This window comes from Phalacrocorax carbo, chromosome 1 (genome assembly GCF_963921805.1).
Source record: "Phalacrocorax carbo chromosome 1, bPhaCar2.1, whole genome shotgun sequence".
Classification (NCBI taxonomy): domain Eukaryota; kingdom Metazoa; phylum Chordata; class Aves; order Suliformes; family Phalacrocoracidae; genus Phalacrocorax; species Phalacrocorax carbo.
Window position 1 is genome coordinate 157,288,911 of NC_087513.1, and position 125,016 is coordinate 157,413,926.

Below are 125,016 nucleotides of genomic sequence, written 5' to 3' on the forward strand. Positions count from 1 at the left end.
TCACAAGCCATTATTTTATGGAAATATTTAACAAAAGGAGACGTTCTGCTGATATTGTACCATAAGACTTATGAGTCTTATGAAAGATTTATACTTTGATTTTAAACACAGTTTCTGCACAATTGTAGAATATCATTTTTAAGTTAATTGTCTAAAAATATTTAATGTTTCATTATGGATTATTTAAAGAAAGGCAGAATAAAGGTGGGTTATAGCTGAAAAGCCAAGCAGATATTTGCATTAACATCTCCAGCCCATGATTCTGCAAATCCGTCTTACTGGTCTCAGCCCCCACAGCAAACAGAGAAAACTTGTAGAAGTACCTGAGCAGCAACAGAAGTTGATGTGAAAGATCTGATAAGGCTGGAGAACTTTCGCTGAACATGAATCAACCATGAAATTGGAACAAGCTGATAATGAAATATAGTTTTATTTAGGTCAGTCTGGGCAGACTAAAGTCATTGCACTGTACTAATTGCTTGAAGCATTAATTTATTCTAAAGCTATAATTTTAACAAGTGCAAGGTACCTTATGACTCTATTTTTTGCCCAAAGTAATAGAAAGTAACAGCTTTGCATCTTCAGCCTGGATATTTTAGGTGCTGGAAACATGAACAGAGAGCCAAAGCTGAGGGCATAAGCCTAGAGCAATTTTAGTGTGACAGCTGCATACAGAGGAGCAGGCAGAGATTCTGGAAATGTAAGAAATTATCAGCTTCTGCAGCAAAAGGGAAGCATTTGAAAATAGAACAAAATCGTCCCTGATTAATCCAGGACTGCTTTCACCACTGTTAAAATGAGACAATAGCGCTTGTAGAGGATTATATATTTTCATTATTTTATGTACTCAATAAATTTGAACTTACCAGGTGTCTGTGACATGTAGATACTGATATAATTGACAACTTTAAGATTTTAATTATATGAACCACAGACAGAAATAATTGGATGTACACATACATTATTTGTCTCTGAAAATTCAAGAGTACATAGGAAAACTGTCCTAACTGTGTGGAGAAAATGAGTATAATTCTAAAAGAAACAGTGCAGTAGATTTTTTTCAGCTGTGCTTTTTTATGGATACATTCAGTAACGTTAGTCCTGTACCTCTCATGTAAAGGAAACATCCAGAGAACTTCAGATCAAATGAGTGAGAGGTTGGCTGACCAAAAGATTCAAGAATAAGCCAACTCTCAAGACATGGAAACTATACACCTCTTTGTCATGTTCAAGTAGACCTTTTGAGGTGTTGTGGGTTCATATGGCTATTTTTTTACAAACACAACTGAAATTGTGGAATTTAAGTTCCTGCCATATAGCTTTCCACTGCTGCAGAAACATGTCCAGTATTAAACAAAGAATAAATTATTTCTATCTACCATATGAGGAGGAAAGGGTCTCAGAATGTTCCTGAGTTCTGGGAGGCTTGAAGCTGTTTCACTTTTGGGGGGAGTTCAGAGTGGCCTTAAAGTCCAAGGAGGAGTTTAACACTTAGCAGGAGTTAGCACATAACGAGGCATGCTATGTTTTATAGAACAAAGATTAAACAGAAAAGTGTAGAGAAGTCTGTTATGGAGGAATTATAAAAGTGAAATAGCACATTCATTGAGAAAAGGATAGACTGCTTTTGTAACATCTGTAGTAAAAAGACTGTTGTCTTTAGCCTGCATCCATTTAAAAATGGGCAGCAGAAGTTAGTTAAGATAATTTCTTACACACCAAGCCACTACTCTTTCCCCACGCTAAACTTCAATGCTTCTGTGCATATTTTAAGCAGATTTTGAAAATGTATTGAAGAATAATAGTTTGTCTTGCTTATACTCTGTGTGTGTGTGTGTGTATTTAAAGCAACTGTATAAACACTGAACTGAATAAAGTCAGAAACTATTTATAATTTTGCCCACTGGACTAATTTAGAATTGAGAGTGAAACCTAATATGCAGACGAACTTTATGGCTTTGAGATGTAACAAAAACACCTCAGATCACATTTAAAATTAATATGTTTAATAATCATAGAATCATGGAATCATAGAATGATTTGGGTTGGAAGGGACCTTTAGAGGCCATCTAGTCCAACCCCCCTGCAGTGAGCAGGGACATCTTCAACTAGATCAGGTTGCTCAGAGCCCCGTCCAGCCTGGCCTTGAATGTTTCCAGAGATGGCGCATCTACCACCTCTCTGGGCAACTTGGTGAAGATTAAATGAACATGGGGTGTCTGATGCCATATTTGATATTCATTTTTTTAATGTATATGTGCACTTAAGGTCCCAGATGAAGGATGGAGGCTGCAGTTTCTGCAGCCATTACATCTAGCAAGGGCCGTATGTCCCAACCTTTAGGTAAAGCAAAGCCAGCTTGGAGGTCTTAACCAACATATGCCTCTAGAGCATATCAAACCTAAAACAAACAGCCAGGGCTCGTTAATGTTGCCATAATCAGGCTTATGTTGATGTGGCAGCTGCTAAATCTCCTGTGGTAGAAGTCTGGGCAGCATCAATGTCCATCCATCACTGGTGAAGCTGGGGTGAGCTATCTCACAGCAGTGTGAGGGAAGCTGTGTCCTCTCCCCAAGGGTCTCCAGAAAGGTCTTATGTGTCTTTGGCTGTCAGCCATATAAATGCTGAGATATAGGCTTCTTAGCTGAAGGAGGCTGGTGGCTTCCAGCCTTGGAGTTGAAGTTGTCTTGGTATTGTCAAAAGAACCCTGGCTTGCCAAGATCAGCTTGTTAAACCTGCTTAGCATCATATCCTCTCACATTCTCCAGCATGAAAATCTTTTCAAAGAAAGGTGGTATCACTTAGTCACTACTGCTTTTTAAGCAATCTTCTATCCATTGAAACAACCTGTGCATGGGACATTGCAGGATGTGCAATTTAAAAGCATCATGCAGTGATGTTCAGGTTAACAGATACTCTATCTAATTAGCTCTTACATGTACTGGTAATCATGGACTTACCATTTCAGGCTAAGAAACCATACAGATGCCTCAGCAGGGTCTAGGTTAACACAGCTAGTCTACTTTAAGATAGTCATTCATGTCCAGAGAGCCTGGGTAGTCACTGAGTCTTAACTGTGCTGCACTGCTGGTACTCAAGCTGTTGCATGCAAAATGAGCTGAAGTATGTCTAAGGATAGACATACACTAAAAGCTGAAATGACAGTTGAATTAATGCATGGCTCATCCCAAAGTCTGTAGAATAAGGGCTGCAAGGATGTGACAATCACACTTGCCAAACCGAAGTCTGTAGCCATAAATCTGTGTATAAAGATGTGTTTCCTAGTCAGCGAGGAGAGAGACGTACCATCACAGAGTTAATCATGCCCACTGTCTCAGACTGCTGTTACAGGGTGAGTTGTCCACTGGAACTGTCTGTCTCTAAAGTAGATTTAAATGGCCTAGCTTAGACCAAATACATATTTTTTTTTTACTCTCAGACAGAAAAAAAAGAAAACTTAGTTGAAATGAAATACCTCTCTTTGTCTTCATTTCTTTTTCTGCATAAAGTCTCTGAGCACCCAGTATGTTTCTTTTAACCAGGAAGATAGGTCTTTATAATTGAGCAAAAGAAAACTAGGCAAAAAAATGTCTGTATGATGATTCTAATCTCCTGTGAACATATAACTAATTTTTCAGCTGACCAAATGACAGGTAGAAGAACAGGTTCTGTCATATAGTGTGCTGTGTTAATCACGGGAGAGTGCAATTTGAATAGAATTAGCAAGCAAATTGATTTGCAGTTTATGCTAAATGATTTTCTTGTTTTAGACTAATCAAGTTATGATGTTCTAAAACCACTACTATAATCTCTGCCAATAAGTATTATTTTTGTCAGCCTCAGAAAGGAGAAATTAGCTTATTTTTTTGTCCAACCAATTTGTATACTGTACACTTGATGCAAATCTAAAATAATAATCAGTATTTCCCATCTCCCAAGGCACAGACCTTCACTGTCTGGTATTTGACAAGAATGCTCCTGCTTTCCCCTGATTAACTGTATTCCTTGCTTATGTCCAGAATTAAAGAAAATATAGTGTAATAGTACCATAACCAAATGGCAACCAAGCAAGCCTGAACAGATCTTCCAAGACAGAAATGAAGGGCTGTAGAAGTAAATCTCTGTTTCTGTTTCTGAAGGAGTATTCATTCTGCTCCAGCACCACCAACATCTCGGTTAAGCTGAGCACCAAATTAACTTAAAATATCAAATGTAAAAATAACTGTTACTTGCAAGGATATTTGCCAGTCTTCAAACTGGAATTGCAGAATATGGATAATCGAAAGCCCCAAAGGAGTCCTAATAAGTTTTCATGAATAGATAATGTTGCCTTGGAATTATATTACTGTATCCATTTAATTTCCATTAAATTTAGCCATCTGCAAGTAAGTTTCCAGCATCGACCTTCATCCTTCCCTGAAAAGAAGCAGTCAGTACTGTCAGTAGGTAAAGGTAAGTATCTCTGGAGAGCAAGCAATCTCACCCCTCAGACACCTGGTTTAGGACAGGAGGAATTCTGGAAGGAGACAAAGAGATTATGCAGAATTGGGTGTGAAATTCTGTTGCCTGAACATAGGCATCTAGTGTGATGTGAGACAGCCTGGGGTGTCCCACCTGGTTTTCCACTGCCAGTCCAGAAAGTCACCGGTATTCTGCAGGTCCTGTGTCCTGCCTGCACTGACCATGGCCCTACAGCATCTAAAATGGCACCAGTCCCTTGTTTAGGCAGCCAGATCCTCCTTGTGACTTCTGTGCAAGTCATCCTAACTTGCAGGGTTTCCCCTGATCTATACAAATCCCTCTGCAGTCACATGAAGGGTCAGCACTTTGCATGGGGTAATTGCAAGCCCATAAAAAGACCCTTGCAATATATTGCAAAATATTTCAGAAATTAGAAAAACAAACAAACATAAAAGTGTTGCTTCCAGCTGCCTTTTGGAACTGAATAAAAGTATGCCTCTTTGATAAACTTCTCCCAGCCCTGCACCTCTCCACAGAATTACATGGGACTTTGAAAGGGCTAGGAATAAAATTCAGTAAGGACATTCCAAACTATGTCTATGTAAACAAAGAGCATATAAAAAGTATTAGCAATATCTCTACTTGCTCATAATGGACTTAATGTGAAATGAACCAATCAATTGCCAGTAACACCTAGAAGATCATAAATCAGCCTCCTCCCTTGGGTAAGGACTGATTTAAGAAAATATGAGACTTTAGAAATAATATGTTGAAATAAAGATCTTAATCTTTTGGACTTCAATTATCTGGGGATTCAGCCACAAGGACTGGACTTTTGGCTTTCTAATAACCCACCAGTTGAGAATTCTTTTGCAATCACAGCAAATACTTTAAAACTCCAAAGAAGGGGAAAAGAAACCTCAACACTGAAGAAAATTCTTTTTGACCACAACAGAGAGTTGATCAGTTCCTTTAAGCGCTATATCGCCTTGTTACTACATATCTTAGATATTGTTATGAAAAGGAATAATTGCTGTTCCAGGCAAACAGAACTTAGCTGTTTTTCCTTAGAGCACACAAAGCTCATAGAGAGTTTCTCATTCACTGCAATTGTTCCTGACCATGAGAAATATTAGCGATTACACACCCAGTGTTCCCATCTCACACAAATTTAACATTGCTTCATATTTTATAGATGTAACTTAATTGCTTCAGATCTGCTGATTAGATATGCTGATCAGATATCATTAAGGTAATCTGATACATTCTTTTAAATATGACTGCAGACCTTCTGTCTCGTTCTTCTGCAATGAGTTTATGTATTACCCATTTGGGAGATTTCATCACAGTTTTTAAAAGCCACTTTCCCCAATCTGAATTCAAAATAGATGTAAGGAGGTCATATTGAGATGGTAAGGCCCTGTTTAAATAATTTGATGGTACAATTAATTCCCCACAAGTGGAATTAACTGCAAGGGATTAATGAAAATGTCAGGGTTACAGGTTGTGCTGGTGATGTGTTTCTAATGTCAGTAGTAAATCTGCTGTAGGTAGAACACAAATTCTTTCCACGTAAGGCTCGCTCTTTCAAAATATACCCTGAACACATAAAGTAACCCACAGGTGATATGGACCAATTTTCCATAAAAGTACACCCACTGCGGAAACAGAACAAAACATACAGCTTACATAGATGAACACATATTTCAGGTTTAAGATATCCAATGAACATTTGGAAAAAAATAGATAAAATTAATACACAACATCTAAAAAGTGGGCTTGAGAAAGAGGTGAAAAAAAAAGACTAATTTGTGGACCATAAATTCGTTGCTAGCAATTTTATATGATGCTCAAAGTACAAGTTTTGGCTCAGAAAGTCCTTTAATAATCATTTGCTGGAAGCTGCAGAGATATGTGCCCGTGCCTCTTACACGCTTCCCTTACACACCTACTTCTGTCATTGTCAAGCTAACTGGAGCTCTGAGGTTCTTGTGTTTGTGCAGTCATTTCCAGCAATCATTAAATCTAAGGAAGAACACAAACTGCTTTCAAATATTTTGCCTATTGAAAAGGAAATAACATCTGAGTGGAATGACAGAACAGTATATACTCAGATGAACAATGTAGTGGTAGTGGGAACAGGAGAAAATTCAGAGAAAATTATTTTACTAAGACATACTTAGCTGTCCATAGGGGGACCAGTCATCACTTTCTTTCTATTCTCACCACTTCACCCATTCTTTTGTGTTTTTTAGAATTTTTCCACAGAAACCCTTTGGTACACAAAATAAACTCTCCCAGAGCCAGAAAGCATAAAACATCTGGGCTGTTTACAACACCAAAATCACTTACAGCTTTTGGAACATCACTGGAATATGGTCAGACTTGTCATTGCAACTCATTCTTTCAGAGATAGCAAATCCTTCTCGAGGTCTTTGAGAGAACCTACCCAGAAACATTGCAGTGCTACTAAATGTGTTGAGGGTTCAACTGCATGAGCTGGCTGGTGAGGAGCCAGGGGTGGCTGGGAGAGGAAGCTGGGGTCAAGCATGGTGAGCAGAGAGCACCATTTCACCCTTTGCTCTCCAGCCAGCTGGACTGCACCAGTTGTGCTTGTACCATCCATGAAGGCAGAGCAGGAGGATAAGCCATGCCCATTATCTGTGCTTAGTTTTCCCCACCTGGTTCCCTCCAGACCAGAGCCAGACCACAAACCACCAAGACTTCTGTGGACAAGAGAATAGGCTGGGCTCAGGCACAAGTCCAGACTAACATGACAGCAGAGATCCAAGTTTAGACTACACATTTGCTAATAAATAAAATAAACCAGGGAGCAGTCTCTGACCCCCAAGCAAGCGGCATTGTCTGTCTTACATGCACAGAGCTCAGCTCTCTTTTCCCATGAGTAAGAGGGACACATTTCAGGCTCCCCTCTGGAAATTGTCCCCCTCATCAGCCCTATCCTGGCGCCAACAGAGAGTGCCAGGTCACAGGAGCTGAAGCTGTGCCAGGAAGGATGCAAACAGTGATGAGGCAGTCCTCAAGCCCATGCCCTCTTCTTGGCTTATTTACTGGTGTAGATGTAACAATACATGCCCAAACCCATTTTTTTCTTTAAAAACTCAAACCTGTCTGGCTTTAGTGGGACCAGAGGATTTTCGCCTATTGTTTCCTTGTAGACCTATGGCAGCTCTGAGTCATGTTGTTAATGATAAATTAAGCTTTAGCGAAGTAGATACTTCAGTTAGAGCAATTTCTACTTCTGTAGAAAAGGGCCTCCATTTATACAAAAAGAAATGAGCATGTTCATCCCAAAAGAATATTATAGCTTTGATGTAATGTTCTTTTTTTTTTTACAATTTGACGTTGGCACTATTTATACTGCCCTTTGAACATCATATATTTTTATTGTTAAATAGGTTAATGGCTACAAGAGGGAATGAACATGATCCCTGGGATTAAGTTTTCAAAGGAGAATTTCTACTTTTCTACTTTTTACTGTGTTATGAAGGCTAATTGTATTTCATCAGTTATTTGTTTAACTGCAGAAAACTACAGGGCCAGGTTCTGAGGTGATGTGCTGCCTTTAGGCACACTTTTCAACAATCTGTGACTTAAATATATATGGTGATACAGAGTCACTTCTGCATTTTCTACATGATAAGAAAGGACATCTTGACAGCAGAGGAGGAGGAGGAGGAGGATTAGTGCTGTGGGTTTATCTAGGACTTCCTCAGACTGTTTAAGTAACATATACACACAGACTCTGAAAGTGCCTTATGACAATATGCAGGTCAGAAACAAGTTTACCCCAAAGCCCAACCAGGCCCTTGAAATAAGGATTTCCCCTACAAGCTTCTCCGCAGGTCTCAGTATAATAGTCATGCTCTGAGCAAGCCTACTTGAGTCCTGGAGCAACAGGGGGGTTTGCTGCTCTTTTTATATGCAGCTGTTGTTGATGACCCATTTTCCATTCCCTTGTTCCCTTGTCCTCTCCCTCTCAGTGTACATTAGCCAAATCACCTTTGCAGGGGTGGGGCAGAGTTCAATTTCTCCTTCTATCTAAGGAGATTTAAATCACATTTCCCAATTCCCTGAAGAAAGCTCAACCACTTAATTATTTTTATTACACTTGTGCTCAGCATATCTCAGCATCCTTAGCACACAGCCTGCGCACCAAGCTGTCCTTGTAGTTCTGCTCTTGACTGGCTTCCACCGTGCCACATCTTTGAAGGACTGGCCATTTTCAACAGCAAAAGTCCTGTCCTCCAAACAGCATGACAACTTTCCCTGGAGGTAATACAACTGCTTACATTCCTGCTTTTCAGTTGAAGGTTGAAATAAAAATGGTCCAAGAGCACAGAGAACAGTGTGTAGACACCAGGGGGAGCATACAGGGCACGGTACATTAGAGTACTGCTTCCAGACTCCCCACAAAAATAACTGAACTGAGCCAGCAGAATATGTGGATTTTGACTTTAATCACAAAACTTAATATGGAGGCATGTGTTTTATCCCCTAAGAAGAGCACTTTGACATCGATGGTGCAATATTACAGGACTGAAAGACACCTAATAGACAGAACAGACACCATCCCCTGCCCCTGGAGCTGCCCACGGGAGAAGCTCTTCGGCCAGAAGGAAGGTAATCATAAGCACAGCTTAGCTGATGGATTGAAGGAGGGGGTCACACAGGCAAAGAGTGACCAACATATCTGCATCCCAGAGTGATGTGTGTCAGTGATAACCAGTGCAGCAACCCAGACACTTCAACTCCTTACATGCTCCAGTTTGTCAGTGGATGTTACCCTGTGTACAAGGGTATGCTGCTAAATGACGAGGTGGCTGGGAAGCAAGTTGAGCGTGGGGTTGCAGTTCATCCATGCTGCTGTTTCTGCATTACCCATCAGTAATGGCAGAGGGCAGCCCCCAGCAGTATGGGGATGAATCAGGCCCTGGTCCTCTTTCCTTTAGCAGTAGATATATATAATGAGGCAATCCTCCTTCTGGCTGTGGAGAAGCATCTCTGCCTCAGGCTGAGATGTGCCTGAGCATGTGCTAGTCCCATCATGGAGACTGTTTGCTCCAGTTTCTGCAGGAGGTAAACCCTGCATCTAGAAAGGCACCATTGTGCATACCAGCCTTTTATCAGCATTTGGCAGATAATGCCACATATTGTGTGACACTTAACAACAGATGGTAAGTCTAGACACAGTGAGACTCACAGGAGAACTCCTTGGTCCTACTACATGCAAATTGGCTAGATCACTAGCAAAAAAAGGTTTTATCTATTCCAGGAATATGCATGTGAATGCATGAATAGGTATATGCATAAAGGACTTATAAGGAAAGTAAAGAAATGAGGAAGACAGATAACAGAAGAAGGGTGGGTAAAAGCTGAGCAAGTACATTAACTATTGACTGCAGCAAAAGCCTGAGTAGATAGAAACAGAAGTGGATATAACACAAGGAAAAACAGAAATGTCAGTTGCAGCACAGCAATCCAACCAAGAAGAGCTCTGAAATAAAACTGAGAACAGGGGTCAGAATTAATAGGTTTTGGAGAAAAAGAGTTTGTGACATCTTTCTTATTGACATCAGGACTGCCAGAGAGGAACATTTTTCAGTATTCCTCCTTTCTTTTCTGAGAATGTACCTTCAAAATTTAGAGATCAAAACAGTTGACTAAGTAACAGCTCCAAGATTTCCCATGAGAACATCAAGGATAATGTTCCTTCTGTCTTTAACTACATGCTGGATCAAATAAGATGTGCCATACACTTTTACCAGTGAGTCTCATCTTTGCAACTTCAAAGCTAAAAATGACTTTTCTTATCAGATAAATTTCAGGAGATTTGAGACAGGCATTCAACTAAAAGATGTACTTAGGATTAGCAAGTGAGCAATGGACAAATTTGCTAAACTGCAAAGAATCAAAAGAAATTATTTTCTTTTCCCCTTTGATGAGTACCCTGGTAAATATGCAAAGTTTTGACTAATTTTATTCCTATAAACAAACATTTCAGTCAGGTTTGCACTGTAACTTTCAAGCCAACTTTAGTTTTACTGGCTGCAGTACAGACCCTGTCTTCTCAGTCTGCATTCATTTGATTGGCTAGTTTGAGTCAGAAAAAGTGAGATATGCATTAAACAGTTTCGCGTAAGGCACTGTTTCTCTGAATTTATGCCAGACCAAACTTCTACAGAAATCAACTTCTCAAAATACCTGAATAGCATTGTTCTCCACCATCATTGTGTCATTAAGTAGTGGTGTGCTGTAATTGTTGCAAGTATAATCCATGTATTCTTAGGGCAAAGCTTAGAAAGCAGCCTGAGCAAATATAAAATATTTTAACACCATTTTACTGTTCTCTCATTAAGTAGTAGCCTGTAAAAATTGATTCTCTCTTTCACTGTAACTCTGATACTGAACTCATGCAGGTAGATCTTACTTTTGTGTGGAGAAAGGTTCTGCATAGATGACTGGAATTGGTGAATTCAGATTTTAGACTAATTTTAGACCTTAACACCGATAACTAAAATCCTTTATTGCAGTTTATATTGATTTTGATTGATCCCTTGAAATATCGGCCTGGACAATAGTGAGTACTCCATCTCTTGAAGCACTGTAATAAAAGCTTACTTTTTTTTCAGAACAACAGTAGGTTTTGGCTGTAGAAATTGTGGGGTGAATTCCATGCCCCGTCTTAAACTGCCAAACTAAATGAACTCAATAGTCTTAAAAAACCCAGGGAACTGTGCACTTAAAGTCACAGGTCATCACAGATCTGTCACTTACTGTTTCAAGTGGAAAAAATAAATACCACCCTACTGCATTTGTTCTTCCTTCCTCTCAACTAACCTATTTTGTCTTGTTTCCTATTTTTCACTCTATGTCCTGAAGCTAAACTTCTAAAATCATGTGAAATATTTAAACAGAAATGTGAAAATATGAGCATTTAACATGAGACATGATGGGAGCAGGAAAGCTGTTCATTTTGCATAATCAGTCCCTGAGATCAGATGATTTCACTGCACAGCAGCACAGGCCCGCACAGCATGTTCAAATAAAAAGAACAGAAGACCATAAATATTATCTACTGCAAAATGTGTGAAAATATTATTGCTTTTTTGCATATCTTGTTCTTGAAAACTGACATCAGAGATATGAGATACCAAGGTGGAGTATAAACCCGGACCTTAATTGGTTTAATTTTTAGCTCTGAACAACATAGATAGAGGGTACACTGATGGCATACTGTCAAGCTGCATGTGCTTCTATTAAAGGGTCTTTATTTACCCAACTCAATGAAAACAGCAACCCAGAGACCAAGAGGAAACAAATATTTGGTGTGTTACTAGCCTCATGGACATGTCCTTGGCCAGTCCGCCTTGGCCCATTGGTTAATTTGGACACAAATGCTCTCAATCACTGCCTTTGCACACACTGAGAGACATCACTCTGCTTGTTTGCAGAGCCCATGGAATGCTCACCCACACAGCCAAGAGTCCTGCAGAGTGGCTGTGTCCTGAGCACTGGGAAAGGTCGTCCTCATTCTTGTGGGAGACACCGCTTCATTGGGCTTAGCTGGAAACAGGACCATAGCCTGACTATATAGTGTTGAATAAGTTAGTGCGGGGCCAATTTTCAGACCCTTATACGTAGCATGTCACAGCTCACGCTCACACTGCTAACGTTTTTCCCCTCCAAAACACAGTGAGTAGGTCCTAAATACCTGTCTGTACACTGAAACACTTCTATTTCAAACCTGAAGCCAAGGTTTCTGGCTTACACACCGTCGCTAAAATGGCAGCTCGTTGGCTGACACACGTATAGCAAGGTGGAAGGCAAACCCCTCTGCTAGCATTGCCCGGTGGGACCCACGACCCCATTCCACCGTGCAGCCACAGCTGCTGACTCCTCTCCCACTCATCTCACAGGTGGGAGCCGCCCCCTGTGATGTGCTCCAACCTCAGGGTTAAAATTATTATAAAGGCAGGTCCTGTCCAGACAAGGAATACCTCCCCCGTCCTCCACACTAGCTCTACATCCTCACAGCGTGTTGCCATTGAGCCTTCTCATCGTTCCCTTTCTGTTTCTCAGAGAGCTGCGCAAGCCACCTTCGCAATCCACAGCATTTCAAAGGCGGAAAGCAATGTTCAGTATTACAGGGTGAATTAATCCTTGGGCAATCTTGAAAAGAAAGAGCTCATTTGCACAAAATTCAGTGTATTTTTCCCAAACACTGTATTTACTGTATTCCCTCTGCTACTTCAGACAGCTGGATTTTGTGTCATTTTTCCACTGCTGTAAACGTTCTTTTATTGCACCCCACAATAAAGCCTGTTTCACACAGTCCAGTGCATGGGCTGTCAGCCTCTTAGGGCAGGAAGGACTCCAGGGTCACGCTTCTCACTGCTGTGACTTCAGTGAATGGCTCTAATAAAGGCTGTCTCCAGCCTGTATCCTTATCCACATTTTCACAAACCCAACCAGAGTTTATTTATTATATAGTAAACTGATGAAGAAAGTTTCAGACGTTAGTTTTTTTGAAGACTAATTTGTACATAGCAATTCCCTGAAAATGCTCATCTTTATTTGGACTGGGTGGGAGGGGCTTATAGAAAGGACTCTGTGGAAGAGGGAAGATGATGTTGACTAAAGTTATTATGATATAACTACATCTCAGAGAAAATTAGAATGTAGAATCTGTTAATTACAAGTAATATTTCTATTTCTATTTTCCAATTTTGTGAATTTTCTCTGCGGCTGTGTTTTTTATTTCGTTAATATGTTCCAATACTCTGGCACAGGGCAGAGGCAAGACTAAATCTTCATTGTTACACTTGTGGAAAAGGTACAGCCCACTTACTTAGACTGCAGTTTACTTTTCCTAACTTTGATGGTCTATATTTGACCTACTTTCCTTAGCCTCCCTTTTTTAATCAATGGAAAGAAATTACAACTTTAAAAACTTAGTTTATCTGATCAACTATACACATCCTTGAGCTGAGAATATTGGCATCCCTATTTCTCCCCACTGATCAGAGACGTGAGTCTAGGATCAGGTGTAAAACTTTACACAGCAGACATTCTCATTTGACCATTTACTAGGTTTGTAGATTCTACTTAGATCAAGGGGTGCAATATCTCCTATGCTTCTTGGCAATTCACCTTTAACTGATCTAATAACAGTTGTAGAAATTATTTTGCCTGCAATATTTTTTTTTTCACATTCCTCCTTGTCATTGGAGGTTGGTAATAGCTAGAAACATGATGTAGAACTGTACCTTGTTAATTCCTGGTGGTATTGATCTCATTTACTGGTTTGGTATCTCATGTTCACGTTTTCAGGACTAAAGATTTGGTAACAGGGGGAATATTCCTTTCCCTTCTCTGGGTAAGGTTGGAAGGAGCTGCTGGACTTTTTGTGCTACCTCACAGCCCAGTGCTGGGGCTATCTGCTAGGTACCTCTGACAGTTTGATTAAGTAAATTTCCTCTATTACAGGGACTTACATCTCTAGCAGTATTCTCATGTCTTCTGCTCACTGCCTGTGATGTATTATATGTGTACTAAAGCATGGTGACATTTGGGGTTGATTTTTTGTAAAAGCTTCACAAAACACCTCTTTTTAGAACTCAAGGTAGCTGTTAATCATATTATGGTTATATACTCTTATAACTTGTCAGCCAACAAATACTTTATCTGATTTCAGGGAAGCGAACAGAAGAGGATAAGAGGAGATAGACGTGAATTACTACAAGAGTATTAAGTGGTTTTTCTCATTATATTATTCATTAATTTTAATAATGTTTTGAACTGTAACTAGTTATTATAAACATTTTAGATGGAAAAAAAGGAATTAAATTTTACTAAAAATTCCACACATCATGTTTAAGAAGCAGTGATAACCCTTGAGACCTTAGTCCCATGGCACATTTCACAGCAGGACAAGTCACATGTAATCAAGGCCTAAATTAATTAGACTCTTGGAGAAGGCAGGAATATGAAGCATCACTTCAATTTATTCTAAATTACATCTCCTGGCTAGCAGAGCTTATTGTACATTTCTTTTCCCACTCGTCCATGTGCAAATTTTGTTATTGGAGGGCTAGGCGCTGGCAGAGCAGTTTAAAGGATGCTGTGCATTGTGTGTGTTACACAGCCACTACCACCAAGAAGATGGGTGACACACTCATTCCCTTCTCCTCCTACCAGTAAATCTATCTTTATCCACCCTGGTGCTCTTGGGGGCCATATTTGACCCCTTTTCCTTTCCTCCCCCGGCAGCTCCATCCACACATCACCTTGAATGGAAATGTTTTATTGCATAGACTAGAATTTTGTGCTAGATCAGAAGATGGTATGAGACCATGTATGTGATGATGTAGGCACCTCAGGGAAGTCATTTTGTGTTCTTTCTATCTAATCTGTCTAAGCCTTTATACTGCTGTCATTACTATGACTTCTAAGTGTTTAATTATTATAGGTAATAACCTACAAAGATTGCAACACAATATTTCTATCAGATTCAATTGTCATTTATTCTGATTTTGCTGACTCAAATGATGAGAGTCTACCTGGGAGTGTCTTTAAATACGCATGATCTGAGACCTGAAGAAGTTAATTTCCCCATGGCCTATATAGCAACAGCATTTTAATGTTAAAACAAATGCCTTGCTTTACCAAATCCTTCTTTCTTCATTGTGCTAGTCACCACTGATACTTTTCCACAGGATACCCATGTTCTAATTTAGTCTCTTTCAGACATGGATTTATCAGAAGCAGCAACACCTGGACCTCTTTGCACCTTTAACAGTACCATCCGGCTCTACCACATGCATGCCCAGATATATGACAGCAGGAGTCTTCAGTAAGGCACCAGCTGCCCTCTCCACTTCCTGTTATAACCGCATCCAACACAGATCCTCTTCCAAAGCAGGGGAAAGCTGCTTCTTCTAGTGTAGTGTACAAGCCCTGTGCAAGAGCACAGAAGGTTCAACTACCAGTTTTGGGGGAAAGTTCCTTGTAGGGTGGCACAGCCGACAGGCAAATCCAGGCGGCTAACACTTAACGCTCGCACACTGAGCTAAGGCAAAAAGAATGTGAACAGGTCCATTTCTGTCCAATTATATTTTATGTTCACAGACCTGTCCTTTAGAGGTTTTGTTTTTGTCTTTCACGCTAATTGGCCAAAATAACGTAAATCAGATCTGATCAAAAACATTCAGCATGCACTAAACGAGGGAAAGTTGAGAGGGGAAGGTCAGTCATGTAAAGGTGTGATATGGTCAGTATGAGCCAAGTTGCTAAAGGGTTAGCCCTTTAAATGGCCAAGTTAAATAAGATACAACTGGTGCTAAGTTAGCTTCCAAGAGCTCCCAAGTGTGGGTTTATACATGCCTGGAGGGACAGGTTTGCTTCAATTGTGCCATATTTAACTTGGCAGTTTAAATGGCAAAAGTCTTTTCTAACTTGGCTCTTGATATGTATATCGCACCTTTATATGGCTTAGCATCTCTTTGAAAGAGGATTTTTTTTCTTCATGTTAATTAGGTATTGCCATATGTGTGTACATGATATTCAGATATATAGACACACACACCCACAAAAAATATATTTATCTGTTAGATGTCACTGAAAATTCGATGGAGTAGGTAAAATTTTCCTACTTCTGGCATGTAACTTATACTCAGATTTTTAGTCCTGAGGGAACAGATTTTCTTAAAGTGAGGTACTAATGCCCCAAATAGTCCCAGAAGAGATAGAAATGCAGTGAAGGCTTCTAGAAAGAGATCCTGTCCAGTTTGACTGGTTACTTTTGTTATCTGGTGGGGGATTTGACCACACAAGGATCAAATCTATCATCAAATAAAGAGAACTTGGGTTTCTAGTAGTACTCCTTTTCCTGACATCTCCCTTACAGCTTGATGGGAGTGTACTACATGTTGGATGAGGTCGCATTGTAGGGCTAAGGTGGGCATTGTACAGCTGTTCTCAGACATAGGAACAAAAATCAAATGACTGAGGGCTAAAAACGTTGGTGGGATTAAATCCTTCTTAGTAAATCCATCTCTAGCACTGGAATGGCTGAGACCAGAAGCTATCTCTTTCTCAGCTTACCTCTTAATTTTTTCTGTGATAGACAGTGAACCTCCACCACTATTTGCTATTTTAGTAACCCAGGTGTTCTTCTCCAGGATAGCAATAAGAAAATAATTGGAACTGAGTTGATCTGTATTGAGTTTTTCTAGAATGCCAGCTTCATTTACCCTCAAATTTTAAACTGTACATCCTTAATCATGAGAGCTGAAATTAAAGCACTTCAACCCTCTGATTTCTAAAGGAGCACTTTTCTTTCCTAAGAGCCAACCTTTTCAGATAATACAAAGAAAAATAAATAAATTTTTGTTGTTGCTTTGCATTGATTTAAACGGAGATATAGGAAAGCAGAAATGGATTAAAGGGCTGGGAAGAGGTTTGTTTTCTGGGAGAAAAAAGAAACTGTTTGGGCACTTCTGGTCTGGAAAATGGTCATTCCCAAGATGGGCTATTCACTTATTATATTTCAGGTTAGAAAGTTAAACTTGACTTCTCCATCTTCTCCCAACAAAAACATCGAAGTTAGAAGGCAAATTACAGGTTGATGACACTACTGCAGACTATAAAAGAAACTGCTTTAAAATGCCTCACTACTGGATCCTCTTTTAATCACTTTTATTTAACCATTGCATTCTTCAAAATAAGCTATGAAAACATCATCTCAAAATGGGTTTTCTCCATTCCACAATATCAGTGGCATGGTTTAGTGTTGGGACAGTATTCGTCTGCCCATTTGAAAGGCATGTCATGTTTGCGTGACATCAAAACCTACAAACAGTAGACTGGGCAGCTTGAGGTTCTAGTCCTGTTGAAGACATCAGAAGACAGTAACCAAGTAAATCTGCTGAGACAAAGTGCAAGATTTCATTACCTTCCGTCAGGTTTTATTGCATTGTCCATATCATCACCTACAATCCTTACTATCATTAGAATGCCCAGTTACAGGAAGCTTCAGGTATCAATTATTTGCTTAGGCGGGCCATTGTAGTAGCTAACATAATGCACAGCCTTTCAAATAGAAATGTGTACTTCAAAGGAGAACACATGATAACCCTAGGTGATGCATGCGCAATCGCCATTACGTCTTTGCAAAAAGGCTGATGTGGCATAGTGATCTGCCTGGATATTTCCTGCAAAGACAAGTAGACATTCAAGAGGAAAATGCTTTGAAGGAAAGTTTAGGAGCTGGGTTCAATTTACCGCTTAGTCAAATGTTTCCTGGGACAACCTGGCAAGTCATTTAGGACCACACCCACAAGCAAATGTTGCCTGGCTCAGGAAGATGAGCACGCCAAGGTCACTGCCTGATCTCCATGTATGACGCAGAGGGAGAGGAAGGCAGCAGAGAGAGGAATTCACAGCAACAACCTTCTGGAGAGGAGAGGAAGTGGCAACTTAACATAAGCTAACAAACTGAAAATCAGTGGAGAAAAAAATATACCCAAAATTGTTGGAATGTGGAAATAAGGCTCCCAGACAAAAATACCAGGCTACATTTAGACTTCTAAATTATGTAATTGGCTACTAATGTACTCTACTTTTAAAACACAGCTGAAGGAGAATGTGATACTGCTGCCATTCCCCTTTTGTACAACAGCTGAAATAGTTGTTTCCTTTAGAAATTCCTTCACTTGTCCATAAAGTCAATGATGGAAGAAAAGTCTCTGGAGGAAAAGAAATAAGTAATAAGCATTCCAAATAGGCTTAGTGCTTTTCATATCTACAACTCAAAACCATAATGATGACTTATAAAGCTGTTGATTGTCCAAATTCTCTAAAAGTTTTTGTTCCAGACTAAATTTCACTCTTGCATGATTCATCAACAATACATAAATGGGAACTTTAGATAGGGAAGTTAATTAATATGGAGCTGTCTACAATATCTGGAGAAGACTCTGGTCCTCCTATATGATTGTGGTCTGGCTAGCAGAATGGGGTCATGAACCTCGATGATGCTCCGATATATTCAGGGGAGTAACAGGTGAAATAGAGATGGTTCTTCCTTTTTGATAGTCAATTTTCGTGAATGGGCAACCAGGCAATACAGGTGTATATCTGGCCTGAGGCACAATATTTTCCATAATGGTGATTGGACATTTTTTTTCTCTTACAGTGACTACACTCTAGGGCTACCATAGCCGAAGGAACTGCACAGAACTAGTGTCTCATAGCATTCCTAAATATCTTCAAGATATGGAAGATGTGTTAAAGCAGAGAGCAGTGCCCTTGCATGTGTCAAATTCAAACACTGAAGGTACTTCACATCAAGTGGTAACAGTCATGAAGCATGGAGAGCGCCATCTGTTTCCCTGTTTTGAGAGAGGTGTTGAAAAGTAAGCATTTTTTCATTTAGCTAAGAACATTATTTTTGTGAGACTACAGTGTATGCCCAAAGCAAGTAAAAATTACACCTACTGTCCTTGGAATGATGGTCATTTGAACTCTAATATTACTCTAATATGACTGGAGGCAAAAGAATATGTGTAGGTGAAACGAAGGACAGAATGCTATAGTTTTGTATCAGGAAATTAGGTGTAGGCCCTCTTGTTAATCCCTAGATCCCCACAATCCAGTGTTTGTGGGAAACACACAGTTTGGAGCACTGCCATGGTTCTGCAGCAACAGTGAGAGACTGCTGATACCAGGCCGCGGAGGAGTGCTAGAAATAACACCTGCTCTCCTTCAGATGGAGATAACTCTGTGAGAAAATTGTGACAGCTGTTATAGATATGGGACACGGCTCTGATGGATAAGAGCATTCAGAGGGCAAATTTTGCTCTAGCAGCTCTGAGAACACTTGATAACTTTCATAGTACAGTATGGCAGGAGATCAAAGGCAAGTGTCTTCTGGAAATCCTTTTCTGTCAACAATGCACTTGGATGGCTTCAGATTTCTGCAAAGAAATTAAAAATAAAACAGAACCTAAATTATCTGTTCCCGTTGCTTGGCAAGGTCCTCATGGGAGATTCCCACAGATCTGGAGTGAATGTTCGCTATACACCATTCTGCCTTCCTAACAGAAAGGCACCAAGTCAGCACTGGTGGGTTCCCTGTTACTGTAGAAATACTTTATTTAAATGTAAATTAAAAGCAAGTTAAAGGAAAAAACATAAGCAGATCTTTAGGGGCACTAATTCCACAATCAGAGATACTTGTATATACTTAAGAAACAAGCCTTATAGGGCTTCCAGATGGAAAGCAGTTACTGCTTTCATGCAGGTTTGCAGTCTTGTCAGTTATCCAGGACCAAGTCAACATGTTATTAATATCTATATGTTTTTGTACAGCCACTTTTCCCAAAGAGTTTTACAGAGAGAAAAGTTCACTGTCTTCAGCAAACCCTGAAGACCTTTGTTTCTTCAAGCTGTGCAGTGGATAAAGCAGTACTTTTATGGAACACTGTTTCCATTTCTGAAAGAAATAATAATTTGCAAAGATTCATACTCGAGGAAAAATGTAAAAGTGATGGTGAAGAGTACCTTTGCAATTTCCTAAGTAATGACAGATCATGCCGTAATGCAAGGCATTCTAGAGTAGTCTTAGAATATACTCTTAACACCAGCCAGGCAACTTTTCTTTTTTTTCCCCCTCATAGGGAATGAATATCTAATCTGATAACCTCTAAGGTTAAGGACATCAGAAAGCATGTTAAACATTAAGCAGCTGATGGCATTTGAAAACCATCATCACTAGTAAGAGCTGTAAAAGGATTCCATAAAACTACATTTTAAATGAAACTAGAGGTGGAGCCAGGTGAAAAATAGAAGGACCCTGTAATTATTGTTAATTAAAGCAAAGTCTGATTTCAAAAGAAAGAATGCATTTGATTTTAAGGAACTACATTTCCACACTAATTTCATATCTGTTCATCCACTGTCATGCAGCTTGTAGAACTATTTTCACCTATGACTTCCCTTGCACTTGTGAAACATAGACATTCCATTGCATGCTACAAAATCACTGCAACACAACCACTTCCATTATTTCCGACACATTAAACTGAAAAATCATATAAAGATTATGATGTTGATGTCATAAGACCGCACAGAGCCCATTGGGTACCCAGGGCCAAGCTCAAGCAATGCTGAATGCAAGGAGCAAACCCTGGGCAGGGCCATCCTTGAGGCATAGGAGCATAAGTCATTGTGCACTACATGCCATACATACGCAATACATTACAACCCTACAAGGCTGATGAAGATGTAACTACGTAAACTGCAAAGCATAATGCTGGCTGTCTGTATAACTCTGCAAATATAATGTTTGGAATTTATTACCCAATAAACTCTGATCAAAAGGTTACTATCTGAAGGACAACTTTGCAGAAAAAAAATACTTTCATCTGACAGAGAAGTTAAAACTTTTATTTACAGGAGTTTCATTGTGTTGATATTACAGGATTTTATGAAGTATATGAATGTTTTTAGCATGGCTCCTAGCATAAAAATAACCACTTTTATATAATTCTACCACAGCTGGCATGAACTCCTACCCCTGTTTTGTTTTAAATTGTACCACTTAGTCCATTGCACTGATGGTCATTACTTCCACTTTATACCTCTTCCAATGAAGACAGAATTAAGGCAGTAGGCTGCAGAGATCCTGCTGTGACAGTTGCTCACCACTTAAAGAGCTCTCTGTGCTGGGAGAATCCCAGACATCCTTAGGTGGGATTCATTATATCCTATAACAATTCAGCACTATGGTTGTGTTTTGTCCTGGTGTTTCTTCTCTGTGAATAACACATGGGTCAAAAGAGATTCAGTGTTGGTCATTATGTAGAAAATCAGTATAGAAGGCCTTCAGGGGAAAAAAAGAAAAAAAAAAGGCAACAAGAAAGGTTTCTATAAGGAGAACAGCAGCAAGAGGAAAGCTAAGGAAACTGTGACAGGTAACAGGAGAAAACCTGAGGTCCTCAATCCCTTTTTTGCTTCAGTTGTCACTGTAAGGATCCAGGAAGTACAGGCCAGTCAGCATCACCTCAGCCCCTGTGAAGATGATGGACCAAATCCTCTTAGAAACCTTTTCCAGTCATAAGAAGTATCAGGCGACTGGAAACAGCCAACGTGAATTTGCCAAGGGCAAATTGTGCCTGATCAACATGATTGTTTTCTGTGATGAGGTCACTGTTGCTGTGGATAAGGGCGAGGGCAGGTGCTGTATACCTTGACTTTAGCAAGGCCTTTGACACAGTTTTCATAGTCTCCATATCACCAGACTGGTAAGATAAGGACTGGATAAGTGAATAATAATGTGGGTGGGAAATTGGGTGGACTGCTGGGCTCAAAGAGTTGTGATCAGTGGTGCAAAGTCCAGCTGGCAGCCAGTTAATAGTGACATCCCGCAGGGATGAATACCAGGACCAACACTTTAGTGCCTTCATTAATAACATGGATAGCAGTACGCTCTCTGCAAGTTTGCAGATAGTACCAAATGTGGAGGTCCAGTCAATATCTTGCTATTCAGTGCAACCTGGACAAGCTGGAGAGATAGGCTGACAGGAACTTTGTGAAGTTCAGTAAAACCTCTAATGTGTTTATAAATGATCTGGGCAGACACAGGAGTCAAATGTGCATTAAGTAAGTTTGCCAATGATACTAAACTAGGAGGAGCTGAGAAATCCCTCAAGGATAGAGAGGCCTTACAGGGAGATCTGGATAGACTAGAGAGCTGGGGAATCAGCAACAGTATGAAATTTAACAAGACCAAGTGCCAGATTCCCCATGTGGGACAGGGTAATCCTGGTTATATGGACTAAATGGGGGATGAGAGGCTGGAGAGCAGCCCTGCAGAAAGACATCTGGGGGTTTGGGTTGATGGCAAGTTGAACATGAGCCAACAGTGTGCCCTGGCAGCTAAGAGGGCCAACCATGTCCTGGGGTGCATCAAGTAAAGCATAGCTAGCCAGCTGAGGGAGGTGATTGTCCCACTCTGCACTGCACTAGCGTGGCCCTACCTCGAGTCCTGTGTGCAGTTTTGGGCACCTCAGTATAAGGACATCAAACCGTTAGAGTGTGCCCAGAGCTGGACGACCAAGATGGTGAAAGGTCTCAAGGGCTACTTATGAGGAGTGGCTGAGGGCATTTGTTTGGTTCAGCCCGGAGAAGAGAAGGCTGAGGGGTGACCTCATCACAGGCTACAGCTTCCGCAAGGCAGGCAGTGGAGGAGGTGGTGCTGATCTCCTCTCTCTGGTGACCAGCGATAGGACACAGGGAAAGGGAATGAAGCTGTGTCAGGGGAAGTTCAAACTGGTCATTAGGAAATGGTTCTTCACTGAGAAGTTGGTCAGTTACTGAAATGGGCTTCCCAGGGAAGTGGTCATGGCACCAAGCCTGTCAGAGTTCAAGGAGCATCTGGACAACACTCTTAGTCATATGGTTTAGTTTTAGCTAGTCCTGTGAGGAACAGGGAGTTGGACTAGGTGGTCCTATGGGTCCCTTCCAACGCAAAATATTCTATAATTCTATGAAAAGCAAATGCAAAGTCCTGCATCTTATGTGGGAACAACCCCATGAGATAGTACAGATTAGGGGGCACCCATTTAGGAAGCAGCTCTGCAGAGAAGGACCTTGGGGGCCTTATGGACAACAAGTGAAACAGGCATTAGCAGCTGCAGCAAAGGCCATCGGTATCCTGGCTGTAAAAGTGCTGACAACAGATCCAGGGAAGGATTTTTTACTACTTGTGAAACCGCAGTTGGAGTACTTTATCCAGTCTGAGGACTCCCCACTACAAGAAAGAGAAGGACATACTGGAGAAAGTCCAGTCACTGATTAAAGAGAGAGTTATTACTATCTCAGCCTGATCACCTAAGCTGTTAGAAAGGAAGTCACATGAACTAGTCTTCTACATGTACCCAAGTTGAGGCTACTTTACTTAATTTGTCAATGGAAAGGCATGGAGAGACAACCTGAAGCATGATTCCAGGCAGAAATCTTTTTTCCAAAACAGAAATGCTTTTTGGGGTCCCTTATGCCCCCACTGCCCATACAGGACAGCTGAGGGATTTGGGCACATAACATAGTGGAACCCTCCCTGAGCCTTAATTCTTTTTTCTTAACTTTCAAGAAAAAGTTCACAATTAAGTTGAATCATGATTTAGCAGCTTTTGGGTTATGCAGGACTCTCTGCTTCTCTTGTGACACCTGGGTGAGATTTAGGAAATTTCACACTCTGTCTTACTTGTCTGCAATGAGTCAGTTTTTGGTAGGCAGCCTTCTGCTGCAGTACTGGTGTCAGATTTCAAATGAAAGGGATTGCCCCACTTGTGATTACCTGAGTGACTGAAGGTCTTATGCAATTAAACTGGTGGTATTTGAAATACATATAGACTCCATGGCTTTTATTTACCCTCTACTATGAGGCTGAGCCATGGAAACCATGCAAGAGATAGCTGATAATGCTGTAGGGACAAGGAAGTTTTAACAGGAGACATTGCCATAGTGTAATTATTTTGTTTCGTGTTACTACTTTATTCTATTTTATATTAATATTTTAATGCATGTCATTTACTACAGATTCTTTATAATTTATTTTTTTCTGTGCACATTGTGATTAACATACCCCAAAATCCACTAAACTCCTACTTTTTTGGTTCTGTGTTGAATAAATCAGAAATAGGGACTTCAAAAACTAGCACCTACTCTGTCCTCTATTTCTTAAATGGCCTCAAGCTGCATCAGGGGAGGTTTAGATTGGATATTAGGAAAAATTTCTTAATGAAAGAGAGGTCAGGCATTGGAAGAGGCTGCCCAGAGAGGTGGTGGAGTCCCCATCGCTAGAGGAGATCAAAAAACACGTAGATGTGGCACTTTGGGACATGGCTTAGGAGGCCTGGTGGTGTTGGGTTGACGGTTGGACTTGATGATCCTAGAGGTATTTTCCAACCTTAATGATTCTATGATTCTATGATTCTTATGGTGACATGTAGTCAGGTTTTGCTCTTCCTGAATGTTCTGTGAACCTCTATTTCCCCAGTTTCCCCAAATTACAATTCTCTAAAGGAGACCTGTATTGACACTCAAGGTATTTTCTGCCTAGTTAACTCAACAGCTTGTCAAGTGTCAGGACTCAATGCAGAACTTCCAGCAGTGCCAGCCATCTCATACAGACACTTGCAAGGGAATTTGTCTCTCCATTCCTCACCTGTCAGAAACACTGGTCTCATTCTCCTTTGTGCTCAGTCAAATCCCAAATTCAGCTACAACTGGATGCAATTGCTACTGCTGCAGTGTTATTGGTGCAAAGCCTGGGGAATGGGAGGCAGACATATCAATAATGATTCCTAAATGTCTGTTGAAGTGTGGAGCTGGGCATCTTAAGGAATATCTTTCCAGAAGCTGGATATCTATGAGGTTCAAAATAGCTACTCAAAACTAAGGCTGTTTAAATAACAATTCACTTTTTACACATCTATCTGAGTCAACTTTTTTCTTTATTTGCAGAGACCCCTGATCTACAGTTTAGCCTAAACAATATTTGAAAAATAACATAATAAGGTAGAATAGGTCTATATCCAAAGGCCCCTCAGCAGAAAGACCAAGAGCTCTGAGCTTTTTCAAAATCACCTGCAACTGACCATATACAAGACAAACACCTTTTGATCTTAATCTCCCCAAAATGCATTTGCTAAATAGATAAAGAGACACATTTTCATCTTAACTGCATCCTTACAACATCACTGTACCTAGCAAGCTTGCATATGTGCAATTAACGGAAGAATTTAGTCCATTGCCTTCTGCCAATTTTAGTGATGATCCTTGACCTGTAACAATCCTAATAAAACTATCTCACGAATTGTGTAAGGATATTCCCAAGAAAAATACAGTAAAATATTGCTAGATGTACTTCATTGCATGTTATAAAATGAGTGAGAAAGAATTTACTAAACTACCGCAGCTCATCATAATCTTATCTGCTTGGAGAGACAGCTGGCACTGCTTTCCCTTAACAGCAGCAACAAAAAGCGATGAGGAGCATAGAGATAAATTCTTCACCAGTTGATTTGCTTTATAAATCTGTATTTAACTCAAAATTTTGAAACTTGGCTAACTGAAATAGAGGGCCCACATCAATATGTAAGCCTCTTTGAGGAAGTGACCTGGTTTTTAATTGGTATTGAGCACCCACAGCTTCCTTTGGTTCCTCTGAGCAGAAGTTAGACACTTAGCACTGATTTTGTTGCACAGTGCACATGTTAAATATATCGGAAAACCAGACCACTTACACTTAGAAGCATAAACTTTTACACTGAGATAACAAAACCATCATTCACAGGTACATAGTATCTCTCTATTCCATTAGAATTCTGTTCTATTCTATTCTAAATCGATATCTATTCTATCACATTGCTAATAGTCTGCAGAGCGTGAACTATGATGTTATGAGTCCTGCACGATAGAGGGGGAGGTATAGACATTTCCTATAATCAGTCCTATAATCATTTTCACAAGGAAAGGCCTCTTCTTTTCCCTGGACTTCATTCCAATGTAAGTCATATATGGAAGACATCATCACCCTTTTGCTATGATAGCTGTGGCATTTTGGGGGTTCAGTTTTCTTTTTTCTAAGTGGAAATTAAATGTATCAGTAACCAAGATGGAGAAGATGTAAAAATGTACCGAGCATTTTTAAAAACATGGAATAAATGTATGATATCCAGGTAAAGAACTTCAGCAATTCTTGTTTTCAGTAAGAATTTTGTATTCCCATTGGTTGTAAGAAATTTATCATCACTTACTACCACTGAGACACTATGGCTTTCTTATATTCCCACTTTTTTGTTCTCTACCAAATTCCTCCTGCAGCTGACTGTACATTTCCCACACAAAGCTGTGCTGGCACTTCCCGATCTTCTATTCCCAGAAACCAGAGGGACAGTTTCTTACCTTTGGCAATAACATTCTCTCTGACCTCAAGAAAAAGAGGGACTATGTCATTGCTGTTGTGTTTACCTGTTTCCCCTTCCTTCTACAACAGTATCCCCTTCCTTCTATTATACTTTGCAAGGCTGCAGCGTGTAACCTTACAGTAGAGGAAACAGTATTTTTTCTTAGGAGGTGCCAGCATATTCATTTTCAAAGCTTACATTTTCTCTTTCTTCAAAAGAAGATGACTGGGCAGCATTCTCGTCAAAGCTGAGACCTGACCCACGCTTCTTTTTATAACTTCTACAGAGCTAATTGTCTCTGTCTCAGAAGGCTTTCAAGGTGTCAGGACTGAAGTTTTTATCTTCCTGCCCATAAGCCTTAGAACTGGTGATCCTAATAAATCATTCTGAATCGTGCTACAGTACTCGCACAATGTTATATATAGTTCTTTTGAAACTTCCAGGACATTTTTAAGTCAAGTTCATCGTACTGAATTGTTTAATAACCAGTTTAGCTTGCCATGCTGTACCCTTGAAACAATGAGTCCGAATGATATTTTAAAAAAATCTCCCAAATTAGTTACCTATCTATTACATATTCACCAGGGATTTCCTACCAAGCACAACACAATGTACAGTGTACAATTACATAGTCTTCTATGTATTGGAAAACATTTAATTCTATAAGACTTTGTGAATAATCCTTCTTCTTTAATTCAGAAAGATCTGCACCAGTCTTGAACTAAGAACAAACAGAATCCCCAAATTATTTCATTCATCATTGTATTTTCTGATATTTTGTTATTGTTATTTTTTTTAAAAAAATAAGCTTAATTAGAATCATTTATACATTGCAAGAGTAAAACACCTTTACCCTTTTATTCAGATAAAAAACTGGAGTTATATTTAGATTTTCTGATCGCATACTTAACACTGCACAGAATCCTCTCCTAATTTTACCCATGTAGTCCAAAAAAGTTGTTAAGCTTGGAAATATTTAGGACTTTTCTACAGGTCATTCATCTGGAGTAAGGTTCTTAATATTTTACACAATGAGCTCATTTTTCACTTCCAGTTTAAGACTTTCAAATCATTTCTAAGAATTAATATTACTTCTGTCTTTCTTTCTTCACATCCTTTTTTCACAGCTGTGGAATTTTACTATGAACAGGTATTATTACAATTTTCTGTCCATTGCAAGAAACATGATGTCTAGCCTACATTTCTTATTTAATGAAGTAACCAGTTTTTGAAGCCTAGAAGTCTTGGAGATACTTTTTGATATTTTGTACAATATGAATTGTGAGAGCTTATGGTCTTTTTCTACTCTAGCTCTTCCTTCATGTCTCTTTTTGCCTATGAATACTTTAAAACTAAACCCATGAAAAAACATACAGAAGCAAAAACAAGCATCAAAATCATTTTGAGAAATTATTCAAGTCTAATTCCACTGTTCTTCTCTCACTAAAACCCTTTACCACTCAACTACTGGCACTAAGATGGTACACTGACACCATGAAAAACACTAGTAATTTTTTAAAATATGGTGATCATATATAAATAGGCATTTTCACATGTAAATGCAAGTTGAATATTCAAACAGCAACAAATAGAAACATCAACTTATGCAATTTAGATAACAGATTTGAAATTTCTGGCTGTGAGTCTAAAAAATGTTACCAGAATAAGGCAGGCAGAGAAAGGAGCTAAAAGGTAAGAAAACAGTTAAAAAGGAGAACTCAATCACTTGGTTTTCTCAGAGTGAAACCTTTCACCTGAAAGGAAGGCCATCACTACCTTCCTGCAAGGATGGGATCAAGGCCATGTACCCGCTCTGGGCAGAGTCTATAGGCAGCCCCATGGGAGGGCAGGCTACTGCACAGCTGCCCCCAGGCAGCCAAATACGGGGTCTGTGGCTCCTGGGGACTCCATGCCCTCCTCAGTCCCATTCAGAGATGTCAGATCACACCAGGCATTTGTGTCCCACCTCTGCATGATCGCATTGCCCAGCAACATGCAAAAGGATAAACAGGAAAGCCCCAGTGGGCTTTAGGGTGAGAAGCTAGCGCCAACCTCACAGCACGATGCGCAGGGGATGTCTCCAGAGCCTGCTGTCACACAAGAACCTATCAGGTGTTTCTGAGTGAACCTCTGAATTGTACGTAGCACCTTTTATAGTTCTTAATTGTCAGGTGCAATGACATTTTGAAAGTAGCAAATGCATCAATTGCCACATTCCAGCCAAGAAGATGAACTGCCTGTGTGCGAATTAGCACACTCCTGGCCTACTAAATGTGAGCATTTTGGCTTGCTTTGTTTCCCAGTCTTGCATAAATTTTCCATTCTCTCTAGCATGTTCTGGCAGTCGCCCAGTTCTGTGTTTCCTCCCGTGCCTTGAAACTTGCTGATGTCATATCAGATGTGATCGGAAGATGTTTGCATATGACTCAGTGACACACGCTGACTTTCCCATAAACCTTCCTTCATGTTCTTCCCCAAAACTGAATACGTAGGACCTCCTTAAATAATAGTGAGGCTGACAGTCATGTACATCATGAATTCTAGCAGAAACCAAGAAAGTTACAGAACTAAGTCATTTTTAACTTGATAATAGTTTTTTTGAAAGTATATGCACTTTCAACTAAAATATAAAAAGGTTGAAGACTAACATTTAATGTACTATTAGTATATACATTTGTGCCAAAAAAAAAGGGAAGATTAGATAGCAGTATTAATGCAGACAAAACATGCCAGATTTAATCTTGATCTCTTACTGGTATAAAAGAAAACCCTATGTTAACTATATCTCGTGGTAATTTTAACCACCGACATCATCCCCAAAAATATTCCACATGACAAAAATGGCTCTTTGGATGTAGCCATGTAGTTTTCTGCAGAAAGAAGGCAAAGTGATTACAAAAGGCTGCAGTTTCATTCAGTGGGTATTGTCGCTCCTTCTAAAACTTGTACAGGGATGCATGAAGCATCAGACACTAGAAAGACAGGCATGGTACAAAACACTTACCTTGTCATTCTGGAAAATCATTGACCAACAATGAACACGGTGGAAGGCTTTACCACCACATGCTTTTAGGCACTTAACTTAGTATTTCCAACTAAGCCTGGTTTTCCTAAGCTCTCTGTATGCATAATGGGGAGACAGAGATATTGCCACGTTGAAGCTCGCCCAGTTTCACTCCAAAGCCCTACTCAGTGGGGTAATACCTGCATTGCTGACTGCCATAGGCTCTGCTTTTTTACATGCGAAGTGGCTCCCTTGCTGAGGAAACAAGCCATAACAAGATACCATGAGACAGCTGTATTTCTGTAGGCAACCCCAGAGCACTCAAAACTATATTTCTGATTTAAAACACCCCCTAAAGTAGGCTCTCCCTCTATAAAGAGAGTTTGCTTTTAGACTCAGAGGGAGACTAGTTCCTAAGCTAGGTTGAGTAGCTAAAGTTTTAGTATCCGAAGTTAGAAAGTATCCCTGAGTTTCAAGAGAGATTTTCACAGAACCCACTCGTAAATTGTAGAGGCAAAGTATAGAATTAATTTGAAGCTTCATTTCACAGAATTAGTCGTTACTTATTATTACTTCTTCCTCTGATGGATGCATGAAAAAAGGAATAAATTTTGGAGCAAATTTCTGCCGTTCACTTTAAGGATATGTTGTCAAGCTAATCATTACATGAGTTCCAGCAATACTGCCTGCACTGTACTATCCTGATTTCATCAGCTGTTAACTCTATAAAGTCAAAAAGGGATAAAGTTCAAAATAATCACTGATGAGTACTGCGTCGTGAAATGAAATAGTCCTATAGCTGCTGTTCATTGGAATTTAGAGAATTTAGAGGTCAGTTTTGACCTCTAAAGGTTAATGTTCTCAGATGCATTACAGGCATTGTCTTTGATCCAAATTAAATTCTTAAGGACTGTATCAGTTTGTACAATTCACAGCGGTGAGCAGTTAAAAACCATAAGAATCTTAATTTAGCCTCACTGCACATCAGGTAGTTACGAACACAGCATCCCAGTGCCCTAACCTCACCAAAAAGTGCTTTAAATGAGCTACTTAAAAAGAACAGTCCTACCTCATTTGTTGGCTTTCAACCCCACAAGATCTGCAACCTGATGCATCAACCCCTGCAATGAAAACTAACATTTTGTTGTGTGGATTGGTTTAGACCCAGCTGACACCTGGGTCAGCCTGGAGCAGAACAAGGCAAAAGGAGACAAACTCTGGGTTCCTGGGTAATCATGATGCTGGGTGTTCAGCTGGTTGCAGGTATATTGGTATACATCGAGAGGAACTAACAAAGAGTCTAATATCATGGTGTATCCAAATTAGTAAGAATAGGAGAAGGTTACTGTTGCATAAGGCTTAAATGAGATGATCTGGAGATTCTAGGGAAATCACCTTCCTGCCTATTGATCGTGGTCCTTAACTGAAAAGGTGCTAGGTCTAGAAGCAAGCTCCAAAGCTCCTTCAAAATAAAAACTCAGACTTTGGATTAGATTTGAGATTTTATAAAAAGCCATATAGTGTCCAAGGTATCTCTGATTTGCTGAGGAGTCAGGCCTCCCAAGTTTTCATTTGGACTGGGGTAAGCAGCAACCTTAGTGTATGTCAGAAACATCGCTCTTCCTTTAGGGCCTTAATATGTGTTTCTTTCCTGTGACTTTCCTGATTTTACCTTGAACCCAGCTGATCAGACAGTAGTTTTAGGTGATAAGAGCTCTGACTCTCCTTTCGCCCCTGTAGTTTTTTGTCATCAAAGCAAGAATACCTAACTGTAACTTATGCCTATTAAACACTTGCTAGTGGCCAATACAGAGGTCTGTGACTCCCTACAAATTAAAAATGTACTAGTCTGTGTATAGTGAATATTAACTTGCCTTGATCATGAATATAAGCACTAAAACAGTTTAACTGGCAACAGTATTTAAGTCCTTTGTAAGATGGTGATGGCATAGCCAAACAGGATGTACAACCATTTTACCTGAAGTAAGCAAGAAAACCACCATAGGGACAAAGAAAGATGGGTGTCACTGTACATAGGATTAATGTGACAAAAAGCTGTTAGGCAAAGGACAAGATAAGCACAATGGACAGCAGGTAGGCAGGACATCCTCCCAAATGCACAAGAAGAATGACTGGCAAAATCAAAAAGAAGATAAACAGTATCAGGAGCAGAGAAGATGCCTTTTTGGGGGGAGAGAGGGAGCAATAGCAGAAAAACATGAGGCATAAGCAAGGTAAATTATAGAAGACAAGCCCACTTCAGCACCAACGTCTCTCATGTGAGAAGCCTCAAGCCTGATCACTTCAACCTTGGTGACAAAGGACCATCAGCAACCATAGCCATCCATGTTAAATACACAGCATCAGCTTCTTGATATTGCGTAGTCACACCTAATTCAAGATAAGTGTTAAAGACTAATAATCTTGTATACAAGATTATTAATATTGTGTAAGATTTACCCACTATTGAGAAGTATCCTGTTAATTAATTTAGTAAAGTTGAATTCTAATGTTTAGAGCTGGCCTGATTTTTCTGTCTTCTAAACACTCCTTCACAGTGATCTTTAATTCCCTAACGGATAAATGGTCATTTGTAATGCTGTCTTTGCCTTTGGCTTTATCCTATTCCATGAAGCAGGTAGGATTGTTGCCCTTAAACTAAATGGATGCATATCCAGAGTGAGATTGCTCTCTAGTATGTTAGGTAGTATTCACTTTTTCTTCACTCTAGCCATCTTCTCGCTCTCTCTTATACTGATTCTCATGCCTCTTTTTTTCTCACTTCAGAAAAATATCTTTTTTTTCTCTTACTCAAGTAAACAAAAATTCTCCATTTCCCTTTCTTTTTTGTGTGTGTGAATATTTATTCTTCATGAAAGGCTGCAGAGGAGCCACCCGTGCATATCAGTACATCACTACCTTTTATTTAGCCACAGATCGCATAGAAATAGGTGGGTGGAGTACAAGCCCCAGCTGAGGTGTCTAAAGGAGCAGAGATGAATCACACTGTGAAGGTGGCAATTTCTCTTCATTAACTGGAAAGAGAGTCCAGGCACTTAACTTTGAGGTGATTCAAGTTAGCGAAATAAGTGCTGCCCAGAGCAAAGAACTGATGAACATTGCGTCATAATGCTGTCAGGAGTTCAAGGTCCCTGTTTAAGTTCAGGAATTGGAGTGAGCTGCGTAGGCTTATGATGGATCTCTTCATTTTCTCCCCAAGCTTCTTGTTTCCAGGAAATACTGGAGACTTGAGCTTTGGAGTCCTCACGTAATTGGTGCTGAAAGACAGAGACACTGAGACAGATAGATTGCATAACACTGATGATAAACAGCATGAAACAAATTTTTTTCCTTTTGGGTGAAAATGTCCTGATACCTTGCATGCAACAAAAATTGTCCAGGCCATATGATCTTTCTATCACTGCTGCAGAAATGCTTAGGAATTGCTTTGACACTACTCTGCTTCCTTATTACAAAGACACTTGTCTATTGTAAGAAAAATGCATGTCTTTGCAGCAGGAGGATCTAAACTTCTTAGGACTGTGCATTGCCTCCTCCATATTTTTGTAGCTTGCCACAAACCCACATTTCACCTGACTTGAGAAATTAAGAAGTTTCAGTAAGATTCAATCTCTTTTTTTTCCTTTAAAGATGTAGAACCATATATCTAGCTCAGAAAAACAGTACAGCATTTGGGTACCTGATAAACAGTAAGTAGGTGAACTAATTTCTCTCATTCTCCTTCAGCAGCATGACGATGTAACAAATGTGGTATATGGTTTCCACTGAAATGCTAAATTATCTCATATTTCATGACCCTCAACTCTGCATAAAATATGCTCTATAAAACAAGATTTTGCTGATACAGACATCTAGAGGTTTAATGAAATGAAATTCTACACTGTATTCTCTGTTGCCTACTCAAGGAAAATTACAAGTTTTAACACAGTAAGGGACAACACCGGAATGGTGCAACATTTATCTAGTCAAAGTAGACTCAAAACAGAAAAGCCACACATATGCTTACCTCAACAGAAAAGACAGGGCCAGAAGCAAATAACTTTTGGGACTGATCAAAAGCACTTAGAGCAATAAGTATTGTTATAATGTACATACTCTGAAAAATGAGAAGTGAGACATAGTGGGATTCATCCTCATCTGATTTTTCCAATGCCTACAGTCTACATCTAAGCTAGTCAACCCCAGTGCCTAGTTAGCAGATGTATTTTCAGATATGGTTTGTCTGATCTATGCTTGACAACTTATTTAGGATAGAAGATGTTTCTTCCCTCCTTGTTTAGCCTGGAGATGCATGTTTCTCCCTATTGCTTACAGAAGAAGTATACCTGAGGAACCCAGCCATAGATGACTCCACAACCCACAAGTATACCTGATCCCCTCATGACACTGAATTTAAGCTACTCTGCCTTCTCACAGGCAGTATTCTTGCAACTATGGCAAGCACAGAGAGAATGGCTATTTGGGAAGACATTTTGTCTGGGGTCATTGGCAGCAATTTGCCAGTGACACAGTCTGTCAGTGCAGAGTGGTTTGCAGAATCACAGATCTCATCTTTACATATACTGCTCTCCAAGGACAGTGGAGGACCTGGAGCTCAGTGATGCTTACCATATGTTCATTCAAAGTAAAGTTCAGAATAACCATAAAACTATGCTGCCCTTTTTTGTGTTACTACAGTGCTAAAATTAGTGCTGAGTTTCATTTTCTTAACAAACGTGTAAATATTTATACACACTTCATCAGCATTTTCATCCCATCTGAATTTTTCTCTAAATGGGTTTTAGGTCACTTTTAAATACAATGTCACATTTTAAGGGCTGTCTCATATTAGAAACACATTAGCAAACAATCTGAGTGCTGTCTCTGTTCCACTGGTACTAGGTGAGAATTGATCTATTAATACACAATGCATGAAGCCCAATTTAACTTTTAATTTGGCTTGTTGCTTAACAGGCAGGAGAAGAGGACTCTGGAAGAGCCAGCTAATCGATGTAGTGTTGATCTTCTCGAGGGTAGGAAGGCTCCACAGAGGGACCTGGACAAGCTTGATCAATGGACTGAGATGAATTCTATAAGGTTTAACAAGGCCAAGTGCCGGGTCCTGCACTTGGGTCACAACAACCCCATGCAATGCTACAGGCTCTGGGCAGAGTGGCTGGAAAGCTGCCTGGCAGAGAAGGACCTGGGGGTGTTGGCTGACAGCCGGCTGAACATCAGCCAGCATCGTGCCCAGGTGGCCAAGAAGGTTTTCAACAGCATCCTGGCTTGTATCAGGAATAGTGTGGCCAGCAGCAGCAGGGCAGTGATCGTGCCCCTGTACTCGGCATTGGTGAGGCCATGCCTTGAATCCTGTGTTCAGTTTTGGGGCCCTCACTACAAGAGGGACATGGAGGTGCTGGAGTGTCTCCAAAGAAGGGCAACAAAACTGGTGAAAGGTCTGGAGAGCAGGTCTTACAAGGAGAGGTTGAGGTAACTGGGGTTGTTTAGCCTGGAGAAGAGGAGGCTGAGGGGAGACCTTATCGCTGTCTGCAACTACCAGACAGCAGGTTGTAGCGAGGTGGGTGTTGGTCTCCCCTCCCAAGTTACTAGTGATAGAACAAGAGGAAATGGCCTCAAGCTGTGTCAGGGGAGGTTTAGATTGGATATCAGGAAAAATTTCTTTACTGCAAGAGTGGTCAGGCATTGGAAGAGGCCACCCAGAGAGGTGGTGGAGTCCCCATCCCTGGAGGTGTTCAAAAACCATGTAGCTGTGCCACTTTGGGACATGGTTTAGGAGGCACGGTGGTGTTGGGTTGATGGTTGGACTTGATGATCCTAGAGGTCTTTTCCAACCTTAATGATTTTATGATTTTATGCTCACCAACAAAAACAAGAATGCGTATGAATAAGAGACTTTTCAGTTTCTAGAATTATCTCCAACACCTCAGAGCTTCCAAGCTCTGAGAGTTGGTTTGTAGACCTGAAGCTCATGACTTATTTCCATCCTAGGTACTAGATACTATTAGGTACCTAGTAGTACTTACCAGGGTCTACTAGGTACTGCTTACTAGTGCTACTAGGAGTAGTAGTACTTAGGTACTACTTACTGCAGATAAGAACTGCAGAAAAACAGGGGAGGCAACAACTGCATTATGCTGGACCAGAGAGCTGGAAGATAAGTGGCATTTTGCAAGGGCAGAAATTGCTCTGAGAGGACTCTGGAACGGGTTTGATGATCATATAAGTCTGAAGAACAGCAGCAGAGGAGATTTTATCTGGGAATGGTGTCCTCTTTTTGCAGAAGGTACTCTATCAAGTGATTGTCCATAAAGCTTGTCTTCAGGGTGGTTGGCCTCAAAGTGAAGCTTGTGACAAGAAAGGATGGCTTACTGGGATGAAATTTCCAACACACAAGAGAGAAGTGAGACAGAGGAAATAATTCCTCAGCAGTCATTACCTCTCCCCTTTTACACACACCAAGTGGCTTTTTCATCTGACTCTGTTTTGTTTTGTTTTGTTTTTAAACAAAGGGACTATCAGCTGAAGCTTCTATCTGCATTTTGCTAGCATTAGAGTGTCTAAAGTCCCAAGAGGGAATGGAGTGCCAAAAGTTAATTTATGCCGGTTCATTGGCCCAAGGTTACTTCCCGTTTTGTGTGCACTGGACTGACCTTTCCCAGAAGATGGCTTGATTGTGCCTGGCCTATTGTCACTACCTCCTTGATTTTCTAGTTTTTCATGCTGCAGCTGTATTTTTCACCACGCTTCTGGTTCCAGCAGCAGACGCACCCCCTGCATTAAATTCACAGGCAGTATCTTAGCACTCAGAAGGGTAAAGCGCAAACATCAGGTTGTCAGATAAAGTCAATAAATGCTTGCAGTTCAGCAGCGAAGGCCAGACATGTAGGCAGAACCTCAGTGCACAATGTCTACTGTAACACCCTTCATCTTGGGATCATGTCAGGCCAGGGCAAGGCTCACCCCCCAGAACATTGTAGTCATGAGGATACTGCTTGCTAGAGCACGGAAGAGGTTTCCTTTCCCGGGACACTGTGGTAAAGGAGCATTAGCTTGCATGTGCCCCCCAGTCATTGTGCAATCAGGATATAACTGCGCCACACATTCAAATTGGCCAATAACACCAAAGTTACAAAAAATTGTGTCTTAAGGACAACAACATCATCAAAGTGCTTCAATAAAAATATGTTTATATCACAAGTCACCATGAAACATCTTCCAAGCAGAGTGCACTAATTCTGTATAGCTCCAGCTAAAGGACAGCTTCAGGCCCAAGTTAGCAAGCTAGCACTAGCTCAAGGTTGCCTTGAAAGTTTTCTTTTCAGTGCTAATTTTCGCAGCCACGTCCTTGAAGACAAGGTCATTAAATTGTCAAAAGCCAGGGAACCTGAAAGGTGGCATTCTAGACCTGCTGCAAGTAAAGGATGTTTTATACAGATTTGCAAAGGGCTTTTTGCTGGGATTCCAAGGTGAAAGTTTCCACACTCAAATACAGAGGAAAAAAAAAGAGGCAGAACAACTTCCTTGACAAAAAGAAAGTATTTTGAAAAATGAGGCCACTGTGTGGTAGGAATGTTTTTCTCTTCACACTCCTTTCTCTCTTTCACACCAACTTCTTACACATGCTTATCAATTTATGTCTAAAATTATATAGTAAATATAGTATATCGTGTTCTTCCCTCCTTATTGTCAAGTACTTGTCCCTCTTCTAGTTGCTGAATACATATATTAGTAGTTACAAATAATTTTGTAAATGTCGTTGTAATACAGACATTTAAATCTGTGGTTATCCTTTAGCTATAACAACAGCCATACAGCTATTTCAACTTTCCACTAAATTGAGTTTTAGTGTCCATAACTCTGTGTATAAATGACTGAACATCTATTTTACATTTCAGATTATTTATATGTATTAATAATAAATCCATCATAAATTCAAAACACAGGGCAATTTCACAAGTAATGGTTAGGTGTTTCTTAGTGATAAAATATCAACTGCATCAAAATTAATAATAAGGAAATTGTTAATATAGAGTAATAAACAGATGTGTATACCAAAGTAAGAAGCTGATAGACTAGAAATTATTGAATAACTAAAATTAAAATGCCAAAGCTGAATCAGCTAAATAATGAGAAACTGATTGACTCAATTAGCTCAGAGGAAATGAGTTCAGCACTATAGAAATAAGGAACTGGGTCAATGGGTATCAAATATAATATTTTATAGATTTTCTGAGAAAGCAAGCAGTCTTTCAGGTGAGGACTATATCACGGAGTAATGCATGGCCAATGAAATGAACATCTACAGCTATGAGTCATAAGATGAATAAGCTAGAAGCTCATTCAGAGTGATAACCTTTGTCCTGTTTAATTAATTATTTATGCATCAAAATCCTATCAGGTAGCTCAAAACAGGTCACAGATAAACTAATTCATAGAGACTGGGCTGATTTCCTCCACGGCCAATTTATGGCTGATAATTTGTGTAAATTATCTAATTTAATACAGCAAGTAAATAAATTAAACATCCTCTCTACAGCAATCCCTGTTGATAAACAAAAAAGCCTTTAAAAGGCAATTTACTCACATTCTCAAGTGAATTGAATTCCCAAGTCTCTTACTAATACTTTATTACTGTATCTTAATGTCACTGCATCTACTTTTTTTAGCATTTGCCAATGCATACAATGAACGTAGGGGAAGAGCTTTTGACCCTCCCTCCTTAGATATTCATCTTGCAGCTAGATAGGATCAGCACTGAGGGAAGCAGTCCTTCTCCCCTAGACTTGTTGTTTATTCCCTGTGTAGCTAATGGAGAGAATTAAGTGCTCCTTAAAGCCTCGTCAGTCCGTGCTGCTTAAGCTGAGATATCTTAGGTTACCCCTCCCTTCATGTGCTCTGCAATGACTGTTGCTCATTATTTCACACACAGACACGTTCCCGGGGATGGAGCTGTGCTATGCGCCAATCCTTCTCAAAACAAGCCAGCAAAACAATACCCCTGAAAAATGTGCTGTCATCCTGACATTTGCTCTCCAGAGGTAAAAAAAGGGAAAGGGAATGAAAACAAATGGCTGGACTCACAAGCCTGCCGAAGGAGGCAGCACATCTTGTGGCCAGCAGCCCGACAGTGACAGCACCCACGTTAGGGATATGTGGGTCCTACCTCAGGGATTACCCTGCTCCAGGAGAGCTTCCTAATGAACAAGCTGTGGGCTGTTCTTGATGGGGTTGTAATGCCTCCTGTTGATGCCTGTCTGCTTTGTGTGATATTCTGAAATACTGAATGCAGAATAAGAATGACTTGGTAAGAGGGAAACTGAAGCTCCAATCCCCTCTCTAAACCAGGTCTTTCTTGGTTTAAATGTGCAAAGGTAGCAGCATCAGCAGAAGAGGCTGAGGCAGCATTATCAGAGGACCCTCGTGTTCACCCCACATACCTGGGAGGCAGGAGAAGAGACAATATTTAGGCAGAGGAAGAAGGTGAACCCTTGTCTGCAGCTCCCCAAGCAAGGCAGAGCTGCAGCCCCAGTACAGGGAGGCCAGTCTTGCAAGCAGCAAGCTGACATCTGCCCCGAGGCAGCAAGTAAATAAAAACAAACCAACAGCAGAGAGAAACAGTGATAACTGGCATGATGTACCACAGCTTCAGTCTACCAGCCAACCCACCATCATCAAGGACTAACAAGTTCCTAACCAGGTCTTGAAGAATTAAGAGATAAGGCTTTGAATGACTATCAGCAGGCAAGACACAGGGGTATGAGGAAGAAGAGGTAGCACGTCTCCCTCTCTGGCAATGTGATGTGGCGTCTGTCCCTTTTTGCTCCTGTTGGTATGAGAACCTGACCCAGCAGACACATGTGGGAGCAACCATTTCAAAAAAGATCAAACTCCTCTGACTTTTCCTCGCAGCTTGCTGTCACTTTTATGTAACCCAGTCTTTTGGCAAAACTGAGACAAATATCATGAATTATTTTCAGCCATCCTGAAACGGTAGGGGTTTTTTTGTAAATACGTTATTCAGAGAAAAACACTTTGCCTGGGTCTAATCAGAAACTAATTAGAATCAGCATATGCTTTTCTGCACAGTTACCGTGTCATCTGGAACAGCTAGATATACAAACCCAGATCTAATCAAACTGAGATGCTTAGCGTTAGGAGCATTATCATCTGAAGAGTCTCTGCAGTTGACAGAAAAAGAAATAGCAGCATGATTCAACTTACCTAGTATCTTGAGCCATCCTCTAAAAATGATTATTACTTCCCCTTGATTATAGAGGAGGTCTGAGAGCGTGATTTAGTTGCCTGAGCACTGGTAGCCAGAGCTATTTTGGATGCCCCAGAGTACCCACCTGGCCTGCACCTGCCCCTTTGGAATAGCACAGATCTCTCCTAAGTCCTGTGGCATATCTGTCAGGCCCAGGCAGGTGTCTCAGGTTCCTTAGAGAATCCCAAATGGCACCTATGAGTTGCACCGTAACCACTTCTGCGTGCTTCAGGTGGGGCCTCAGGTCATAAAAGGTGAGCTTGGGCTGCTGGGGTGGTGCTGTAGCCACAAGTGAAGAGTAACAGGAGTGGCAAAAGCTGAACGCATGGCTAGGCTAAAAGAGAGCCAAGGACCAAGGGAGCTGCCACAGAGCAAGCCACAAGTGCAGGGCTCCGTATGTTCTGGAGTGGGGCACTACTCTGTTACAAGGGGATTCCTCACACACTATAGTTATAAAGCTTGTGGGTCAAAACTCTTTGCCTGAACCAACTCCCAGCATATATGAAGTCATAAAACTATCACACACTTATATGCACAAACCCTACTTTTCTGCAGCACTTTTCATTCTACACCCATTGATATTATCACAGTTATACAAATTACACTTAATGGGAGAATTATATAGAGAGAAGCAACCAATGTAAAAGCCAGAATTTATAAAACTGTAACCTCTGATCACCACAGAATTCTTCTCTCTCAAATTTTCTTACCCATTTGATGAACTTCCCACCCCTCCTTTTGATGTCTTCTTTTGGATAGAGCTAAATGTTTTTGTGTATCATAAAAAAACTTCCGTTTTATCATTAATCATAGAACTAAGACATTCATATGAAACAACTCATTTTATAGCAGCACATCAAGCTTTTAAAAGGAGATATGAGAGGTTTTAATCTTATAAGGATCAATGTTGTACAACGAAGAGCCATTTCAGTCCATTTTCAAACTATCCGAAGTCCCATCATTCAGCAAATATAGTTTCAATGCAAGTGGTAGTTTATGATTCTGTATGACTGCAATGATATTAGTAACACTGTCCACCAAAGTTTATCACCAAGACTTTGCCAAGAAAAATGCAAGTCTCCCATCCCAATTGCAGGTGTTCATTGAAATAAATGTGCAAGATAGGACAGGTTATTTGCACGATTGAAAACCATTCAGCTGATTTTCACTCAGTAGAAAATGTTGTATAGTTGAACATGTTTAGCCACTGAATAATTTCAAAGCATACAGTGAACAGCCCCATCCTGCTGCAACCAGATCTGGCTTAAGGAGTCTAAGGTAGGTTCCTGAGCTGGAAACCTAGGCTGTCTGCACAGAGAAACAGCATCTGAACTCTTTCCCTAGACTGTCTATGTTGATTCCTAATTTGGGCACCTATAGTATATACCTAAAGCCAGATCCTTGGATAACCTCTACTTCGTATAATTCTGAGGCCGAACGAGGGGTGGATAGAGCGTTAATACTGAAATGCCTGTAGGAAATGACTGGAGGGCTGCAAACAAGCAAGAATAACAATAATTCAAAAGTATATAGTATGTCACTTAAGGATGCAGATTATAAAAACCCAAGATGCAGAGATCTGTGCCAATATCCTTCAAATCCTTTACCAAGACCAACCAAGACTGACAAGGAATTAAGTAAACAGACTGCAAAGACTTTCATTCTTTTGCTTTATGCAAATATACTAATGTTTTGGTCTTCTATTTCAGGAATACAAAAACACCACCCAGGTATTACGTTTAAAACAACTTCATTAATCAACAAGTGCTCCAGCACATTCTACTTGTTAGGACCACTATGCAGCTGACGAAGGTGAATGTTCTTTGATCAAAAGGTGCATGGAAGATCCTTTGCGTGTGATATTGGACAAGTAGAAGGAAGATCAATGTGCATGTTACTGACCAGGCGCAATCTGTGGAGTTGGCCAAAGTACAGTGGATTTGTAGAAATCCAGTAGTTTCCACCTTCCACATGTGATATGAGAAGAAGCTGCAGTGCATAATTGGTTTTAAACAACCACAACACTGCTGGTAGGACTAAGAAAGAATGTCACCCTTGATAAGAATGAGGGAGAGAGACATTGTTGAGAAGTCTCAGAAAGAGCAGCGCTGTTGGAGGCCAAAAAAGAGCACATTATGTAAATCCTTGAAGATGAAGTAGTTTGCAGATATTCTTTGCATGCGCACCCACAAATCATCCAAACATATTGGGCAGAAGCCCAGCTCCACACCCCAGGGCCTTGGCTAGCCGCCAAGAAGCACAATGGGCAACTGGATCAGGTTAACTGCAGAGGCTGAGGGAACGTATAAGTGAATGTATAAGCATCTGCTTGCAGTGAAGTTTCAGCCAACAAGAACACTGATCTCTTCCCCTTACAACAGACACACCTGAATAAGACAAACTAAATATTGAATATTAACCTGCTGAAATGTATACGTATGTAAATATGTAGCATACCTTAATTTTCAGCCGGAGTATTTGTGAACCATGACATGAGATGTCCTGAGTAGATTTAGCTTTGTCTTTGTAAATGCTTACAAAATTATTCTAAAACTTGTCACTCAAACAAACACAAATTTAAGGGGAAGAAAGAAAGGTTAATCCAAAGCTAACAAGAGCACAACAAAAAATCCTTTGAACAGACCTTGAAGCTGAATGATATGCTAGAGCTACTTACTAGTGAGATATGCAGTCCATGTGCTTGATGGCAATAATAATGCTGCTATCAACATGGAAACACTGGGATTAAACTTAATCTCTTCCCTGATAAACTCTTCCTTCACCTAGCCCAAGGATTTATAGCCTAGACTGCTAAAAGCATTTCATACTCAAACTCAGGCTGAACCGCATATCTGTTTGTCCCATTTCTGTAAGGATTGGAAGACAGTGCATTTTAAATGCAAATACTTAAAGCCCAGACACTAGAAGCCAAGTACCAGAGCTGTAGGATCTGAGGAGGCCTCTGGGGAGCCACGCTTTCTGGATAAACCCAGGGCAGTCGGCTGCACTGAGATCTGGCTCAGGGCTCAGCAGCGCTCCATGCTAACAGAACAGTAGCTGAGGCAGCAAAAGTCGGGGTGGCAGTACCCACCTGGCTGCAGGCATGCAGGGGATGATTTATGCATTCATGCACGGGAAATAAAAGTAATAAACAGATACTTAGTGGTTGCACAATGTCTATAGGCTCATCAGGAAGATAAAAGCCTTTTGGCAAAAAAGGCCAAAAATAACCCTGTAATTTTTTTTCAGCAGTATATGAAAAGCGTTTTTGCTCTCCCCAGTGCCCTAAGATGCACATTTATTTTGAAAGTCATGGATAATAAATATATTCCTGTTTCAAACTTTTAGTGTTGCACAAGTTTTGGTTAAAGAAGAAATGACTTTTGCAAGCAATCATTGAAAAGTCATTTTATTTTTGCTGATACACATTCAGAACAACCGAACTCAAAAGTGTGATTTTTATACACATCATTTTCTGTAGCATGTCCGTCATAATAGAGTTTTTCCCACACTTACTGAAATGACAGACTCACGTGACCACCAAAGCTGGTGATTGGCATGGGGTGACAGAAGTCTAAGAGAGGAGGCAGAGCTATGGCAGGAGACGTGGAGTGACAGAGAAAACTCTGCTTTCCACAAACAGAAAGAATCGTTCATCAAGGGATCAGTCAAACTCATGCAATGGCCATTAATGCCTCCATAGACGCTTTGCACAGAAGTACATGGGTACATGGAGTCTTCTCCAATGTCCAGGCAAAGAAGTGGCAGTGCCTTTCTGCTCTGCTACTTTTGACTAGCATGTGATGAAGAAGGAAATTACTATATAACACGTAAAGAGCAAAATTCATTTTCCGATGGTAAGAGCAGAATTACAAATCATCACTAGGGTTTTGTTGTTGCCAGTAGTTACATTCAGGTTGCAACATACAGCTTTATAATACAATAAACTGTATTTCTTATAGTATCTTTTATTAAAAACTGCCTCCCAAGCTGCTTTACTAAATAATGCACTAGTCTCAGTTAAACAATAAATACAGTAGCAGGAAAGGAGAGCGGTTCAGAGCTGTAAGCAAGAAAAACCAGTTTTTCTGTTGGTTTGAGCAACAGAAATGGCTTTCATTCTTCACATGTTACAAGCAGGGTCTCACCTCAGTGCATTCATTTCTACTAGCAAGCAATTAGGATGTGTTCATTGGAATACAAAGTTTTCCAAAGAGAATTTTGCTCACTGCAACATTTAGCTTGTTTCATTTCAAAACAGCAGCTGCCATGTGTCACCGTCCACATAACTTGGTACGGGACAGCCCTAGGCCACCGAGGATGAATTTGGACCCCACAGCTGAGGGCAGCAGATCCTAGACTTCACATGGCAGTCACCCAGGGTCCATCAGTAAGAGGGCAAGGGAGGGAAGGATCAGTGCTTTAATTTTATATCACTTGCCTGGCAGACTAGCACTTGCCCAAGATGTGGGATATTTTGTCTCCAGCCCAAAGGGTTCAGAGTCATATCTTCCCTGCTCTTCTAGTTAGATGTGGAAAAGCTGAGCATTATCCCACATTAATGCTTATGGAGACAACTTCCTTCAAAGTTCTGTCCATAAGTGGAGAGATATCAGGAGTAATGGCACATCTCTTAAAAAAGGCCCCCAAAGCATACAGTATAAATCTATGCAAATATAAATATAAAAAACATCGTGGAGCAGTTATGAGCAAGTGAACAGACGTGACCAGTCTTGTATAAGCCAAAGAGACTTTCACTGTTACTCTCAAATTCGTCATTATACAATAGCTGCATATATATGTGTAAAATTTTCAATATGCCTTTTCAGATTAAGGCAGAATCCCTGCTGCATCCAGTGCCAGTCATCTCAGTATTAATTGCTGTTATGCTAAGACAGAAAGCATTGCATCCCCCTCTGCTTATGTGTATAAAAAAAACCCCACACCTACACAAGAATACAGCCATTGCCACTGAAAGCTCACCCTCAAGGTAGCAAAAGACAAATGAAGGCAGCAAGCAGACGGGACAAAGACACACAACAAAAGAGGCCTTCTTCCGGCAAGAGTCATCTTCTGCAGCCAGAGCTTTAGAGAGACAATTTTTGTTCCAAAACCTCATTGCTCCTGATGCTTTTCTGCCCCTTTTCTTCACTGGGGGAAAGGAGACCTTCTTCCCCATCTGCCTGTGCTTCATTTTGACAACATTTTGCCACGCTTGTATCCATACACATGCTTACAGCAAGTTTTCAGAAGAGATTTGACATCAAGGATTACCTTTTAAAAGGTAATCTTTGCAAGCAAGAGAGAAAAAAAATTGCTTAATGCCATTTTGTCTTTCACAAAATAATACGTTTTCAATTAGGTTAGAAAAATACCAGCAATGTCTTCATTCAAGCCCGTTCCTTTTTGGGGGTTATAACCCTCCACAGTTTTTTGTTCCTTTTTTTCTGGGTCAGAGCCAAGATAAAATTTAATAGAGCACATTTTGGTTTTGTTTCAAGTGTGTAGTCCTAACAGGAGCCCATAATAAGCATTTCTTATTCCAGTTCCCCTTACAAGAATGCCCTTGACACTCCCCATAGCAGCACATTAAAAACAAACTAGCCAAGCACTATACGTGATCAACAGAGTGCTGTTTCTACATTACAAAGCATCAAGGGATTCTTTACAACAAGGCTTAACATTTGAAACTGTTTATAAGGGTTCCTCATTTTCCCTTTTTATTAAAAAATAATATACCTTAATGCATACATTGGGACTACTAAGGAGAGTAAAATTAAGCATTTGAACAAACAGTCACAAAGGCAAGAGCTCAGGCTGTGAAGTCCTTGGACACATGCTCCTGATGCGCCCGCTAAGGCTAGCCTGCATTTCCTGATGCCAACCACAGCAAAACAAGAACTTATACTAGAAATAAATGGTAGACACTGGAGGGTGGATTAATAGCTCTGTGGCACTTTGAAGTCTAGATCCAGGAGAGAAAATGAAGTGCAGTTAAGCGCCGAGTATCATGGAAGTCACCAAAAAATTCTTTCCCAGTTCTCTTCAAAAGTGAGTTTAAAAGTTGAAGTGGGGAATTAGCTTCAGACTGGAGGTCTGTATTTAGACCTAGCAAGAAATCATTGAAAAGAAAGAATGGCAACCCTGAGACACAAATGAAATGAGCTGCCAAGCAGATTTTTCACAGTCATGATAATTGTTTTTGAAATCTCACAGCTTGCTTTTCTCCAAGTAGAAAGCAATTCTCCTCACTATTCTCTTTCATGACAACTTGGGCATCAGCTCTCTCAAAACGGATTTTCAGTTGCAGTGGTATTGTTAATTATTATAATGAGATATGCAAGAATCTAAGGCTTTTCAAAAAAAACCAGATACGGTGCCTCATTGTCTATTTAATTAGAACACAATATAGTGTATAATTTACCCTTTTTAATGTTTTGCAGGCAATTTTCACACATGTGGTAAGTCTGTTAGAAATTTCATGCATAGTTAGGTTTAAAGCTTCCCTGATGTTTGTCAGATACAACTGAAGTAGTGATTTTGTGTTGTAGATATAATTAGGTGGCACATTGCCATAAGTTTCCCTTTTTCCCCCTTCTTTTTGCAACTGAGATGTCAAAACAAATTATTGATCAGCTGTAAGATGTGAGGGGGCTGATTATAGGGAAAAAAATACGGCTAAATTTTCATTAGTTTTTCACTGAAATTTGCAAGTTTCTGAAGCATTTTCTGATCTAGACGGACTGTGTCCCCCACTCTGCTCCTGTTGTTCTCTTGTCCTAAGGCAGCTTGTCACTGAAATATTCTCACCTGGGAAAAGATTGCTTGTTTCAGTTGGGCTCTTGGTGACTGTGTGTCCTCCTCACAAGAACTGTCACCCCAGTTGGTCTTTTCTGATTCTCCTGACAACAGAAAAACCAAGAATTGTAAGAAGGAGAAATACGTCTGTACTGTGTTTGAGAGTTGGCCCACTACCATGTAAAAACCAAGAGCCAAAGTCTGCACAGGCAGAAGTTGTCAGCGCTGCCTGGCTGCCAGTAAAGGTACCCCACAAGGAGAGCAGACCATGAGATCCCCACCAGCCCAAGGACCTGCTTGCAGGCTGCATGCCCAAAAGTAGGCAAAGCTTTTGGGCACCAACGGGCACCTTGTGCTGGCAAACGCTCTCACAGCTGCTCATCAGAGATCATGCAGAACTGGTTAGAGAAATTTAATCTCCCTTTCTGCATACCTTTTCTAAATCAAGGGCAGGAGAAAGTGATACGGTACTTGGGGAAATGTTGTGTCACCATTTCCAACCGTGTCTGCTCTCAGGACTCAGATAAGAGAAGGGGTGGGCTCATCTGAACTTGCTGTGTCAGTTCCCTTCACCGCCAACAGAGAGGAACATGACTCATTTCATCCTTAGGTAGACATTTAAGGCAAGACAGGTGAATTGCATTTTCAAGCATCTATTTTAAGGCACTCAGGAAGCCTGCTATCTAGCAGAAAATGTAGTAGATGACAAGGTAAGTGTTTGAAAGTATGCAAGATAAATCCCAGTCTGAAGATAGTGATCTAACCCTTTCCTGCACACACTGTGAAAATGTTTTTGGAAATATACATTCATCAGTACCTCCCATAATGGCAGACATAAAATAGAAGTGAAAAATAATTTACCTTTGCTTTCATTTTAAACCCCTTTGCTGTGCTGTTTAAAGCTTGAGTTCTTTTATGCAGAAGCTGAATTTCCCTGGTGGCATAACTGGCATAATTCTTCAAACTGTCCGTTCAACAAGGGAATTTTACATTTCTTTTTATATCTAAAAATTAAAATCTAAATGCTTCCTAATATCAAAATGATATTGTTTATTATATAATACATAATTATCCCTTTATTAAGGTAATTACATCTATAATGTTAAATAATAACAATTGCCTTAGTAATATATACATTTCTGATTCCCAGCTCAGAGTACAGTTTCTTCAAAAATTCTGGTTCCATTTCAATTGCTTGGACAGTTATGGTATTAATAATTTGAAGATTTCAGCAGTGTTAAATCAATCTGGAGACTTGTCTAAAAAGAAAAAGTGGTTTTGAGCGTATTGACTCAGACTGAAACCCTTTCAAGTTGTACTGCACCGAATGAATGCCTGCCTGCCTCCTTTCTTTGCAGTACCCATTCCTCCCACCAACCAGATATCATGCCCATTTTGCAAGGTGAAGGGCAGTGGCAAATAGATCCTAAGGAAAAAATTTATCACAAAGTTATGTGATGTTTAAGCAGTTAGAGCATGGCAACACTACCTCCCTGAGCTGCAGCTGTTATTTCCTGCTCCAAACACGAACAGACTAATGATCTTCCTTCTTACCTATTTCTTCTTACCTCTGCAGCATGCCAGTGAATCCTGTAACATTTCTAACATTACAGCCTTCTTGCTTTCAGTCTCCTGCTGAACAGCATGTCAGTAGGTGGCAGCCCATGGCTCATTAAGGCAGTTCTGCTGTGCTAAATTCATAGCAGAGTCGGGATTTACAGCTTTTTCAGTGGACAATATATTATTTTAATGTCTTTTTCCACTGTCTGTTATACTGGGAAGGATGGAGACTAGCAGTAATGTGTCTAAATCCAAATTTTAGTGCAAATTACCCAACTTTATGTTCTCTAAACTGCGGCGCGCAGTCGGACATTATTATTCACCATGTGCAATGCGTAGTGAGATACGGGCTGGATATGGATGATCATGTGCTATTGTCGTATCTACCATGAGGAAGTGAGTATAGCAGTCCAGGATACAGCCATCAGCAATCTTTTAACAAAACAGAGAAAGATTTCTTTTGTTTGTTTCTTTTTAAGAAAAAAAAAAATAAAAATAAAATATGACATTTCCTCACGATCTTTTAATTCTGAGAAAGGACCTTTCAGAAGTGTGTCCAAAATTGTGCGTGCTGCAGCCAGGATCCCAACAGCTAGAAACAAGCCCTGCTAACTGCCTGCCCTCGGTGACTTAAGAACCCACATCACTGTGCGTGATCAGAGAAAATGCCTCCCTTGCCTATGCAAGATAAGTAAGCCAGGGAAGTGAGCTCCCACCAACGCAATGAGCTACAAACAGCTTAAGCACAGGAATGATTGCGTGTACATGTCCATTTACACCCTCTTTCTGGGCCTATGTCACTCCCACTGCCACATGGCTGAATCTGGTCAAGCTGAGGTGGGGAATGATGTGGCTTAACCAGTGGCCAGCTCAGAGTTGACAAACTGTTCATTTGGGGGTTTGGGGTTTTTTTTATTTATTTACAACCTTAAAAATAGGAATGTGCAAATTGCCGCAGAGGATGGCCACATCTCTGAGCTCCCAGCAGAAACAATTTCCAGCAGAGCAAGATCCAAATGGCAGCATTTGCTGGCTGGGAAGAAGCCCAGACCCTCAGGACAGCCCCAGCAAGCAGGGAGAAGAGGGAGAACAGGGTGGTTGGCAGTCTGTCCTGGCATGTCTGTCCCAGCATGTCTGTCCCAGCAGAATAGGAGCTAGGTCTGGAGAGCAGAGGCACTCTCCACTTCTCTCATCTTGTACGGAGCTGCTCTGAAAGAAAGCGAGGGCAGTCCTTCTACCTCTGTGTGAGCGTGAAGCACAGACACAGGCTCACTTTTACTGCAGAGGTGTCCTGGCAAAGGCCATTATGATGTTTCTGCATTTGTTGGCAATGCTTTGAGTGTCTGTGGCAGCCAGCAGATAAGGCTCACCTGTTTTGATAAGAATAGGACTTCATGCAGCCTGTGTGACTGATGTGCCTGAGCCTTGGAGCTGAGTGGGGCTATGACCACCTCTCCTAGACAACAGCGACACCCCCACGATCTGTCTATGCTTCCAAATCATAGAGGTTGAGGCAACATACTCTCAGAAAGTTCAGAGGAATAAAAGGAAACAACACATCAGGTTACACAGGACAGAGTCTATTGAAGGGGAGAAGAAAGCAAGCGACTGAATTGTCCCTCCAAAGGCAACCTGCCACAAAGGATCCAAGAAAGGACTTGGTGGAACTGTTGGCATGGATTGACACATCCAGTTATCCCTACCACATCCCTCTCTTTTGCTTCATGACCCATAATAGCAGGAGCTTTTCACTGAACCAGGCTCACGCTCACAAGTGGACGCAAAGATGACTTGCTTTAATCTGCTCATCCCCACCAGCTAAAGGCTGGGTAGAAACTACACCTACCATTACATTAGGATTGGTATTGGTAGAAAGAGCAGGAAGACCATGAGCAGGTTGAAACCACAGACCCAGTAGGTTTTGCTTATTGTTCTCAGACATGCCACCATGGTAGACACAGGTCCATGTGAAATGGGAGGTGTCACACAGCCTTACAGAGAATGATATGCGTTATAGGCTCCTTTGGAAGATCTAGAAGGGGAACACAGCTTATGCCATGGCTGTCAGATATCCCTGCCAAATGTATGGTAACAGGTCAAACAGCTGTCCTGGAAAAACAGAGGGAGGAACTGGTAAACAGACTGAAAATACTGGAGTGTCTGAGAGAAGGCAGACACCATAGCACTCTGCAGGAAAACCATATTTGACTGACAGGAAAATAGACAGGAGCACAGAGGCTTGCCCAAAATCTCTCAGTCAGTTACCAATAATTAGTGAAGTTGAGCTCCAAGTATGTCACCCTGTGTTTGGTCCTGCTTCTCACGGAGATGCTGATGTGGTGTTAAAGACAGACTGACGGATAATGTCTTTCAGAAGCCAGGTCTCCTGTTTAAAGCATGGCTGGTTTTTATAGAGTTGTCAGCCACACTTTCTAATCAGCAGCTAGAGAGCTGATTTTTCCAAACTACACGGGAGGTCAGGATCAAATATTAACTTCTCTAAAAAACTTCCCTTTGAGAAGTTATACTACAGTGAATTCCTTGCTGCAAACCTCTTGGAGCCTACCTTCTCTTCCTCTGAAATCCTTCTCCCTGTCAGATATTCAAATTGAATTGTAGAAAAGGATGTAAACACAAAACATTTTGAAAACAACCAAGTTGGCTGGTGAGTTGTTAAATGCATTTTTTCCATTTTCTCTCTGAAAAGGAATAAAGGAGGTTTCTCAACAGCAATCAGGGGCACCAGCGCCCATCTCCCCTTGGGACTCTTCCTTCTGCACATGCCCCTCACTCTGGGGATCACCGCTGCACCTGGCAGCTTCCTTGTCCCTTTTTCTCCAGGTCTGTCTGGGTAGCCTAGCTACAGCAGCCAGACTCAGCCTGCCTTCCATATTCAGGCCAGACACCTTTTCCTGGCAGCCTTTGCCAGGCCCCTCTGAGCAAACCTGGTGCAACTGCTCTCTGCTTGTCTCTGAAGTGACTCAAATGTAGGTTGGCATGGTAGAAGGAAAATTGCAGCCCCAGATAAGGTCTCTTCCCACCCTTGACTTTCAAAGAAACTAACTCAGAAGGCTGGTAAATCAGATCAAACTTCAAAGTCAGCATTTTAAACCTCTCCAGTTTCTGCCAGCTGGAAGCAGCAGAGCACACACCTTGACCCTCACATGGTGTCCTTTGTACCAGCCTCTCCCATCTGTCTATAATACTGTCGAAACAAGCCTTGTGACAGGCAAGGATTTAGTAACCCCTTTGTGACAGAGGGTCCATACATCTTGTCATACCACTTGCCCAGCAACGACACCAGCCATGAACCTAGTCCCCTATTTTCCTGTTTTCCCCAAATGTCTTCATAGGCATTTTTACACTAGCTTTCTTCTGTGTATGGGACATGTTGCAATGAACTGTCCTGGAATGACGTGTCTCTCTCCTCCTTCAAACTCTGGCTCAGGACTCATTCTAATGATGTATTGATCGGATTTACATACATAGTGAAGCTTTATATGTCAATATTAACATCCTAACAGCTCCTTAGACAAGTGAGAGATGATGTGCGAGTCCATGAAGACAACAAATAACTCTAAGAGATAACATCAGCCTTAAAAATATGTGACCTAAGTGGCAGTACTCCCAAGGGAGGGGTTGATAGACATTCATGAAGGCCCTGTTCATAATAATTTTGAGCACCTCTAACAGGAAACAAAGAGGGGTTTGGGGCATTCTGTCACCAGGGAAAATGAGGCAACACATGATCTGAAATGGAAACATCAAAACCTCAGGCCCTTTCCAAATTTGTTGCCTCTATTGAGATGCAGACGTAAACCCAGCAGCTGCAGTACAGTAACAGACATATTACGTACCTTGCAGGGCATGAGGTTCTCTGCATGAGCCCGTTACAGGTATGACATGTTGAGTGCATACAGTGTAAGTATATATGCAGACAAATGAATCTTTAGGCTTCCACTCCATAATTTGGTCACCTTTTATCTTAATCCACAACACATTTGTCTTTCATGCCTATTAGCCATCCTTTGCATTATCAGTGTCCGGACATGTGTATAAGGGTTTTTTGCATAAACTATCTTGCCCAGGTGGCCAAGAAGGCCAACAGCATCCTGGCTTGTATCAGGAATAGTGTGAACAGCAGCAGCAGGGCAGTGATCGTGCCCCTGTACTCGGCATTGGTGAGGCCATGCCTTGAATCCTGTGTTCAGTTTTGGGGCCCTCACTACAAGAGGGACATGGAGGTGCTGGAGTGTCTCCAAAGAAGGGCAACAAAACTGGTGAAAGGTCTGGAGAGCAGGTCTTACAAGGAGAGGTTGAGGTAACTGGGGTTGTTTAGCCTGGAGAAGAGGAGGCTGAGGGGAGACCTTATCGCTGTCTACAACTACCAGACAGCAGGTTGTAGCGAGGTGGGTGTTGGTCTCCCCTCCCAAGTTACTAGTGATAGAACAAGAGGAAATGGCCTCAAGCTGTGTCAGGGGAGGTTTAGATTGGATATCAGGAAAAATTTCTTTACTGCAAGAGTGGTCAGGCATTGGAAGAGGCCACCCAGAGAGGTGGTGGAGTCCCCATCCCTGGAGGTGTTCAAAAACCATGTAGCTGTGCCACTTTGGGACATGGTTTAGGAGGCATGGTGGTGTTGGGTTGATGGTTGGACTTGATGATCCTAGAGGTCTTTTCCAACCTTAATGATTCTATGATTCTATCCTGTGATTCTATGTCAATGCACACAATAAACAACCAATACTTAAGCATGTATGAATTTTCTATTAAAATGGCTTATTACCACCTCCCTTGAGGAAGAGATGTGAGCAGCCATGGCTTCTCTCTGCAATGCACCACATTTGTGACCTTTTCTGCCATTTTGTCAGCCAGCTTGCCTCACTTACAACAAGCCTATTCCCAGTGAAACAGGTGGATTGCTCCAAGCCAAGTCTCTCATGCTGCTGATAGCCCAGCTCATCTTACTCAGCACTGGGCGTGACCGTCACCTAAAGGCGGGCACTTTGTACCAGGGAGGTGTCAACCCTCACTCACTCATATACTTTCTTCTGCGCAGTTCCAAGGAGGCAGAGAGGGGTAATCCTCTCAGCGATAAACTGTAAAAGGAAACTGAGGCTTGTACCTTGGGTAGGATGGACCTTGACTTCTATGTTTTTAGTAGATGTGGATCTACTGGAGCAGAATCTCGGTCCCTTTGTATTTTCCCTCACTTGTACTTTTCATATTAACTGTTGACTGATTGTCTTTAGGTGAAGGCTTTTTTAAGGCGAGATCTATGTCTTCCTGTGAGACATCTCCAAGGAGCAGCTATTAGACTACAAGAGACAGGAAGCTTCTTACGCACCCTGATACAAGAACTTAAACAATTCTGCATCTTTTATAAAGTTTTTACATTCTACAACCTTATTCTCATGCTCCATTTAAAGTCAGGGACAGAGTTATGCCTGAGTATGAACATATGCTAAAGTGCTTTGCTGCAGGAAAGCACTTTGTGTATTACTGCCAAAATTTCATCCTTTCCGAGCTGGCTTTAAACTTGCTGGCTCAACAGCTGATGGCAGTACCACTGCAGCAGCAAGGAGCTCGGGGCAGGATAAAGGCCAGAAAGTCTAACCACCTTTTCAGCTAGGTTTTGCAGCCTCTCTTGGTGTCAATGCTACATACACAGCAGGTAACAAGTTTATGTCAAGGCGGTTCAGTGACAGAGCAGGTGTAGCCAGTTACCGTCCTTGCTTATGCATCAGTGACCAAGAGTAATGAGAGCTGCTTTGGGGTCATGCCCCAAGAGCCTGGGTGCAGCAGGGCTTGCTGTAGCTGAGCATGTCATCTGCCTGCTGGAAGGCAGATGTTGCATTTCACTGTCTGGAGAGCACAGAGGAGGACAAGGGTGAAATTCCAAGAAATCACAAAAAAAAGTAATCTACATTTCCTATATACTCATGGTTTAGGTCTCCCAAAGCTGTAGCCAGCTAAGGGAAGCAGAGGCTTCAGATAACAGTCACATGAGGCTGGAAATACTTCTTGATATGAAAATCCCTTCCCTGTGTAAAGACAAGAGGATGTGCACTAGCCTAGCGCCTCTGCTCTCACACTGAGCACTTGAAATCTTCGCAGCATGTAGAGAAGGCGCACGAGAAGTGCACTCCTACACTATTTGCTCAAAATAAATCCTAAACGTGCACAATTTGAAAAAATATGTGCCAAAATTTGTCACATTTTGCAATGGGATTTTATTGTTTTTATCCCACAGTTTTCACACCATAAACACAGAAAGTCCCAGAACGCTCAATCTTTAAGCCTTTCCCTAGTCAGTTGTTAATTAACGGTCTTCTTTTTTTGCAGAGCTACAGTGACCTCCAGTGGTCAACAGGAGCCTTTCACATTCCAACAGTTACTTAGGAGAGGTGAAACTACGCCTGATTATTTTCTATGTGTAGCAGGAGGGTCTGGAAGCGGAGACAGAAATTGAATCCATGTACTTTTGGATCAGAGCTGATCCAGACTATCCAAAACTAACTATGTTATCTCAAATTAAGTCACAAGAGAGAAGTTTAAAGAATTAATGCTTTAGCCATTTCTTCAGCTGGTATGCCTTTAATAAACAACGTTTGTTTATCTGTCTATAAATCCTTCTAGCAGCATCTCTGCATTTAGAGTTTAGTGGGACAAATTACATATCTCCTTATCAAATATGAAAAACATCACAAGTTATAAAAAAGTCCCCTATCAACTATTGTAAAACATGGAAACGAAAAATTCAGTTTGGAAGAAAGCATATGTAGCATGCAGCAGCTAAACACTTTCTGAAGCTACAGTTCAAAAATTCTTTGTATTTCAGCTTGTGATGAGAGCAACTTCTTTGCTCAGGTGATAATGTTCCAGTAAGGTCACAAAGCTCCAAGTAGGGGCCCGTAAATGCCCAAATGGGAGGCAGTAATGTTGCTTAAACAGAGACAGAGTACACTTCTAATTCTCACAATTGGTTTTCTAAGGATCTTGTCCCACCTACATGAGGTGTTATCCCAAGCTTCCCATTCATCATTCAGCCCAGTCACTACCATGCTCGTGACTTTGGGAAAATATACTGGCAACAGACATATCCACTGTTCAATGTGTAGGTCCCCTATATGGATGGATCCCTGACCACTGGGAGGGAAGGCTCAGACCATGATGGTGCTGTGCAACTCTGGTGACACAAGATGGCCCTGAACATGCGAAAAGATGGCACAATTCCCATTTCTTACTTCCCAGAGCTTCAGCACATTTATACGGTGATCACATTTCACAGGAGAGCACAGGTTGTTAGCAGGTTGGAATGAACTTTCTGGCTGAAGGAAGAGACACCTGCCACTGTCAACCTGGCTGGCAAGAAACTGCAGAGGGGTGACATGAACTCCAAATACTGAGACAAAATCAAGTGAGATTTCTTGCACACCAAGGGCGTTATTGCTCTCCTATAGCAGAGATAAGAAGAATCCCTGTAAAAAGAGACTGGAGAACATGGTCTGGGATTCAGCAGAGACATAAATAGCATTGTGTAACCTTGGGATACTACACCAAGTTTAGCATTTCTCTGTGATAATTAGTTCTCAGGCAAAGCAATACCTAGATGCTTGCACTCCAAAAAGAGTGTATTACAGATGATTATGGTGTCGGAGAGAGGAGGGAAGGGAAGGGAGGGGAGGGATTCACAACTCTTGACATATTAAAGTGCTTGCTTTGATCCAAATTACCTGTTGCTCAGCCAACACACCATTTTGAATCTGTGTGGGAACTTCATGGTTTTGGGAAGACAAAGATAAGGAAGATAAGACCTGAGTCGGTCTAGGGATGAGGTCAGCTGAAGTAAAACAAGAAAGTCTGGAGATACAAATGTTGAATGAAAGTTTTCTGTGGAGCACAAGCCTCCTTCAAGTGAAAATTAAGCAGGTTGCTTCCAGAAAAACAAGTGGTTAGCTTCACACTTTTTGTAAGGCTGGAAGGATCCAGTCATGAAAATTCAGGTATCACAGTAGGAGCAAATATGTAGACTGAAGGCGCTGGCTGCATTCAATGGCGCTTGCAGCACTGCATGTAGTACTAGCTAATCAGCAGTTGCCATATATCCAAAGCCTATATATAATGCAGTGAAAGCCTCACAAACATCACTGAGTAGTCAAAACATTTGTCTGTATGCTGGGAAAAAAGCAGAACTGTGTTGATATCGGAGACTTCAACTGCCAATCGTACGTCAGGTTTCAAAGATGCTTTAACAACAGAATTATTGATATCTGCATGTACTTGGAATGGCTGCAACTTCAAGGGACGATCTCTTTTATATGAATAAGAATTCTCGATCTCCTGTGGTGATCTGATACTTGGGTTATGGACTACAGCAGACTGAACTCTCTCTAATATCAGGGGCTTATTTCTGAAGTGCTGTGTTACCTGCAGAGAAGATCCTCCAGGAAGAGAAGGCTAAATATTAAATTAATTGGTTGAGTAAATTCTTGTAAGGACTGTAAGAAATCTAACAAATTTTTAGAAAGGTGAAATGATGCTATCCTAACTTACATGTTTGACTTAGGCATTATCCCATTGAAATATTAGGTACTTGCCTGAAGGTGCAAAGACAAAGCCAATCCCTTCAGTATTATCAAGTCTCCCTAGATAAGTAGCAGAGAGATAATGCCTCCAGAGATCCATTGAGTCTTGAAATACACTTGAAATCAGTGCCTCCATCACTCCATTTATATTGCACAGAACTTAAACACCTTGGCAATGGTCTAGTCTGCTTAAATTATGAATATACTTCTCCCATGGAAAGAAATGGAAGGTGTCTCTTGATCCAGACTGGGAAGTAGTGATACACAATTTTACGTAACTGTCTAGTGGTTACAGCACTTATTTGAGAAGATGAAGACTGGACTTCAAGTTTTCTTCTCATCCTTGAGCTAGATGGGAACAGGCTCTGCTTTGTTTTTTAGTCTGGACTGCTCTGCATCCAGGAACGTAGGAGTCATGGGGCCAGACCTCAAAGACCCAGGGATAAGCTTAAACCTGCATGAATGACAAATGGATTTCAGCTGGGAAGAGAAGGCAAGGAGGCTTCAGACCACTTTCTAAAATGTATATACATTTTATATCAAACTTTTATGAGCCTCTTTCTATACTCTGTCATCCCTTTTTCCCCCAACTATTACAAACTCTGAGAAAGACATAAAAATATATGGAGGACCAACTACATTTATGGAGAAAGAGTAGAAACAGAGAATATCTGTATTTGGTGTTGATTGGAGACCAACAATTCATAAAAGAGATACTTCTTCTCTCTGATTAGACCTTATTAAATTGGAGCGCAAGATGGGGACCAGGGTGAGCAAAGTCCCTTCCACTGTAGCAAGAGGAAGAGTATGGGCATGCTGCCCAGTTGTGTAGGGTCAGGGGAGCCAAGGCACAGTTGGAGCTGAACTTGGCAAGGGACACAAAGAATAACAAGAAAGGCTTCTGCAGGTACATCAACCAGAAAAGGAAGGTCAAAGGAAGTATACCCTTCCAATGAGCAAGGCTGGCAAACTGCTAACAACAGACAAGGAGAAGGCTGAGGTACTCAGCAAAGTCTTTGCCTCAGTCTTCACTGGTAACCTCTCTCCTCACCCATCCCAACCTGATGGACTGCAGGATGGAGGCCAGCAGGATAAAACCCCTCCCACTGTAAGGGAAGATCAGGTTCATGGCCACCTGAGGAACATGAACATACATGAGTCTACGGGACCTGATGAGAGGCATCCCAGAGTCCTGAGGGAATTGGCTGATGTAGGTGCCAAGCCACTCTCCATTATATTTGAGACGTCATGGCAGTCAGCTGAAGTCCCTGGGGACTGGAAAAAAGGGAAACATTGGGCCCGTCTCTAAAAAGGGTGGAAAGGAGGACCTGGCGATCTACCAACCTCTCAGCCTCACCTCTGTGCCTGGGAAGATCATGGAACAGATCCTCCTAGAAGCTCTACTAAGGCACATGGAGGACAGGGAGCTGATCTGAGACAGCCAGCATGGCTTCACCAAGGCCAAGTCCTGCCTGACCAACCTAGTGGCCTTCTCTGATGGAGGGACTACATCAGGACAGGACAAAGGAAGAGCAACGGATGTCATCTATCTGGACTTCTGTAATGCTTTTGACACAACAGGTCAAAGGTCCCCCACAATATCCTTCTCTCTTTACTAGGGAGGTACGGGTTTGATGGGTGGACTGTTTGGTGGATAAGGAATTGGTTAGATGGTCGCACCCAGAAGATAGTGGTCAATGGCTCAATGTCCAGATGGAGATCAGTAACAAGTGGGGTACCTCAGGAGTCCATACTGGGACCAGTGCTGTTTAACATTTTTCATCAATGACTTAGACAGTGGGAACCTGTCTACCCTCAGCAAGTTTGCAGATGACACCAAGCTGAGCGGTGCAGTTGACATGCCTGAGGGACAGGATGTCATCCAAAAAGACCTGGATAAGCTGGAGAGGTGGGCCTGTGAGCACCTCATGAGGTTCAACAAGGCCAAGTGCAGGGCCCTGCACCTGGGTCAGGGCAACCCCTGGTATCAGTACAGGCTGGGGGATGAAGGGATTGAGAGCAGCCCTGCAGAGAAGGACCTGGGGGTACTGGTGGATGAAAAGCTGGACATGAGCCGACAGCGTGCGCTTGCAGCCCAGAAGGCCAACCGTATCCTGGGCTGCATCAAAAGAAGCGTGGCCAGCAGGTCGAGGGAGGTGATGCTGCCCTTCAACTCCCCTCTGGTGAGACCCCACCTGGAGTCCTGCATCCAGCTCTGGAGCCCTCAGCACAGGAAACCATGGTCCTGTTGATGCAGGCCCAGAGGAGGCCACAAAAACGGCCAGAGGGATGGAACACCTCCCCTGTGAAGAAAGGCTGAGAGAGTTGGGGTTGTTCAGCCTGGAGAAGAGCAGGCTGTGGGGAGACCTGATTGCAGCCTTTCAGTACTTAAAGAGGGACTATAGGAAAGATGGGGACAATCTCTTTAGCAAAGCCTGTTGTGACAGGAAAAGGGGTAACGGTTTTAAACTAAAAGAGGGTAGATTCAGACTAGGTACAAGGAAGAAATTTTTTATCATGAGGGTGGTGAAACACTGGCACAGGTTGCCCAGAGAGGCGGTAGATGCGCCATCTCTGGAAACATTCAAGGCCAGGCTGGACGGGGCTCTGAGCAACCTGATCTAGTTGAAGATGTCCCTGCTCACTGCAGGGGGGTTGGACTAGATGACCTTTAAAGGCCCTTTCCAATCCAAACCATTCTATGATTCTATTATTCTATGAAATTGCAGCTACATTGCAGATAGGCTCTAAACATTCCATGTTGATAATGATGACATTACAAGTGGGGATCCTTATATACTTATTAAAAGGCAAATTTATCTTCACAGTTTTTCTTATATGAACTTTCCCGTGTCTCTATTATTCAGATGCTTATGGCTACTCTATGGACTATCTGCTGGGAGTTTACTGAAAAATGGGCACTAGGCTGAAAACAGCTATTCAATAAAGCTGGGCTTTTTTACATAGCTCAGCAATAATTTCTGTATGATTTCTTATCTCTGTAACCTTCTGCATAGCTTGTTCAATAGATTTCTTCCCACTACCTTTTGCTAATTAGAATTAGCTGGGACTCTTCTGACAAAGTTGTCTTACAGTACAAAACACCAGTATTGCAGAACATATCAGTTTCAACACACTTTGAAATTATTTATTTGCCTACTGTGCTGCTAGGAAAAACAGATTTCAAAAGTTGAAGAGGGTCTGTCTACCAAGTAGTCTGAGTGAAAGTCTTTTAGTTATCTGTGCTAGAGTGCTGTGTACCACCCATCTTGGGACACAGAGCACTAACAGGGCTCTCAGACATTCACTTTCACCACGCAAACCCCAGATGACTCTGAAACTGTGAGGCTTCTCATCTTAATTCAGACTAAAACACTCCCCAGAAACTTCCTTTCTTTGTTGAAGCACTGCAGTCTGGAAAGAGGTGGACTGTGCTGATGAAGTGCACTTTAAAATATTTTCAGAGTCACCCGTTTCAGACAGAAATGGCCAAGAAAGCATCCTTTCTGTCAATAGCCTCTCATCCTCTAAATCAGACTTATCGTTTATCTCTATCTGTGTCTTCCCATTGTAAATCAAAACACTGTCCAAGCTTCAATGAACTGAAATGAAGCCACAAGACTTTCTTACCTTTTACAGCAGCACAACAGGTTCCAGGATTTCACTGTCAGGGCATCAGGACCACTTTTTGTAATTGTTCAGGCCATTTGGGGAACATTGCTAATAATTTTCGTTTGAGAGATCAGTAGAAAAAATCACAAGAAATCATGTGTTCCAAACAAAGATGGTCTCCTCCACCATCAAGAAATCTGTTCAGTTACCCAGAGTGCCCAAACACTTCTACCAATTAACACAGAAGTGTTAATGCTACTATGAGGTGATTGACCCCTGGCAGGAATGTAGCCAGTATCTAATGACCCTTTTACTCTGCTGCCAAGGCTGAGCACCTCGGAGTGCAGCAGTCATAGCTGCACACATGGGTGTAATAATCACAGGCATCATGAGAGCAATAACATTTTCTGTTTTCATGAACTGCTTTCAAGCCTGAAAGGAATGTGAGTAGACTCAATAACACAGAGGACAGATGGCCTATGGCTAATTTGTAGTAATAATAATAATAATAATAATCTGATAATATATAATCTGGGTAATTCAATAATGCAATAATCTGATACTAGAGATTGATCGTATCTAACAATTGATGAATAATGTTCCATAGCAAACTCATGTAATTATGGACCTCCCAGAACATGAGTGCTCAGGATTTCAGTGCATTCAGACTTTACGTCTGGATAGCTCCTAAAAGTCTGCAGCATCTCTTAAGTAATCCTGATTTACTTGTCTCTCTATTTCCAATAACCATTTTTCCTCAGAGATAGTAATAGAGTCACGCTGGTATATTTTAGACCCTTGTCTTTCAGATAAACAGCACAATTGCAGTGCTGTGCTCCGCAGGCCTCTAAGAAGGACAGGAAGAAAGGACAAAGACATGGGGGGCTGGATTTGCACTCTATGTGAGGTAGAGGTTCAAATACATGACACCCTTCTACCTATGAGACAGTGGGCTACCCAAGAGCTTTTGGGGAGGATCAGAGGGGAGACCAACAGGGACATCTGCCACAGACCATCTGGTAGAGACAAGGTAGTGGACAAAGCCTTCTTTAAACAGTCTGAGGAAGCATCAGGATCATGGTCCCTGGTTTTCACAAAGGACTTTAACCAACGCTGATGCACATTGGAAAGGTAATTTGCAACACTGCAAGCAATTCAAGAGGTTTCTGGAGTGCTAGGAGAGGTAGGGAAAGAAGTCTGCTGACTCTGTTACTTGTAAATAATGGTTAGGGATATGATAGCTTGTGGCTGCCTTGACTGCAGAAACCCTGAGATGGTGGCTGATTATTCTGAGAAAAGTGAGGAAGGCAAGAGCAGAAAAGAGATATTAGATTTCAGGAGAGGAGACTTCAGACTGCTCAAGGAACCAGTAGGTGGGATCCCATTGTGGACTGCCCTGAAGAGCAAAGGGGCCAAGGGGCTGACTGATCTTCAGTAACAACCACCTCAAAGAAGCTTGGTCTATCCCACCCTGTACAAAGTTGAGCAAGCTCTTCAGAAAACTACTGTGAAAAAGAGATATATCCTGACTGAGCTAAAATGGGAAAAAGGAAGTACGCAGAAAGTGGAAGCAGGGATGGGCTACCCAGGAGGAATACAGAGTCGTTGCTCAAAGATGCAGTGGTGGAGTTAGGAAAGCCAAAGTTTAGCTCAATTAGAAGACAGGGGTGTGAAGGGTTTTATAGGGACATCAACAACAAAAGGAAAATACAAATCCAGTGCTGAATGGGGCAGGGAACTGAATGACGCAGGACATGAAAAAGGCTGAGTTAATCCTTTCCTTCTTTGTCTTGGTCTTTACTGGCAAGGTCAATTCTCAGGATTCCCATATCTCTGTGCTTAGTTACAGAGTTTGGTGAAAGAGGTAGTAGCAGGGTAGGACAATTGAGGTGGGGCCCACTTGAGTAAACTGAGCATACAGAAGTCCATGGGAATGGGCAGAATGTTTCTGAGGATGTCGAGATTGCTGTCTATCAGATATGAAAGGTGGCAGGCAGAGACGGTTCCCAATGGCTGGAAAAATGCAAATATTAGCCCATATTCCGAAAGGACTAGAGAGATGCTCAAGAGGACTATGGTCCAGTCTGCTTCATCTCAGTCCCCAGGAAGACTATGCAACAAACCCTCCTGGAAGACATTTCCAAGCACATGTTTGCAAACAACCAATACAAATTTGCTGAGGACCTGAACAAGCTAATTGCTGTCTATGACTGGTCCTGTGGACGAGCAGAATACAATGGATACAATTTGATTTTTCTTTGATCAATTTTATCACACTTTTTCCCATAGAGGCTTTGTAGATCAATTGTAGAGATGCAGCCTGGACGAATGGACTACAAAGTGGTTAAAAAAATGAGTGGACCATTGGACTCAAAAGGTAGCGAGCAAAAGGTCAAAGCCCAGCTAGCAGCCTGTAGGAGTGATGCAGGTGCGGTCAGGACAGAGACTGATATAATTAAGCATTTCCATCAGTGACCTGGGCAACGGATTAAATACATTGAAATGAAATGTTGTTAAGACCCCAAACTGGGGTAAGGGCAGAGCTGCCTCCCAGAGGGACTTTGACAGGCTGAAGGAATAGGCTGACATGAATTCTAACAGAATGACACCATGCAACAGCACAGGCCATGAGCTGACTGGCTAGAAAGACCTATGCAGAAGAGGACTTGGAGGTCCTGATGGAATGGGAACAAAGTAGTTATCTGAGTATTTTTTGGCAGTCACATTTCTTAGGCTGGGCCTCCATTACTGCTTCTAAATGAAAAGGAGGTTTGCACAGTAGATCTGTATTGTCATTTGAGTGTTTTTTCTAAATGTTCAGGGCTACATCTTTTTCTTACAGCTGTTATAAGAGGCAAAAGCCCAAATCAGTGGGTTTTATAATGCAAAAGATGCCAAATCACTCAGAGCTACAACATCACAATTCAACAAGACAGCGCCAAAAACTCAGTATGACCATATGGAAACCATACAATGTTGAAAGTGTTTGTTACTTTAATTCTAGAAGGAAAAGGCAATTATTTGTAAAAGACCTTGATGAAGATGTTATATAATAAGCAGCATAGTAAATCACTGTAATGACTTTATATATACTTTATACAAAAAGAACCCTTCCTGAAAACATTAGCATTTGAAAAGCATATTGTTTGTGGAAATTCTAACCAAAAACTTCAAGTTACTTAAACATATTTTTTCCCAATAAATTATTCTTAAGTTGGAATACGGAAAATCCAAGGAATCGATTGAATCCACACCATACATCCCAGTTTATCTCTTCAGTTAGTATGATTACCGTAACACTCTATAAGACACTGTAAAAGCCTACCAGCTTAGGCAGCCTCTCTGGCATTCCTCATAGGTGGAGCTCTTTCACACACAAACTGAACTGACCTTTTTTTCACTCCACCTTTCACAAACTATGGATACAAATGCCATGTGTATTAGCAACATAATGCACTGAATGACAACTTGATTCTTTATTTGAAATATTAGAACAAAGAATCAGTTATTATTACAGTTATGACTGACTTGAGGAGTCAGTAATACTTGACATTCGTACGAGACTTGTTCTCAAAGAGCAGAAATAAACTGTAGGAAAATGTTACATACAACCTCACCCTCCATTGGTCATGGTTAATAACCTGCCTGTCATACCAGAGGACAAAAGGTAGCTGTACAATAGAGCAGTCAGTCCCTAGAGCTTTCCCAGGAAGCTTCACACAGTGGTGCTAGACAGATTTGTGAGAAGGAGGAGTAATGTTACGTTACAGTAAACGTTAACAAGCTGTTGGGCCTAAAGGACCCAATCCTGGATCCATTTACAAACACATCTCCTGTTGACTTCAGCAGAAGCTCAGCTGGGGACAGCCTGAGGCCCAGACAGGATGGCTAATAGGCAGAACAGCTATTTAAAAGAGATCACACTTAACTACTTTGCTGTAGTCTTCCTTTCCTTCTTTAGCCTTCACCACTTTGGAGTTCACAAGATATTTTCACTGTTACCCATTAACTGCAGTGCCAATCCATTTATCCATGAAACATTTGTAAACAGAGATGCCCTTTAGGATGCAAGGATTAGTTTCTGTTGCAGTGGATTTAATGGTTGCAAGTGAGTAAGGAGGAAGGAAGCAGGGAGAGGAAATCTGGAAATGGCACAGAACCATGTTTGTTTCTTTATTCACTTAAACTAATCTATTTCTGTTACACAGTGTGGAAAACGTATTTCCGTTCTGTAGCTGTGTTTTTCTACAGCTGTAATTGTCTACAGACATAAGCCTAATAACATCTGTAAGTAGAGGTAACACTCCATACCAGCTGGCATAGAGTCTAATTTTCTAGCTATACTGCTTGATTAAATAAGAGATGCTACTTCTACCTACAAACCTTGTCACAGGAAACTAACAGATGAGGATTAGAAGATTTTCATTAATAACCTCCAAGCCAAAATCTCACATGTGATCTCCCAGCAGGACAGCCAGATAGTAGAGTCAATGTACTTGGCTTGCTTTGTTCTCATTTTGCTGTCCTGGGCTAAGACACACTGATTGCTCTAGTATTATCACAGAGCCATCCTCTGTGGCTCACCAAGGATGTCCCCCTTATAGTCAGTAGCAAGAGAGATGGTCTGCTCTTGTGCTATGGTTCCTAACCCTTTTTGAAGTCAGTACCGCTATTGCCAGTGATACGTCTCTTTCTCTTCCTCCATCTTACCTTCTCTCTATAGCTACCTTTTCTCTGCAGTCCGCCCTCCAACTCCAGGTCCCACCTGTCACATCCTCATCCATCCTCCCCCCCCAAATTCTCTTCAGCACCTCCTTTCACATCATTCCCACTGGAATAGCTTGGCAGCTTGCTCTCTGCACTGCTTCACCTCTAATGCCAGGAAACTCTGTCCCAAGAAACCAAATGTTCAGCTGGGAGTAAGAGTACATTCCAGTTACACCAGTCATTTACCATAGTTCTGCCCCATACTTGCGCCAGGCAGCAGAGCAAATAAGAAACATGCTTCTGTCACGAGAAAAGGTACAACCACTAGTATGTTCTGGAAGTCATCATAAAAAAAATGCTCAGATCTGACAGTGCATAAAAAACTCCTGGAGGGCACACAAATAGGAACTAAAAAGGCAAAGACTGACAGCCCCCAGAGACCTCATATTACTAGAGCAATCGTCTGCTATAACAGAGGTGGTAAAGCTCTGCCTGGACATTAGCACATGAGCTGAGTTTGCTTCTCTAGCCTGCAAGGGACTTGGAGGTCTCTCACACTCAATTACAGACAGAATCAGAAAATATGGGGTGTGCAGAGAATAATTTTATTAATCTTCCCAAAAGAAAGTTCTCTCATAGGCTTTCAAGGACATTAATCTGAGCACTGACAACACAATACTGAGCAACTAGGAGAAAAGTATTTTGTTTGTCCATACTACAAAAAAAAAAAAAAAAAAAACCAAACCACCAACCAAAAACCTAAGCCTACCCATTCCTCAGCTACGTGTCAGGTTGGTTTAGTTTTCTGCCTCTAGACACCACCAGCCGGCAGTACAAAGATCCTCTCTTGATAGCCACTGTCATCCTCCCATTGTTGTTTCCTGAGGTCCAGACAACAGTCTATTTTTGGAGGAGCAGGCCTCCAAGAATTCAAGGTCTTTGCAAAGGTCAGCTGGTGATATGCTGTACTCTTCTTATCCAAGACCTTTGTTCAAGCAACAAAACATTTAACTCCCTCTTGCCTCATGTGTGTGGCTGTCTGTTGAAGAATCCCTGATCTAAATGAAAAATGGAAGGGGAAAAAAAGCATAATCATTAAATCAAAGGGTAACTAATATATTCTGTCCCTTCATTATGACAGTATATTTCCCAGGTGGGTTTTTATTCCCAGCTAATTTAATGTCCTATAAAGGCTATTCAAAGGAAGGAATTACACAATAGTGACTATGGGGAAAGATCAGATTTAACACCACAACTTCTAAACACAAAGATTTATCATAGGCTTAAGTTTTAAATGATTAGTTGGTCTTATAAGACACCATTCAAAGCTGCAATTGAAAGCTATTGGAAATATTCATTACACAACCTGTAACAATAATGGTAAGACTTGTGAAAGTTATTAGTGTTGTCAGCTTAGCACATGAAAGTCAAGGAAACATCAAAGATACATTTCTTCTGTGTATAAAACTATCGGCAAATTGAATTTAGGAATTCATTAGGGATGCACTAGGAATTTGATGCTTTGTTTTAGCTGTCTCTAAAAATGTCATTCATGCAGGTGTTAGCAGCTACTAACATGGAAATTATTAAAAAGAGAACAAGCTGCAGAACAGCTGAAGCTGTCACCTCCCTGTATCTCTCTTTCAGACCATCAGTTTGGAGGGTCTCGTTTTCATCCTGCCTTTCCTCATTGCCTTATATAAGGTTATGTTCAAACTGGGGAAATTAGAGATCACCTCCAAGTCAAACAGTGACTGAAACCTGCCCACAAATTGGTTCTCTTTGTCCAGCCTAAATTTCATAGCCCACAGAATAACAGTGTCATTCTTGCACAAGTGATCAAAAGTTAGGAGGAGTTCATCCAGGAAGGGATGGTGGTAAACTACATCAGCAGCCATAATATAGTCAAAGTGACAGGAAGACCTAGGAAAGTTCTTTTCGAGATCGATTCCCCAAGACAATTCCTTAACACGAGGCTGGTGCTTGCATTTCAATTTTGTATTTTGGAGAACGTTGTGCTGAAGGTTTCCCAGCAGTTCTGGCAAATCAGTGGCAGTCACAAGTGCACCTGTGACAGGGGGAAAACAAACATAATCTTTGAATATACCTCAAGACTTGAGCAAAAGCCCATTCACAAAAGCTACTGCACAAGGAACAGATTTTACCAGGTAGTTCTCACTGAGGGCAACAGAATAATGTAAATCCTTCCACTAGCTCTTAGCCATTGTGCTTAAAATAAATGTTTGATTCCCAGTAGTTCTGTTCTACAGATTGCCATCTAAATGCAGCTGTAGATGTGTGGGAAGAAATCAGATACTTACTGCATCTTGATCTCATATTCGTTAAAAGTACATTGAGCAACTAGGGATCAAAGAATACCAGTTACTGACTCCAAGAAGTCAGCACAAGATTTAAACATTGCCTCAGGTTCTTTCCTTTTTCACATAGGTAGAAGTTTTCTCTGACTACAGAAAGCCAAAATTCTGTTAAAACAAAGAAGTCACTGGTCTGGATTACTCTTAAGGAAGAACAGGCTACCATGAGAGAAAACACAACAGTGTCTGTAGCAGAAAAATCAAGTTGCTGACCTGTTGCTGACCAGTTGCTAAAAGAAAATGCTGGAAACAAATGGAAAGAAAGTGACCTGGCATCCAAGAGCTGTTCCGTCAATGGGAGTTGATGCATTGGTCATACCTACATCTGGCTTCACCTGGTTGCCACTGACATCCCATGAGGCCACTAGTTTCTTATTTTGGTCCTCTCTTCAACACTGTTAATGACATCATCATCTACTGGGACGTCCTTTATTGAATCAATACACTCACAGCTTTACAGAAAAAAACCAACACAGCAGGTTTTCAAACAAGCCCTTTAGAATTTACTTTTTCATGCTTTTGGAAGCTTTCAAACAACATTATTTTAGAAGAACTGAGCACTTCCTTTGTCCTCCAGTATTCATCTGAGCAATGATTCCAAGAGCATAAAAGCAATGGCATGTACTCACCCAGTAAACTGGCTACTATGGAGACTAACCCAGTTCCAGCTCCAATTTCAATCACATTTTTGTCAACCAAATTGTATTGTTTAGAATTAGTTTCCAAAAAATAACACAGAATGAGAGCCTGTAGGGGAGGGAATCCATTAACACACTGAACAATAAATGAAATAAATTCCTTCACTAAATATGCATTGTCATTTAAAAGCATGCAAAAATATTCTTGTCTGTTAAAAAATTCATGTCTGATCAAACGAGCAATATTCATTCAAGCGCTGTCCCTAAAGGATCACTGCTCACTGTGATCTTTGAGCTCTATAGGCTGACAAAATAAATGCCGCAACATGCCTCAATGTAGGCTTGCAAAGCATTACAGCCAGCAGGAACAACTGCAATTATCTAATCTGTCACGCTGCATAACATGAGCTATAACATTCCAGTCAGCAGTTCCTGCTTATAACTGCACTTACTTCTGGTTGAGTTAAAACGTGTCCTTCACAAAGACTTCTTGATATAAGGACTGCTTGTGAGAGAAAATCCACAACAACCCTTGTTAAGCTCTTCCAATAGTTAATTATTTCTAACAATAATTAATTACCATAATGATTCAAAAGGGACCAATAGATTTACCCCTTTTTTTCCAGTTAATTTTCAGTTTCTCTGTGCTTCCCTTGTTAAGCTTAGCAAGCTTTTATAGCAAACAAAGCCACAAATAGCCCTCTATAACAGACTCCTTATATATGCATTTATAAACTGTGATTAAGAAGCTTCTTCAGTTTTTTTGCCTTGTCTCATACTGACCAGTGAGCTTTCATTCAGTGTTGAAATAGAAATTGCTAATTTAACTTCTCTGGCAAAGATAGTTTTAGTTTCCAGCTTGTCTTCCACATTTTTTCCCAGACTTCAATAATTATATAGTCTTAGTCTCCACTGACAAGTATGTACAACAGTTGCCATGTCTTCTTGTAATACAGATGACTGTTTGGAAAGGCAACTATTAGTGGCTTAGTCTGGCACAACAAAACTACGCTCTTAGTTTTACTTTTAACTAATTAAGAAGTAGAAGGAAAGGAACAGGAGGACTGTTGACCCAATGTCGATATGCTAGAAATTCAAACAAAGTTTTTGCTTTCTGTCTGTTAATTGAGAGCAGTAAGTGTAGGGTCTTTTATGCAAACTTACATATATCTCGTAATCAACAAAGCTTTGACATAGAAATAAACCTGTGAGCACGAGGACTAATTAAAGACAGGTTCATAAAGATTGTGTCTGATGTTTGACTGGCATTTAAAACCACATCATATTAAGATCTCCTATTAGCTCCATATATTCCTATAATTTCTTTTCTCAGAGTTTTGCCATATTCTGTTGTAGAAACTAGCTTGCAGGATGCAAATTCCTGTCAGTTAAATTAGGTAAACTTTGAAATCTGGCTTCCTTTCCATGCAACTTTTGTTTCCTTAAAGTTTCTGCCCTCTCAACAAATTTGGTGACTTTTTTCAGATACTGCTGGATGGAACACGAAGGGAAAACATGAAGAGACACAGACAGAAGGGTTGCCTTCTTTCCATAGCAAAACTGGCTAAACCATTCCAGAAAAAAAAAATGCTTTTTAGTACAACCCATGATTTTGTGAGAATAATTGGCAGTCAGCCAACCTTTACTTGAAGATGTGCACTGAGGTATTGAGAGATACAGTATAAATGATTTGTCCAGGTCTGCTAAGACAAGGAAAATTATTTGGAGTTCAAAACAGCAAAGTACGCTAACTCTCTGAACTATGGCCATACTTCTTAAAAACATCCTAGGAGTCTGATACCATTGGGACAGAAATGGAGCCTCCTGGGTTTTAGTCCTCTCCCTCCTATAGGGGCTGCTGGGGATGGTTCTGTTTCAGGGATGTTCTTTGAATGCCACAAGTGTCAATGGTGCATTGTGGCATCTCCCTGACAGCGGTGGTTTCTTTCACTCTTAATTATTCCATAATGGTCAGTTAGCTGCATTGCACAGATTCAAAACCTTGAAGAATTCTCTTTGTATGGTGCGCATGTTGATGGTTCTTATGTCAAGAGCCAAGGACAATGGTTTTCTTCCACTAGATTTCTGGCTGTTTAAGAAACTGAAAGCTCCAGCTGAACCTTTTCCCATGTCTGTGTATTTACAAGGTAATTTTTTTTCCTACATGAGTAGGTTGAGTGGCTTCTACGAGTGTTAACACCTTGTGAGCTCATATCACAGCTGGTTCTGCAAACTGGATCTGCCTGCTATACAGCCATCTGTATTTATAAAATATATAGAAATGTAATCGTAAGACTGCTATATTTCCTTCAAAATATGCTTGTAATTGGCCAACATGATCAAAAGTTACTGGTACGTGAGGAGGGGGACACAAGGTCATAAATCTTGTGAGATAGGGGCACACACAAGAAATATTATTTAAGCTTTGAGAACCAGGAATCCATATGAAATCAGGCAAATTTGGGTTTTGGATTTGCAGAACAGAGAAGCATAGAATGTTTTCCTTGGGTTTACAACATACAACAGAACGTATTTATCATGCAAAACAAATTAAAAGAAGACTCCAAAGCTAAAAAATAACAATATTGCATAAATATTGTACCGATGGCCAGACGACTGCCCCGTAACAATCAGTGGCTTCTGTAATTCTTATCTCATGACCAGCAAAGTGAAAGCCTTCCCAGGCCTTATGAGTTATAAGAGCAGGAAAAAAACGCCTTCTCATGATTTCTGCAACTATCTGTTCGTCTTCTTTTTCCCCTGGAAGCAAAAGTATAAAAGGTCAAACACACTGAGTGGACTGATAACGAAACTACCAATTTATATTGAAAAGCTGATTTGGAAACAAAAATGTTGCTTGAATAGAATACATCAGAAAGACCTACACCCCATATCATGGCCACCTCCACAAGGAAAAAAGACAGGTTATAGTTGTAGGCAACTCCCTTCTGACGGGAACAGAGTCCAATATATCAGACACACACTCCTCTTAGGGAAGTCTGCTGCCTCCCTGGGGCCCAGGTTAAGGACACTGCTAGGAAACTTCCTAGCCTGGTATGGCCCTTGGACTATTACCCATTACTGTTCTTCCACATGTGTGTGGTGATGAAGCAGCAACATGTAGTTCAATGGTGATCAAAAGACACTTCAGGGCCTGGGGACAGTTAGTAAGGCAATCTGGAGGACAGGTTATTTTTTCCTCTCTCCCTCCAGTTGTGGGCAGCGACATTGGAAGAAACAGATGGGTCCAGTCTATTAATACATGGCTCTGTGGCTGGTGTCACCCCCACAATTTTGGGGTTTTTGACAATGGGATGACCTACATTGCATCAGGCTTGCTGGAATCTGATAGGATTCCCCTTCTCAAAGGAGGAAGAAGATCTTTGCTTACAAGCTAGTGAGGCTCACTGACATAGCTTTAAACTAGACTTGAAGGGGGAGAGGATAATATCAGGATTGCCCATGGCAAGCTGTGGGATGACACACCAAGGTTAGAGGGATGGGGTGCTAGCGGGGGCCCTCAGCCTCTTGCTCTAAGACTTGCTGGCTACACTGCAGCACGCTTGAAGTCTTACGGAGATGAGCACCAGGGGGTCCTGAAGTAACAGGACACAACAGGGAAACCAGTGAAATACCTCAAAGGAATTAAGGGGTGTCCCTCTAAGAAGGTGACACAGCCAAGAGCCCAGCTGAAGTGTCTCTGCACCAATGCACACAGCATGGGCAACAAACAGGAGGAGCTGGACAACATCATGCTGCTAGAAAACGATGACTTAGTTGCCATTACTGAAACGTGGAGTGCAGCTATCGATGGCTACAGGGTGTTCAGAAGGGACAGGCGAGGAAGGAGGGGCAGACGTGTTGCCCTCTACATCAAGAATAGAATGGATAGAATGTGAAGAGCTGTCTCTGAAGAATAGCCACAAGCTGGTTGGAAGCTTGTCGGTAAGAATGAGAGACTGCGGCAACAAAGGCAACTTTGTGGTTGGTGTCTACTACAATCTGGAGGGTCAAGTGGAGCCTATTGGTGAAACCTCCTTACTCTAGCTACAGGAGACATCAGGATCACAAACTCTCATCCTGCTGTGGAACTTCAACCACCCCAACATCCACTGGAAAAGTAGCACGGTGAGTTGAGGAAATCCAGTAGACCCCTGGAATGCACTGAGGATAACTTAAGACAGGTAATAGACAGCCCTACCAAAGGGGATGCAATACTGCATCTGTTGGTCACCAAGGCAAGTGAGCTAATTGGCGACATCAAGAGTGGAGGCAGCCCAGGCTGCAGTGATCATGCACGGCTGGAGCTCGCTGTCCTGAGGTATATGGGTCGGGCAAAGGGTAAAGCCAGCACCTTGAATTTTAGGAAAGCAAAATTCTAGCTCTCCAAGGTGTTAGTCAATAAGACCTCCTGGGGAACTGCCCTCAGGGACAGGGAGCAGAACAGAGCTGGCAGATATTTAAGGACACTTTCCATACAGCGCAAGAGCTCTCAGCTCCCAGGTGTAAGAAATCATGCAAGCAAGGCAACAGACTAGCATGGATGAGTCGAGACCTGTTGGTCAAACTAAAGGTCAAGAAAGAAAGGCATAGGCAGTGGAAGCAGGGACAGATATCCTGGAAAGAGTATGGGCATGCTGCCCAGTTGTGTAGGGATGGAGTTAGAAAAACCAAGGCACAGTTGGAGCTGAACTTGGCAAGGGACACAAAGAATAACAAGAAAGGCTTCTGCAGGTACATCAACCAGAAAAGGAAGGTCAAAGGAAGTATACCCTTCCAATGAGCAAGGCTGGCAAACTGCTAACAACAGACAAGGAGAAGGCTGAGGTACTCAGCAAAGTCTTTGCCTCAGTCTTCACTGGTAACCTCTCTCCTCACCCATCCCAACCTGATGGACTGCAGGATGGAGGCCAGCAGGATAAAACCCCTCCCACTGTAAGGGAAGATCAGGTTCATGGCCACCTGAGGAACATGAACATACATGAGTCTACGGGACCTGATGAGAGGCATCCCAGAGTCCTGAGGGAATTGGCTGATGTAGGTGCCAAGCCACTCTCCATTATATTTGAGACGTCATGGCAGTCAGCTGAAGTCCCTGGGGACTGGAAAAAAGGGAAACATTGGGCCCGTCTCTAAAAAGGGTGGAAAGGAGGACCTGGCGATCTACCAACCTCTCAGCCTCACCTCTGTGCCTGGGAAGATCATGGAACAGATCCTCCTAGAAGCTCTACTAAGGCACATGGAGGACAGGGAGCTGATCTGAGACAGCCAGCATGGCTTCACCAAGGCCAAGTCCTGCCTGACCAACCTAGTGGCCTTCTCTGATGGAGGGACTACATCAGGACAGGACAAAGGAAGAGCAACGGATGTCATCTATCTGGACTTCTGTAATGCTTTTGACACAACAGGTCAAAGGTCCCCCACAATATCCTTCTCTCTTTACTAGGGAGGTACGGGTTTGATGGGTGGACTGTTTGGTGGATAAGGAATTGGTTAGATGGTCGCACCCAGAAGATAGTGGTCAATGGCTCAATGTCCAGATGGAGATCAGTAACAAGTGGGGTACCTCAGGAGTCCATACTGGGACCAGTGCTGTTTAACATTTTTCATCAATGACTTAGACAGTGGGAACCTGTCTACCCTCAGCAAGTTTGCAGATGACACCAAGCTGAGCGGTGCAGTTGACATGCCTGAGGGACAGGATGTCATCCAAAAAGACCTGGATAAGCTGGAGAGGTAGGCCTGTGAGCACCTCATGAGGTTCAACAAGGCCAAGTGCAGGGTCCTGCACCTGGGTTGGGGCAACCCCTGATATCAGTACAGGCTGGGGGATGAAGGGATTGAGAGCAGCCCTGCAGAGAAGGACCTGGGGGTACTGGTGGATGAAAAGCTGGACATGAGCCAACAATGTGTGCCTGCAGCCCAGAAGGCCAACCGTATCCTGGGCTGCATCAAAAGAAGCGTGGCCAGCAGGTCGAGGGAGGTGATGCTGCCCTTCAACTCCCCTCTGGTGAGACCCCACCTGGAGTCCTGCATCCAGCTCTGGAGCCCTCAGCACAGGAAACCATGGTCCTGTTGATGCAGGCCCAGAGGAGGCCACAAAAACGGCCAGAGGGATGGAACACCTCCCCTGTGAAGAAAGGCTGAGAGAGTTGGGGTTGTTCAGCCTGGAGAAGAGCAGGCTGTGGGGAGACCTGATTGCAGCCTTTCAGTACTTAAAGAGGGACTATAGGAAAGATGGGGACAATCTCTTTAGCAAAGCCTGTTGTGATAGGAAAAGGGGTAACGGTTTTAAACTAAAAGAGGGTAGATTCAGACTAGGTACAAGGAAGAAATTTTTTATCATGAGGGTGGTGAAACACTGGCACAGGTTGCCCAGAGAGGCGGTAGATGCGCCATCTCTGGAAACATTCAAGGCCAGGCTGGACGGGGCTCTGAGCAACCTGATCTAGTTGAAGATGTCCCTGCTCACTGCAGGGGGGTTGGACTAGATGACCTTTAAAGGCCCTTTCCAATCCAAACCATTCTATGATTCAATGGATATGAATTACTTTTTTGTAAATAAAAATACATTTCATCATTAACGGTTAGCATTCTACTTCGGAATTCTCATAAATTCTAATTGAAGTTTTCAGTTTCTGACTAAATTTCTTTCCTGTTTTGCTGAAGAAGCCAAGTTCATTAAAAATAAAGTGGAATGTTACCATATATTGTTTTCCATTTCAGCAAACCAAAAGAAATTTTTTACCTTCTTTTTCCCTTCAGGAACAGCTGCCCTTCTATAGACACTCATGGTCTTATGTGCCCGGATTTTTTATTGCTTTCCATAACCTTTTACTGTTCCCTTTCCCCACGTCATGGTTCTTTCTGACAGTAAACAAAAGGAGCCACAGTATCATATATAAGTCTGTCACAAAACTTGTGAAACAGATCCTAGCAACACAAATTATGACAGACAGGAGCGAAAGCACTGGTGGTGTCAGGAAAGCTTATCCACCCACACCAGCAGAGCCCTGTCAGAGGGATTCTTTCCAGTTGGCTTGATATCCTGAATGCCATCCCCGTTGCTAAGCAAAGGATATTTATGATAGCTAACATAATCCTGGATAACTCTTCTAACAGGAGAGGATTCATTCTTTTTTAGCTGAATACTAAGCCAGTTTCAGTTTTGCCATCATCACACAAAGCTGCACCACAATGTTACCAAAAAAAAAAAAAAAAAAGTAAGCGAAGTTGTCCGGAGCACTTTCTTAGCAAAGTCTAAAACCATTCCAAGTTTTCACAGGAATTTTTCTTTCACGGCCAACTACGATCTCTTGACAAATTAGCTAAAGCAAAACATGTTTACAAGTTACACCTCCTAGAAAGCATGCTAGAGATTTAGATGACTGGGCTAACATCTTGTCCAACGCAGAGTTTCTGTATCAAGCCCGCAGTTACCATCAAAATCACAGATATCAAGATCAGGGTCTGCACAGAAACTTCAGGTCCAATGGCTTTTAAAAATTAAAACATTTATGTTTTTATCAGCATGTAACACATTGTTCTTTTGAAGATTCTTCATGTTTTCTTCCCCCTCAAGTCACTGCAGTCACAGGATATGGTGGCCTCAATTGCTGTCATTTGCTCTGTCATACGCCTCACTATTTTTCTTGCCATAACCTATTGACAAAGTCTCTCTCCTTCCTTGTGATAGAAGGACCAAGGAACAAAAGCAGGAATGAACAAAAAAAGAGATGATACCAAACAAAAACACATCAGGAAGATGCTCAGGCTCATTATACAGTGCTTTAAGCTTGTAACAGTGTACTCTAAGCATCAAAGGAAACTAGAGAATAGCAACAAACAAGGAAGAAAAGCAAAAATGTTCATGTTCAATCTTAGTACGTTGACACCGAGACATAATCTGAAATGAAAACAAACAAACAAACCAACAAAAATATGCAACTAACCAACCCACAGTAACCTAAAAATTGGGGGGGGGGGGGGGGGAGGGGCAGGGAGGGAACCTTAATAATGGGATACAGTGAAATTAAAAATAATGTAAGGCATATACTAGTAGAAAAAAAACAGAGAGTGTAATTTTATAAAGGTAACAAATAAAGTAGTCAATGTTGAAACTATGATATTTAAGATGTTAGGAAACACGTAGTATGTGGCAGCCCATTACAATTTCTGCAAGCCTCTAGTGTTGAGTTGAGAGAAAACACATGCATCATTGTGCCTGCAAGCAGGGATCCCTGCGCAAACATCAGTTAAGTGCCCAGGAAATGCCGCTCCAGGGCAAAATTAATCTTTTCTTATGAAAGAATTAATATGAAGCTGTCTTATTACACATATTGTAAGTGTATTTAATATATTATCCTGTTTCCAGGCATACCAGATATAGTCTGCTTTTAATCTTCTCTGATTGCTTAGAGCAGTCTGATCTCTTTCTGTGATCAGTATTAGCTGTAGAAGTAAAAAGCTATTCCTTCTATTACCTCCCAATTACAACCATTTTTCTTGATTCTTCCTCCCTTGACATCTGTTTTGGATCCAATTTTGTTAGGAAGCCTTAACTTATTAAGTCTTAACTTATAAAGCTTCTGCCAGAAGATCTATAAAACTTTAGCAGTATTCCAGCTACCCCTCTAGCGCTCAGTAAACATTTCCCACCTATCCCCTACATTATCAGCAATTTTGCTACTTAAGGCTCGCTTAGCACCTACACTAACAGAGTTTGTAGGCCACTGTTCCCTACCTGAGCTAAACTGTCCATACCCCTGAATGAAGAATCCCAATCCCAACCCTGGGATTTAATACCACCACTTAAGTCTTTGGCCATTTTATCCCTTTGGTAATCCCCCAGATGGGTTATCTGGAGAATTCTACATAATTTTTCTATTTTCGTCTTCCCCTTAAGAAGACCTGACTATTGTGGAGAATCAAAAAGAATATTTGTTTCAGTAAAGACATCATATGGTGGACAGGGTTAAAAACCCTAATAAGAAATTTTACCAGTACCAAGATGCTAATGATTCTGAGTAAGAGTGCTAACAAAATAAAGAGCACAGGCTTTTAGTCAGATTTGCTTACTTACATACAAGTTTCCCTTCATACTGCGAAAGGCACTCTTCTATTTCTGCTTTATATCTTTCAGAATAACCAAACTCCTTGTGGGACTGCACAAAAGGATAACTGCCTTCAGAGCAGTCAGAACAGAAAAATAATGAACTAGTGGGAAATCTTTCAAGCAACAAGAAAATTGTTGTCAGAGTAAGCAAAATCCAAGAGAGATGATGTCTTTTAATTCCTGCAAACATTGAGAAAGTTCTGCTGGTACTTTGATCAAACTAGTTTCTTGACAACAGTTGTAAAAAGTTGATAGGAAGTTGTTATTCTGGGAGTGTTTATCTCTGTGCTATTCCATATTGTCTTGTTCAGGAAGAAAAATTCTTGGAATTATGACTCAATGAATGGATTTTAATTATTTTAATGACATTTTAAGAGAAGGACTGACTTATTGGTAGAATAAGGTCAGATGAGAGGAAAAGGCTCAGCTGACCTCGGTCTCAATTCTTGTAGGAATAGAAGCACATAACGGGCATTTCCAGCGATACTACTCGAGCACCCATACTAAACTGTCAGACCTTAAAGGTCTGGTAGGACTCGTTCCTCCCCTCTTTGTCTGCCTGGGTTTGAGCACGTAGGTTTGCTGTCACTCTTCTGTGATTTGGAGAGGCATGGAGGTGGTATATACGTAGAATTACTTTCTTCAGCCTATTCATCTCTTTGCATGAGCTCATACACACAGAAACCACTGGAGTTCCAAGTGCTAGAATGTTGTTTACATTAAGATGAGACACTCTGATCTTGTTCAGGTAACATATAGAAATTGAGGTAATTCTTGTTAGTGAAACAGATAATGCTCCTTTGGTCTTGAACTTGTGTTCGCAAAGAAGTTTCCATCTATAGATGCCCCAAATTCTTCTTGAAATAGAATTTTAATGTCTAAGTGTCTTAAGACTTTCTGACTAATAGGTTGATTTCTTATAGCATCCTTTGAAATATTTCAGGTAAAGTATTATCATAAAACTCTAACGTCTTTGGAGCATGTTCTTTGAACTCCCTTGATTTTAAGTTAATATCAGGGCTGAGGGAGAAAAGTCATATACTGCTGACACATCTTGTGCTATATCAACCACATCATTAAGAAAACAGCATAAACATCATTCTTAAAGGCAAAGCAATCATTGTTATTACAACTAAAATGTGAACATAGTTTCCCAAAGAGACATACTAAATCATGTGGAAGACTGGAGTTGTGATGTCGGTGGCAGGTCAGAGAAACACGTGTCAAGCTGCGAAATCTTGTGTAGGGAAGCAGAGGATTTTGCTGACACATTCAAATGTCAAATGAAATGTTTTATATCAGAACAAATCTAAAGAAAGAAAAAGACATGAGTTCTGCTAAGAGAGTTGGAAAAATCCTTCAAGCGAGGAAGGGAAGGCAGAAGGAAAATAACAGGAGATAGACCAGGTCAGAATGGAGCAAGTTGTAAACTGCAGCACCTTTTTTTTAACAAAGAAGAAAATGACATGAATGGACCCCAGGCTATCTTCATCTGCACACTTTTTGCTTGGAATGAGTAGAAATAGTACCTGTTTAGAAACATGCTACATGACCAGGTCTTCCCTTTATACCAATTGTTACATAAAATCATGCTTGAGAGTATACAGCTCCATCAAGAAATCGGTTGGGTATCGTCCATCAATCAATAGTGTATGTTAAATCTCTCACTGCATAACTAATGATACTGCCTATATTAATGCATTCTCCACTGAATAAAAAGGGAACAGAGACAGGCACTGTTGAACAGCACTTAAAATGCAGGAAAAGCAGCAACGACAAGGGTGCTGAATTAAAATTATATTTAAAATGAAAACAGATACCACTGTCTAGATGCCTGAATTAAAATGTGGCTAAAAAAAAGGAAGTAAAATGACCATTCCACATAAAAGCTGTGAAGCATATACTAGCAGTCAATATCTCCATTTTCAGACTCATTCACAAATAGTGCACAGAGTAACAAAACATCCTCCGAGTACTTTGCTAGTGGATTAGGACAGCATTAATTCAGAAACAATAGTTTCACCCAATGATTCATCAAAACAACCTACAGGGGCAAAAATACAGATTAGTCTCTTTCAAGTGCTGGCCTGACCCTACTTAATCTCTTGAGGTCAAATGGTGTCACAGCCCAAGGTGATAAGGAAATAAGACCCAGCCACCTTCTGCTTCTCTCCTGCTTTGATGGATCTTCTCCAGCTGGCAAAAGGAATGAAATCCAAGCCTTCAGCATGAACTTGACCCGACAAAGTTCAACCCTACAGCAACAGATTTTTCCCTTCTTCAGAAGCAGTATACTCTCATCTGTAGAGTTTAGATTTAAAATTTACCATTTAGACTTGTACTTACAAATATTTTAAGAACCATGTATCAACAGCTGTGAAGACATGCATGGTTCCTCCAAGACTTCTCAGCAATCGCGTCTGAGTGTGATGAACACAGAACTACCTGTGCTGACATTGCCGAGTAATGCATGAAAAATCCAACAATTCATGATATCCAGGACTCTTCAGATGTCCCCACTCTGGACACATGGAACATGGAACATGAGTCATCCAAAGTAAGATTCAAGATCTATATTTTACATATATATGTAAAATATACATAATAGATAAAATACACATTACATATATATACTATTGTATAATAAAATAGCTATCTATAGACCCCAACGTCATGAAGATACCTGCAAAAAGGTCAGTAAGGGAACAGATCTGAAACTAGTTCTGTAACTGTAAAAGACGACTGGAGAAGAGTTACACTACTACCCTGATAGGCATCATCAGAGGGTAGTCCTGTGACTCCATCTGGGTATTTCCAATGGCTCAGAAGAATTCTACCCCAAATCTACATTAGGTCCCAATTCTAAGGGTCGCTGGACTCACAATTTTTACTGAACTACTGACAGCTCAGGATCAGAGCCCTGGTCTTGCAAGCATTAGAGATGGCTCCATGGAAACATACACAATCCTGAATCACAGAATAGTCCCCACATGCCAGGTGGTATCACTTTAGTATCTTTATTTCATTCTACTTACTTCTATTTCATTCCATTCCAGCCTAAGGATCCTTAAAGGAAGGTGTTAGGAGGGAAATCTAATCACGCCCTTGACTTTCTAGAAGTCAGATGTAACCTACACCTTTCTAAGAATATAAAGCAAAGTACTGTTCCAGTACTTATCTAAGCTACACAGGTAATTTTACTTTACTTTATCCCTACCAGCAAAGAGGCAAATGATCAGGTAACCGGGTGTAGGCATTCTAGTACCTTCATGACGAGCTCAACCTGCTGAAGTGATGGCAACGACGAGGTATATTTTATTGATTAATCTGAGATACTACAACAGGGTAATATAAAGCTTGAAACTTTATACTTTGAAATGCAGAAATACAAAACTGCCACCCACGGGCAGCCTCTTCTCAGCCAAGAGACAAGATGCACTTTGCTCAGAGCATGAGGAGACAAGAACAGGAGAAGGGTTATGTTCACAGTATCCAGTCTGTGTATTTACCCAGGCTTGAGAGGTGTATTTTCAATTTGAAATTCACACCCCTGATATCCTAGCCTCATCCAAGTCACAGGTCATCCAAAACCATTAGAAAGCTGAAAATAGAAGTACCATAGTCAGATTATCTCTTGAACACATAATGAATTCAAATGTGCCAAGTATTTCCCTTGTTGCTTCATTATGTTCGTCTCTCATTGAAAACATCTTCAGGTCTAAACTGAGCAGCTATTTAATCTCTAAAGATAACTAAATTATTTCCCTTTGACTACAAAAGAAGACCGTGTTCTTAATTTAGATGGTCTAATGTACATTACAAAACACCAAGATGGATAGGAAGGCTCTGGATGAGTAATTTAGACACTGCATTTTTTTTTGTCTGGTCTAATCTTTCACATCTCTTACCTTGCCTGGTCAAGAGGGCTCTGTGCCACTGAAAGCTCTTATTTCCTTGTAATGACATGCCAGAACACGCCAGGTACCACAGCCACCAGACTCAACAAAATGCCTGCCAATTTTCCCCTATGAATAATACTCATCTTCTAAAATTTTTTTGAGGAAAGGACCTGAAAGTAACCTAACAACAGCAATCCATACAAACATACCACCATTTTTGTGTGGCAGTTGAGAAATATTTAATTTATTGTTGAAATGCAGCTCCTATAAAGGGGAAAGATGAAAACAGACAAGGCAGACACTTGGCTGAGAGGGAAGACGACGTTACAGACTTCTCTATAGAGTTAACACATGCTTTGGTTATTTGAGTGTTACCTCCAACTTCTGTTCTATCCACACATGAGAAGTTTCCATTCGAGTTTAGTAACATCTTCAGCAAAAGCGGGTCTACTTGTTGAGGGAAGAGAAAAGGAACAGATAAGTCTTAATTCAAATTAGTACGCCTGATGTTTACTATAGTATTTGAGTGCTGTCACTTTCAAAAAAAAAAAAAAGAGCTCAGAGATAAGTTACTATAAGATAGCCAAGAGGTAAATTCAGAAGAGGTATTTTTAGACTATTCTGATTTGCTTGGAGGTGCAGTTTAGCTCTAGCCACTCCTTAATTGGGTTATACTCAAGTCTTATTCCAAACTGCCTCTTTTAGTCTTTTTTGGTTTGGAGACAGCTTGCTGCCCAAGGTGAGTAGGGTTTGAGTTCTAATATTTCGGGTCACTCCTGCAGCGTAGAAAAAGAATGTAGGAAACTAATGGTATGGATTCCATGAGTCGGGGGGAAGGGGGGTGGAGGGGTGGGTGGTGTTGACGTTTTTGAAATGAGAATTAATGGAAGAGGCGGTTTGGGGTTTGGGAGGGGTGTTTGGATTGGGGGTTTTGGGGGGTTCGTTTGTTCATTTGTTTTTTTGTTTGTTTTTGTTTTGTTTTAAGATATAAACATAATTCAAAGCCAAGACACAAAAAAGAGGAAGATGAAAGACGGGAAAGCGGTAGTGGGAAGATATAGCAAAAGGGTCATTTATATATAGTATAAATAGGCTTATTTTTTTAAACAGCACTGTTACTTGCCAAAGTCCACTATATAAAGAATGGTTCAGCAATTTAAGCACTCAGAAAATAGAGGAACTGGATGCTGGACCTTCCTCAGAAGGATTCAAATTCACAACTCACTCAGCCAAGGGGTATGTTCCAGCTGCCCTACAGAACCAGGTGCTTCCCCCCACCCCCATCACCACCAGAGGCAGGCCATCAGGAAACCAGGATTGCAAGGATCATGCTAGATGGACAAGAAGCAAGGAAAAGCCCAGCGATGAACTGGTCACTTAGTTGTGAAGAAACAGACTTAGGCTCTGTCCTCTGGTCCCAGGATGTTTTTCACACTTTACAGCAGTCTTTGAAGTCCATGGAAAAGTCTCATTAGGGAAGGGAGTGAGAAAGAGAAGGAAAACAGAATGAGACATTAAGTCACTCCCTCTTTCCATCTGAATATCTTAAATTCTAAGTTACAGGGTGTCCTGGTTTTGGCTGGGATGGAGTTAATTTTCTTCCTAGTAACTGGGACAGTGCTGTGCTTTGGATTTAGTATGAGAATAATGTTGATAACACACTGATGTTTTAGTTGTTGCTGGGTAGTGGTTACACTGGTCAAGGACTTCTCAGCGAGAAGCTGGGAGGGGGCACAGACAGGGCAGGTGGCCCAAACTGGCCAAAAGGATATTCCATATCATAAGACATCATGCTCAGTAAACTGGGGGGAGTTGGGCAGGGGGACAGCGATCGCCGCTCAGGGACTGGCTGGGCGTTGGTCAGCAGGTGGTAAGCAGTTGCATTCTGCATCACCTATTTTGTATATTCCTTTATCATTATTTTCCCTTCCTTTCCTGTCCCATTAAACTGCCTTTATCACAACCCACGAATTTTACTTTATTTCTCCCCAGTTCCCTCCCCCATCCCACTGGGGCAGTGAGCGAATGGCTGTGTGGTGTTTAGCTGCCTGCCGGGTTAAACCACAACACAGGGTTAGGCTGCTTCTCACTTGCCTCCGTTCCAGCTACGTCCCCTTTAAGGCACCTTTCTGGACTCCACCCAGAGTCTTGAAATGATGGCAGGAATTGCTGTCAATTAGGACATCTGTCAAGCAGGGTGAGTAGAAGGAGTGTGTCCCTTCTAAAATGCCAGGAGATATGCGAAGGTTACCAGGTCAGCATTTTCTCAGATATTTATGGATTAAAAACCTGAGCCCTGGCCAAGTGAAGCGAGACGATGGAGTGTCAAGGACAAGTACGCCTCACAAACTCCTCCTTTTGTATCAGAGATAAAATTATTCTGGAGTGAAATTATATAATGCAACTGTGGTAAAGTAATTTAGTATCCCAAGAAGTGAAGATGGGAGTGGCAGAATCTGATCTCAGAAAAGTTTAGCCAAGGAGAGTCAAAGGTAATGATCAAGAGAAATCATGAGAGGAGGGAAAAGAGACATCTAATGATGCAGGTGTGATGGAGAACTCATTGGATAAAGACACCAGAGGAAAGATCAAACCAGGTGAGGACCTATCTGTAAGATGAGAACCAGTAGTAATGGGAATCATGAACAATAATAAGGAGTTTTGACCTGGAGAACTTATGACAAGCCAATTAAGAAGGAAAGGGGAAGGCACTGAATATAGAGAGATCAGACTGGAACTTGCAGAGAAACTGAACCCGAGAAACAGACACTGAGACTGGGTAGGTGATGTTAATGAAATGGGAATGGGGAAGGCAGCAGAGGTAAAGGATGAGAACAAGGAAGGCTCAGGGTGATCAAGCAGGTAAGTCTCCGTGCAGCAGGTTCAGCACACTTCACCTCCAGAAGCTGGCATGGAATTTAATATGCCAAAGCCTGGTGTCAGATGAAACTGTAAAGATATCCCATTTTCCATTCATGTCTCCTCGGCCTCTTAAACTACTGTTTCTGGACATGGAAGAGAACCACCTGCTATTGCTGTCAACACAGTTACTCTGTTAGCTAAGTGGAATACATTTCTGCATTTGATCTAAAGATTCTGCCCTACCAAGTAATTTTACCTACTTTGACCTAATGTGCCAGAGCTCAATCTATTTTCATAATTCAAAAGCTAAAGAAATTACACACAGACTCACTTCTTCCCACCCTAAATCCTGCATGAAGACAGTATCAATATTAGAGAACCAAGCTTGCAGAAGCATAGAAATGCCTGTGCAACTTTACCTCAACCCTTGTGTACTACAGAATACATGACAGTGAGCAATATTTCAGTCTTTAGTAGTCCTATCTCTAATATTTCTTCTCCTATATTTTTCTTACCCCAGCAATCATGCTTCGTTGCACAGGATCAACTTGAGCTCTTTGTTTCAAGGCAGAATTACACAATAGGAAAGAGAATTGCATTAAAGAAAATCTCCAGATTAAGGCACTTGAAGAGTACTTTGTGCAACGGCAATCTATACCAATCCCTGTCAGCCATCATCTTGTGCAATGTCAGCTTTCCAGAGAAGGTCATCGCTTTGAGGTACTTTAAAAAGTATTTGAAAACAAAACAACAATCCTTAGTTTCAGTAAGCAAATAATTAGTTTTAAGTATTGCAGTCATGCCCAAAGCTCCACTTTGCTTTGCTGAACAAGTAGCAAAGCAGACCTGATGCTGGGCTCTTTTGAAAAAGCAGAAGCTCAAAAGCCTGGCTCTACATGGACCACGACTCAGCTGAGATTTTAAACAAGAATATTATGAAAAATCAAATAATTTAAAAAGAACCACCTCTTTCTTTCACATTCAGCTGTAGAACGTATCTAGACCCCATCCCAAAACAACACACGCACTTGCGCTAAAACCTTGTCTACTCCTGGTGACCTTACAAAGGGGATTACTCGTGATGCTTTAGGATCCTGAAAGATGTGCAGCCATTAATTTGCTTAAGAGGAAAAGCTGCCAACAGCCCCTGAAGGTATTCAAAGATTAGGTTTGAGGTTGTCTAGACAGAAACAAACCTTGTAATAACCAATTCTCCTTAATTGACACCCTGCAAACAAACCTACCCTGAACAGCCTGATCGTAGTCACAGCTTTGTTCCCTGGAACCAGTTGCAGGCAAATAGCCAGGGGCCACATGCCAGGCACTGATGGGAAACCGCCGGGACTGGCGTATGCCGCTATAGCAGATACTTACCGCATAGCTAGAATACCTCAACAGCGCTATCTGTTGTATTTTCTGTACAAGCGCCATAAATGCAATTCTTCACAAAAAATTAATGAGAAGATAGCTCATTGTGAGCAAAACACCTTGTTCCTTACACGCAACAATACTCCTAAGTGCAACAAGAAAACACAGTGAAATAAGAAACATTTTACCTTCTTGTCTTTCTCTTATCAGTTCATTTTGTAGATGATTATGATGTGATGATGTCAAATCCATACTATGCCTCAAAACCTGGGAGGGACAAAAACAAGCCTGCCTGAATAAAATTACTTTCTTTCTTTTCCCCGATACAGCACTTCACAAAAAACCCCAAACTTTTTCACACGCATTACACTATAATTTACTTGTATTGATAATAAAGACATGCAGACACATAAATACCGATATTGAAAGCACCAGATATTCCATATTTAATGCATCAATATTCAAAGAACGAGAAGCAGCAAACCAGTTCAACTGTTCTTCTCTCAGAGGGGAATAAGAAGTAGATTAAAAACAAACAAACAAAAAATAACCAGCCAAACAATAAAAAACCCACCAGGAGCTTTGATAAATGTTTAAAGCTATTTTATGAAAATTTAAAATGAGAATCAATTTAAATCAGCATTGGTAAGCTTATAAATGATTGAAAGAAAAGGTAGCAACGAACGTCTGAAAGAAGAAAAAATGCACAAAAGGATCTAATCTTGTTTGAATTAATTGGCTTGGAAGGGAAGGGAACAACCTATTAGTAAAAGGTGCATATGAGAATAAGTAGGAAGCAGCACCTACAGACAACATGCAGAACAGAACGTGTACGTGCCTATATAAACAGACACAGAACATGCAGACTCAGGAGAAAGAAGAAATAGGAAAAGTATGACAGAGGACAGCACAATTTTCAGCCGTTTGCAGAAAAGCAGACAGACAACAAACAGCCTCCAGTTCTTGATGTTTTACAATCAGGAAAACACTGACTTCACAGAAAAAAAATATAAATCAGTGCTCTGATAATTTTGAAAGCTCTTGCACTGTTATATGGAAATTTGATTTTTGCAGGAATGGTTACAGTCAGCATAGAGTTCATAACCTACATGTGTCTAAACAGCCAATAGGGATGCAATTAAATAAGGCAATGGACAAAGGAGTATCTCTACCTAGTTAAAAAAAAAAAAAGGCAAAGTAAGAACGTACACTGAATATCGAGAAAACTGCCTCACAGTGCGAAGCCTGAGGCAGGTTTTCCTCTCAAAACTTCAGATGAAAGAGGAGAGTATAGAACAGCCCTGTCTTGTTGGAGGGCATGCACCATACTCTCTTGACTTCACCCTACAGAAGACACGCAGGTTTGATCTTTAAGTTTACCACCACACTGCCGGCAGCCATGAACCTATTTGAGGGTGGAAAAATAACTTGGGAGGCTTCTACACATTACCATAACACACAGAACCAAAGTACTGCTATTATATTCGTGCCTGTCTATGAAGTTAGCAATAGTCATTACATGGGGAACAGAAAAGAGGTTCGATGGGATTCAAAGTCTTTGTAGGCACCTTCAGAATAATAAGTAGCGTTAGAAACTACTGGGACATTAAGCAGTAAACGTTACATATATCCATCAGCTTGTCATCTACCTCAGAAGTCTAAAAAAAAAAAGACAAATTTTCTTCCCATTAGAAGATAAAAATAATAGGTTAACAATCAGTCCCTTTGCACTCTGAAGGACAAGAAGCACTGCACCAGAAAATCACCCTAAAAGGGAAAATCTTTGTATTTTGTGGCCCTCTGTTTTTTTTTTCCCCCCCTTCTAAAAATATACTTTGTGGTACACTGAACTACACAACAACCTGTCCGACTTCAACACATGAATTCAGGAACACTACAAGCAACTAACCTGTGCAGAGCAGCTCCGTTGCTGAGTTATGCTGCTTAAAGTAAATGATACAAAGTAATTTAGAGTAAAAGGCGCAGACCAGTGAAATACCACCGGCATCCACCCTGTTTCAGTGAACAGTACCTGAATCTCCCAAGACGGTACTCAAAGAGAAAAGCCCTTATCTGCCCGGTCGCGTCCCTCCCCGGCAGCCCCAGGCAGAAGCGTGCTCTGAAGCGTGTCACGCATTGCCAACATCCCCACACCAGGAGCGATAATAAATCACGACAGCTGCAGCCCGAACACAAAGTGGGCACCGCACACCGCGCCCCCTGCGCAAGGGAGCGGGTTTCGTAACAGCGGCAGGCACCCAGGCAAGGGAGCTCCAACCAACGAAGTAACCAACTTCGGAGTACTTTTTACAAAAACAAGATAGTGCTACCACGTCAGTAACAACCTCGCTGTTAGTAAAAAGTAACCGAAGAACAAAACATCCTTTTTCAGGGTCAAAAAAGTCTTCCGAGCACCGAGCGCTATTTACAAGGGGGCAGGGGTGCGTTTGTAGCAGGGGTATACGAATGCGTGCTCACTTTGGAATGCAGAACTGTAACAAGGTCCACAGCCCCCAAAATCCTAGCCCGCTTTACCCCGAGACAGCTGTCAACATGCATGATTACCCACATACCACTCCTTTTTTGGGCATACGGGATGTACTTTCACTCAACAGATCACGACCACTTACTGCCGTGGGAACAAATACAGGTATCGTTAAGACTTCTCTTATTTAGACCGTCATCAATTCAGGACAGGCACTGTCTCTACCCAGTTTGTAGCAAAATTAGACTTCAACCTCAACTGGGGTTCCTAGGTGCCATTGAAGAATAATAAATTATTGTACAAGAATGCTAAACAGGCCCTCCAGAGAACTGAAGGTCTCTCTACTTTACCACACTTGGCAGAAGAAATTAACAGCTCTTCTACATTTATAAACTATCAAACACATCACAAAGACCCAATCTACTCTTTTAAAACAAAATTCAGTACAACTAAAGAGTGATCGGCAAACCACGCGTGTAAACTGGATGAGATTTACTTAAATTATAATCTTTTACAAAAGTAATATCGAAAGGGATTGGTTTTGCCCAGTAAATACCGTACATGAGTATTAGACTCTCTGCAAATATAAGGGCCAAATCCTACCCAGTTCACCTCAGCCCTCCATCCTTTCAGGGCAGGCTAATGTTTCGTAGGAAACTGAATTATACGGACTTGGGCTTTCAAACAATAAAACAGTGAGGAATGAAATAGAAATACCAAACAAGAAGGCAAAAGAAGCACAGACTAAGCTGTAACCTAAGAACAGAAGCACAACTGGCAGCATTCAGTGTTTTCCCACCTTAATCCACAGGAGCTATAAATAAATTCTACAATCGTTCAGAGAGGCAGGTGAGGTGGGGGGAAATCTGAGCCTAACACATTCTTTCTCTCACAGATAAATCCGACATGAGTGCTGCAACCAGCGGGTACCTCTGAACATCACTTTTGCAGACAAATTCTGTCTTTGGACATGGTCATGTAACTCCAAATCTAGAAACATGACATTTACAATCAGAACATAAACAATTACGGCACCTCAGATTATAGAAGGACTTACTGTACTGCGTGATCTTCCGTGAGATTTTACCAGGGCTTACACTGTCTCATGAACAGTTCGATACTACCTTGAGCACAAAACTTTTGAGACAGGCGTAACGAGGGGAGTAAGAACACCACCACTAACTCTTTTAGTGAGATTTTCCCTCTCTCAGCACCTTGAAAGCAACTTGGGTTATTTCTAAGTTTCATTTAAGTGGAAGTTAAGGAAGCAACAGACTGCATTTGGTTTTTAACAGCTCTCTCACCTCAGTTAGAATGCAAATGAACAGGCATCACATTTTGGCTCAATTTTAAAATCTCAAACCAGAAAACTTGTATCAAGTCCATTCTAGGTCTTTGCGAGTAAATGTCCTAATTTCCCCGCCCCCCCCCATCATTTAAAGTCCCCTCGTTTAAGTTCCGGACACAAAATGCATGACAAAATAGGGATAATTTATTATTTATCAAAAACTCATTAGAATATATACACAGCTTAAGTCATTAAAAAAACACACAGACACAGTCTCTCTTTTTACAGACTTTTTGCCTTTAAGACTTTTTCTTTTTAATTCCTCTCTTACTCTGTGATTTCTTTTTTCTGCCCTCAAACACAGGCTTGGCAGTCACCATGACTACATTTCCTGGTTCGTCATCCTCACCACTTGAGCTGCTGCACCCCTTTTTATGGTCTGCTGTCTCCACTGCAGAGACATTTTTCTTCCTTTTTCTCTTGCCTAATTCTCTGCTTTCCAATTCCTCTACTGAGGAGTCACTAGAAGTTTGTGAAAGATGCAAATTCCCAATAAAACCACCTCCAGATAAATGTTCTCTTCTGGAATCTGAATGTTTTCTTCTCGTTCCTCTTTGGGCTTCTGTTGCCACAGCGTGAAGATTTGCACCGCCTGCAGTACCTTCCCCTTTCCTTTCCTCACACTGTTTAAGTTCAGTTTCCATAACAGCAGTGGCCTCCCGGATTTCATCAGCTTCTTCCTCCTTTTCCTTTCTCTTCAGACAGGTCACAGCTCTGCGCAGTCTCTGACTTTTAATAGCTAGTTTTTCATGCTGTGCTAGTCTGAAGAATGAATCGATTCGAAGCTGAGTCTATCAAATATAAAACAGAGAAACACCTTTGGATGTTTTTGTGATGGGAATTCAGTTGTTATCTTAGCTATACCACCAAGCGTCCCAAATTAAAGCAGGGCAAAGGACTAATGACGTTAATATGCATGAAAATAGATGTTAATAACAAAGTGTTATAGTAATACCTATACTTTGTTATAAACTATGCAACAAGAAGCTTTGCAGAAACTAAATAAGCAAAGAGCAGTGAAATTTTATAAACACTGCACTGCTGCTTAGACATCTGTTGCTACTTTCAACCCTAATACAGAGAATCTCTGTAGCTCTTTTAAGTACGTCCTTACAAACGCATCCTTAGCTTCAAGCTGTTAAAACAACAGAATGTTTACTAAGCAAACGTTGTAAGTGCACTTTACAGTTGCATATGCTAGTGCAACAAAATGCCGACATTTGACTCTAGTTTGTTGTAACACATGCTGCTACACCAGAAAGATTTAAGAGTAGAACTAGAAGTAGTCACGCACAATGGGTCTGTGTTACTCAGCCACACCTGGGCTTGCTGTATAGACCAAGCTAGCCCCTCTATTCTCTAAAACTGTCTGAGAGAGACAGATACTTCCAAATGATGTTCTACTCAACCTGAAAGCATATGGGTTTAACTAGGGGTTTTGGCACCTTTCACTCCTTTGAGCAACAGAGAGAACCTAGAACACCGGTTTAGACCGGGCATCTTGCTTACGGCAAAAGCAGAAAAGAATCTGACCTTAGGTGGCCAGTTTTACAACTGGCTTTCACAGTATCACAGCGCGTACCACCATTCACTTTTTTTTTTATTCACAATTAAAGTTGACAGAACATTTATTTGGAAGTTAGAGTAATATTATTAACGAGCACTCACTCCATGATTCAGCCTGCACTCCTCCTCAAGGGATATGGCTGGTACCAAATGGTCAGTTTCACTTCACCAAAATCTCAGGGGCATTTTTATAAACGGTTTTTAGAGACAGCACGTTGTCTTTTAGAAGTACTGGAGGTGCTTGAGGTACCTGTAGCTTCAGCTACACCCATAACAAACAGCAACTTGGACTTGAGGTAAGTGCTTGATAGCAAAATTTGAAACCAACAATTGAAATTAGAAAGTGCCTCACAGCACACCCAAATCATACAGAAATGAAGTCTAGAGAAGTTTAATGACTTTTAAAAAAATAACATATATAAAAGATAAAAAAAGACCAAATTAAGATTAAAAAAAAGGCCAAATCCCAATTTCTGAGAAATGTATTTAGATTAAAACCTTGCTGCTCATTTGAAAATGCTTCTCTTAAAATTTTCCAGTTACTCTCAAACTACACATAGTTTTATACTTTACCTGCTGCAAGTTCAGCTGTTTTATCACAGGCAAAAGGATTTCGTCTATCTTTGTCCTGGTCCAGCCGAAGTGATCCTTACAGAACGTGCAGAAAGTTAAGGAACTTTACAAAACGGCTATTACTAGTATTTTGTAAACACATAAAATGAAAATTCCTCAAACAGTGACTGGAGGAAAGTTGCTCTACTTCAAACCTTTTTCTACTACAAAACCAGAGAAAATACTCTAAGTTATTACAGCTGACTTACGTGGATGGTTCCAGTATTACGCTACGTATCTTAATCATGCTGTTACATCTCTATTAGTTACAGAGCTTTTTCTCTAATACCAACATTTCCAAAAGCATGTCTCAGTGAAGACAGAACTCATTTGGCTATACGGTACTGCCATATGAGAAAATACCTGTAAGTAAACCTTACTTTTGCAGTGTGTGCAAGTGTAAGTTTCATTTAATGTTTAAAACAGTATTAGCTCTGCATGCATTGCCATCTACTTTTCAAGAATTCAGTGCAGCTCAGCCTGCAACGGGCGCAAGAAACAGACATCACTGCAAGAAATGCAGTATATAACAAGGGAAAAAGCGCAGACTGAATCACCATTTCCAACTAGGTTTTGAAACATATTTGTGAAATATGGGAAACGTACAAACAGTCCTGTTCTAAGTCGCGAAACAGGTAACATCACAACAAACTAGCCAGTCCAGCTACAAGACTCTCTTTGCATCCAGAGCCGGTATCACTGGAGCAGAGCACATGCAGGCAGGGCGGGGGCCCCCTCACACCTATGAGGTGTTAAGACTTTGACACTATGTTACTGACTCACCAACCAGCCTCATGAACTTTAATCTGAGTACTTTTAGCTAACAAGTCCTGCCAGGCAGTAAAAGGATATTCTCTGATCTGCTCTACATCAGGCTTCCCCCAGGAGAACAAACCCCTTGTCTCATCCACCACAGGCTTCAGGTATGCTTCTGCCACTGCTGGATTTGGGAAACCTGAGGAGAGCTGCAGCTCCCGCAGTTTCTTCTTGACTTTGGTATCATGTGGATTAGGTCTCAATTTCTTATTCTTCTGAGCCTCATTCCACCACTCACTGAAAAAAAAAAAGAGGAAAGTATTCATTTGCATCCAAAAAATATGATTTGGAATGTCAAGAGCCACCATACTAATTTCAATAGCCTTAGTCTCCCTACTTCAGTTACTACATGAGATGAAGTAGGAAGTTTCCAAATAAAAAATGGCCAAAGGGACATATAATCTGAAAGTAGAGAAGACAAAACATACACAGTAAATGCAGTCATTGTAAGCCACAGCAGCAAACATCACCTGGATTCCCCATAAGCTGCTAAACAGAAGGCCCTAAATTCAGCCTCACTTGCGGAGGATGTTCCACACATGATGATAATCTTTGGAGATTTTTCAGTATGCAAGGAAAAAAAAAGGAAGAAAATAAAAAAATAATTCTAGCCATCCTTGCCATTGCCAATACAACTGGTTGGCCCTCTTCCAATCTTGTTCTTTGCCAGAGCCTACCTGTCTGTCTCTTTCCAGGTCATCCATTCCTCACTCAAGTCTCTTTTCTCTACGAGCAAGCTACAGCTTCTCACAAACTCTGGGAGAATAAACCTCCACTCCACTACGGATCCAGCTCTGCAACAAACTCAGAGGCAGTCGCATAGTTCTACAGCTGTTCTATTGTCTTCGTTAGTCTCACTGTAATTGCTGTATCAACATGGCACCTTATTTACCTGCCATTTCAAATAGTGATACAAGGAGTCAGATATTTTACAGTTAACTTAGTCTCCTTAATGATGGTCAATGATGGTCATATGTTTTGTTGTATGCTTAAACAGCAGGAAAGTATATTCATTAATATTCATAATATGGAGAGACAAAAAAAGCAAAACGTGATGAAGCATACGCGAATTTTAAGAGAGGTTCCAAGCCATGCCCAGGAAATTCATTTAAAATCTCCATCGCTGTTACAAAGCCAACATTTGGGATGCCCTCAGTGTAGTCACTTCCAAGCAAGTATGCCAAGTTAATCAGCTTGCTTCGATCCAACCCTGCAAGAGGAAGTGCATAAACCAAATAAAACCAGTGGATTCAGCATCTGTTCTCTTACAAACTAAAAAATAACATATTATCTGAAAGGCAAAAAAACAAAAGGAATATAAAGGCATTAACTCTGTAAAAATCACATTTAATTCAACATCAGAATTCGCTAAATTATATTCTGGAGCAACGTCAATACACTACTGCTGGCTCAAGCACCGGCAGTTGTCCTAACTCGGCAAATACATCTTGCCAAAATTAACACTTTACAGTGTAAAGGGCAATGGGAAATTCTGAGTTTATATGAGCTCAAAGATATTGTTTTACATATATTACTCCAGTTACTGTCCTGTTCACATCTAATGCTGACCTAAATTTAATAACCCCTGAACTGGAAATAAAAACATTCAGTTTGAACTCTAGTCCATAATGTCAATGCCTCTGCTTCTTAAAAGAGTTCCCAAATTGGAATCCTTTTGCTCTGTGCTAGTGCAGTTACTAAGTAGACCAAAAGAGCCTGTGAAACAGCCAGAAAGAAGGAAGAACTCAGCTTACTGCTTCTACTTGGTATGCTGTAAGATCTGAGGCAACCAGACTGATTTTCAGTGACTAGCTTCAGGAGTTTAGATTTTTCAAAAAATTTAAAAAATTAAAGCTTAAAAAAAAAAAAATCAGTGGAGAAAAGGAGGGATGTGTGTCTAAGCACGCAAAGCAAGGCCATCTGCATGCCAGTTAGGATATTCATCAACTGTCAAGAGAGAAAAATTGTGCAACGCACAGGAAAAGAGTAAAGTACAAGACCACAGAGGAATGTGACATGAAGATGGATGGTGACTATTTTCCCCAAATAAATAAATAAATAAGAACTCTGGTTTATTACACTAATAACAGCTAAAATCACACACATGCTTTTACAGCAATACTTTCCGAGTAAGCTACAGTAGCATACCTAAGTAGGTGTAAGTAGGGGGGAAAAAAAAAAAATGTTTCAGTTTGCTGGGAGAAGAAACCAAAGACGCATTTTTCACCACCTAAAAATGTTGTGAAATTTTACATGCTGAAGATATTAAAGTATTATTTCAAAGTCTATAGCCCCTCTCAACTTTGAAAGTGTCAAAACTGATTTTAAAAAGAGTTCTGCTTAAACAAGGCATAAGAAAATGGTAGAATTGGCTCCCATTTTCCTTAATACACTATGTGTCACTGAAGTTTAGTAGTTCAACATAATCAGCAGCAATTTGACTGGACTGCTGCCAGAGGAATCTGAAAGAAGGAAAAAAGCTGTCAGCATTAACAAATGAAACGCCTTTTACAGAGCATATGCCAGATCCTTTTCTAATGCATTATATGTCAGTATGTCCAAAGTTAACTTCCATTGCCAAGAGACTACAAATCTGATGACATCAGAATATAGTTTTCCCACCACGTCAGAAAAGCCATGCTGACGTTTATGCAGAACCTGGTACCATACTTCATCCCTCCTGCCCTGATGATCACGTTAGCTCAATGTATTAAATGCAGGTGTCTGTAAATTCAGGGGGGGTCATCTGGCAGTACAAACAGCAACCCAACTGCATGTCTTTAGAGACTCTCCAAAGAACAGGCATTTTAATAACAGACACGCAAAATTCTGTAGAAAATACAACTTCAAAAGACACAAGGCAGCACTGTCTTATTAAAGATGGTATTTAACAAATCAGTACCTGAGGCTTACCTAGCTGGTTTTGAAAGTCAACATACTGATAATATTCCACATATTTGTTTTGACTGAAGAAGTTTTTATAAACATGTCGTGCACCAAACAACCAAACATCACTGTCATCCGTGATCGTCCCAGAGGTCTGGTCCGTAAGGTCCAATAAAGCACACTGTGCCTCTGCCTCCATTGGAGCTTCAATGTATGGAATGCCAAACAGACGGAGGAGTTCCTGCAGGATGGAGAGAAAAGAGTTAATATTTCATCTGAAGAATGAACTTCTATTATACTTCTGCTTGACTTGGAACTGCTGGATTCCCGCTTGGGAGGTATTTAATATTTCACAACAAATCTTAATTTCTGCTGAAAAGTGCCACGGAGAGTTGGGTCAAGGGGGAAACCTCACTTACTCATCTCAGGCAGACAGCGCCACTTAAATCAAGCACTACTTGGTCACACTATTACTACACACTTTGAGAATCTGCTGTCTTAAGTACACAAGCGTACTTAAGTATTGTGCTTTCCATAACATGGAGAAAAGTCCATGCATTACAATTATGTGGGCTCCATGAAAGAAAGATACGGGTTAAATAAAAACTTTAAGAAACTGAAAAAAATAAAAATAAAAACCAGTCATCACCTTAACAGAAAATAGTATGAAAGCATAGAGAAACATCAATATCAAGCAGGAAACAGTGTGCAGACTAGTGATCCTTTGGATGGTGTTTTGATATATATGTATTTTGATACATTTTACATAATTTGCTTTTATTGAGTACATTATTTAACCTCAGTTAAATATCCCACACACACTAGGTTTACAGGCTTGTGTTAGTTACACAATGCTGGATTACATCATCTCCAAGAATTATGCTTTCCATTTACTCTCCTGCTCCCAAGCTGGATGTAATAATCACTGCAAAAGCTAAGGTGTAAAATTATTAAATACGTTTGATATGTGTACGTATATCTGCATATACACACCCTTTTCTCACTGCAGTTGGCTTTTGAGCCCTGATAAAGGTAGTCTCGAGACTTACAACTTTTATTGTAATAAAGACCAAAAGCACAAGGTCAAAAGACTTACAACGATAATGGTGCATCTACCATTATACGGCACATAATATTACAGAAGCGCAATCTACTGCCCTTCAAATAAATAATCTGAAGAAACAAGTATGAGCAAAAATTTAACGAAGGAAACAAAAATGTCAGTCCTTTCAAGACTCTAAATTAAGCCTTTTATGCAAAGAAAATAAAAGCATTTATATATTTCACAAAATTAGTTAGAATAAATTTATTACATCACAGATACTATCACTAGTATCTGTAACATATATATATTCTATATTATGTACCTGTAACATAACATATCATAGACACGTTAACCCCAACACATTGTGTCCTTGTATTAGACTGCATTAACCTTCAAATGCTAATACTGGAACAGAAGTTAGAGGCTTATGCTACTGGGGAGATTCTTTACAATCAGTTACCCAGGGCATAAACCTGGGTGACCATATGGATTCCTTATAAACTTTTATCTTTTAATCCCTACAGGAAATCATAATTTACCTAACACCCAGATTACATCAATTCCATACTGCTGAAGTAACTTCCTCACTTTTTTTTTTTGGCTCAATTTACACCTTTCACAGCAACAGGCCATAGATCAAACTGACCGAACCTTTAAAAGTTGGTGCTTAAAAAAAAGTTAATTTATTCATAATTTTATTATTTTATACTATAACAGTTATTTAAAATTGTTGGAATTCAAGATTATCTCAATACTTTCAATATTTTAAATCAAGCAGACTGAAGAAAACAAGATCCTAAGAGGAAAAAATGTGACCTATAATTAAGCAAAATTACTAACAACTTTTAAGAAAATGTTTGGCTTGGGTGGAGGGGGGGACCACATCACACTATCAAATCAAAATGATTCAACAAATACTACCTGGCTTTCCAAGAACATCTGTCCCGTTACAGAAGCAGCAACACGTTCCTGCTTCTGTTTTTGAGCCTGAAGCACATTCTGCTCAGCAGAAAGGTCATTTTCTAATTCTTCTAGTTCTTCCTGAAAAATAAAACAAGATTTTCATTGTTTCAACAATTCAGGTATACTTAGTTAAGTAAAGCATTAAGTCTCCAACTATAACTATCCTAGAGTTACATGCTTCATTAATTCACACTTGGAAGTTGTCATAGCTTCTCTAAGGCAGTAAATTATATAACCAGAGACAGGTCTATTCATCACAGCGGTAAAACCCTAAAGTTCCCCTCTGATTTCAGGGAGATTGTGGTTAACCATCATCTTTAAAGAAAAAAAACTGGTTCCTATGGAATTAGATACTTATATGAGAAAGCAATGAAACAGTAATAAACCATCCAACAGTTTTCCTTAAGAACTACTTGGGGACAGAGAACTTCATTAGTAGCTCAGAACAAACAACAAGGAGTTACCAAACTGATGTCTTCCCACTCATCCACTGCATCTTTACCATCACCTTCTCTTTCAACATTCTCATCATTTGCCGACTGCACTTCAGACTCCTTCAGCACATCCTGTGTGACAGTGTCATGTCTGTCCGTCTCCATTTCTGGAAGTGCTGTTTCACCACCCAGTTCATCATATTTAGTAGGAAACTCAGCCTCATTACTGATTTCAGTATCCACTTCAATAAAGCTTCCTATTAAAGGAAAATAAAGATTTCAACTTCCTGCTGCTTGTGTGAAAAGAAGTATTTGTATGCTTCGTTAACTTGGGCAGTGATTATATGCAGTAAATAGATATAAGGATTTCAAAATTACAGAAAGCAAGTGGTTGACCATTAATACACCAGTTAAATTCAATGTACACAACAGCATGCTGCCCTGACTCCCTATTGTATGCTCAGGCTTCAATGGTAAAAGATAACACCAAGGGGAAAAACATAGCTCAGATTTTCTTCCCATCTCCTACATGTGTAGGAATAGATGTATTTTAAAGCACTTCTTACTAGGAGAAAAGGTTAGCTTCAACTGACTACAAATACAATGAGGTCCTATTTTCTTATCTTTTTACACAATTAAAAGGCACATACCATCAGAATCACTGTCTTCAGACTGTGATATCCCTTCTCTTTCCTCCTCCAGACCTTTTTCTTCTGGAAAAAATCTAATATCCTTTTGTACCTCAGATACATTCTCTTCTGTCTGTGAAATTACTTCCTCTATATTTTCAGAAATTTTCAAGTCTTCCTCATTTTTAGAAAGGTCTGTTGTTTCAGCATGAATCAAAACCCCTATATTAGTCTGTGCAGGGGAACAGCTTGGCTTCTGCGTGTACAAGTTTATATCCTTATCTCCCAAAGAATTCAAGTCCATTTTGGAAACATTTTCTTCTCTGCCTACATCATCTTTGCCTTTTCTAGTATTGTCAATATAAGAAGAACTTCCAGTTCTGGATATACTGGTGCCCTTTGCTGTAATATGATTTTTTTCCAACTCCTGACTCTTTTGTTCAAATTCAGTGTCTTGCGCAACCACTCGGTTTGAGGAATGAATTGTAGAAGTAGGTGTAGATGTAGATACAGATATAGACATAGGTATCTTTTTTCCTTCCATAACTTCAGGAATCTGATCTTCCTCATCTGAGCTACTAAGCAGAAAATCCTTCACTTCTGATCTCTCTGGCAGCACTCCTTCAGTTCTAACAGTAACAACTTCCTCCCTCTTTTCACCATCACTCAGAGCTTGCTGAATTGCCTGTAGTGTTCTCGGAGACACACTCCCTTCCTCTGTTACAGACTGGCCCACGTTCAATCGTCCTGTATCTTCACCCCCAAGTTCTTCTTCTGAGCTGCTTTCTACCATAGCTGCCTGGATAGCAAGCAAAGTCCGAGGAGAGGGTGGTGCTGTCACCACATTGTCGTCTTGCTTTGTCTCTAGCTTGTCAGATACAACTAGCTTTGCATTAGCAGGAGATTCATTGGGTTTATTCGATTCAGTAAATTCAAGCATTTTTGAGGAGACTCCTGCAGTAGTTTCCAAGTCTCTACTGGTAGCTTCTTTTGCTTGAATACCTGAAAGAAAAATTTATCTTCATTTTCTTTTTTTTTAATAAAAAAACTGCTTCATGCTATCATTCCATTTTACATAATGAACATTATATAAAGATAATAAACGAGTTTTCTATGCATTTACAGATCACATTTAATTATGGCTAACAGCAACACATATTTCATACAAAGTATCGCTACATGCACCTGTAAACAATATTCAGGTGTTTCTTAAAACTGACAGCTGCAAACAGCACACACCAAACAAGAGGTTTTACAAAATTAAGACCTGACATACCCTTTATTAGGATATAGTGAGAAGTATCTTCAGAGACTACCCTCCTAGATTCCACTTCTTTCACAAAACCACCTTCATTTTCATATTGTGTTTGGATTTCACCCGAGTGCTGTTGACTCAATTCTTTTTGTACATTTTCTATGCACCGATTGAGGTTGCTTTTCTTAAGCAAACCCCTAAGCTGGTACTGGGAAAAGTCATTGGACTCCTTAAAAAAACACAAAACAAAACCAAAGAAACACAACAACGAACAACCAAGTCAATTTAAATAAAATGCCACCAGCTGCACCTTTCAAGCAAGTTCAGTTACCACACTCTGGAGAGCCTTTTCAGTTTCCTTCAAGCAGGTAACATTTGTCTTTTACTGACTGCTGTTCTCCCACGTGACAGCAACACTAGCCCCATTACACACAACAATCCTAAAAGGTACCACTAAGTAGCTCTGAATGCCAGCTAAACACAACAAGATCTCAATGACGTGACCAACAAAACTTAGCTGGCTAACCAGCCAGTCCCCATCTTCAAAACAATGCAATTTTAACAGAATCCGCACAGATGGTTTTAAGGTGATGGTTCTTAGCTTACCCTTGGGCACAAGCTATCATTTGAAATTACAAATATTGTACTTTTAAAATCTAATTGTGCTCTGAAAAGGTATTGTAGAAGTGGCACTATAGGACAGGATTCCCCATTTGTCCCTGAGTGGCTTCAGTAACACATCTACCTAAATTACAGAAGCCGCCTCCCAGCTGCCGGCTCCCCCAACAACCTGAGGGTTTGGAATTGAAGCTGCGTTCATTCTGCCTGGTTTATCCACACCAGTGGTATGTTCTTGCAATAGAAATCCTGGGTGTAATGCTGAGGAGGCATGAAACACAGCAGGTTTCTTTTTTCCCATTCTTGCCAAACTGAATTAGCTGTGCCAATTTTAGCTGAAATCAAGAGACAGGGACTCTGGACAGACACAGGGGAAGGCTCTGTTAGGCAGTCATTATCTCATTGGGTTTTTCTCCCCTCCACATAACACCCTCTGATTAAACAGGCCTGGGGGTAAAGCCTTCCAGATGTGATATTCTTATGTAGTCTTCACCTGCATTAATGGCAATAGCTCCATTCTGATGGCTTGAAAATTATTTTAAATATTACCTCTGGCATTGCTTCAAATAATGTTCTTTTTCGTTTTGTAAACTCTTTCATATCAGTCAAGATCTCATGTTTTATTTCTGGAGGCAGCTTGTTGAAGTCTTCTGACTCAATATCTATAGAATGAGGATTTTCACATAACTCTTCCTATAAAAATGGAAATCAACATAAACACCTATACGACACAGTAAAATCTTTAGAGCATGATTCCAAACAACAACAAAAAAACCCTCCACAAAATCTTTGTTGCTACTTCCTGTACTGTGAAGAAAACAGTTAAGAAAAAAGAATTAACTACTACCTAATAAAATAAAGTACATAATTATTGAAGTACACTATACAGAGAAACTTGGTTTTAGTCTTTTTACAAAAATATATTTAGTATAAACCACACAAGCCGGTCCTATAGCCTCAGCTAGTCTGATTTTACCTTTCCAAAGAGGTTATCCTTCTGAATTCCAACTACTTCAAAGATAAACTGTATTTCCAAGAGTTTTTTGTTTGTTTGGTGGGGTTTTTTTTGTTACTCTGATGAAAGCATAGATAATTTTATTATTCATTATGCCTTCTTCTTAGGTTATGTATTTCTTTTTCTTCTCTTCCCAAGAGATCAGCACATCAGAAAGGAATACAGAATTTATCTATGAAACCTCAAGGACTGAAGTGCTTCAACATCAATTCATATTTGGAGAAGCATGGGAATTTTGTTAAATATGCTGTCTTCTATGTGCATACACATGTGCACAAATGCACACATTTCACTTATATCATTATAAAAAACAATTTCTTTTCCACATGTCCAGAGAAAGTAGTCAGAAAAAAAAAAAAACAACCAACCCATAAGATATTTTTATTCTGCGGTGTTCAGTGGAGAAAGTTACATTTGCATTTCCTCATTAGTAGGAATTCAGAGAGTACTGAAAATTAACTTGTTTCCTTGACAAGTAATGCTACAGTAGGATGTATACCTCCAAACACTTTTTTTTTTTATAACCTTTTTGTCTTGTAAGCATAGCCCAAGAACGAGAGGATTGTTTACAGTAACAGGGCCATTAGGACACGCACTTACCTGCAACATCTTTTTTTGGCTCATTCTCACTTCCCATTCTTTTTCTTCTTCCTCCTCTGAGCTAAAAAAATCGCAAAGAGAAAAAAGATGTAGATATTTGCCTAGGAAGATAAAGTTCGTATTTTAAGCAAAAGGACATTAGACACCAATAAGTACAAAAATTCCCAAAAGTATCAAAGTACACACATACATACATAGGCATATCCATACAAACACATACATGCACATACAAATACATACACAAGTCAAAAAAATCTGAAGAGAAAGCAAGAAGGCAGGCTTATGCCAGTTAAAACTAGATTGAGAGAACTGTTGCTGTTTAAATCATTAGCTGATTCTTATTTGGTCAGCATTTGAAGTATACAGAAGTACATATAAGATGTGCAAAGAGTAATCTAATGGATAGCTTCATGTTCCCACTTAGCATTATTTTAGAAGATGTCACAAGTTTGACTTCTTCACCAGTACATACAAAGCCTACTCCTGCTGAGCACGTCTACACTACTGAACGAGGGACTGCAAACCAGAATCGAGCTGCCACACACCAGCTACACAAGCTTGAACAATTGGTTCCATTTAGTTGTAGAGATATGGCCACAGAGACCGAGGTAGCACTTTCATCCTTAAACATGAGTCCAGTGTAGAAATTTAATCTGTGGGCTGAAAGCTGCTTCTGTTACTTTACCATAAGTAACTAGAAGGCTTCTGTAGCCAGAGCTATAAACAAAACTCTCAAAAAAGAAACTGAAATAAAATATAAATTAAAGAAATACACTTCACATATTATGGAGTTTCCTTGGTCAAAGGCCTTTCGGCAGCATCAAAAAATGTGGTTTGTATATCTGAGTTTGTTACAGCTGTTGTCACAGTTCAGCCCCAGTCGGCAACTAAACACCACGCAGCCGCTCGCTCACTCCCCCCACCCCTGTGGGATGGGGGAGATAATTCAAAGAGACAAAGCAAAAGAGAAACTTGTGGGTTGAGATAAGAACAGTTTAATAATTAAAATAGTAATAATCGTAATGATAATAATAAAAAGGAAAAGGGAAAAAAACCAAAACCACAAACAATACAGCTGCTCACCACCCACTGACCAATGCTGCCCCTCCCCAAGCCGCAATTGCTGCCTGCCCCCCCCCGGCCAGCCCCTCCCAGGTAACATACTGGGCATGACGTTACATGATATGGAATATCCCTTTGGCCAGTTTGAATCCGCTCTCTTAGCCCTGTCCCCTCCCCTCCCGGCTTCTTGTGCACCCGGCAGAGCATGGGAAGCTGTAAAAGTCCTTGACTAATACAAGCACTACCCAGCAACAACCAAAACATCGGTGTGTTATCAACATTATTTTCATACCAAGTCCAAAGCACAGCACTGTAGCAGCTGCAGTGAAGAAAATTAACTCTATCCCAGCTAAAACCATGACACCGTTTAAGCTATTTTTCTTAATTCTACCTACCTGTTCTTCTCTTCATCCTTTAAAGAAGGCAATACATAGATATCATCAATTTCTTCCCTTCGAACTTCTGTAATACTGGGCAAAAGTTCCTTGCTTAGGGAAATAAAAAGAAAAAAAGTAGTGATTAATAGCTACATAAAAACACGCCTGCCACTTATAAACAAAGGGAAAATAATTTTTATTCTTGCCTTTTGCCCGTAAGAGCAGTTTTGATAACTTGTCTCTTCAGAAATGTTTTCAAGAGTTTCTCTGTAGTTTTCCTGGAATCACTGACAGCGATTTCCTTTCTTTGTCTTCGCTTAGCCTGTGAAAATAAGATTAACACCAACAAGATTTTGCTGGATTCTGAAGACACACATCCAGTGAATTACTGTTATAATTCTATGTGCTGAGTCTACGAGCAATTCCTAACTCATCCTACATAAATGGGGACATCACCTTCAGATCCTCTAAACCTCTCTATGTTGGTTTCCTCTGAGGGACCTGGGAAGAGTTCTCAGCTTCTGGGTACAAATGCTTGCAAGAGCTGCATTCAGGTCCACTCTGGAGCAAGACCCAGGCTTACACCATCATCTACCTCCCTGCAGTCTGGCAAATCAAACCTGAATGTATCAAAGGGAGATGCTGCATGCTCCAACAGCTAACCAAGACTGGGACCGCAAAGAACACCTGCACAGCAGTGCACTTCAAGCCCTCCATCCTCATGGCTCAGAAAGTTAAGCAGAATAAGAAGGAAACTGAAAATGGCTGCTTAGCACACATACATCCTATTTTGCATTGCAATGACTCAGCAAAGGTACTCACCAAGGTTTGTCTCTTCAGAAGCGGTGCCTCTCCATCAAAAACAAAGACAGGTCGAATTCGGAAAAACAGTAACTTGCAGAGTCGATGAAACAGAGTGAGGAGGTGAGCATTTTGTATAGAATTACCACCACGATCTCTGGCACCCTTTATTGCTTGGTTCAACCAAATACTGATATCTTAAAAAAAACGTTAAGAGGAAAAAATGTGCTACCATAAACATGTACCATATTAATAGTTTCTATAAAGTGCGCATATTTGACTGAGTGGCTTTTGCCCAGTGTTCCAGGTTTGGCTTATTGAAACCAAGACTGTCCAAATCCTGGTGAACTTTGGAGAAGAATTCTTGCCCCTACTGCCCTGGACAAAAAGCAGAGTTGAAACAACCATACAGCAGTAGTACTTCCCCAGTTATTTATATAAATACATGAAGGGTAACTTCTTCCCACATCTTTCCAGCACTTAACCAAGCATCTGATAGGAAAGTTGATGCAAAAGTATTTAAAACTTTTTCATCTTAGTCCTAGTGAGAGCAGCACATGTATTTATAAAGCACAAAATCCTATAGCCCAACACTTGTGTAAGGAAGCTGGTAAAAGTTTTTTAAAAAAAAACCCAAACATTAAAAAGATAAAGAGCTTAGTATTACACATACTACAAAGCATAAAATCTACTTATCAAAATGTTTTCATAACTTAAAATATTTTTTAAAAAGCTAAACACAATATATTACATCGGAATAAGTGAAACAGTTAAAACAGTCTCCCCCGCAAATCTGGTTCCTCAGCTTTCTTTCTAAAGGATACCAACAGCGAGAATTTTTCCTTCTAGGGTTTCAGGGTTTATAGGTCTCCCAGTGCATTCAAGGAGCTTCCAAAGCCCTTGAACTCCCATTGTCCCTTCTCAGCCACTTCGAGAGAGAAGAGCCTACGAGGCAGGCAGAAGGAATAACCCAGCGATTACACGACCCACGCAGGCTCCATCACGGAGAACGCACCATCACCTCGAACAGCTGTGAGGAGCGGGGCCGGGCTGGGCCGAGGCGCCCCGCCAGCCGCTCGAGCCGCCTCCGGATGATTCCCTCAGCTTTCCGCACAAGAAAAACCGTTTGTTTTTTTTTTTAAAAAAAAAAATCCCAGCCAGGCGGAGCGCAGCGGAGCGTCGGGGCGCCCAGGCACGGCACCGGCCGCCTCAGGCCGAGCGCCCCCAGCAGCCCCGCGGCCTCCCCGCGCGGCCTGCGCATGCGCCCGCTCGCCCCGCTGCCCGCCGGGAAGTGTAGTTCGCCGGGGCGGAGCGGAGGCCGGCCCCGCCCCGGCCCCGCCCCGGCCCCGCGGGGAGCTGCTGCCCCGCCCCGCTCGCCCCTCACACGCCCCGGCGTCGTCCCCTCTGGCCCCAGCTGCCCTCTTTGAGGGACCTCCGCAGCCGACCGTGGGACACCTTTTTTTTTTTCTTTTTTTTTCTTTTTTTTGTAACACTCGGCTCCCCGCTTCTCCTGCCTTTTCTGTTTTGTTCAGTCATCAGCCTGCAGAATTTGAGAAGTTAAATATTAGAAGTCACAGAGGCCACACAGGCTTACTGAGCAAAGACATCCTACCTCAAGGCTGTCTTTGCTAAGCAAACGTCGCAATTCTGACCCTTCCTTTATCTGCTTTCCAGAAAACCTTCACTAAACGTAGGGTCATGGTTCCCAAGACAAAGGAAAAGCAAACAACAAAATAGAAAACAAATTTTATTGAATGAACAAAAGTCTAAAAGTCTCCCATTTTTGGTTAACAAAAGCAGCAACCTACAAAACCCCTGCATTCCATGACAAATCTGTTTATGTCAAAAATTAATCCTTGAGCAGGTATGAACATTTGTACGCAGAAGTTACAACTGTTGAGATGTGTTTGAGCAAACAGCTGGATACATTTCAAATCAGGAAAAAAAAAACCAAAAAGAGACTGCACATGGACACCTGAAAAAGCTTGAATTGTTTGCTGGCCGAGAGGTATATAATATCATCAGGGCTGCCAGCAGTTTTCAGCACTTGCACCCCTTTCAGACAAAATTAGAAGAGCAGCAGAAAAATGACAGAGGGTTTAAGACTGAACAAGGAAAAGAACTGCCAACAGAACAGAGCGTTCAGCTGGCTCATTTGGCTAATGGTAAATGCAGCTTTTTAATACTGAATTTCAAAAGCTTGTATTAAGCAAGTCCGTGCTCTCAAGAGGCTTCAGGATAAGAACTCAGCCGCTGTACCCACAGAGCAAAAGCAATAAGGAAGGTCCGTCCTCGAACGTTCCCTGCCACAGGCAATTCCTCTCAGTCTAACACAGGCATCCAGCTAAGGGAAAAGTAACTGAGACCTATCTGACAAGGTATGATTACCTGACTGATAGAAGTCTGCTGGGAACTAAACAGAGAATGTACATTCAATTTGTAAATTCAAGAGGGTCTTCTAACCTATGTGATTTTCTTTTGTTTTCACTGGATGTGGGCAGCCTTAATAAAATGGAGTGTTAAAAGGAAGGCAATGTTTACTTTTGCAGAATAACCCTTTTTATAAAGTCATATAATAAGTTTTCATGCTTTTGAAGACTACGTATTTTCAATGAAGTCCCTTTATTACATTGACTAACTTCAATCTGCTCTTCTGTTTTCACGGATCAGGACACAGTACAATTATTCAAAAGAAATTATTGATTTTGCTGTCATACTTTTGATTGCAAAAGTACAATAATCTGTGCTTATTGTCACTTTATACATCAGATCTAATCCGTTGCAACCACGTAATCAGATTTATTTAATAATTATGAAGCTGTATCTTATACCATGATTTCTATTCATACGGATTCTAGGATTAAAGATCCCTAATATGTCTTGATTAAAACTAACTTTAATATATCAACTCTATTATCTAAAGTTAATTTTAATCATTTCCATCATAATCGTTATAACTCTGATACCCACTGTTCCTCCTCTCACGAAGGTTCGATTTCTTCCACGTGGATTCCTGATGAAAGCCAGCACTGAAAGATCGACCCAGTCGTCCATGCTGTTTCTTAGAGATATTGTCTTCACTCTCAGATTTGGAAATGCCTTGTGTTTGGGATTGTTTATCCTGTCTAACATTTCCAAATGGAAAATTCCAAGGACCAAATCTTTGCCAGTTAAGTCTCTGAAAGGCAATGATGCAGTGAAGATTTCCTCCCACCTAATCGAAGTAAAAAGGTTCTTTGTTAAATGCACACAGGCGCATTTCTAACAAACATAGATATTTGAAATTAACACCTTGGCAGGTGACAGAATTCGTTTAAAAAGAAACAAACAAAACAAAACAAAACCCAATAAAATAGCACACAAGCAAACAAAACCCCCGCACAAAACCATATCCACAAACAAACAATTCTGCTCAATTGATTTTGATTGTTTCCTAGATCCAATTGCTGCCTTCTTTCTCATCTTTCTAAGTTATCCTTTTCATTGTTCATGGGCTAGTATAACTTATGTTCTGCTAGTCTGTTTTACTCCCCAGCCACTTTCACAGGAATTTTCTCTTCTGGTCCCCTCTCAACCTGCTGACAGAGTCTTCCGTAGGGTCTCCACGTTTGAAATCCCTTCAGCCCTATTATTTCTCACAAACTTTCAATCTGCAAATCAAAAAATACATCCCCTGCCCACAAGATATAGCCCTATCTATAGGAAAGCAAGCTACATGTATTGACAATAAGTCCGTGCAAGAGACAGACATCTGTTCTTTTGTCTGATCCTACTCAACTGTACTTCCGTTCCTGTGCACATATAGCTAGAAGGCTGTGCACCAGAAGGATCTGCCTGTAACTTGTCTGCAGAGTATTTCAATACTTGCTGCAGCCACATTTTAAGCCAGCAAGGTTAAATATTGTGACCAAATATACTGTATACGCAGATATCCTGGTTCTTCCTAGCACATGCCAGGTTTCTGCTGTATCGTATCTTGTCCTGCAAGTACATATAAATGACTCTGGTATATAACTACCCGCTTTTGTCTTCAGCAACACTTTTAGTGAAGTTATCTTACACTGCTGACGTATGAGTAAGTTTGCCAAAAATCTACCATGAATTTCCTCCCATCTTATTAAGTTTACCTTACCTTCTTTGTTTTTCGATGCTGCAAACCTCTCTCTAGGTGCCGAATATCTAGATATTCTGGATTTTGGGTATTTAGGTCAGTGACAATATCCGCCCACCTACGGAATAAGATTATTACTGCTCAGCTGACATTTCCGAAACCTCAGCACCACTAGGACTCATGTCCACACACACGCAAATAAGGATCTGCAGCTTTAAATACTCTTATCAGGGATTTAAAGATAAATGAACTATTAGAGACATCAAGCTAGACATAAAAGCATCACTTCTAATCAAAGCATTCAGTGATTATTCCTGTTCTTGGGAAACACCTTCCAAAATGAGTAAGAGCACCATGAGTCATTGGTTGCATTGCTTACCCTTACCCATTCATCAGTTTGTGAAAGGAAGAAACAAAAGCGTGGTTCAGGCAAGGAGAAATATTAGCTTTTCTTTATTTAATCCTCTCTTACTCTTTTAAATTATTTTGGTCAAACCCTCGTTTGTTTTGTTTTCGCCCACTAAATCTTTTTTTACCAGAGAGCTCTCACCATAATTCACTCCTCCATTTTATTTAATTCCCATCTGTAACGCACTATCAATTCAATCATTCCCCATTCACTCAGCTCTTCAGAGTTTCCTAGCTCCTTCTAGCCCAACTGAAAGAAATATCCCCATATCCCAAACCTCTTTAAGCCTACACATCGCCTTTTCAGTTCTGTCAATGTCTAATTATCTGCTTCTCACTAACATCACCCTCCAAGTTCAGAAAAATCCATTTCTGCCCCAACCTTTGCCCTCCTACCTTAAGCACAGAACTTTCTCCTAGCCCTCACTGGGACTGTAGCAGGAGGAAGGATGTCTCCACAATCAAAATTAGGATTACGAAGGTTTGTATCCTATATTCAGAAACCTCTTCCCGTGCCATTTGCAGCTCATATACCACAGGACAAAATTCTGTCAGTGGGCTGGATAGCGCACCATTTCTCAGCACAGCAACCACATGCACAATGCAATTTTTATTTTGTTGCACTTCATCTCATTAGTCTAAAATATATGGCTATTTACAGTTATTGACATAGTCACATCACTGACAAAACAAACAAACAAAAATAAAAGATATCTGGGTTTTAGGTACTGGGATAGATCTGACTGGCTATGAAACTGTCAGATAAGCACTTTCAAACAATTTTTCAAAATAATTAGAGAATAGAGAAGACAAAGCAAAGAAGTAGTTGTGTGGCATTTTTTTCCCCCCTACAGCTCTTTTTGAACGTATCGAGAAAAATCCATAATTAACTCGGGGGGCGGGGAGGAGGGAGGGGAAGGGGGTGGCAGAGAAGCTGTTTGCTAAAACTTATGTTTTGGCCATGGAATTAGTTTCTTGAGAAATACTATTTTTTTGCACTGCTCCCTCATTTCAGAAATTAGTATTTGGCATTATGAACTAGCCCATCAAGCAAAGCCAACAAAGCTGTTCTATTAGTTTATCACGACAAATACAACTGATTGATGAAATTTCTACATAGCACCCTCTAGCTCTCCTAGTCTGTGTGTCTAGTTTAGACACCAACTTTGTATGAGGTAGGCCTCATCAGAAACATACTGTTTTAACGCATAGATAAGCTAATAATGCAACAGAGCACAGGCTGTACCGGTGCCTGAGCTAGAAGACCTTGGTAGCAGCGTAATATCCTGTGCACGCCCCAGACATAGCCTATGTACGTCCTCAACTGCGGCATGAAGTCCTCCGAGGTTGGTACAGCCTGTACATCACAACTGGCATGACCGCAGGCAGCTGAGGCACCTTTTCGTCTCAACTAACGTCAGCCATGTCACACTCAAACAGGAGAAACAGGCTTTGGCCTTCAGCAGCCCACGCTTGTCCTGCCACATGATATAAAATTGCAGCACCAGCCTCAAGGTCAAAACATGAGGTTTCTCACTAAAGCATCTGTTTCTGTTAGAACTATAGTATATTCATTAAAAGAAAACCCTATCAAGTCACTTGGTGACCCTTAAAAGAGAAATACAATTTGTTTTGAAAGAAAACAGGCCATTTTAAATTCTTACCAAGTAACGAACGTACCTTTTACAGTGTATTGTTGGATGTTTTCTGCTCGGCTCTCCAATTAAGATCCAATATTCTACCTCTTGCTGCAAGACACGACCTCTGTTCAATAGAAGATACAATCCTAGTAAGATTTATTGTGCATACTAAAAAGAGAGATTAAAACTCTATTTTTCTTTTTAGGATTTTCTAACATTTAAAGTAATTTCCTCAACCAAACTAAAAACCAGCTCCTACACTATACATAGTGTCTGCAATTCCATACAGGGAAATATTTTGTTTCATAAGGCCTGCAAGCAAGAGGGAAGGTATTGCTTATTATTTGGGGAAAAGACAGATCTTCCTAAAAAAATAGTGTTACTCAGATGAAAGGCAGTCTAGTGTAAGATCCAAATACAAATATGTACGTAACAATGGAAATAAGAGCTGTGGAAAGCCACCTGAAGGTGGAACAAATGTCTTCCTCCCTATCTGTGATGTCCAGCAGAGTCACAAGAAAGCCCCTTCCGCTACTTTTACCCTACACCCCAGCTGACAGTTGTTACTAAGGGCTGTAGGGTAACCTGTATGAAAACAACCGGTAACTTCAATCCCTTCCTCCTAAGCATCCAACACCACGTATTAAAAAACTAAACCCTCAACTGGTACTTGTTCAAGTTTGCAAGCAACTTCCAAGGAACTCAAAGCCTGTGGTAACCTCGTCAGGGACAACTTGTGTCAGGCAGGGCAGACTGCTGAGATACAGGGGACTGTTCTGTGACTTCCTGTCTATAATTATCCCATGAAAAACCGCTTCAGTTTCAACTCTAACAAAAACTGAGATTTTTCTGCCTAGGGAATTAGACATCATACGGCCTTACTGCTTGCAATAATTTGTTTACTTATAATTCCCTGTAAAATAACAACGTAAGCCATCATTGTGCAGATGGGAAGCCAAGACACACGATAGATTCATTGACTTACCTAAAGTCACACTGGAAGTCTGTGGTTGAACTGGGAACTGAACCCAGGTCTCCCGAGTCCAAATCCAGCAACCTAAGATCATACAGGAAGTCTGTGGGTGACCTAAGAACTGCCTCCTAAGCTCAGCCTAGCAACCTATCTACCCATTTCTTTTGGAACTTAAACATTTCTTAGCTTGTTTTTAAAGAAAAGCTTTCCTTTGTAACTAGAATGCAAAAACAGGTAAACAAGAACTGCTAGGAAATCTATTGATAGCGCTTCTGGAGCCTAAATATAATTTTTCCCAGTAAGGCATTAGAAGATATGAAGAAAACAGGATACTCTTCTGGTCTGACCACCAGCCTAAAATAAGGCTGGAAAAGCTCCTTGAACTCATTACTTCATCTTACATTGTTAGAAGAGATGTTTTAAGGGAGAAAATCTAATATTGACTTTAAAATATCTCTAGTGACTAAGAATCCATTTCAACCATGGGTAAAGTATTGAAATTTTTGCTTTCATCTTTGAATCGAGTCTCATCGTATAGAAATTTTGCTCTCTGGTCATTACTAAACAATATAAATTCAAACTAGATATAAGGCATGTGAAGTTTCCACACACTGGACCATATTATTTATCAAACTGCATTTTCAATCTAGTAATTTTTTTTTGTACTCTGCTCTTCCAGTGCAGATTCTTAATAACTGATGAATTAAGCAAGCCATTAACTTTTTGGTAAATTTAAACAGACTGATGCGTTGGACTTTTGTTTGGGACTCATTTTCCAAACTCTTCTCATTCACATGGCATGTTAGTGAACACAGCCTTAATAAAAAACCTGGGTATTCTTTTGTTCATACACTAAAAGCTTTCATTAACCCCATGGTCACAGTCTCACACAGGGAACAAATTCGATTCAGATGATTACGCTTTATTACCTCCACTCAGTTGCCATTTTGAACTCTAAAAGTAGAGTTAGCATTCTCCATTCCTTGATGTGACTCTACACCTTCAGCGCAGCCAAAGGTATTCTGCTTGGTAAGCAAAGTGGAGGACTGAGGTTCACCTTACACCAGTGACCTACTCTTTCCGTTGTTTAGCACTCCCCACTACCTGTATCTGCTAATTCTGTCAGGGATTGTCTTCTTATGCTCATGTTATTCAGGGAAAGAAAATGGTATCAACTCACAATAAATTTTTCTGTACGTTTCCTCCACTAAAATAAGCATAAACACAGTATCTTACCTATACGCTTTACTAGCTTTTACTGGGGTTGCTTCAAATCCAATTGGGCAAAAATAATGGTTTTGGCAATGGTAGATGTAGGCCATTGACTCATCTTTCAGTCCACGTGTTAGCTTCGCAAGGGCCCCTGCAGCTACAAAGAAAGATCTGGTTACAGTCCAGAGTGCTTTGGATCCTGCACAACATATTCAGCAAGAAAGGTCTAGCTGATAACATAAAGTAGTTACACTGCTTTTTAAATGAGAGGGCACGACCCAACAGGCACGTACAAAATCCAGTTTTCAGACTTCTTAGTATTTCATTTCCTGCGTGGTACAAAACAATAACATCTGCCACACAGTCTGTACTAGGGAAATGCAATGTAAAGTATGCAATGTATTTAGATCTAAGTCATATTAAACATTACTAGTTCTGCAAAAAAAAAAGAACCAAAAGTGTCTCTTAACCTAGGAAATACACACTGCAACACAACGCAGTCCCACTGCCCCAAGCCAGGTGTAGCACCTATCAATGGTGCTGCTGAAACCCCTGAAAGCTTTCAAACATTTTGGTATCATGAGCTTCCCAGTCTCAGGAACACCTCCCACACTTGGGCATACAGTATTTTGTAATGGGACTGCAGCGCTCAGTTTCAGGAACAGGCTAGAAAAGGCACTGAAAGAATTCTCAAGGGGGGTTCCCACTTGAATAATCTCCCCCAGAACTTTTCAGCACAGTTTTATCCTTTTAAAGAACCTTCCGGTTAGAAGATAAATTACCCAGACTACACCAAGGCTAATAAACTGTACGGGAAAGTATAACTTTCCTTCAGGTAGCACACTTAAAAGCCAACATAAAAATGCAGCTTCATAAGCTAATTGAGAATAATCACCTAACTTTAGCTAAATCTGTCTCCAAAAGTCATGCAGAATGGATGAGTTCACTAACTTTAAAATGCATTTTTAAAGTACAGAACATTTAGAGACATTAATAACTTTGTGCTGCACATTCTAGGTTTTTGTACAACACGGATTTCTAAAATGCTGAAGTAAAAATGTGCTGCTTCCCTGGGGTATCAGACCAATCACTTCTTCCAGGACACCAACACAGAACTGGAAGTGCAGTGTCCTCCTGGATACCTTAAAATTCCAGTTCTGTGACAGGAGAATATATAGCACAGGATATATTTCATATAAATAAAAGTACAAATGAAGGTTTTAACAAAATAAGAGAAACAGTAAAATCAGAAAAATCAGGCAACTTGGAGCTATCCAGTGGCTTATCTCAAACTGGAAGTACTGCTACACAATTTGTCCTGTCAAGTACTACACATTGCAGGACTTTTTTCGGTTTATATACTGTAAGATGAATGCTACATACCAGTTTCTCCAGCTGTCTTGTTCTTCCCATGAGGTTTATACAGAACATATGAGCATCCCTTGATATGGAAGTGATCGTTTATTTGCCTAAACCATCTGAAACAATAAGCTTGAAGATTGTAGTAACTCAAAAGTTATTAAATGCAGTTGTCTTTCCTGCCACTTTTCCTCCACTTGACAGTTTAGAAAAAAGGCTTCTATGCACTACTGAGTACCTACATATCAGTATATAGATTGTAGATGACCATGGTACCCCAATACAAACAAAACTTAACATATCCTGGAGAGGTAAATAAATACCCAAAGCCTTTTCCTCCATCTTGTTTTTTTTCAGACCCAGTATAGATTCATAACAATCAAAGGGCTGGATTTGAAGCGTTGGTCCTATTATGTTCGGTCCAGTCACCTCTAACTTTCAGTTACTCAGCCTTCAGAAAGACACTCAAATTCTAAGACGCCAAGCTTCAAGTGTGATTTGTAAGCTGCACAAAGGGAATCTTCTAAGATACCAGAAGGCAGAACCCTTCAAGGGATACTTCCTGCATATCACCTTGGGCTTCTACCACATAAGCTTCACAATGCCCAGGTGTTACAGGAGTCCCATACCACAACTCCTCAGAACAGCAGTAAGTGAGCATAGGTCTGCCAAGAAGATTCTGTCTCAGATATTTACTTTTCTGCATTAGAAGATTCAAATTCACATCTCTGAAGAGAATACCTCAATCATAAAACCAAGCTGGATCATGGGTTTGGCTCTTGGCACTCCCTCCTGTTTCCCAGTCTGCCAAGTACTTAAAAATTATTTGACCAGGCAGGGGAAAAAAAAAAAAAAAAAAAAAAAAAAAAAACTAGTAAGGGTAACTTTTCTGCAGTACTTAGGGCACTCACAGGGCACAAGGAAGAAGAATTCCAAGTTTAACTTTTGGCTGTAAAGACTGTTGACATGAAGAGAAAGAACATTTATCAGCTTAGTCTATAAAGGCTGTTATACCCTGACATACTCCTAAAGACATACAAAATCTGGATCCAAGTCTCCTAAGGCAGAGAAGGAAGTTTTCATGACACTCTTCAATGATCTAGCCAGTATGCTACTATTAAAGAACATGCTGCTGCTGCATTTTCAAATCCAGCACCCACGTTCCATGCCAAACCTTATATATCACCTTCAAAAAATACTAACTAGATCAAATGCAACTCATGAAACAGGCAAGAACACTGCAAAATTTTTAAATTTCACAGAAGGGTACCACACCAAAGCCCTGTCAAGATGTTCCAGTACAGTATGCTCCTGGCCCTGTTTAATCCTAAAATTCCTTATGAGTTTAATAAAAACCAAAGATTTTTAGATCGAACTCATCAAGACCAAGAAACAGCAGAGCAGAAGTGAAACAGAAGTGAAACAAAATTTGAAAGCCCAAGTCTTCTGTGACTCCAACCCCATCTTTTCTTTTTCTTCTCCCCTCCTCCTCCTGAGCAGCTCCACTGCAGCAGAGGTGCAGCACTCACTATCTCATTTTTGCTACTTACATTAATTTTTATATTTACAGCTCCCAGCACACCAAGTGCCTTTTCAGGCTGTTTCAGTGACATTAACAAGCATTTAACATGCATTTTCAAAAAAACAAAATGAGAGCAAAGAAAAAAATTCCTAACCAGGATACTGGATTCATTAGAGTATTATACAACCATTAAACAAACTGAACCAAAAATTAAATAGAATTTCATGTTCACCTGGTCTGTGTAGCAACATTGCACTATACAAAACAGCTAGTGCAAAGAAGTCTGGAAGGTTTCTTTGGGCACTGTCCGAGTACCCAGGCATGCTTCATTATTCTAAAACTTAAGAGGACTAACTTGCATCAGCCACTTTTTTTTTTTTAAGTAAATGAACTCCTACTGTATTTTTAAAGGCTCTATATCTTACTTTTGTTATTTTTGCTACCTTAACAATTTAGCTACATCAAAAGTACCAAACATACCTCATTAAAGTTGTATTCCCAGTGAAAGGACCAAACCTAATCTCCTCAAATGGGGGCTGAAAGCCCAGTATATGCAAAGCTTCTTCTTGAGTAATAGGTGGTAAACTGAAAAAAAAAAAAAGCCTTGTTTAATAAAGTAACGAGCAATATATTTTAGACTCTATAGAGGCAAAGCGGTCTATGTGTGACTTACCTTCCAGCTCCCAGCGTACTATATAAGAAATTCCAGCAAGACACTAAAGACGAAATTCCACAGGAAGTCTTGTATTGAGGTCGACTAACACAATACCTAAAGCAAACAAAACCCCAAACACATTAGTAAGCATTCTTGATTTAGTTGCAGGAGCAACCTGAACTACTTCTGTGTGTGCCACGCCATTAAAGTACCGTGTTACATTAAATGCTTTTATTTTGCCTATACTTTAAAAAAAAATAATATCCTGAGCAAATATGTTAACCAATTTCTTTAAGTTTGTCAGCTACTACTACCTTATTTCATACAAATTGGTCAAATTTCTAACAGCTGCCCAGAAGTTCTGTACAAATGATCCTGTAGGAAAAAATGGTTCTGTACTAATAAAACGTACAGTTTGATCCAGTCTCTTCTAACACGTGAACTTGTAGTAAGCTGTATCTCTACCAATTTACTAATGAATGTCATTGCGGGTCGCAGATTCCCTAGGCTAACACGAACTTTCTGATGTCATAGATACACAGAAAGAACCAGACAGATTCAATAAATTAAGGGAATTCAGCGAACTATATTTGTATGATGTAGGTTGTATAGAACTGCGAGATTCTAATCAAGTATTTCCCAGTCAAAAGAAAAATCAGGAGTAAGACATATCGGTACTATGTTTAAGATTACTTTTTGCCTGACCATGGTAATGAACTTGCATTTTTTTTAAGCCATGAATCCCCACATAAATTTTTTCCTTATTGAAAGGCAAAAAAAACGTTTAGAAAGAAAACCATTTTTAGAATTTCAAAAGATGGGAGGGAAGCTCTCATTCTTCTTGTAGAAAGCATGAAATTTAGTTTATGTATGCTTAACATATCCCGATTTCTAGTAAATAGAAAAAGTGTGAAGATATTATTAAGAAGTTTGAAATCAGAAAACCAGCAACAGTGTTTACCAACAAACTGTATGGGGGTAATCTTATATGCAATTCATAAACACTACCATCTCCGGAGGTCCAACACTTTCCTCTCCTTCACGTCTTCAAGAGCAGAACGCTGAGGACACTCCCTGTATTGTTTGCTTTTTTTGTCTAGGGACTTTTTCTTTGTCGTTTGTTTCTTCATGTTGCCTACAAAACAGATTTCAGAAACCAATGAATGCCTAGTTTACCTTTTATATCTTTCTTCTTAAATATTTTAATAGCAGCATGCACCTCAAATAGAGACCCCGGTTGTGTCACTAAGTGCAAACTGGGTCTAAACGTTAATTGAAGGAAAAAGCTCAGATGCATAATCAAGATCGTCAACAGGTTTGTAAAGCTGCCAGTAGCTACGTAAACATCATGTTTTCCTGAATGGAATTAATGATGACCTGCTTGACTTTTTAGAGCGAGCAGTCAATCTGATTATTCTAATGCGTTAAATCAGCCATCCCAGAAACAGACTCTCAGACCAGCATGGACTTCCCATCCCCGAGCATTAAATGCACAGGGAAATCTAATGAAACACTTGTTTTTCACAGCCAAGCTCTGTAACTAGCTACACTTTCTGATTAAAACTTCCATCCAAATCCAGTGAGAGTAATACACCCTCAAGGTCTTTTCCTTTTTGTAAGCCACTGAGACAGTGGAAAATGAAAAGAGTTGGGCCACATGCTAGAGCAGGAATATTTCTGTCCTGTTTTGAAGCCATCATATCCAAATGAAGTATACCACACAGATCGTAGCAAAACTTACCATCCTATAAGATATTACCATTTGTTTCTTATTTTTAAAGACACTACACGTACACATGAAAAGGCAATGACAACTTGCTAACTGTATTTAAGTTTTGCTGAACTGGTTTCCCACTAACAGACAAAACAGGAACTTGACTAGCTAGCCAACCCATTAAGGAAAAAATCTACAGCAAGCTCTAGATAAACAGAGGGATTACAGGACAAAGAAAACCAAGTGTGTGTGAAAGTGCCTGATTCACAGTTGCAACCTGTGACTAGGCAGAGAAAGAACAGAGGAGGCAGCAAAGAAGCCAGTCTTAAAGAAATGGGCTCCCTAACACTGTATGCCTACTGCAAATGAAAATATGTACAATTTTGTAACAGTAACCAACTGCTTTCCTAAATAACTGTAAGGATTTTATTTACTTCTTGTTATAAACAAACCACATCTTTAATTTCAAAATACATCTCTGAAGTACCTTGAAACATTTCTGCAAATGACAAACCTGTACTTAACAGTTAAAAGTAATCACTGTGCAATGCACTAAGTCCTAGGAAAAAAAGAAAAAAAGAAAAAAAGAAAAAAAGAAAAAAAGAAAAAAAGAAAAAAAGAAAAAAAGAAAAAAAGAAAAAAAGAAAAAAAGAAAAAAAGAAAAAAAGAAAAAAAGAAAAAAAGAAAAAAAGAAAAAAAGAAAAAAAGAAAAAAAGAAAAAAAGAAAAAAAGAAAAAAAGAAAAAAAGAAAAAAAGAAAAAAAGAAAAAAAGAAAAAAGAAAAAAAGAAAAAAGAAAAAAAGAAAAAAGAAAAAAAGAAAAAAGAAAAAAAGAAAAAAGAAAAAAGAAAAAAGAAAAAAGAAAAAAGAAAAAAAGAAAAAAAGAAAAAAAGAAAAAAAGAAAAAAAGAAAAAAAGAAAAAAAGAAAAAAAGAAAAAAAGAAAAAAAGAAAAAAAGAAAAAAAGAAAAAAAGAAAAAAAGAAAAAAAGAAAAAAAGAAAAAAAGAAAAAAAGAAAAAAAGAAAAAAGAAAAAAAGAAAAAAAGAAAAAAAGAAAAAAAGAAAAAAAGAAAAAAAGAAAAAAAGAAAAAAAGAAAAAGAAAAAAGAAAAAAGAAAAAAGAAAAAAAGAAAAAAAGAAAAAAAGAAAAAAAGAAAAAAAGAAAAAAGAAAAAAGAAAAAAAGAAAAAAAGAAAAAAAGAAAAAAAGAAAAAAAGAAAAAAAGAAAAAAGAAAAAAAGAAAAAAGAAAAAAAGAAAAAAAGAAAAAAAGAAAAAAAGAAAAAAGAAAAAAGAAAAAAAGAAAAAAAAGAAAAAAAAAGAAGAAAAAAGAAAAAAAAAGAGAGAAAACCCACCCCAAAAACCCAAGCGAAAAAAACCCCAAACCAAAAGTCGCCACAAGCAATACTCTAAAAAGAACCCACACACAGTTAAGCAGAAGCCAGCCTTGTTTTGGAGCCACTTCCCCAGGCAGCCACACCTGACTGTCACTCCTCCTCCATCACTCCCTCCTTTCCCGCTGAGGAAATCGTTTGAAGTGATGTACAGGCTCTTCTATAGCACTGCCTCAGGAGACGCCTGTGCTGACCAGCCCCCCCCACAACCACGCTGTAAACAGGAAGCCTCTTCCTGTCACAACATCGAACCTTCACCACCTCACCTGCTTTGTTCTTCAGATTTGTGGTCACGCCATTGAACTCCGATTTGTCGATTTCCCACGCCAGTGGAAGCCTTCCAAGATCACCAGGCAAGGTTTCCAAGTTAGCATCTTCGCTGTAGATTATCTCCGAAGCACCAGTTTGAATGCCGAGTAAGCCAGGCGTGTTATTTCCAACGTTTAAGGCAGCACTGCCTGACAGGCAGGCACTAACTGAAGCACTTGGGCTTTTACAAATAGATGTTACTCTGTTTAAAAAAGCATAGTCTGAGCAGATGGTATAAAATTTCTCTCGTGTATGAGTCACGGGACATCCCCACGGATAATGCCCATCTCCCCTCGACACCAAGGGCGCGGCGGAGGCATCCGACACGCGGAATGGCTTCACGGGATCACAAAGAGAAGCTTCTTGGGTTTCTTTCCCAGGTTTGTTTTCAGCGTTTCCATTATCTCCAGAACCATTCTCCTTTTCATCTTCTGAAATGTTAGGCATTGAATGATACTGCAAGAGTATTGTACAGCTAAGAATATTTTTTCTTTATGTTTCAATTACAACAGAGTTTTCATCGTTGCCTCCATCGCCTCTGCAAGGTATCGCCGGAGTACCTGAAAGAAAATGAGAAGTTAGTGCAGGTGTCTCAACCAACACAAAGTCTACACAAAGCTTATCTTTGAACTCATATCCAAGAAAAGCTGAAACACCCTTTAAGACACACCACAACGTACACTGTGTCCTCTCCCACGCATCTCCAGAATTCTACAAACAGCACTTGTTATTACTTGTGAGGTGGCAACAGCATACACCATAGCAATACCATGATGAAGACATCATGAGTAACTGCAATTGTAAACCGGCGCATGAATAAAAAAAATCAGATTAAAAAAAATGAAAAGCTTCTGCACTTCCGTGTTTGCGGTGGATCGTTTTTATTCCGTACAGTCACGATACCTGGCATATGTGGAGTATAAAAGAATTTATACAAGTTAATAAATCACAGAAAGAGCAATTTAAGGCTGAAGAATCCTGCACGCTTTTGCTGCAAGTGAAGGTCAGACTTACAGAAAACTACAGTAACTATTAGCTCTGTTGACTGCAGATTCACAACACTACCCTCAACCCGTTTCACTGCTTTCCCCCTATGGCTGTTAACCTTCCCTTTTATTTTTATGTGCTTCCTCTTCTTCAGGAGCGAGAAAGAGAAGTGTCAGATTTCACTTAGCGTAGCTAAGAACTGCCAAACACAATTTTCACAAGGCCGGCTTGCTTTTAATCATCTTTTTTTTAAAAGCGAGTTGACGGTCCGTGCTGTGCGTCACCTCAGCAGCTCGCACGCCTGCGGCGGGAAGACACGCGGCAGATGGGAAACCTGCCACGCAGGAGGCGGGACTTCCACCCGCGAGCAGGCTCCCGCGCCGCCGGCTTCTGGTCCCCGCGCCGACCCGCCAGTGCGCGAGCGCTCCCCCGCCAGAGGCGGGTCTCGCAGCCCAGCGCAAGGAGGGCTCCGCTGGGAGCATTACACGGAAATACCAAAGCGCGTGCCCGCGCTCCGCGGCCGCCGGCGGCGAGCGCACCCGAGCGGCGCCCAACCCCGGTTCTGCCGCCCAGCCCCGGCACAGACCGCTCTCACCACGCCGGGGCGGGAGAGTCACCCACGGGGGGCCCCGCGGCGTGGGAGAAACCCTGCCTCGGCGCCGGGAGGGGGGCGGGGGAGGGCCTCGGCGCCGCCAATGGTTGCCCCGGCGCGGCTCCGCGGCCCCGCCCCCCGCCCTGCCGTCAGCCGGTTACAGAGTGAGCAGCCCAGCGCTGCGGGGAGGGGCGGTGGGGCCCGACAGGAGGGTGGGCCCGATCCCCTCCTCAGCGCCCGACGGGGCAGCGGAGGGAAGGGGAAAGGCAGCAGCCCGGCGGCACAGCCCGCGCTCCCCACGCTCGCGGCCTGTTACCTGCGCGGCGCCCGGCTGCGTCGCCTCCCCCGGCCGCGGCGGAGCGGGGACGCGAGCGCGCCGGAAACAGACACGGCGCGCGGCGGGGGAGGGTGCCGCGCGGCGGGCTCACCTGCGCCCCCACCGCCCCCCGCCTCTTCAGCGCCGTCGCCGCCGGCACCAACTGCCGCAGCCGGCCGGGGGAGGGGGCGCGGGGCAGCCCGGCAGTGACGGCCGCGCTCCCCCCGCGGGTCATCGCGGTGTCTCAGGGAAACGGGCTGCGCATCTCCCGGCTGGGCCGCGACCGCGCCTTGGCGCAGTGAGAGCCACCTCTGGGGCCGTGTGTGTGTGTGTGTCCCACCGGCCCCCCCATACGCGCCCTCGTGGTCTCGTCCGCTGCTGCCCCGCGGGCGGGCGGGGGAGGAAGGGGCAGCACGGGGACAGGGATGGGCACCGGGCCGTGCCGCGGGAGCAGCCGCGCTCCCCGCTGGCCTGACGGGGACAGGTGCAGGGTTCTCACCCGTTGGCCGAGGTGCGGCTCCGGATGCCGCAAGGGAGCCCGGGGGAGGCCGGCCGGGCGCTGGCGGGGGGTGCTGCCCGGGCGGGAGGAGAGCAATGGCAGGCGCGTTTCCGCCTGCGTGGCCAGCCGCGGCGGGGAGCTCCGAGGGCGCTTGGAAAAAAGTGGGGCTGTGCTGGCTGACGAGTGTGCGGCCACGGGAAGCCCCGGTACGGCCCCGGCAGGGCCGGCCGCTGGAGCTCCCGGCTCGAGGGCGCGGGGCCAGCCGTGCCCCTGCCGCAGCGGCCCCTTGCCGAGGAGGGGTTGGGTTGGGGTGGTAGGAGCGCTGGGTTCTTCCCGGGGAACAAGGGGCAGATGTCCGCGCCTTTTATTTGCACTAGATGTCTCTTTGTTTCCCTGACCGTAGTGAGAACACATGTAATAAAAATGCTTCTGGAAAACTGTGTAAAGGAACAAAGGATTGCTTCGAGTAACAGTGTCTGGAACTGCCGACAGTACTCCCCCTCTCATATTCACTGCAGTCAGCAAATTTTCAACATGAACACAGTAATGCTGAAGACATGAGCAGAGCCCTTCTAGCAGTGCCACAATTATTTAAAATCTATTTGTTTTTAAATATTCTGATTTGTAATATTAAATGATTGCTTTTATAACAAAGTAGTTATAAAATTTACAATAAAAACCAAAACAGATCTAGCGATGACAGCACGATGCCACAGCCCCGGAGCCCCAGCAGTTGTTTCCGTGAGAAGTGCTGCAAGTGATGGAAAAAAGAATCAGGTTTCTCCTCAAATGTTAATGAGTTATTTGACAGCTTTCAGTGGTGAGGCAGAGCAAAGTTGCAAAAGTCCTCCAACGCTTGTTGGCTCAGCCGAGCTTGCTGTCCCCTGGACACAGGTAAGACAACCTAGATCAGCCCCAGGTTTTGGTGTGGCTTCATCCCGAGGCAAGGGGATGGAGATGGAGAGTGTCCATTATGTCTTTGCCAGCTGGAAGCCTGCTGAACCTTCGTGAGCCAACAGTCTCTGCAGTAATTAAACAATTCTGCCTCCAAAGCATTTTTCTCTGAGCCAAATTACAGGCATTAGGATAGCAGCAACATTGGCTTTGCCAGCCAGGACTAAAATTAGGTTGCATGATTTATTTTACAACTTCTTTGGGTGCTGACAAATAGCGTGAGATCTCTACACGGATTCCCTGAGCTGTGCTTGTGTGGGGGAGAAAAGCTGGAGGAGAGAACGGCAGGAGGGTACAAGTGTGTCACCTTCATCTTCATTGCTGTACTTTTTTTAATGTGTCAATGTCACCCTACTAGGAAGACAAAGGATGTTCTGTGAATTCTATAGCTATGAAATCTCTTTTTAAATAACATCTTTAAAGTCCTTGTTTGCTAAAGGAGACTGGCATGTCTCCTACAGCAAAAAATAAGCTGAGAAGGAGTGTGATTTCAGCCTGTAAAATATATCAGGAGAGTAAAGATGGGGAAGGGAGAGGAGCTAAAGGGTCAGGGATATAAAATAGGGCCTGCATGAATTTTTAGACTGGAAACTACAAGTCTTCCATCTGCTGAATGTCCTGAAAAATCATATAAATGGGAAGGGCAGGAGACGAAAACTATGCCTGTAGAAGCTGGAGCCTGATAATTTTTTTTAGGTGTTTTGTAGCAAGGTCACTGGTTGGAAAACACTACGTTCATTGACCCAAGCGATCCTTTCTCAGCTTGCAATTTTCTCAGAGCAAGTGATTTTTGTGTGCGCTTATCTATAAACGGATTTACGGTATTTCAAAATGCAAAATACAAAATCTCTTCTAAATTCGTGACTCCTCGATGATGAGGTTCAATTTTCTGTATTGTTTGCCTTAACAAGAGGAAAGCAATAAAGAGCAAAACTGAAAGTATCTTTTAGGATCAAAGTTCTCTCACAAAGAAGCCTTAATTTTGGTGAGGTTTCTGTAGCTAAATGACAAAAGCAAAGCATGGTATGTGTACAGCCTACCTGAAAGGAGGTTGTAGCGAGGCGGGTGTGGGTCTCTTTTCCCAAGTAGCAAGTAATAGGATGAGAGGGAATGACCTCAAGTTGCAGAAGGGAAGGTTTAGATTGGATATTAGGAGAAATTTCTATTAGGGTTGTCAAGTGTTGGAACAGGCTGCCTGGGGAAGTGGTTGAGTTTAAATCCCTGGAGGTATTTAAAATATGTGTGGATGTGGCACTTCAGGACATGTTTAGTGGTGGACTTGGCAGTGCTAGGTTAATGGTTGGACTCAAAGATCTTAAGGGGTCTTTTCCAACCTAAATGAATCTATGATTCTATATGTAGTTAAGAACAGCATCAGCGTTTCATGCTACCTTTCTGCAGCCTGAGGTTGGATCACCCGGTGGCAGCAGGCTAGTGAGGTGCCCTGTCACCTGTGCTCCCGGCAGGCCAGGACGGTGACCTGAGCTACCAGGCATCAGCGGCCTGCTTCAGCTTCTCCAGGGAGGATTTTGAAAACTAGTTTTCGCAACAGCAAACTCTTTATTTCTCACCCTAATGTTACAGAAATGGAGCGCACGGGGGGAAACTTCAGCTCAGGACACGGAGAGAACAATGACAGCGAGACGTCCGAACGCAAAAGTCAGAGACGGGCAGAGCCGGCCTTTTCTCGGTCCCCTTCCTCTGAGGCGGGTCCCCGCAAAACCTGCCCGGGGTTAAGCCGGCGCGAGCCGCCAACCGCCCCTTCAACGGCTGCCAACGGCCGCCCCGCCCAACGGCCCCTCCCTGTGCGGGGAGTGCGGCCCTGCCCCCGCGGAAGCTGGGGGTGTGGCGGGCGATCGCCCCGCCCCGCTCCCCTGCGGCGCCGCGGGGATGGTGCGCTGAGGGTCCCGGTGGGGCGCAGCGATAGTGCGGCGGCGGCGGCGCCGCGATCCCCCCGCTCCCCCACACAGCCCCGCTCCATGCGGCCGCGGCGAGGGCGAGGCTCCCCGGCGCCGCGGTGAGGGAAGGAGGAAGGCCCCGTCCCGCGCCTCAGCGGAGTTCCTCCGTCCGTCAGGGAGGAGCGCTGTAGATGCGTGTCCTGTGGGCGCTCTGCGTCGCCCTGGGCGCCGTCGCCGCGGCGGGCGGGGGCGGGCGGCTGAGCCCCCAGCGCAGCGCCGTATGGGGGCCCGGCCTGCGGGCGGAGGCCGCCCTCCCCGCTCGGTATTTTTACGTGCAGGCCGTGGACGCCGAAGGGCAGAGGTAAGCGGGGCGGGGACGGCGGGCACAAACAAATGCGAGAGATGGGTTAAAAGTGCTGCTCCCGCCCGCCCGCCCCCTCACGCTCGGGGCGGCAGCGGCAGAGCCTCCTGCGGCCGCTTGGCCCGCCTTGGGCCCGGCAGCCGCCTGAGCGTGTGCGGGCCCCGCGCCCGAATCGTGGTGCGGGGGTTGTTGTGAGGGAGCGGATCGACACGGCTCCCCCCGCCCGCGAGTCGCAGCGGGGCCCCGACCTCGGCGGGGCGGGCCTGGCCTGGCCTGCCCCTGTCACCCCTGAACCCCTTTCGCCTCTTAGGCTGAAATCTGCTCGGGGTTTTACTGTGGAA

The 125,016-nt window shown here is 41.3% G+C and overlaps 5 protein-coding genes across 9 annotated transcripts in view; 2 read left to right on the top strand and 3 right to left on the bottom strand.

Moving 5' to 3' along the window:
* The window catches only part of SLC10A2 (solute carrier family 10 member 2), an 11,271-nt gene extending 9,437 nt beyond the window's left edge, over window positions 1-1,834 (top strand). The window contains exon 6 of the mRNA XM_064472870.1: window positions 1-1,834. This exon is cut by the window's left edge and continues 200 nt beyond it. The gene's annotated coding sequence lies outside the window, so the exon portion shown is untranslated.
* Window positions 1,835-65,594: 63,760 nt separating this feature from the next.
* On the bottom strand, window positions 65,595-85,531 carry LOC104048740 (protein-lysine methyltransferase METTL21E). 2 transcript variants are annotated; one of them, XM_064473062.1, is made up of 5 exons: window positions 85,456-85,531; window positions 70,626-70,783; window positions 68,015-68,132; window positions 66,934-67,078; window positions 65,595-66,068 (listed from the first exon to the last, which is right to left on the bottom strand). In XM_064473062.1, exons 1-5 carry the CDS (start codon window positions 85,517-85,519, stop codon window positions 66,002-66,004), a joined length of 552 nt encoding a protein of 183 aa, XP_064329132.1. In that variant the 5' UTR covers window positions 85,520-85,531; the 3' UTR covers window positions 65,595-66,001. The 2 variants fall into 2 exon arrangements, with proteins under 2 accessions (XP_064329132.1, XP_064329061.1); XM_064472991.1 differs by having other exon boundaries at window positions 65,595-67,078.
* Window positions 85,532-89,228: 3,697 nt separating this feature from the next.
* ERCC5 (ERCC excision repair 5, endonuclease) lies at window positions 89,229-105,042 on the bottom strand. The gene is made up of 15 exons (XM_009504272.2): window positions 104,604-105,042; window positions 103,801-103,976; window positions 103,185-103,300; window positions 102,997-103,089; window positions 101,540-101,600; window positions 100,474-100,617; window positions 99,328-99,535; window positions 98,073-99,053; window positions 97,453-97,679; window positions 96,947-97,066; window positions 95,008-95,221; window positions 93,160-93,304; window positions 92,131-92,331; window positions 91,240-91,324; window positions 89,229-89,891 (listed from the first exon to the last, which is right to left on the bottom strand). The coding sequence occupies exons 1-15, from the start codon at window positions 104,689-104,691 to the stop codon at window positions 89,340-89,342; spliced, it is 3,411 nt and encodes a 1,136-aa protein (XP_009502567.2). The 5' UTR covers window positions 104,692-105,042; the 3' UTR covers window positions 89,229-89,339.
* Window positions 105,043-105,513: 471 nt separating this feature from the next.
* BIVM (basic, immunoglobulin-like variable motif containing) lies at window positions 105,514-121,550 on the bottom strand. Of its 4 annotated transcripts, none has more exons than XM_064440613.1 (11): window positions 121,463-121,550; window positions 119,026-119,628; window positions 116,668-116,794; window positions 115,678-115,773; window positions 115,485-115,589; window positions 113,507-113,601; window positions 112,148-112,280; window positions 110,924-110,995; window positions 109,979-110,062; window positions 107,912-108,008; window positions 105,514-106,993 (listed from the first exon to the last, which is right to left on the bottom strand). In XM_064440613.1, exons 2-11 carry the CDS (start codon window positions 119,513-119,515, stop codon window positions 106,709-106,711), a joined length of 1,584 nt encoding a protein of 527 aa, XP_064296683.1. In that variant the 5' UTR covers window positions 119,516-119,628; window positions 121,463-121,550; the 3' UTR covers window positions 105,514-106,708. The 4 variants fall into 4 exon arrangements, with proteins under 4 accessions (XP_064296683.1, XP_064296682.1, XP_064296681.1 ...); XM_064440612.1 differs by lacking the exon at window positions 121,463-121,550 and adding an exon at window positions 120,964-121,069; XM_064440611.1 differs by lacking the exon at window positions 121,463-121,550 and adding an exon at window positions 120,964-121,069 and having other exon boundaries at window positions 119,026-120,356.
* A 2,722-nt stretch (window positions 121,551-124,272) lies between these two features.
* POGLUT2 (protein O-glucosyltransferase 2) overlaps window positions 124,273-125,016 on the top strand; it is an 11,939-nt gene continuing 11,195 nt past the window's right edge. Inside the window, exon 1 of the mRNA XM_064440615.1 lies at window positions 124,273-124,675. Coding sequence (XP_064296685.1) covers window positions 124,506-124,675 — 170 coding nt within the window. The 5' untranslated portion in view covers window positions 124,273-124,505. The remainder of the gene's footprint in view (window positions 124,676-125,016) is intronic.

Excerpts from the sequence above, each read along its gene's own strand:
- ERCC5 (XM_009504272.2), bottom strand. The coding sequence starts at position 104,691 with ATGGGAGTTCAAGGGCTTTGGAAGCTCCTTGAATGCACTGGGAGACCT. Across the intron at positions 101,601-102,996 it reads AAGGATGAAGAGAAGAACAG|CTCAGAGGAGGAAGAAGAAA; the intron begins GTAGGTAGAATT and ends CGATTTTTTTAG. Across the intron at positions 95,222-96,946 it reads AGATGTTCTTGGAAAGCCAG|GAACTCCTCCGTCTGTTTGG; the intron begins GTAGTATTTGTT and ends TCCATCCTGCAG.
- BIVM (XM_064440613.1), bottom strand. The coding sequence starts at position 119,515 with ATGCCTAACATTTCAGAAGATGAAAAGGAGAATGGTTCTGGAGATAAT. Across the intron at positions 115,774-116,667 it reads GTGTTGGACCTCCGGAGATG|GTATTGTGTTAGTCGACCTC; the intron begins GTAGTGTTTATG and ends TGTTTGCTTTAG. Across the intron at positions 110,996-112,147 it reads AAAGCTAGTAAAGCGTATAG|GTTGCTGGATTTGGACTCGG; the intron begins GTAAGATACTGT and ends GTATGATCTTAG.
- LOC104048740 (XM_064472991.1), bottom strand. The coding sequence starts at position 85,519 with ATGGATTTGACATCATCACATCATAATCATCTACAAAATGAACTGATA. Across the intron at positions 70,784-85,455 it reads GATAAGAGAAAGACAAGAAG|GGGAAAAAGAAGACGAACAG; the intron begins GTAAAATGTTTC and ends TTTTGCTTCCAG. Across the intron at positions 68,133-70,625 it reads GGGCAGTCGTCTGGCCATCG|GCTCTCATTCTGTGTTATTT; the intron begins GTACAATATTTA and ends CCTCCCCTACAG.